General features: G+C 45.2%; 1 protein-coding gene across 1 annotated transcript; it reads left to right on the top strand.

Annotated features, from left to right (window-relative positions):
- Nucleotides 1-36,403: 36,403 nt before the first annotated feature.
- Nucleotides 36,404-136,408, top strand: VIPR1 (vasoactive intestinal peptide receptor 1). Its single transcript, XM_048313360.1, has 13 exons — nt 36,404-36,607; nt 72,761-72,857; nt 86,822-86,929; nt 94,615-94,718; nt 100,185-100,285; nt 102,273-102,405; nt 114,943-115,096; nt 117,462-117,522; nt 119,842-119,911; nt 122,783-122,874; nt 127,631-127,760; nt 128,413-128,454; nt 129,574-136,408. Exons 1-13 carry the CDS (start codon nt 36,533-36,535, stop codon nt 129,763-129,765), a joined length of 1,359 nt encoding a protein of 452 aa, XP_048169317.1. The 5' UTR covers nt 36,404-36,532; the 3' UTR covers nt 129,766-136,408.
- Nucleotides 136,409-144,179: the final 7,771 nt, after the last annotated feature.

Raw genomic sequence — 144,179 nt, 5'->3', positions numbered from 1 at the left:
CTTCCTACAGACAGTGAGCAACCCTCCACAATGATATGAAAAGCTGGACAAATAGGAATGTGCAATTTATTATAAAAATTCGCATGGAAAGCTGATGTCAAAAATTCCTCACTCCCTTCCTTTCCTTTCCCTTTGACTCTGGTTGTATTTATGGTCCAGTTGTTTGATCTGATTATTCAGGTGCCTCAGTTCGGGTGCCATTAGTTGTACCAGAGCAGATCATTAGGACCAAATGAGCACAAAATAAGGTAAAATAGCCTCACCATTTCCCCTGCTATTTAATAAATGCAACACTGAGCTTATTCAAAACCAGTATTAAACACAACTCAAAGAAGTCTGTGCAAATGCTGCATACTTCACAGATCTCACAGGCTGTAATGATGAAATTCCACTTATTTCACAGACTTATGATGAAAGGAGTCCCAGGTTTCTGAAACTTCAGTAGTAAATAAATTTCTGCGTGGTTATTTTAGCTCGTGCCTCTCTGAAAGCACCAAATAGCAATTCCAGGAAAGGATCCATCTCAGTTCTTGCTGGGAGAGCTCATGTGGTCATCTCAGTCCTGGTGGGGATCTTTTGGTCCAAAATAATTAATTCTTATGTAAGAATTTATCCTGCTAAGTCTGGCAGGTGAGAGTCAGCTCCAAAATAACCAGGTGCATAAAGGATGAGGTGGGTTTGTGACAAATCTTGTAAAGATTGAGAGGTAAAACAGAAATCAAATTTCCCTCGTTACAACATAATGATATTTTAGGGGAATCTGTTTATTTGCTTACTTTTGTTAAGATATTTTGATTTGTACCTAAAAAGTGCTGCACTAGTAATGGAATTACTACAATTCAAGATGACCACAGATGTTTTTTTATTTTATTTCATAGCAAACGTCTCTCCTCACACACAAAAGGAAAAGCACAAGGGAAGAAAAATTAAGGAATATTTAAATAAATCCAATAGTGAGGGGAGCAATACTCTTTCTTCCACATGGTTCTTGGTCACTCCAAATTGTTTAGATCAAACCACAGTAAAACATTCTGTTTCATCTCACATTTATCTTTTATTGGGTGCAATTTAAACTTCTTTTTTAAAATAAAAACCGCAGCTACTACTTAAATCAGCCACTGCTTCACTATCAGCTATATAAACATAACCATTTTCAGACACTTCTCCCAGTTTAACTTCCTGGTTTTCTCTGCTGTTTCAAGCATTAGAATTTAATATGGTCAAAAAGTTCAAGCTGGAACATTGCCTGAGAGTGACAAGGCGTTGCCTCTGGTTATGGGATAGATATGGATTTGTTAAAAGATTAAGGATTCTGAATTTTTTTCCCCCTTTGATTTGATCGCTTGAAAAAAGGAAAACAATTTCATGTCAAAATCATTGAAAGCTCCTCAGTAATAAATTTACTAGGCTTATGTGTTACAGCACATCAGTGCTCAACCCTTGAGGAAATAACCCCAATTATTAGGCTATTTTAGGACATCCCATTAAATTTGAGGGTACAAATGAAACTTCATTAGTCAAATTAATTCAGCTGGCTATGGAAAGATAATATTTTCAAGAGGAGTTCTGAGAAAAGGATTTGGTTTTGTTCCTTTGGAGATTTACAGCCATTTGTGTCGTGGTTTTCTGTGATGTCTCACGTTTCACCCCTGATGAACCTGGCTTTGGCTGGAATTATGCTTTATTTTTCTCCAAACTATTTTTATGCAACTATTTATGCACGGTGTTTATTTATTGGACTAGAAGTTGAAACTGTATCCCAGAGATTGTCTTGTATCTCGAAATGCTATTTCAAACCTCATCAATCCTGGTTTTTGCCCTGGACCTGGTGATGTTCTTACAATTCCTTTTTTTTTTTTTTTCCCTGCTAAATTTCTGTTCATTTCTCATTAACCCTATGAGCCTCCACTCTGCAAATTACTCTTATAATTCTAGAGTGGGAATGTTTTGTTTCCTATCTTTTAGAGATCAATTAATTGCATTCTCCTTGTTATACATCTGCTGTAATTCCTGAAAATAATTCCACGTTATTTGTGGGTTTCCCAGCTTCAGTTGAGCACGGGCTCATACTCATGGCTCAATTTCCTTGTAGGTTTTTATATTCACAAGGCTTCCAAAATCAGTAATCAACAGCAATGCTCATTCAGAATTTTAGGAATTATCATGATTTCCTGAATGCACAATCTTTCTGAGAGAAAACCTTGCAGCTTTTGGATGTCACAAATTCTTCCCTGTTCTGCTCCACCTTAGCAGTTGATAGATCCTGCTCAGATATTTCGTATCTTCTGTCAATGGTGACATCACTGTCATTTTTTGTTAAAAAAACTCCAAAACTATGCATTAGATTTGCTCTCAATCCCATCAATTTTTTATTATTTTTATCCTTGAGTTATATGTCAATAATACAGGTTATTTAATTTTTTACAGTTGATTTACTCTCAAATGTTGTATATCTATCTGTTGTAAACTGTCATTATCTTACCATATGAAAAAAAATTAAATTATAGAAATTAACTTCAAACAAAACAATTGAATGATGGTTGTTTTAAGCCTTTCTATCATGCTAAGAAAAAATTCACCAAATGTACTCTCACAGCAATGAAAACCTTGAAAATCCCTTTTTCTTTCTTGATATAGTCTTTACAAAGATTTATGAGTTCCAGAATAATGTAGCTGGGGCACCATGGATATTCAGTAACCCTCAAAGCAGGGCTGACACTTTAAACTTGGCCTGATAGATCATATGAGACCTGTGAATATAAGGTCTGGATAACTCCTCTTAAAGTCATTCCCAGTTTAATTCTCCAGATTGATAATGCTGATTTTTCTTCTCCATTTTTCTCTTCTTGTCAGTGTGTCCTGGCATGGCAGAAGCTTTCACAGAGATTTTGGTGCCACTGAAGGTTGGTGCCTCTTCACTCCAGTCACTGCCTCAGCCATGCAATGACCAGAGGGCTCCACTTGTCCAGTGGTAGATTTGTGAATTTTTACCTGTGAGAGTCACTGATTACTCTGGAAACAGCCTAAGATAAATGACCCTGGCTTCACCAAATTTTTCCCCATGATTTTCTATGTTCACCCTTTCTGTGAATGTGTTTCCAGGTGAATTAGAGGTTTCCTGACAGAGCTGGACTTGCGGGTGAAGAGGGATTGTCTAAGTGGAGGTACTGAGGATGTCAAAAGAATCTAAATGATGCCTTAGGTTTTAACTTTTATATTTTTCAAACCCTGTACTGCCTGGTGTGTAGCTCTGAAGTTTCTTGTAGCCTTTTAACTTCTGTTCTCATGCTGGTTAGACATAACAAACCTCTCTAGGTTTACTCTTCAAGGAGACCAGGCCCCAAAATGTGTAAACTAAAGCCTAGAGAGGGGGAAAACTTGGGATAATTACATCATTAACTGAGGTTATAGTTGGAGAATTAACCCTGATATGCAAATGGACCCAACTTATAAAAGGATGAAGAACCCCTGACCCAGGGGTCATCTTGGGTGCAGCTTTTCACTGCCCAGGGGTACCTTTGAAGACCCTTCAAATAAATGCCTACCTTTATTCTCTTATTTTTGTCTAGCCTCTGTTTTTAGGTGGCCACCTCAAGACATCATAAACACCTCCAGTGTTGTGCTCTGACACAGATTCCCCAAAACAGGAAGTTTGTTGTGAAATGAGAAACTGGAGGCAGGTTCCCCTCGTTGGAATCCCAGATTTGAGAAGCCAATCAGTTCCACTGGCCAGTTCCATTCATTTTCTGCAAAGTACCTGAAAAAACATTGTTTTTCTCCCAGTCAGGCTGATGCCTCCTCAGAGAACATATTTGGGTGGGACTCAGTTCACAGAGGGATATCAACACTTTGGAGTGTATCTGTACATATTAAATCCCACTAATAATCCCCTGCAGCTTAATTTTCCATTAATCAGGAGCCATGAAGGGAAGGAACCTGCAACACTTGGCTGTGGATATTATCAGTGTGGTACAATTAACCCCCACAACAAAAATGTGATTATTAAATCTTCTTACTCCAGCTAATCCACCTGATTTAAGCTACAGTGGGTAATGTTTCTGACTTCCTTGAAACCTCAACACATATTTTTTTCCCTCTCTCATCTCTGAAGCTGGCAGACAAATATTGCTGCTCAAAACTATTGATCTTGCTTCTCAAATCTCATTTATTCTATCTCAGACTCAACACTACAGCCACCAGTGGTGGAGAGATAAAGAGGGGTTATGAATACCTTGGTAATGTCCTCACACTAAACTTATCAGATTAAAGGATGGATTTAATAACTGCAGTGTAATCTCAGATTTGATGGCGTTGCTGGGATAAAGAAAGACTGTTGCTAACATCCTTGACATTGGATGAAATTGATCCTGGCGTCATGAAAATCAATGTTTTGCCTCTTCTTCACTTGCCCTATTGACTGAGCCTTTGAAATCTCAGTCCTGCAATCTGTCTGTTCTGCCCCAGTTCCTGAACAAGACAGTGAATTCCCTGGAATTGTGAACTTCTGTCCCTCTTTTGCTCCATCACCAGGTGCCTGGCAGCTCTGCCAGTGTTCAGCCACCCTTAGCTAATCATTTTCCTCTCTTGTGTGAGCTGAAGTCTTTAGCACCGATTCCCTTTGACCAGATTAATGAATGAGGGAGGTGAAATCGCCACTGCCCTGCAGGAGTCAAAGGCTGCACCACAGTGAGAGCCTCCATCAGCATGGTCTGGGCTTCAGGTCATATTCCCTGTGACCTACTGGAGGCTTTGAAGCCTGTCCATGAGGGCAACCTCCTAAAGCCCACAGATCACGGGACTATCCATCTGTTTAATAAAAACAAATGGACCTGGAAGGAAAAGTACCGAGACCAGGCCATGACTGGAAGTAATCAGCATTCCCCCATTGCCTTCGGTGACGATTTAAGGATATTAATGGACCATCAGCTCAGCAGTGCATTAAATCTGTGTTCCACAGGAGGAAAATAATTCCCCCTACAACATTCCCACTAACCAGGCCCATGGAGCACAGTGTGTGTGGTGCTCAGTTTGTACTGCAGCCCCAATTCTGGTTTAGGTTTGGGTTTTTCCACCCCAGGAGCCTGTGTGTCCAACATTCCAGCCTCTTGCCAACATGCCCATGATTTGGTTTTGGCCTGGTGTTTACCACTGGGCCGTGGATTATGGGATTTAGGGATATAAACAACACTGATTGCATCAGCAGAAATGTAACAACCGCATTGCACAAGGCACGGGCTTGTATTTGTAGCATATGCCAGGATTTTTTGGGTTCAGTTTGGTTTTGCAATTAGGATACGTGTTTAGTTTATGAAATTAAAAACATTGACTTTCCAGAATTTGGGATGAAACACACAACTCCTGGAGTTAAAATCTGAGCATTTACTGATGGGTTTCATAGTTTCAACCCTTCCATCTGCGTTGCTGCTCCACAGCTGTTTTTGCAAATATGACTGAGCTAACCAGAAACTGGGACACTTCTGAGTCTTCATCCATCCCAGGAACTTGGTAAAAACTCTGGCACCCTGGACCATCAATCCTCGGCCACCACTCTCAATATCTTCACACAGCTGTCCCTGATGAGATTGTCCCTCATGCCAAATCTGAGGCATCAGCAGGGAGGAAAGGAGGAAAAGGGGAAAAGGGGAAAAAGGGAAAAAGGGAAAAGGGGAAAAGGGGAAAAGGGGAAAAGGGAAAGGGAAAGGGAAAGGAAAAGGAGAGAAGAGAAGAGAAGAGAAGAGAAGAGAAGAGAAGAGAAGAGAAGAGAAGAGAAGAGAAGAGAAGAGAAGAGAAGAGAAGAGAAGAGAAGAGAAGAGAGAAGAGAAGAGAAGAGAAGAGGAGAAAGAAAGAAAGAAAGAAAAAGAAAGAAAAAAGAAAGAAAAAAGAAAGAAAAAGGAAAGAAAAGGAGATTTCCACTGAATGTGGAATACTTCTTTTCCTTTCTCATTGCAAGAATTGAAATCCCAGGAAATCAGGGTATTTTATCAAAAGATATCCTGATTTTAATGAGCAAATCTATTTGAAATGCTAATGTTCTTCAGCCAACAGTGGATTAAACATAAGAAAAATTAACTTTTATTGACTCTACTGAGTACTAGTTTTGTATTTTTTTAAGGTGAGTGGGTGAGATGTATAATTTTTATGCTGAAGGTCTATGTATTTTTCTGTTAATTTAAATGATTATTTTTCCTTTTAAAACCCATGCCAGCCTTTTTCCACCCTCGCCTGATGTAAATCTGGGGGCTCCTGAGACCTGCATTCAAACAAATCCATTCACAGCATCCAGCTCTCCTATGAATATAAGGGTTTATTCATCCTGGAGAAGAGAAGGCTCCAAGGAGACCTGAGAGCCCCTTCCAGTGCCTAAAGGGGGTTCAAGAGAGCTGGAGAGGGGCTGAACAATGGCAGACTCTGGCACAGCTGCTATCATTGAAAAATGAGTTCTTGGGCCAGCAATTCTCTTAAGGAAATGTCAATTCAGCAGCAGTATCAGTCAAAAATGCAAATGAAATTTAAGATATTTTAGGGAAATAAAGGGGGAATTGGAAGGCATTTTTATGTCTCTATGGGTCATGTCCTCACTTTTTGAAAATTGTGTGTGGTTCTGGTCACGTTATAATAATTCTGTAAAATCTTCGTGGAAGATCCATCACTGAAGGGATGATCCATCATGGATTGATGGCGTTGGAATGAGGAGCAAATGAATAGCTTGCAATCCAGCCTGGCAGTGGGATGATTAAGGAAGGGATGATGGACACCTGTAGAATCCAGAGTGATGTGAGCAGTGGCTGAGATGAAGAAAAGGCAGCAAACGCTGTTCTTGTGTAATAATTGCTCCACAACACATCAAATTAGTGCGTGTCCAGCTCAAAACAAACAAAGGAGGTGCCAGAAAAAGGGATGTGGAACTGCAGAACCCTCCAAAGCAGCTTGGAGACAAAAATTGTACAAATTCAAAAAACAGTTGGAGATATTGAGAAAAGGAAAATCCATAAACCACACAAACACATCTCAGGATGTTCTCCAAGCCTCCATTCACATCCAAGTCTCATCCTGGGAGAATCTGAGAGACTATACGAAGGAAACCTCTCATATTCCTACATCTGTCCCTGGGAAGGTGCTTTAGACACATTGAGGACAGGATACCAATCTGGGGACAGATCCATAATGATGTTTTCATAGGTTTTACCGCCTCACTTAATATATTTTTAATTTATTGGGGGGGTTTTCTGCACAGAGCAGCACCAGAGGAGGAAGTGAATACACAAATATGTCTGGTAGGTGAAAGAAATGAGATGAAGTGTGAGGACAAACAACTTACCAATATTCCTTGGCTGAGGGTATTCTGGCAGATCATAAACAGTTTTTGAGAGCAGCACCTAAGAACTGTGTCATTCCAAATAAATAATGACGGGGAGAGGGGAAAAAACCCTAATAAATAAATTAATTCTATTAATTGAAAGATATCTGTTTTTCAAGCCACAGATTTAATTATTAGAGAGTGCAAGAGGTCTTAAGGAGGGAAGACAAGCCAGTGGATGGAACACAGGGCTGGAAACCAGTGGAATTCTGTCTTCTCCCTCAAGCTACTGGGAATTTTCCTCTCAGGTCCCTTGCTGGTTCAATCTCTGTTGTTCACAACCTAATAACTAAATTTTGTTTTCTTTGTAGTGCCTTAAGAATCCCACCAGATATATGGAGAAGAAATTATTTGGGTCACCCCGAAAACTTTAATTTCTTAATGAACTAAAAAAGGGAAAATGATTTTATGGTAACCAATTAATTCATCCTAATTAACCCTTTTATTTTAGCTTTTATGGAGAATAATGTTTTAACAACATCATGTTCAAAATTAATAGTGAAACATTTTAAGAGCAGACTATCCAAAAATATCAGCTTTTTATTTTTTTAAATCATGAACTGGACAGGAACATGCTCAGTCCTTTAACTGACATATTTAAAAAAAATATTCTTTGTGAAACAGGGTTTGTGCAAAAAGAAAATTTTTAGCTCTCTTGCAAACAACATAGGCCAGAATTATATCCCATAATGAGTTTGTGCTACACCAAGCATAATTATGTACTTGTAACCAGTGCTGATTTCAGAATAATAATAACCAAAATTTTAAGTGTATTTCTGAATTTTACCTAAACCTTCTAATTACATTGAGATTATCCACAGAACTGAGCTGCTAAATGAGAATCTGATTGAGCAGCTGTGGGGATAAAAATAACTCAAACCTGCCCATGTTGTCTGCTTGTCCCAACAGCTGGTGCCACCTTCAGAAAACACAGAAAATGTAAAAAATGAAGGTGGGTTGGACTAACACCAGCAGAGTATTTTGACCACCTCCATGGGCTGGATTCTGACACGGGTTAAGGCTTTTGCAGCTGAGAGAAGCCAGTCTGAATAAGCTGAGATTTCACAGCTCCCTTTCCAAACTCATTTATTTATATCAGACTTGAGAGCGATCCAAAAACCTGGATCTCGCACCGCAGATGTCGTTAAAAACACGATAAAACCTCCAGCGTCTTAACCTCACCCTGCGATCTCTTCACAGAAGATAACCATTAACCAATGCTCCATTTTCCAGGTTCTCGGCCCTCAGAGCACTAAGCCATGTTTTTCCTGCTATCCCAGATTTGTGTTTACATGATTTCTCCATGCCCTGTATATTTTGGGATTCCAAACGTTCTTCAACAAGTAAAATGTGATGGGAAAAGCAGCTGGACTGCAGCAAAGCTTTCACAATGTTCCAATTTTCCCCTCATGGGGCTGATGCCCTCCTCAGATTTCTTTGCAGCAAATGCAGACTTTTCCTAGCTGGGCATGATAATCCAAAAATATCACTTCATAATTAAGGAGCACGTGTGTATTGCATGTTAATGACCATAGTTATGCTTGCTGGACAAAGATCACCGGTGTGAGCTGAAGACAGTTGACAAATCTTCACCCACAGTGTCCAAATGCCCTTTGAGCTTCCTTGTCGTCTCAGCAGATGATTTCTTTCACCCAAGCAGTTTCAGGAGGCAAAAAAAAATTCCCTCTGCCTCTAAATTTGATTCCAGCCTTCTACAGGCTGGCATTAAGGCCTGCTGTGGGTTATGACCAGTGTTCAGTAAAAAAAATACGCAATTGGCTCACGTCCAACATCACTACATTTGAAAATACTAACATTGAAGTGGTTAAAAAAATGTATAGCTTGAAGGACCATCCCAGCCAAAAAAGCTACAGCTCTAAAAAGAGACAACTGAGAGTGTAAACATGAAACTTCTTACTCCACGTACTTAACATCCTGTTAGAGTTTCACAGAATTTAAGTGGGCCTTCTCTGGCTTCCTAAAACCCAAGAATCTCATCCCAGAAGTTAAGCATTAATATTTTAAGCATTAAGTGATTCATTTTGATGGGAATGGTGGTTTCTACAGCCCTTTAGGACCGGCCTACACATCATCTTTAGATTTTATGAGTCAACCCAGTTGAATTCTTAAAGACCCCGATAACATTCTCAAGAAAGATGCAGGGTTAGGTGGGATATTGGGAAGGAATTCCTCCCTCTGAGGGTTCTGGGGCCCTGGCACAGGGTGCCCAGAGAAGCTGTGGCTGCCCCTGGATCCCTGACCAAGGCCAGGTTGGATGGGGTTTGGAGCAGCCTGGGATAGTGGAAGGTGTCCCTGCCCATGGCATGGGAATGGAAATAGACTCCTTTCAACCCAAGCCATTGTAGGATTCTATCCTATGGTTGAATGATGATGAATGATCTACCAGGGTGAACCTCAGGGGGTTTAGGTTTTACAGCAAATAGAAAAATAGTTCTCTCCTGTCATGCAGAACCTCTAACCCAGCAGTTCTCAGGCTTTTCTCACCTCTTCTCTCTTCCACTAACATAATATCCCTTCCATTTACACCTCCAGGCTGGCCACTCTTCTTGGGCCTCTGGTTTGGTTAGAGCAGAATGAAATATTTGCTATTTTGGATAAGGATTACAATAATCCTGCCCATCTGCTAAATATCTTCAGCTCAGCCCTGTGCTTCCTCCTCCAGGGCAGCCCTTTCCATGACCAGCTTCCTTATTAAAGCCCACTGATGTTGTGTCCCTGCGATTATGTTGCCTGGGTTTTTTTGGAGGTGGTTCAATTCCCATTCCAGATGAGAAAACCCTGGAGCTAATAAAAAGCTCCCTGCTGAGTATCCTGGTTCTGTTTGCTGCTGTATTATCTACATTTCTCCAAATGTTTATTGTTTTCTCTTTCAACTGGTTGAGAATATGAATTTCTTCTGCTGGTAGTGCCTCCTTCCACCCGTTTTGGAGTCTTTTCTCTCTAAAGATGACACTGATGTGCGTTGTCCTCCTTCTTCCCAAGAGGGCAGCTGGCACAGACTTCAAGCAGCATCTCTGACTGACATTAATGTGTGTCTGCAAAACACTCACCAGGTCATCAGCACCAGTAACTCCCACCTTGAGCTTTCCTCTAGAGGAGAGCACAACATTCTTTGCAGATAAGAGGATTATCAGCACCATCCTGCAGATGGGAAAAGCTGAGTTGCCCGTTCGGCCAAGCTCTACTCCGAGGCTCAGGCAGTTGCCAGCCAGACTCCCAGCTCTGTCCCTCCTCTGGGGATTATCCTCCCAGCAGAGCTGGGGGAAATGAGTGTATGAGCTCTCATAAATCACTCCAGGGTGAAGTTCAGGAGCTGAACTCTCATAAATCACTTCAGGGTGAAGTTCGGCAGCTGAGCCCTCATAAATCATTTTGGGGTGAAGGTCAGGAGCTGATCTTCAACCTTTTCCTGAAAACCTTAGGCATGTGCACACAGACCCTTCTGTGCAGTCCATAAGTGCCGTCAAGGCATCAGGGACAGAGCTGGCTCTGGATGTGGAGTGGACAGGACAGATGGAAGGGCTGCTGCTGGTTCTTTTCACACCTGGAAAACCATAGGGACCCTACGAGGCAACATCCTGCAATTATTGCATCTATCCTGCAGGTCTTGCATCGATTTTATCCCGGACCTGTCCTGCAACTCCCAGTTCTCTACACCAGGACCTCTCTGTGCAGACACAGCCCTGCACTGCCCACCTTCCAAAACAGCTAAAAACCCTACAGCTCCTTCCAAGGTAAACCCCTCACTCCTGAACTGTTTAACGACGTCTCCCATTCGTTCCTCCCCTGAAAACACCACCGGGATAAATCCCTCCTGCCAGATGAGGGGTGATGCTACCAGAGTGTGACTCAGCTGGAATTTTTCAGGATTAATCCAACCACAGCCTAAGGTGTCCCAAGGGAGGCCAAGTCAGACGTTGGTGTCTGGAGCTACGAATGAATCTCATCCTCATGCTGGCTGTTCCCAAATTTACCTTCACTGCTGGCACCACTGCTGCTGCACCAACCCTCCCATGAGAATTCCTGTTCACATCCAGTGAGTTCGTGCATCCACACACCAGCTCTGCAGGGGAGTCAGCTCCTGATGGTCTGGGAGCGTAACTCCCGTATGCTTTGTGCTCCCAACACCTTTATCCCATCTGAACATTTTTCCAAAACCATTAAAACCTCAGCTGTGGGGAGAGCGTGCCTAGAGCACATTCCAGGGAGATCATGGAACAGGGAAGAGAGAGATTCAGCTATGGGCATGGGAATTACCAGCTTCATACAAACGCCGTCCAGGAAAAATAGTAAAAAGAGGCATCTCAATAAAGATTTCACTTCTCTCCATAAATCTTTTAGCAATTCCCTTCGGGTAAATTCAGTCCAAAGTTTCTCACTGGAGCCATTGACGTTGGCTGCCAATTAAAACCATCTAAATGGGTACATTTAATTTACCTTTTTGTAGTTCTCAGTGCTAAAAGAGATCTAAGGCAGACAACATCAGAGAGGATTACTCATGTATCCCGAAGAAAATACACTCCTTAAAAAGGAATAAAAAAGTCTCTTTGTGACTACCTTTTGGAAAATTCATGGGGAGTTATTCAAGGGAATCATAAGAGACCAAAACACTGTTACAAATAATCAGAATATGTTCTTTCTTATCTGAGTCAGAGCATATGAGGAATGACACAAGGACATCTGCTGTACTTCTAGGGAAGGGACTGAAGAAGCCCTGTACCTTTTAACCCCTTTCCTCAGTGTCTGAGCCATCAATACTTCTACTTTAGAGCTTCACTACACTTATTGAATTCACCTGGGTCAAACTGGCATCCCAGAATGATGAGGCAAGCGCTGAATTCCCAAGGAATCAGACATCAGAGCCAGGGATCAATTTTCTGCTCGTGTTGTTTCTTTTGTTGTCACTCCACAGGTGAATCCATGAATGAGAACAAGACACTAATGAGGTTGTAGAGCATCATTTTGAAAACATATCGAGTCCAGAGGCGTAAATGGTCTCTCTTAATGAATCTTCATGTTTCAGCTGTAGTCACTTTAGCGTAATAAATCAATAGTGCATGCTGTGACAGCGGGAGCATCGCTGCTACACACCCAGGCTAAATCAAAATGCCAAGACAAGTGCTCAGGATGCAGCATCACACAAACAAGCCTGGAAGGAACCTCAAAAAGTGATTTAATCTATTCCTTCTCCATGCCCACCAAGTGCAGGCCTGAGAAATGTTCCTTCAACCTGGGCAGAGGTCATCATTCCACACTCTCAGGGTTCTGGATATGACTCAAGTAACTCAGCATAACCACACAACCACCAATAACTGATTTGGAATACAACGCCAACCTCTTGCTTTTTTTTCTTTTTTTTTTATTCACGGAGGGTGTGTCACTATGACAAAGTCCAAAACTGTGCAGATGGGTGTGGGAAAATCCCATGGATCAGTACAGACTGGGAATTTCCTGGCTGGCAGCTTCCCTGCTGAGCAGGGCCAGGGTGCTGTGTCCCTCAGTTTATTTGCGTGAGACACGTGCTCTATAGCCCTGATAATTTTGGTCACCCTTTTCCCAATCACTTCTATTTTCTTCTCTTGGGCTAGAAGGGGTGGGGAGAGCAGGAATGTCTCCAGGGTGTCAGGAGTGACCCCAGCAGTGCTGAACAGGGGCAGGATATCAGCCTGGCTTATCTGCAGGCCACACTGACCCTCATGAATGCCAATTAGCTCTCATCCCATATCCAAAAATCAGTTTGGACTGGTGATTAGGGTGAGGGACCAGGATTTAACTACACGATCCTTTACAAACTACTTGGATTATTTCAGACGAATCCTTAAAGGATCTAAGCAGACCACCTCTTACAGGTACTCAACATCTGAGTTACAAATCCCACGGACCTTTTGATCGAGAGAGAGAAGGCATGACTCAGAGTTTAGGGTTTCTATTTCCATTTAACTGTGTAGTCAATGAAGAGGGTTAGAGGTGGTGTCTGAATTAATGTATATCAGGATATGCAGGTATATTCCTTACCTTTTCCATGGCTATTCCCCATTCATGTAATTATTTTCTAGCCCAAAAAAGTGTCATAAAGACATCTTCATTGGCACTGTGATGTGGCAGAGAAGAACAGCAGTTTCATAGCAAGCCCGTCTCAAGCCCTGACCAACACTGCATTTTTTAGAAGCTGCCAGTGAAAGTACAGATCCTTCTACCTTTTTGTTGGTCTGTACCCTGTCATTGTCGTTAGTTTTACTCTGAACAAGAGTTATTTGTTCTGTTTAACACTGCTGCAGATGTATCCTATTATCCACTGGTTTTCAGGGGAACATGGCCATCCCCAAATGCCACCTGCAGATAAGCACTATCCCTCCAAACCATACGCTTGGCTTTGAGTTTATCTCGTCAGAATTAATTATTCAGGTTATTTATTGGGTCTGTAATTAAACAAGCTTGCTTTTACTCATTTTAAATTAGTCGTCATTCACTTTTATCAGTCTTTTTGGTTTAGTACCAGAGTGTTTCTGTGTGTTGGGTTTGGGTGGCCCAGTTTTGGTAACAGGGGACTTCAGGGGTGGCTTCTGTGAGAAGCTTCCCCCATGTCCACAGGAGGCAATTCAAGCCAGCTCCAGAAAATTCAGGAGTGAGGTTGATCCCGGGAAGAAGGGAAGGTGTTTCATGATTTGGTTTTCATTTCTCATTATCCTGCTCTGATTTTATTGGTAATACATTAAATTATTCTTTTTTCCTATGTCAAGCCTGCTTTGCCCGTGACAGCAACTGCTGAGTGATCTCCCCTGTGCTCACATTGAGCCAAAAGCCTTTCCTTATATTTTCTCTCTCCTGTCCAGCTGAGGAGGGGAATGATGGACTGGCTTTGGAGGGAACCTGGTGTCCAGCTGAGGTCAGCCCACCACAGCCTGATTTCTCTGAACAAACCTTTCCTGAACACTCATTTTCTCTTCATCTATCACATCCCTCCACGTCCATCTCCTCCCTCCCTCTGCCCCTTGCAGAAACCGTTCCCTGTCAGCAGTCATTGCTATCACCTAATAATGGAGATCTTTGCTGTTTACTCCGTCTTTTGGGATGTGAGGCAGGCAGTAACAGGGAATGGAGGTGGATTCACCACAGTGCAAGCTGTGCATCTTCCCTTGAGCTACTTACACAAGGTTCCCTTATAACCAATATCAACCTGGCCAGTCACACCTTTGGAGTTCAGTTTCTGATAACAAGGGTGATAAATCAGTAGCACAAGAAAGAAAATAAGTGGATTCTCTGCTTCTTGACACTTTCAGGCCCAAACTGCCGACATTCCAGGGAGCTGTGCCTCAGCCAAAGATTGGGTAATGAGCTCACTGTGAGAAGGCCACAGCCCCAGTAATTTATACATCCTAGACTCCAATCTGTCACAGGGGAGAGTGAATTACCCTGTGAAAGAAATGATCCTTCTCCATTGACTGCAAAAGGAGCAGAGGGAAAACAGCTCATTTTAGCCCAGGTATTCTATCTCTAACTTCATTCCTTGAATTACTGTGAGGCGAATCCCATCCCACATGCTGTGTAAAAGAACAAGGTGAGTGAGCTAATGATCCCATCCGGCCCTTAAATCCATGAAAATCACTGAAATACGAGCTGATTCCAGGGACTCCTTTCCCGCACAGCCAAGGTAACCAATCTCTGCAAAAAAATGAAGCCAGCCAAGATTTAAAAAGCACATGCAGAGTTAAATATTATGGTTTAAAAATACTGGAGGGTTTGGGGGGAAGGATTTACATTCTCTGGTCTAAAGATAAAACAACCAAGAAATGGGGATTGGGAAGAAAACACCCATGTGATTAAATTATCCCAGGGCTGACAGCTTCAAGACTCCTGCTGACAACCAAACCAGACCTGTCCCATTTTATGCTGGAATCATAGGACATGGTTTTAAAATTTCCTGTGACACTGAAAATCTGACCTGAGACCACATCCATCACATGGCTCATGACATGAAGAACTGTCCCTCTCCATGGGACAGCCCAGTGTGTATCTTCCATCAGTCTTTCCCAACTGGAAAGGTCTGTCACAAGCTTGTCACTATCCCAGGCAGCCCAAGGGACCAGATAGACCATGATTTCATCCAGTACAGTAACATATTATTTCAATTTTACTCAGACAGCTCTAATTGAAACGGAGTCTCTTCACAAGGCAAATTCCCATGTTGGATATATTTTTCAAGTCCACCATCAGAGGAGAATGTTCAACATGATGACTACTAAATTACTCTGAAAAATGAATCCAGGGACGTAGTCTTACATTCCTCCTCTCAAATGAGCATGTGATTACAGATTCTTTTTGCATTTTAGTAATTTCAGTCAGCCTTGAGCCTTAGGGCTATATTCTGAAGTGGAAGATTGATTTTTATAGGGGTTTTGATAAAAAAGTGGCTATATTTTTGAAATTCATTCCATTTCTGGACTACGTCTGAGCAAGATTCATCCCCCTTATGATTCCAATGGTTTCACTGGGGATTGATGTGAATTAAACATGATTAGTGGTGCCTCATAAATTTCCAGTTACCCATGAAATAAGTGGTTCTGCGCAGTCACAGAACCCATGGCTTTGGATAGATCTACATCCAGAGAGATTGCAGGCTGACAGTTCACTGTTAGAGGACACACCATGGCAGTGGGGGTTTGCAGATGGTAACACAACCCCAACCACAAGGCATTTATCAGAATGTATCGAGAGCAGCCCTGAAGAAATGCATCTGTGACTGTTGATGGACATGGCTCAGAAATCTGTGCTCACAGACTGAATTCTGGGCTGCAGCAAAAGAAGAGTGACCAGCAAGCTGGTGGAGGAGATTGTCCCCTCTTCTCTACTGCATCCAGCACTGGGCATTAGGAAGAAATTCTTCCCTGTGAGGGTGGTGAGGCCCTGGCACAAATTACCCCATCCCTGGAAGTGTCCAAGGCCAGGTTGGACAGGGCATGGAGCAGCCTGGGATAGTGGAAGGTGTTCCTGCCCATGGCAGGTTGGAATGAGATGATCTTTAAGGTCTCTTCCATCCCAAACCATTCTAGGATTCTATGCTCACAGCTGGTTTGAAATGGCAAAAAATACACCTCAAACCCAAACAGAGATATCTAAAACACTGGCAGACAAGACATGGTATAAGAAGAAAACTAATCACATCATCGTGGTGATGTGCCCAAGTTAACCTGGCAATTAGTTTATTAATTAATTAACTGCCAGGAGCTGCATGTTTCCTTCACGTTTTCATGCCATTCTGGAGGCCTGATCTACTCACAACCTCCCAAATTCTGGAGACTCTACACAACACTGCCCTTCCAAGGAGAGACACAACTTTGGGGGTGTTTGTCAGCCAAGGAAGATCACGGACTCAGGTCCTCAAATCAGAACAGGCTCATTGTGTTAAAACACCTCCACTTCTGAGGATGCAAATCTGCGTTCCCTAAAGTCTGGCGATTTGGAGAAGATTTGGAGGCTGGGCTCTGCTTTGGATTCCTTTCTCGTGCTGCTGGTGTGAGGTTTCCCTGGTACCTCTACTGCAATCAACCCTTTTGTCTGCTGATGCAGCTCCTGATGTGACACCCTCGTGAATAATCGCCTGGGGATATAAATAGTGAGCTGATTAGAGCCAGCATTGGAATGCTGGCAGTGCCTTCACTATAGCTTAGCTTTCCCTTCAGCTCCAGACAGTCCCTTCCTCAAACCACCTTCTGTGCAAATCCAAAGGATTTGAAGCTTTCCTGCAGTGCTGGAGCCCAGCCTGGCAGGATTCCCTGGCCAGCACACTCCTGGTTTTCCCAGATGTGCTGTATGAACAATTTTTTTAGCCAGCCCTGAGCAGACACTCCTTGTGACTATGTTGAACAAGACACCTGGAAGTCACTCAGGGATATTCAAAATATTTTGCCACATAGAAGTCAGTAAAACACACGCAGAGGACATGACTGAAAAGCTGCCTCAAGTTCTCCATAGCATATCCATGCAAATGTTATCACTGATATGAGATACATGTGAAAGGGGATCATGGGTACAGAGCATGTAAAGCTTTTATGGCTTAGCCTCTATAAATATTCTTCAGGTTGTCTCCATAATGTGATTGTTAATAGAACCCTGGCTAGGTAGGAAAATGATTTTTTAATCCTTCTAATGAAATTTATGGTTTTTTCCAAAGCTATCTGGCTTTGTTTTGCCCACTTTTTTAACAGTAGATGAATATACAAGTCTTGATAAGCTTTAGAGATGAATGGAATGTAAAGGGTTAAACATTTAGGATAGTTTATCATTTTTAATTCTGTACCAAAATCAAAGCAGCATTGGATCTCACACTGATAACCATCCTTTCCAGGAGCCCACAGCTCACTGCTCCCCTTTCCAACTCAAAACAGAATTCAGTCCAAGCAAATAATATCAGCTCAGGTTGTTATTGTTTGTATAACCATTGCACTTACAGGTTTTACAGATTGAACAAATAACCCAAAATCCAACCAAACAGAAGGGAAAACAGAAGTGTCAGCTGCTGAAAGAGCTGAAGAACTGCACCAGGTTTGAGTTCAGGGTCCTGGTTCTCAGGTTGTCTCTGAAATTCTCAACAGCACAATGTCTGGGAGCATTCCAGCATCAACATTTCCATTCATTCCATGATTTTAAAGCCCGGAGTGACCTGGAACCTGACCAAACCCAGAGCACAGGGCATGTCTGGGGAGACATCACCAGCCCTGACCGAGCACTCCCAGGTCAGAGCATTTCCCAGGAGAAAGGGGCCAGGACAAGCAGGTCCCACAGGCATTTTCTGCTGACCCATCACAGCTGGATACAACGAACCCCTGAACCCCAGTGAAATCTGTCACACAGTTATTTACAGTCTGGGCTTCCACACCTGAACTTGTCAGCCCTGAGTCATGTTGCTGCTGAAGGACAGAAATAAGTTGTTTTAGAAACAGGTTTGTCTGACTTCTTTCCGATCTTTTCATCAGGATTATCTCCATCTTTAAAAGGCTGGAAGTGATTCAGCTCCCAATGACTGTAAAAAGTCTTAGGACACAAATTAACACCTGTAACATGAGGCTCCATAGCTCAAAACTACAACCACAGTTTGAAAGAACACTTTTGATACAGTACCCACATCTTGCCCAGCCTTATCTTCCCACCCTGTAAAGCACAGATGTGTTGCAGATCTTGCAGATCCTGCCCTGTGTTTGCCACACTCACAGGGCTGTGAGGGAGAATCTCAAATAACACTGTCTTTTGCCTGTGTTTAAGCAAACAACTCCCACCCAGAAAGCCCAACAAAGAGGTTGTATAAGGGAGCAGTGCTCTCGTTTTATGTGCAGAAGACACGACGGCTCCAGTGAAGTCAGAAGATTATCTGAAGATGCAAACTGGGTGCACTGTGATAACACTTCACTATTTACAGACTGGCTCCTGAGAGGGAGTGTGTTTGCTTTTGGGGCCACAGCTACAGAAACACATGTAAATACTGGATTTTATTACAGGGCTCTTTTGCTGTCCAGGAATAGAGCAAGCCTTGAACAGCACGAGAGGCATAGGTGGCGCATTGGGCAGTGCTGAGTTTTGTTATCTTCACCACCCCAAAAGATCTCCACTGTGATTAATTTCCCTGGAAATCAACGTGGTGGGTGGCACTGAGATTGTCTTGCAGAGAAACTCATCCTGCTTATTCATAGTGTGGTGGTTGACTCTGGGCCCAACTGGTTGCTCTAATACACAATCCTAATTATCTGCTCTGGAACACTTCTGACCCAGCTCAGGAAAGCCCTGAATTAGTCCCCAGAGAGGAAATAGTTTTGATAGACATTTAGCTTTCAGCACTAACTATAACCTCCCCAACTTCAACAGGATTTGACTAAAGTGAAATTTAGATACTTTAATGTCCCCAACTTCAACAGGATTTGAGTAAACTGAAATCTAGACCAAATCTATGGTGATTTTCCCCTTGATTGTGGATAATTTCTTAAAGTGAAGCCTTAGCTGATTATAACTCCCAATTCAGAGACTCCTTGTTAGCTTGGCACCATTTAAAATTATTGTTATTGTTTTCTCACTTGTAAGCAAACTGCAAGACTGAATTTCATCTTGGACTTGATTACAGTCTCATATTTTATAGTCATCCTTGATATTCCCAGTAACAGAGAGCCTTGGTTCAGCCTGGGCATGGATAAATGGTAAAACCACAACATCTTTAGTTTTGCAAATTGCATCTGTGCATCTGATGCTGTGTCCTGTGGTCTCCACTCTTTCTGCTGGAAAATTTTGATGGGAAGTGTGGAGCCTTGCTGCAGTGAGACTCCAGAGCCACATCATCGATCAGATATGCCTGGGACACACAAATAAACAAATGAAAATTGGGGAAGCTGCAGTTAAACAAGATGGGGATGACTCACTGCAGAGTCCAACCCACTCACCTCCCCAAACACAGGGACACGTGGCACAGCTGCCTGAAATTCCCCCTCAGAGAACTCTTCTCATTAAAGAGGGGGAAGACACTCTCAGTTTTCTAGCCCAGCTGCTCTTGGCAATGTTTTACCATGAGAACACTTCCATCACCCCCAGTTTCTCCTGGGAATCCTGCTGTGAGTGTCTGAAGGTGGCAGGACCTGGGGTCAGCAGAGGTGTTTGCTTTAAAATGTCTCACCTGCCACCAAAAAAATTGGTTGCCTGAGAGCAAAAATCCTCATAAGGACATCCACAAGTGCTTGATGCTGTCCTCAGCGTTGGCACTGGAATATTTTTCCCTTTGCCAGCCGCACACAGCCCAGTTTTCAGGTTATCTCTAACTGGAGATAAACCAGTCCACAGATGCCAGTCCCACCCTGCATGGAGCTGTGGAGCAGGAGTGGCTGCTCTTTGCCATCCCCAGCCAAAGTTCTTGTTTGCTGACCCAAAAGTGCGTGAGGGCAGCAACACAAACAAGAGAAACTGCCCTGTTCTGAAGGGATTGCGAGGCAAGGGGTGAGCACAGGGGAGAAGACACTGTAAAAACACAGAGGGCCGAGTGTAAACAGAGAGATAAGGTAGCGTTCAGGGAGAAGATTAATGTTACAAATGCCAAGGGTCATATTTTCTGTTAAAACAAATAAAGCTTCACTGAGCCTTGGTGAACTTCACTGGGGCCGTGCCAAGCCTTTGATAGGCGAGAAGCGAGTTCAAGGCAGCACCTTGGAGGCAAAATCCAGTCCCAAACTCTCGTGCCCTCCAGAAAGGTCACTCACCTCTCTGTGAAATCCCTTTCAGAGGCACCAGGTAACACAGGAGGCACCAGCACAGAGCCTGACAGGAAAGCTTCATAAATTCAATTATCTTAACTCAAAAGCACTGGAGCCTGATGCTTCACTTCCCTCAATTATTCCCTGTATTATGTCATGTCCTTGGATAATGTTTAGCTCTCCATGGGAAGCATGTCTTTATATGCCTGTTTTTTTCAGGTGACTACAGCAGCACTCAAGGTTTAAAAATCCCTTTTTTCCCTTGAAAAATCCAGCAACAAACTTCCCGGAGAGGGTCACAATTCACAGCTATCAAAGGAATGCCACACACTTCAACTCCTTCACTCATTCACCTCTTGACACAGAAAAAGAGAATGGGGCTTTTTGGGATATCATTATGTCATTGCCATTTGCACTGTCACAAATAGATGGGAACCATGGAAAATAAGTTGTTGTCAATCCAGTTAAATCTAACACGATTTAGTGTGGATTAGGAGAGGGTTTCCCTGTTTCATACAGTCAGTCTGGCAGATCGTGGGCATGAAACTGTCTTTTGCCTACAAAGGAAGAAGAGTTGTCAGGGAAAAAAAGAAAAAAAAGCCCACACCAAAATTATCTGGAAAATTACATTTATGTGAGACAAATTCTCCCCAGCCAGCATTAATTCAGGAGAATGTACTGTCATTTCTTATTCCCCCCAAGAAATGGAGTTTTATTTTTCACGTGTGTTGAAAGGACTTAGAACATAACACTTCTCTCCATTAGTGGATGTAATGTTTTGCTGACATATAGTGAGGATGCTTAATTTGCTTGCACAAATATGTCCTGGAGGCAGCAGATATGGAAGGAATGCATCAGGCAAGGGAATCAAATGAGCAGCATAAACCCTGGGATATTCATCAGCTCAACCAGGAGAAATGAACTGCAGCAGCCAAAAAGGCTTCCTTTAAATCTGATTCACAGTAAGGAGGGCTGGAGGAAGAACTCCCAACCCTAATACCTGGTTGGGTTCTTTCTCTCCAAGAGATTAGAGCTGAGTGAAAAGTGAAAAGCAGGGCTGCTCTCATTTCTTTGTGCAAGGAGGATTTTGAAGAGCAGGTTTGAGCTGGAAACAAGGGATATCCCGGCTAAACAAACAGGAGGAAAATCAATAATCTCACAAGGAGTGTTCACTGCCTGCCAAAAGTAAAAGCAGGCAGTGGCAGAAATTAATTCTTTCCAATGACACTGGTTTGTTTGGGGTGTGAGAGACTGAGCTCGCAGGGGAGCCCTCAGACAGGCAGATGCCTTCATACTAACCACACACAGAGTCTCTGAGTTAATTTTTTTCCTTTGGACACAACCAGATTTCAGAGATGTGTGATAGAAAACCAGCAAGCTTCAGGCTCAGGTGGTTTCCTGCCGAGCTCCAAAAAACCACCTCAGTTTGGGGGAAGAGGGCATTTTATTCCTTTCTCCCTGATCTCCATCACCATGTCTGAGCCCTGGCCATGTGATTTTTCTGTTGTTTTCCTGACTGAAGCCTGCAGGAACCTCAGCACTGCTGGGATAATCTGGCATGGTCCAGGCATGGGGCAGGGCTGTCCAGCCCTATGTGAGAGCAACTGGCTTGGACAGAGCTGAACAGACCGAGGCTGTTGATGAAAGATCTCCCTCTTTCCCAGAGAGGAAAGGAGGCAGCCTGAGCTTGCTGTTCATTTGGGAAGAAGAGTGGAAAATAAAAGGGAAAAACTCACAGGAGCTCTTGTGACTGATAAATCCCAAAGAGTGTCCTGGTGTACGTCCAGTGCTTTGGATCTCAGCTGGACCTTTCATTGGGCTTCGAAAAGAGAAAGTAGTAGCTCAGCCCAGCAGGTGTGAAAACGGGATCATGCTCCACAGTGTGGCCAACAATGCCCTGCTGGGCATTGTCTCCAGTACTCCACTCTCTTCCCAGTGTCTGGCTCTCCATCGATCAGAGCCCACTGTCCCCAAGGCTCTTCCCATCCTTCAGGATTCCAGTGTTGCTATGACCCAGCCCACTGCGGGGCTGGGGCAGCGAGATGCCCATCAACCCCAGACCGTCCCGTGGAAGACACAGACTCGGAGGGTAGGTCGAGGAGCAGCTCGGAAGCCTAAGCTGCATCCCCCCTGGGTGGTGCCCAGGTCCAAGCCTCCCCCTGTTCGGGAAATTTCTCTGTTCCTCGGTTGTTCACTGGTTCTCTGTGATAACTCCCACCTCTTGGTTTCCCCCATTGGTTCCTGTTGAATTGTATCCTCCCCCTGGCTTGTAACTCATTGGTTGTTTTCCCCTTTCCCCGCCATTTTCAAACCCCCTATAAAACTGAGGGAAAGCCTCTTGGGGGATCCCAGATTAAGATCATTGCCATGTTCTGGTTGCTAAACTTCTGACAATAAACCTGTTGGGAGCCAGACCAGAACCCTCTCTTCCTTTATCTCCGAACTAACGCGAGCCGATACCATCGGCTCCTGCAGTGTCTCCTCTGCAAAGAAGCCAGCGAGCTCAGCCAGCAGCTCTTTTCCTGATGCTGAAGTCGCTTCTGCGATGCACAGAAGTAACGCAGCTGGACTGTCTCTGACTGAGGGCACGCCAGAGCTCGTGCTGCGAGCACTGAACTGTGTTACTCCAGTGCTCACATAAACCAGCTGGATGGATCAGGCAGATCCTCGTTAGCAGCACGAAGGCAATGGACATGCTGCCTTCTGAAATGTTGGCTTTCCTCTTCAATCCTTCCTGAAGTGAATGTGGCAGTTCAGGCTTCTCAAAACTGGTTCCAGTAAACTCAGGCACATGCAGTCTCAGAGGTTCTGGAGGTTTTGTCCATGGCTGGTGAAGCCAATGGTGGATAAAAGGATCTTGGATACCATAGAATTATAGAATCATGGAATTTTTTAGCTTGGCAAAGACCTCTAAGATCGAGTCCAACCATTAACCCAGCACTACCGAGTCCACCAACAAACCATGTCTCTGAGTGCCACCAGCAAGTCCAAGCAGACACCTTGGGAAGAGCCCTGAATTCCCTATTCACTGATTCTTGCACTTGTCAGTTTATACCAAGCCTTACAACATTTATCACAAAAATTAGGGAGATTCTAGAAGTTCCTCTTTGCAGCTGCTGAAAACTGTCTTAAACACAGTTCATTATTTTAACACCAGAGATTCTCATCACCCAGCCAGAAGAAGCTGGGGCTTGTTCTGTGGACACCAGCAGCAAATCCTCCCTGTGCAGAGCAGCTCTGGGCTGCATTTGGCCAGGCTGTGTAAAATGTTCCGTTTCCTGCCTCCTCCACAAAAGCATCAGCTGTGTCACATCCTCTAATGATAAGGTGGAGGCTTTATCTCCCTCTCTAGAGCGTGTTTTAGCCCAAGCTTTTATTTAGCTTGCGTAATCTCTGTGTCAATCACTGTGTTGGTTTCCCTGCTTCTTGTGCCTTCTGCTACCAAAGGACTCTCAGTGAGTGTTAGAGGAGATAAAAATCTCTCAGTAGGGAGGGTAAAATGTTTTTTCATGGTGCACACAACCTGGGACAGAACCTGCCACCCCTGGGCACTCTTATTTTAAGAAATGTGGCTGTAGCCATGCTGAGAACTGTGCTGAGCAGCTTTCTGCCCTCACAACACTGCCCTGACCACCTCCTCTGTCCTCCTTGGCTCTGCAGAGCCCCAAGGAGAAGGGAGGGAGAGGTCTCCTGTTTCCTCTGTGCCTTTGGCACGTCACGTTCCCTGGAGCAGTTTTATAATGTTCCCAGTGTAAACAGCTCTGGTTTAATAATGCATGGTTTGCTCCTCACCTGAATTCATTCCATCCCTGTTGTCCTGAGTGTGGAGAAAGTTCTTGCTTGTTAGTTTGTTTGCATAGTTTTTTCATTTGGTTTGTTCTTCCTGAGGACAAAAATTTTCTCTTTTTCTGCCCAAACGCAAGCAAGATTATAATTTCTTTTAATTATTTCTAATAATTAAATATTTCTAATATTTAATTATTTCTAATATTTCTAATTATTTTAATTATTTCTACTTTCTATTATTTCTAAAAACTGGTTTATCCAAGCACTTTGTGAGTGGATAATCCCCTGTGGATATGTAATAGTAATTGCAAAGCTTATTTTTTCTGCTCCCAGTGGCTTTGATTGTGTGAAAATAAATGTTGAGTACTATGAAGCAATTAAACCTCAGCTCTCCTGGGAGCTGGATAGGTAATTATTGCTATCTTTAGCTTACAGAGTGAGGTGAGCATCAGGAACTGGATAATTTGCCCTTGCCCCAGAGATCAAGGGCGAGATTTTAGCCTGCTTGGATCAGGTAGATCCTTTTAATTGAAATATACCACTCCTGCTCTTCAGATGTTTCCTGTTCTGTGCTGCCATATCCACCTCTGCTGCTCTCACAGCTTTAGTCATTAAGCAGGTGGAGATTTCCGGGAGAACTTCACTGGAAAACTTTTGGGAACAGCTGAGGACAGAAAGGGAAGAAAGTCTGAGCTTTCAGCCCTGCTGAATTGTGGTCAGCTTGCTTTAGATTTTCCCTAGGTTTGCACACAAGGCCACCCCACGCTGAATAAGGGGCCTTAAACCACAGGAAAGCACCAATTGTTTATGCTTCGTTTTGCAAATGATGAAGTCCTGAAGGTGGATGGAATTGTCCTGTTTGCCAAACACCACAGCCAGTGTTTGCCTGCCTCTAATCCCCAATGCAAATAATGCACAGAAATTTATTTCCCAGCTTGTTTATGGGATGTGATGCTATTACTGTATTCAAATAAGGTCTCCGAGTGGAAAGCAGAACAGATGCATTGTGTTGGCTTTGGAGAGGAAGCTAAATGGGGAACATAACCCCAAGAGCACAGAACAGCAAATCCAGCCTTCAGCAAACTGCTGCATGAATCAGCCCTCAAATATTGTCCTTCCAGACACCACTGCTGACAGTCTTTGTATTTCTGATTGCCAGGGGCACAGAGGAAAAAAAAACACGGGCAGGAAACAACGGGGTTGCTTTTATTTACCTCTGCCGTTAGCATCCACCAAAGTTTCTTATGTTTGTATGACATTTCCCCAAGCACCTCTCAGAGAGAGAAGGCATTTTGTGAAGGATGCCATGGCACAAATGTTAATTACCTTTGAGGAAGAGGGTTAAACAATGGTAATGAGGAAAGGCAGGCACAGAGGTGGTGCTCCAGCCCAAGACGGTGATCACTGAGGTAACTGTGCTGCTAGTGTTGTGAACAGGAATTGGATCACGGCTTTCTCGAACTGTTCATGACTGAGATCAGGGAAAAATCACCTTCTATCCATTTATTAGCTGAGAGCCTGTTCAACACCAAGCAGCTGCCACCTTCCCAGCCTCCCATCACAGTCCTGAAGCTTAGAAAAGACTTTTGCTGGGAGGTGTTGGATGGAATCACAGTGGGGCAAGCACCGAGCTCCCACCAGCACTGCAAAATGGAAGCTGAACTGCAGCACAGGTTAGTGGAAAGTGAAACAAATTCACAAAATCTCCCACAATGTATCTCAATGATTTGCACAGGGACAGGCTCAAAACAGAACCATGCTTTGGAGGAAATACATCTTGGAATGGTAATACGTGAGTAATTCAGTTTAATACCTGGGAATGTGCCTGTTCCCACCCACCCAAGGCGAAAATTAAGGTTTAAACCATGACCAGCACTAGGCCACGCCATAAAACCACTGTGCACCAACATTTTCAATTCTTCAGGCACCCATTTTTGTTTTAAAGAGGATACACAGGGATAAGAAGAGGGCAAAAAAAAGATGCCAAAGGCATGGCACAGGCTCCAAGCACGGGGCTCCAGAGAGTTTGGGGTTTTTCAGTCTGCTCTGACACAAAGCCTTTAGCCACATGGAGAAGGGAATGTGATTTCACTGATACTGGCAGTGTAAGATTCAGGGACATGGGAGGAAATGAGCAGGAGGTGGGTTCAAATCAAACAAGGTTTCTCCCAATGCTGTGGCGTTCACTTTCTGCCTTGTAAAAAATGATCAGATTTTTTAGAATTGTCTGAATTTGGTGAAGAATTGATGAGGCTGGTTGGGAAAAACATGAGCTGGGCCCTCTCACCTGGGCTGAGCAAGGACTAACAACAGGATGGTGTCTGGAGGGAGGCAGATGTCCCACAGCCTGATGTTGTTTCAGTGAGGCACAGAAGGGTGGAGGAGAACCAAAGTGTTTATTTTACTTGTTGTATCCACGATAAATTCTAACTGAAAGCAGCCAAGCCCCTCATTAATGCTCATTTGCATATTAACTTCCACACCCCTAAGGATGCAAATGAAGACAGAACATGCCTCACATGTAGACTGCAGACAAAGAAACCCCACCTGTAACACATGATTGTTCCACCTCTTTGGCAAGGCCAAAAATTATTGTATAAAAGGAGTTTGGATAAAATAAAAGATGAAGAAGAAAGATAAACAGAGAAGGGGAAAACAGCTCTGTTTGCTCAGGATCAGTCAGTGGGTTGTGTCTCTCCCCGTTCATTGAATGCAACCAGATTTACAGTGTTGAAACAAACTATTTGTGGATCTGTGGAAGTTCTCGTTGAACAAGACCAGGCTTGAGAGCTGAATTGGTTTTAATAAAGAATTAAACCCAGCTGCACCCAGCCCCTCTGATCTCTGAGGACCAGCGGGATCACAAGGGGCTTTATTTTCTGTCAGATTTCCATACCCTCAACAGAACAAATCCACAGGACACTCGATGAGCTGGACCTTGATCCAGCACAGTCCACAGGGCAAAATGTGTTTCAGACTTTTCCTGTAAAATCACCGTCACCAGACACAAATCCTTCAGATTTGCTCTCTGTGAAGAACCAAAAAAAGCAGCAGCTGCCAATACCTTGCTGACCTTCTCCTTCCCCCTCAAAATCTGTCCTTAACAGGCTATTGAAAGCATTACTAAATGAAATAGGGAAACCCAGAGTGGCTATAATCAGTGGGGAGATGCAGTGACCAGCTAATCAGCCCTGCCCCTCTCATTTTAGGATCCAAACTGAGCTTTATACAGCTTTGCTGGGTGTTCAAACCCTTGTAAAACTAACTGAGATAATTAACATCTTGTCCTGTGGTGGTGCAATGTTTTATTGCATTTTTTGTATGTTCTTTGTACCCCAATGGTTCATCCCTATCTCCCTCACTTCGATTCCCAGTTGGTTTGCCCCAGATTCAGGCCGCTCCCCCGGTGCTTCCAATATGGTTATCCCCTCCCTTTGTTCTGGCTCCTTCCCTGCCAATCGCCCAAACCCCTCCCGGAGTTCTGGATTGTTCTGTGCCTATCACCAAAGCCCTCCCTAATTACCCTTATATGGTCGCCGTCAATCCCCCGAGACCCTACCCCCTGGGATAACTTCCCCTCTTGGAAATCCCCTAAACCTTGATGCCCCATTGGGGCATGTGACCCCTCTCCTCCTCCCACCAAGACCATTGGACCAGGTGTAGGTCCTCCCCTCTGGTGCCCCTCCCTCCTAATCCTCCGATTGGTCCCTGGTCGAGTTACTCCCCCTGTTCAACCCCCCTTTGTAAGGTATGGTCACCCTGCAACTGTTGCTTGTTCACCATGGATCCTTTTCAATGAATCTTGGGTTGTATCCAGTGGCAAGCCTCCCTGCTACTTTTAATCTTTCCCTTCATCGGGGGCTGCTGACTGCTACAGTGTCTGGAGCCTGCGCTCCCCAGGGTAGAGCAGAGGCATCAGAGGAGCAGCTTCAAAGCTCTATGCCTCTGGCTGCTCCCCACTCCTGCCGCACACCGCTGGAGCTAGCCTACGCCATGGTCAGTAGCGGTCACTGCGACAGCTGGCACCCAATGTGGGGCCTCCCTGAAGGTCCGAGACCCCACGCAGAGGATTATTTTGGGAATCCGTTGGTGTGTCAGCAGCCCCGGTGGGAGCAGACCCATTTTTGCCGGGTGGTGCTCCCGGGGCAGGAGGCAGCAAGCCCTCAGCGCCAGAGGGATCGCATCCAAAGAACCTAGGGAACAGGACTGAGTTCTACCCAAGGCCGCCCTAGAAAAAATTATGGCAGCAGCAGAAAAGGCTTTCCTTTCCCTTCCCACACCCGAAAAAGTTATCTAAGTATTCGGCAAGCCCCCAGCAAGTCATTTATAGTGTTTGTGGACAAGATCCAAGCGCAGGTGGAGAGACAAGTAGAAGACCTGGCCACGCACCCGGCGATCATCCTCGAGGTGGCCAAAGAAAATGCCAACGAGTCATGCAAGAGGGTGATCGCTGGGCTACCAGTCTACCCTGAGCCAACACTCCCTGCACTTGTGGAAGCCTGTATGAAGAAGGCCGCCACAATGGACACCAGACCACCACCTTGACGGCCCATTCCACCAACAGCCATGGCGGTCCATCCACAAGCTCCCTCACAAACAACGGCGTCGCAAAAGTCAAGAGGGGAAATTACCTGTTTTTATTGTCGGGGGTGGGGCACATTGCCAAGTTCTGCCCCATAAGGGCGACGGATGCAGCAAGGGAAAGGTGGGGAAGAGCACCAACGCCATCGGCGCCCGGGGCTGCGCCAAAAAAACCTAGGCACAGAGTGCGGTCCTGCCTCATGTGAAGATAAAAATGAGGCAGGACCTGCGGGGAATGGGGGGGAATCAAACAAAGTGACACTCACTGGATGTGACCTTTATATCAAATATGCCTATTGTATGGGGCTTCCTTCTACAGCAAAGGAGACCTGGCGCCCTCAACCACCACTATCACTGAAGACCATGACAGACCACATTCTGCAATCGGATCAATGGGCGGTAGTTGCAGTGGAACCACTGGAAGGAGGATTGGTGCCTTCAGGGGAAAGCTGTAAGTACATGGCCATCGGAGACACAAAGCACACACCTCAAGAGCTAGAAGTGTGCCCAGCCATTCTCACGAATGACCTGGCAAGACTTCTGCTGGTGGCACGGTGCATCAACCCACCCTTCTACCTGGCCAAGGGACAAGTTATCGCCCAGGCTATCCCTATACCATCAGGAGTCCCTGTAGACAGCAAGACACCAGATGTCTACTGGGCAGAAGTAGTGGGAGAAAGTAAGCCATTTATATATTGTAATGTCTGGCAAGGCAATGATTCCATCTGTTTGGAGGGCCTGCTGGACATGGGGGCAGATGTCACGATCATTCCCCGTGGGGAATGGCTGTCGCATTGGGAATTGCAACCCACGGCAGGAAGAATTCAGGGAATTGGAGGGACAAAATTGGCTCAAATTTCCAAGAGCATTGTACAAATTGAGGGTCTGGATGGAAATTGGCCACTTTACACCCATTCGTGACAGATTACCAGGCACCCCTGTGGGGACGGGACGCCATGTCCCAATGGGGGGTAAGACTTGAGATCCCAAAAACTCCTCGGGATTTTTAGTTGCGGCCACTGTGGAGCGCCCCACTCAAGAACTAGATTGGACAACTGATTCGCCTGTTCAGGTGGATCAGTGGCTGCTAGAAAAAAAAGAAATTGAAGGCACTCACTGAATTCGTTGAGGAGCAGTTGGCGCTAGGAAACATTGAGCCAACATTCAGCCCTTGGTATTCTCCAGTTTTCATCATCAAAAAGGCCGGGGAAAGACAAGTGGCCCACGAGCTTTGGGAAATCAATAAAGTCATTGTGGACATGGGACCCCTTCAACCAGGGATGCCTTTCTCAGCAGTGCTCCCCAAAATTGGAATCTGGTGGTTATTGACATCAAAGATTGTTTTTCAAAATTCCTCTTGACCCTGCCGATGCTCCACGGTTTGCCTTCTCGGTTCCCACCACCAACCGAGAAGCCCCAATGAAGCGCTACACTGGCGAGTTCTTCCCCAGGGCATGAAGAACTCCCCTACCATCTGCCAGTGGTATATCGCCTCATTGCTGTCCCCGATCCATGCCACCATGAGGGAAGCCATCATCCTACACTATATGGATGATGTGCTAGTGTGCGCCCCCGATGACCATGTGCTTCAAGACACCCTTGACCAAGTCGTCAATGTTTTGACATCCGCTGGATTCACGCTCCAGGAAGACAAAGTTCAAAAGATGCCCCCTTGGAGATATCTGGGGTTGGAGATCATGAAGAAGACCATTGTTCCTCAAAAATTGGCCATTAAAAGTGATCCCCAAACATTGGCGGACCTCCACTCACTGTGTGGCACTTTAGGATGGATCAGGCCCTGGCTAGGGCTTACCACCGAAGACTTAGGCCCCCTTTTCAATTTGTTGAAAGGGAAGAAGGAGCTGAGTTCTCCTAGGACCTTGACCCCCGAGGCAAGGGCTGCCTTGGAAAAGGTAGAAGTTAAGATGCATGAGAGGCAGGCACATCGTTGCAAATTGGAACTGCCCTTCAAATTCATTGTGATGGGAAAGTTGCCCCACCTTGATGCGCTCATATTCCAATGGGACTGGGGCCAGAAAGACCCTCTCCTAATCATTGAGTGGGTGTTTCTGAGCAACACGAGGTCAAAAACCATCACTAAAGGCCAGGAACTGATGGCCCAGTTAATTCGGAAAGCTCGGGCGAGGCTTTGGGAACTGGCTGGGTGTGACTTCTCATGCATTCACTTGCCGGTCCGTTTGGAGCAGGACAAATTGTCCTCCACCAAACTGACCAAAGAGATGTTCGAACAGCTATTAACTGAGAATGAGACCCTTCAAATAGCTTTAGATAGCTACACAGGACAGATTTCAGTCCACGCTCCTGCTCACAAATTATTCCAAGAACAGTTTGTTCTGTTCCCAAAAGACATCAGAAGCAGGCAACCTCTAGAAGCTGTGTCAATTTGCGTCTGGAGCATCCCATAGCTCAGTGATCACCTGGAAGGATCCTCAAACTCAGCAGTGGGAGACAGACATTTAGTACATTGAGGGCTCCCCTCAAATTGCTGAGTTGGCCACTGTCGTCAGAGCCTTTGAGAGGTTCCCTGAGCCATTCGATCTGGTAACAGATTCGGCCTGTGTCGCAGGAGTGGTAGCAAGAGCAGAGAATGCTATTCTGAAGGAGGCTTCAAACGAACATCTCTTCTGGTTGCTCTCGAAGTTAGTATATCTCGTCTCCCACCGAGAGCACCCATTTTTTGTAATGCATGTGAGGTCACACATGACCTCCCAGGCCCGATAGCTGAGGGCAATGAGAGAGCGGATGCCCTCGCCGCCCCCGCAGAGATGGCCAAGATGCCAAAAGTTTTCAAGCAGGCAAAACTGAACCATCAAATGTTCCACCAGAGCATACCCGGGCTGGTCCGTCAGTTCCACCTGACGCATAGCCAGGCAAAGGCCATTGTGGATATGTGCCCACATTGCCAGCAGTCAGCCCTCCCCTCATTAGGCACTGGGGTGAACCCCAGAGGGTTGGCTAGCTGTGAGGTGTGGCAGACTGATGTCACGCACTTTCCCAAATTTGGCTGACTAAAGTATGTCCGTGTAAGTATAGCTACATTTTCTGGAGCAGTCTATGCCTCTGCCCATGCAGGAGAAAAGGCTGAACACACCAGAAAACACCTTCTGCAGGCGTTTGCAGTCTTGGGGGTCCCCAAGGAAATCAAAACTGATAATGGCCCCGCATATGGATCCGAGGCCTTCAAGGAGTTCCTGGACGAGTGGGGAGTAAGACATAAAAAGGGCATCCCTTACTCCCCGACTGGCCAAGCGGTGATTGAGCGGGCTCACCAAACGCTCAAAATCACCTTGAGGCACCAATGGGCGAGCAGTAGAGAGCTTTCCCCTCAAGATCGGTTAAGCAAGGCTCTTTTTGTGATCAATTTTTTAAACTGCTCTTTCAACAACATGAACCCACCAGTGGCACAACACTTCAGACCACGCAGCAACTACCCTCTGCGTGAACATCTGCCGGTCCTCATAAGAGATCCGGAAAGTGGTAAGGTTGAGGGGCCGTACAAATTGGTCACATGGGGTCTTGGGTACCCCTGTGTATCCACGCCCCTAGGAGTAAGGTGGATCCCACAAAAGTGGGTGAAGCCATATACCCCAAAACATCCAGTGAGAGCCCCCAGGCCCCCAGGTAGATGTATGCACCGGGAGGAGGAAGTGGCACCACCATCATTTCCCCAGATCCCTGTTGTTCCTGAGTTCTCATGCTTATATCTTGATTTCTTTGCAAATGATTTTTGATCTTGTTTCAGTTAAAGAATTGCTACCCGGAAAACATGCAAGATGTCCTCCACCTCTTTGTCCTGCTCGCCCTAAAATTCCCAGCGTCGCTATGGATCATCCCACAACCAAAGACCAGCGTCTGGGCGCTCTTAGCAAAGACCCTCGGGCAAGATCACATCTGCCTGAGTATGGCAGCCGCGGATGACCCTGTGTCAACCTGCCTGGTGGGGATCCCCCTAAATGTTTCTGAGTACCCTCCCTGTTTGCTTTCTACCCAAGAGGATTGGAACCAGCAGACCCATCAGGTAGCCCAGTCCTTCACCATCAGGACCATGAAAACCCCAGTGAGGAACCCCCTGGTCCTCTGGCGGGACTGGGTTGGGGATCTTCTGAAGCTACCCGAGGAGCCTGCTGGGTTTGACATCGTTAGCTCTTCATCCGCCCCATTTTGTGTTCAATTTATGTTTAACTCCCAGACTCAGAAAAAGTCTTATATTTCAGTTGTCCAGCATGATAAGAAATATCAGGCCACCCAGTGGTGTAGAGGCATTGCCCATGTCAAAATGGCTTCCACCCTGGATGGAACACCCCGGCAGTTACCAAAGGGGGTGTTCCTTATTTGCGGTGATTGTGCTTGAGCAGGCATCCCCTCTCACCTTCTTGGAGTGCCATGCATATTTGGGCGGCTGTCGCTGTTTACCCCCAACGTGTTTCAAATTAAGAATTGGCAAAACCAAACTGGATTGGCTCACGAAAAGAGAAGCTTTGAAAATTTGGACGAAAGTTGCGACTCCAAAATTTTTCATTGGTCTCACCTAAAGAGATCCGCCATGTCCCTTTTTTTACCTTGTGTAGCCGCGGCGAAGGCTCTAGGGGAATTGGGCACCCTAGAGTGTTGGGTGGCTAAACAAGCCAATTTAACCTCAGCCACCATCAGTGACCTCCTCGAAGATGAGGAAATCACCAGAAAAGTGACACTGCAAAATCAGGCTGCCATTGACTATGTGTTGCTTCTACACCATCATGAATGCACAGAATTTGAGGGTCTTTGCTGCATGAACTTGTCATCGCGAGCCCCAGACTTGTACGCGACACTGAGAAAGGTGCAGGATATGGTCCAGCAAATCAAGCAGGAGTCCAAGGGATGGCTCGAGAGCTGGTTGGACCAGTGGGGACTTTCCAGTTGGGCTTCCTCAATTATCAAAGACTTTCTTTGGAGTATTTTCATTATCCTATTAGTTTTGTTTCTGTTCAGTTTGTTGAAAAAAATTCTGCCTTTCTGTTACCACTGCTGCACTTCCCCAAGTCAACCACACGGAACTAACTAAAGAAGCTGAGATGTCTCTACCAGACTGGCTATGTGAACAAGAAAATAATTTTTAAAAATTTTAAACACAAAAAGAGGGAGATGTGGTGGTGCAATGTTTTATTGTATTTTTGTATGTTCTTTGTACCCCAATGGTTCATCCCTATCTCCCTCACTTCGATTCCCAGTTGGTTTGCCCCAGATTCAGGCCGCTCCCCCGGTGCTCCCAATATGGTTATCCCCTCCCTTTGTTCTGGCTCCTTCCCTGCCAATCGCCCAAACCCCTCCCAGAGTTCTGGATTGTTCTATGCCTATCACCAAAGCCCTCCCTAATTACCCTTATATGATCCCTGTCGATCCCCCTCGGATACCTCCCCTCTTGGAAATCCCCTAAACCTTGATGCCCCATTGGGGCATATGACCCCTCTCCTCCTCCCACCAAGACCATTGGACCAGGTGTAGGTCCTCCCCTCTGGTGCCCCTCCCTCCTAATCCTCCGATTGGTCCCTGGTCGAGTTACTCCCCCTGTTCAACCCCCCTTTATAAGGTATGGTCACCCTGCAACTGTTGCTTGTTCACCATGGATCCTTTTCAATGAATCTTGGGTTGTATCCAGTGGCAAGCCTCCCTGCTACTTTTAATCTTTCCCTTCATCGGGGGCTGCTGACTGCTACAGTGTCTGGAGCCTGCGCTCCCCAGGGTAGAGCAGAGGCATCAGAGGAGCAGCTTCAAAGCTCTATGCCTCTGGCTGCTCCCCACTCCTGCCGCACACCGCTGGAGCTAGCCTACGCCGTGGTCAGTAGCGGTCACTGCAACATTGTCCCTCTTTTTACGCTGGCAGTTAGAGGCCACCATCAGGCCTAGGATGAGAAACAACGGATAGGATTGGGATTTTTCATATCAAGTGCAAAAAAAAAAGGGGGAAAAAAGTAGTTTCAATACCAACAAAATCTCAAGTCTTTCCATAAAAATGGCAGAAAAAGACATTAAACTTTTTTTTCTCACTCTTTGCAGGTTGTCTTCAAAAAGTGGATTGTTTAGTGATTTGCTAACGAGCTAAAGATTGGATATAACTTTAGATTTTTAACCATTAAGCCCTTTCCCTAAAAATGGCAGATTTCTTGATTGTGTGAGTAAACTGACCAGCCTGCAATTAGGGAGCTGTCTCCAGGGCCTCCCAAATACGAGGATTTTGTTTTCTTTCTTTGAGGATTTTGTTTTCTTTCTTTGGCAGGTGGTTTATAAGACAACAAATCTGTCCATCTGTTGGAGCTTGAAAATCTAGCGGGACTGGGGAGAAAAGAACAGCAAAGAGAGTATTGTTTTTCTTATTTTTACCTTTATCTATAGAGCTTGTTTGGCTTTCTACACTAAAGCAAGCTTAGACCTGGGGTTTGTCTGGAGTTGAAAGGAGCACTGCCTTTAATAGTGAATTAAATGTTGCACGTTGTGCTGGAAAGGGGAAAGATTTTCACATTTTTATTAAAAATGAAGGTCAGCCTGATCTTGAGCTGCTCTTTCAAACTGGGAAATCCAGAAAATCCATGTCAGTGACCTACAGCATGGAGTTGTTCAGCCTTTTTCTGTGGAAGAGGGTAGAGAGAGGGCATAGAGATCACTGAATTGGGTTGGGATTTTTGGTCCATTTAACCACTTCTTACCAAGCAGTTGTTGCAGAGGAAGCCAAATGCCTAAATCAATCATTCCTTTCCTTTCCCAGTAGTGCTGGGTCACATTCCCAAAAGTGGAAAAGGGAGAAATTAAAGAAGGAAGGAGGAAGGAGGAAAGAGGAAAGGAAAGGAGAAAAGGAAAAGGAAGTATAAATAGTGGGAAAGGGGTAAGTAGGGAAAACAGAGAACAAGGGGGAAATGGGGGGAAAAAAAAGAAAAAAGGGGACAGAAGGGGGGAAAGAAAAAGATGAAAAGGGAAACGAAGTAAAAAAGGGAGAGCAAAGGGGGAAATCGTGAAAATGAAATGTAGGAAATAGGAGAGAAATGGGGAAGAGAGGAGGAACAGGGGAAAAAGAAGAAATAGACAAAAAGAAAGGAGAGAATGGAAAAAGATAAAGGGGAAAATGAAAAGGGGGGAAGAGGGGAACGAGAAAGGAAATAAAGGAGAAAGGAAGGGTAAAGAAGGGAAAACAGGAGAAAAAAGAGACGGGGAAAAAAAGGGGGAAAGGAAAATGAATAAAGGTCAAAAGAAGCCGAGGAAAAAAGGAAGGGGGAGGAAGGAAATGGTGCAGTACGGAAGAAGGAGGGGGAAGGAGCCGGGGCTCCCGGGCAGCGCTGCTCCCCGCGGGCCCGGCCGTACCTGGGGCGGGCGGGGGCGGTGCCGGGGCCGCCCCGCGCAGGAGGCGGCGGGGGCGGTGCGGGCGCTCGGGGGAGCGGAGCGGGCTTGGAGCTGCTGCCTCCTCCTCCTCCTCCTGCTGCCGCTGCCGTGCCCGCAGCCGCTGGATGCGCCGGGAGCCGAGCGCTGCCCGCGGCTCGGCGCGGCCGGAGCGGCGCGGGGGACGCGCTCGGGGAGGATGCGGGGCTCGGGCAGGATGCGGGGCTCGGTCCTGCGCGTCGCGGTGCCGCTGCTCGGCTGCCTCCTGGCCGCGGTGAGTGACCGCCGGGGACCGCGGGACGCGCTCCGCCTCGGGCAAACTTTGGGCAACTTTGGGAGCGCTGGCGGGTGAAGGCAGGTGGATCTGCTCCTTTCCCTGTCCCGTGATAATCTGGGAAGCAGCGATCGCTTGGTTTGCGTTTTGATTCAGGTGTGCGTTCCCTTCGCGAGTGAGAGGATCCCTTTGAGCTGGAGGAATTCCCTTCGGGATTTTAATCTTTTATTTCGCAACCGGCTCCGGGTTTCGGTGTCATTCACGTTTGCTGGCTTTCGGTTTGCTTTGGTTTCTGTTCGGGAGCTTGATGGGTCCTTGCAATGCTCCCCCCAAACCTGGGTACAACGGGATGAGGTTTCACTCAGCGGCTGGGCAGGGGGCTCTGGGATGGGGTCTCCCTGCAGCTGCCCACGAGAAGTTGGACGAAGCGCTGCTTTGCAACACTGCAGAGCAGGAGCCGGGAGCAGGGGATGTGTCTGGGTGCCGTGTCCCTCCCGGGTGTGATTTCCCCGCGGTCGGGTCCGCGATCGCGGCAGTGCCGCGTCCTCCCCGCCGCGGGTGGCTCGGGGCAGGCTGAGCGAAGGGGCTTTGTGTCTCCTGGCGCTGTGTCAGCCTGTGCACACACACACAGAGTCACACGTGCGAGCAGAGCTGATCCTCCGTGCCCACAGCGCAGGCACAGGGCAGGGCTTCTGCACGCTTATCTGAGCTCCCTGCTCCAGGGGAAGGTGTCCCTGCCCATGGCAGGGGTTGGAACTGGATGATCTTTAAGGTTCCTTCCAACCCAGACCATTCTGGGAGTCTGCGGTTCTCCGGTTTTGCTGAAGCTTTGTTCTTGCAGCTTGTTTCCCTGCAGTGTTTGATTTATAACGAGACTGAGTTTAATTTAGCAGGCTGGGGCTAGGGCTGAGTTTCCCTCTCACTTGTAACCTTGTCCCCCAGCTGTTTTCTCTCTGGAAGGTGAGGCTGCCTCCCCAGCATCCTGTAAGGCTGGGTGAGGTTGCCCACCTGAACTGGGTTGTGCCATCGGTTCTTGGTTGCAAGTCACTTGTGTTTGCTCTGCTGGGCTGGTGACAGTGGCTGTGGTCACAGAATCATCACAGAATTGTAGAACGGTTGGAAAGGACCTTAAATATCATCTGATTCCAAAGCCCTATGGACAGGACAGCTTTCACTAGACCAGTTGCTCAGAGCATCATCCAGCCTGGTCTTAAAGCAAAGTCAGAGCAACCAAGCTGAGCCTCAGAGAGTGGAAGTTAACCCAGATGTGTCACTGCTATATTCTTCTCCCCTTTCTTCTCTCCTTGTCCCTCAAGAAATGAGACAAATGGATTTAATTGCAATTTTTTTGGCTGTCACCATGAGCCGCCCACCCACCTGCATTGCCAAAGTCTTTTTGTGAGGATGAACAGGTTGGGAAAATGGATTAAAATATTTTTTTAAAATTGCGCAGGCAATCTGTTCTTGGAATTCTACAGAGTTTGCTTTAGGGAAGATCCAAAATAGCCCGTGTGTCCAGGGCTGGAGCAGAGGAAAGGAGAGGGGGACAGCGTTTTCATCAGCTGCTGGAGCTGTTCCAACTCTTGCTTCCACTGAAGCCCGTGGCAAAATTCCCATTTCTTTAAAGATTGTTGGCATGAAGAGTTCCTCTGAGGCCAGATCCTGCAGAGGGTGAGGTCACACAGCTGCCACCCTGCAAAGGGGTGCCAGGATCGGGCCGTGGGTGATGCTCTTGGGTTGCCACAATAAACACCAACCCCTAAAATTTTGGGGCAGCACAAGGTACAGACTGGGTGCAATCCTGTGACTGCTTCCTTTCCAAGCCTTTTATTATTCTGTTGTTGTTCATGTTCCTGGGATCTAGATCACGATGCTGGGTTAAAAAGATTCACATGCTCCTTATCAGCACTGATCTGCAAGGTGACTACTACTGAAGTGGCTCAGTGCTGGAGAAAATCCCTGGTTTGTTTCTCAGCTCAAACCTGGGATTTGGTGCTGATTTTTGAAGCAAAAGTAGCTCTGCAACCATAACCTGGCTCTGGGACCTGTGATAGCTCAGCAGAGTTTGGTTAGTTTGGGTTTCTTTCATATAATTTATTGTGATCGTTTTTACGGGTACGTCCTTGGGAAAAAAAATTCTGAACAAGTGGCTGATCAACAAGTTCAGTGCCATAAAACTGTTGCAGCCATGTGGTTTCTAATTGCTGTTATAAACTTTCACCTCTCATCATCCACGCTCTGGAGAAAAGGGAATTGGGCAGATCTCATTTGCTGCAGTTCGTCAGGCCACGCTCACCAAAGTCCTGCCCTCCTGCCAGGGGCAGCTTTGAAAAGCTGGAAGAGAAGTGTTGAAGTCGGCGCTGGGGACATGGTGTAAATGCACAATAATCCCTTTTAGGTCCTTCTGTGTTGGTTTTAGGGGTGTAATTAAGATAATTTGGCCTGAAGAGCTACAAATTAGACACTTTTTTTTCCCCCAGTGTGTGTCTAGAACATGAGATGCGGATAATTTGAAGCAGTTGGTGGATTCCACGTGCCTTCAGACTACAAGCTCCTTGAATTAGCCAGATCTGCCCAGCTGGTGTAATTTGTGCTTTTCTTCAGAGCTTTGCTCTATTCCAGCCTTGAAGTAGGTTTGTGATGGAAAAGAATAAAAACCCTCAGATCTGATTCTTCGTCAGTATGAGTGCAAATGCTGGAAATGTGATCAGTGTGGAAAATCAGTGAAATCTGAGCTCACGGGACAACTGCTTCAGCTGTGTCTGTACCTCTTTCCTACTGTCATTGATTGAGAAGCTGTGAAGTGAGATAAATATCTTTTAAACCAAACAATCACTGGTTTTGGCCAAAAGACAAGGTACTGGAATCCTCCAGCCTAGTTCCTGCATCCAGCACAAAGATCCTTCAGTAATAACAAGCTGTGTTTAACAAAGGCCTTGCCACAAACCCTCAGTGTAGCACTGGGTGTATGATTTATTCCATTTAAGCTTGTATAAATGCATGACTGATTTTATTCAGGAGAACCAGTTGCCCAACCCTGTGTCTGAGTAGCTCTGAAAGTCTCTCTGCCTCTCTCTAAAGCTGAAAGTTTTCAGAGGACACATAATCAGCAATAATAATATTGTGGAAGCTCTTATTTATGGCATAAAAAGGCAGAGTTTAAAAACAGGGGGACAAAAACAGTATCTGAGGGGGGAAAAAACCGTGCTAGGTGGAATATTTAAAGCTGTTTCAAGCTGGTTTTTACTCCAGCTCACCAGCATGTCAGCAGGAGCATTCACACCATCACTATCACATCCTCCCGCAGCCCAAAGGTTTGTCTCCAGCAGGGCAGCTCCGGACAACCAGCCAGGATGGGAATTGTGATGGGCTGTGAGAGCAGACGAGTCCACCAGGGTGTTATTTAAAAAGAGGGATTTTTACCAGACATTCAGCGTCAGGAGGCAGGTGGGACCATGGACAGGGAAAGCCGCCTGGGTTGTGAATTTTGGGTGTGGAAGTGCATTTCACAGCACTTTAGAAACATTCCGGTTCCAAGCGTTCCCTGTTGTGTCAGCAGTGAGAGGTGTGAGAGCCACGGGGCTACTCCACATAGAAACGCAAACTCAGGTGAGCTGCGTTTTGTGCTGGGTCTGTCCTGCGGTGCCTCGTGAGGCTGACAAAACGTTTTGTTGTCGTTCTCAGCGTTTCACAGTGACTTTGCTGAGGGGTTTTTGATCTCCTCACATTTGGCTTTCCAGGGAGGGATCAGGGCGGTCGGGGGATGCTCTGCACGTTTGGCAGATGAGCAACTGGAGCGTGAGTGAGTGGTGGGACTGTGTCAGGAGAGAGGTGTTTCAGCTCCCCAGAGGCACTGTCTGCGAGGCTGCCTCGGAAATGGCAAACATGCAGAGTTTATATTTATTTTCAGGGGGGGAAAAGAAAAAAAAAAAAAAATAGAGCACTTTTTGCCTTTACCAGATGGTCTCCAGCAGAAACAACTGGAGAGACCGGTGACTTGTCAGAATCAATCTTCCACATGGTATGTTGATAGTCTGGGAGGACTGGGAGTTTTCTGGTGTTTTTGTCTACATTCTAGCCCAAATTTCTGTTGGAACAGAGGGAAGAGGGACAGGAGGGAGATCTCCCTGTTCAGCATCGAGTGTCCCATTTATTGGCAGCCTGGGGAAGGGCACCAGACACTGTGGAGATCAGTGAGACCCGAGATTTGATGACCTTTTTTAAAGTCAGACCTGAGTGCACTTGGAGGATGTTTGTCACGCCCTGCGTTGCTCAAATTCGGGAAAGGGGTCAGATTATCTGTGCAGGATAAAAACCGTAAGTCAGGTTTTGTGGGCAGCAGGACTCAGCTGGGTTTTAGGAACGCAGGAGATCACGCCCTGTCCTCAGACCAGGTCAGCACCAGCGTGGCAGTGTCACTTCACTGCTCAGATGGGGTCCCTGCTGCATCACCCTGCCTCAGGGGACATGGATATGTGGTTTTCCAGTGCCTGGGAAAGGCTGTGGGATTAAATAATCCCTGTTCTCATCAAGTTCCCCTCTTCTGTGTTGGAAAGAAGAGGAAAGTCCTTTGCAAGAAAATCTAGGAAATTCAGCCAAGAAAAAATCCCAAGTCAGGGGCCAAAACCATGGACAAAATGGGCTGGAGATGACTGGAGAGCTCAGAGCAGGGGGGGCTGGAGTTCTGACCCAGCAGGATGGACAGACACACAGCCTTGCCTGTGCCGTGGCACGGATTTGTCCTCCTGTCCTGTTTCCTGGGAGTGCTGAGTGCAGCTATTCCACTGCTCCCTCCCTTCCAAGCTCCCAGACGTTTTCCAGAATTCACAAGCTCCCACAGCTTCAGCTGGGTGGGACCTGAGCCAAGAGGGGAGGTGCTTTTGCCTTCAAAAATGAGATCTCACAGGGCTGCAGTGGAAGACAACCCAAACCTTTATGGTTAGGGTATGAGAGGACCGGGCATGTGATGCCAACCCACAGACTGGCATCCACCCAGAGCTCCCTCAGCTCCTGCCATGGCAGGGAGGTCCTCTGCACGGCTGGAGAAGGCTGTTCACCAGCTGAGCAGCCTTCCTTGTCACCATCCCCTTTTGGAGCAACCCACAGCACGCTTGGCCTCGGTGCCTGAGCACCAGGGGATTCTCGGGGATGATTCACCTCTCTGGGCACAGCCTTCAGCTTTCCCGGGATGCGGGGAGAGTTCGTTCATTAGCGCTCAGGAAGTGCCTGCGGGAAGATTTTGAGGAGGAGGATTTGGAGGGGAGGATGAGCCCCCCGGAGCCATCGGATGTTCCCCGCGTCGTTATAAAACCCATTTATTTGTTAAAAGGGGCAACACCAGGCTGACTTCCAGTTACTAATAGCGGTGCTACTTCAGCACTGCTAGAAAACCTTAAATCTTCCGGACACGTGAAAAAAAGGTGCAAACTTTCCTTCTCATGAAGGTGTGGTTAATACAGCTCTAATATTTTCCAGCCCAAAACTTCAGCTTTATCAGGAGAATCCCCTTGGCTGCAGCTTTGCCGCAAATCACTTCGAACCAGCTCAGCCTCAGGCATAAACCCTAACGAGGGAAGAGTTATAATAGCCAAGCAGTCATGTTTAATAATTGCCAATCTGCACAAACCTAAATAACCCCCGTGAACGAGGCCTGACCCGCTGGAAGCAAGCAGGTGAGGTGAAGAGGAGGGAGCAGATGTGAGATTTCCTTGCTCTTCCAGCCCTTGCCTCTGCAATTTTTTGCCCCCGGCGCTGTGGGTGCCAGGCAGACGCGGTGCCCTGAGGTCAGTGCAGCCCTGGTTGGAGGCTGGAGTGGGTGACATCAGCCCTCAGCTGGGTAATTTCGAGCTGGTTGGCTTGAGAAGTGAATTTAGGGACGTTTTTGTGCGCGAGGATGTGCGCTGTGGGCTGCTTAAGGCTGCAGAGCTCGCATTAGTGCTGCTTTCCTGGCACTTTACTGGGGCAGATCTTATCTTCAGCACTGACTGTTATAGATGTATAGGATTTTATAGAGGATATCCAGGATGTAAAGGCTTGTCCCTGTACAGGAATTTTAGAGACCCTGATGTATTTTAAATTAACACTTTTTCAGTCAGCTACAACAGTGGATATTACCAGCCTTAAACTCCTCCTTTGGTCACATTAGGTGGATTTTTCCCCCCCAGGGCAGTCCCTACCTCTCCGTTTCACTGTTTGCATTGCTGGGAGGTGGAGATTTACACTTCTGTAAATCCGCTTGGCATTTAAATTCCAGTGTTAGCACGGAATTGTGATTATTTTCTAATTCAGAACCAAACTGGGATTATTTTCTGATACATTTCACAAACGAGCTGGACAAACAGGGTGGATGATGTGGTTTTGATAAACTCTGCTGGCTGGCGTGGCTTGGCTCCATTGATTTGCATCAATTTAAAGTGGAGAAGAGGCCAAAGGAATTGAATGCAGAGATCCCAAATCTTGTTTCCTGAGTGACCACCCCCATGGTCCTGTTCTTTTTTTATCAGGGGTGTTCCTACTCCTGTATGAGCTCCACAGCTTTTTTTTCATCCTCATGCCTGTCATCCCCTCAAGAGAGATGGCGATAAAAACCCCTATTTAAATATAATTCTTGTCTGGATGGCAAAATATCAATACTTAGTGTCTCCTTTTCAAAGCTGAAATCTATTGTGTGTCTTTTGAAAAGACGTTTCTTTGAGGCTCCGGCCTGGATTCTGTGTTTAACAGATGTTTCAATTAGTACCTGGTGATCTGGAACATCCCAACCGACATCTGAGCAGCGTCTCCAGGGTCCCCACAAATGTCACTGTCTGCCACAGGTGCTCAGCCTGGGAGCTCCTTGTATGTGGGATTCTCCTGGCAGATCAGGACACCCCGGTTTTGGCATTTCTCTCTGGGTGTCTGAGTGACCAGTTGGTCTGAGTTCCCGTGGGGTCAGCAGTGAAGGCAGGGTCAGTGCTGCTGACCACTCAGGCCACTGGAGGGGTAGGAAAATATCCCCACATGATCCCTTTGCAGAGAGTGAAGGCCCTGCAGGTGCTCTGCGGCAGAGGTGTTGGAAGGAGATGATCTTTAAGGTCCCTCTGAACCCAAACCATTGTAGGATTCTGGGACTCTGTGACTGTGGACACCAACAGCAAAGTTCCCTCATTCTGCACCTTCCTGAGCCCTCACAGATACAGTGATGCTTCAGTCCTTAGGCAGACACCTCTGGTTTCTTGTGTAGTGTAAGAGTGAAATAAAATGAAGGAAATTTGCCACCTGCTGAGCTTTTCCCTGCAGCCTCCTTTATTCCTTACCCAAAGCAGGTTCTGTTTCATCACTCCCAAGTGGCAGCTCAGACTTTGAGGAACACATCCCCTTGCCAGGCAGGAAGGAAACGAAATCAAATTACAAGTACTCGTTGTGATGACCACCAGCCCCCCCCCCCAAAAAAAAAATCCATAAAAACTCTGCACATTTGCACCAAAACGAAAAGCAGCCCCAAAGCCGACCCTCAGCAATTTTGTGCACTCAGCTTGGAAATGGCCAGGATCCAAATCCTTCTGGGAATTAGACCTCTGCCACCTTTATTTTGCCATTGCCACATCCACAGCTCATTTTAAATTAATGTGGTGATTATTTTTATAACTTCTTCCCCATCCATTTGTCAGGGGAGAGGGGAACTCGTTTGTCCCGTTTATGGATATGCAGGACATGTTTACTTGCTTTCCTAAATTATTTTTTTTTACTTTTTAATCACCTTTCAGAGCCCTCAGGAGTTTCCTGAGTGGAGATTAAACCTGTGCCTGGTTTAAAATGGCTAAAGCCACTTCATCCTCCTCACCCTCAGTGGCTGGGCCCAGTCCTGAGCTGTACCTGGTGTTTCTTGGATGCTTTTTTCCCATGTAATTTGGGAAAATTCAGCAATGATATGGCTGCTTTGCTCCCCTTGCTGAGCCCTGCCGTGTGCTGGGAGCTCCATGGAGGGGTGGCTGAGCTTTCCCGAGAATTCATGGGGTTTTCCTGTTGCCCCAGGGTCATTCCAAAATAAGATAAAAGTGCAAAAGAGCCAACACTGAGTCAAGCCCCTTGTTTCCTTCCATGTCTGCATCCATCCATATTTGGCTGTTTTCCACTTCCATCCTGGTTCTTGAGAATATTTAGGCTTTTCCAGCCCGTTTTCACAATAGGAACAGGTTGTCTTTTTGCTTGACATCCTCAGAAGCAGAGAAAAACGCTGCTGCTGAGACAGTTCCCAGCTTTCCAAGGCACCAAGAGTAGGCCAAGCACTACGTGAGGAATTCCTGATGTGCTCAAGTGTCGACTGCAAGGCTGAGTGCATTTTTTTGGGGGGGATATGACATTAAACACGGCTGCAGAGCCATGTGGGTCTCAGCCACACACTCAATTCCAGTGATTCCTCTCAAGGAAATTTTCCACTCTTTCTGCTCTTCTCTACTCCCTGACTCTCCTTGTACAGTTTGGGTTTTTTTCACAGAGTTTCCCTGTGCAAAGCTTTTTTTCCACCTGCCAGAGGTGATGCTTGGTGGTTGGGGCGCAGGAATTGTTGTCCAGTTTCCATTTTCAGCACCATCTCCAGCAAAATTAAACTTTGTTCCTCCTTGCCCCTCTCTCTCCTCCCTTTCCTGGGAATTCACACAGCACACGATGTATCAAAGGCTTATCTTTAGGCTGTTTGTGTACCATGCAGATGAGGAAAGGTTTTATCGAGAGAAATAAAGCTTATATCAGAAGGACTGAAATATATATTTACATATATATAGATATATATATATATTTATGCTTATAAAAATGTGTGCTTTCAGATATAGCAATACTTCCTGAGGGATAAAAGAGCTAAAAAAGCTGGGTAGCCTTTGCTGTGGATTTAACCGGAAAATGTTTGGGATAACATGAAATCAAAGAGTGCTGGTTGTGGAGAGTGTCCTGTGGCAAAACCATCGCTCCCATCCTTCCATGCCACAGACCCACAGTGTGTCTGCAGCAGCCGAGCTCCCAAATTAACATTCATGGCTCTTCTGGGCATTAAACCCCTCCAACTCCGTGGAGACGTGGATTTTTATGCCATGCCACTGTTTCCTTCCCATCTGCTCTCTCCGTGCTGCTGCAGAGGTGATAACTCTTCACATCCCTGCAGCCCCACGAGGGGCTGATGGTCCCACCAGCTCCTCCCTGCCTGAGTGATTTATTCTCTCTGCAGGTGCTAATTGCTCTTTTTTTCTTTTTATTTCTGTAATTAACGAACTTGACAGAACTCAGAACAGTTTTTTCAGACCCATGAAATGCGAAGCTGGAAGTGTCCTCGCTGTGTTCCAGGGGTAAAGAGCTTTAAAAGCTTTTTTTCTGCCTCTAGCTGTGCTAGTCAGCCTAATAAAAAAATACCGTGTCTCATATATCAGCAGTCAATCACGGCTCTAAGGGCACTCAATAAAACTCTGGTTCGAGATGTTGCTTTTACAGATCTATCCACCTTGATCCCTCCTTTTGGAGATGGTTCATTGGTGTCTGCCAGTGGCTGAAGGTGCTCTGGAAGTGTGTGATCTACGTTATTTAAAGAATTAAATTTACACACCGTGAGGAAGGGACTCCTGATGTTGGTGTGCATATTTGTGCCTTCCACCACGGCTGCTGTTTTCATTTGGATCTTACAAACTTGGGGATTTAAGGCAGGAACAACTTTTCTGTCTCCTTGAGGTGTCTGCCAACACAGGGCTCCTATTGTCACCATACAGTTATTTACCTTCCTTTTCTTAAAATCCACCTCTTTGCTATGCTGGTTTCACTGGAAAGCTATTCCCAGAGCCAGACACCTCTGGTGGTTAAACTCTCTTAGCCAAGCCCTGATGGTTTTCTAGACAGAAAAGGAAATTAGGAGTTGGAGCTCGCTGCCTTGGGTCTACTTGACCTGAGCCTCAGAAATGCCTTAAGGGACCAAGAAAATATCTGGAAATATTTTTAAAGCCAGCTATAAAGCTGATGCTTTGGTTGTCTGTGCAAATTTGTTTGCTGTGTGTTGTTGTTACAGGGAGGTAAAACAAAGGCAGGATTTATTGAGGGGACATCTTCCAAAAACATTAAATTCAGTTGTGAAGAAGAGGAAAGTAAAGGGCTGAGGAAAGGCTGTGTTTTTCTGAAGGGAAGACGCCTCATGCCCTCAACAGCACTGTCCATACTCTTAGGAAAGAGAGATGGCAAGGGAAAAGAATCCATGGGACTTCTGCAGGCTGTGGTGGAGAGCTCAGGCTCTGGCCAGGACCTGTGATCCCAGCACGGGATTGCCTGGGGATATGGGGGTGAGGAACAGGATGGAGGCTGTGGTGAACCATGGGCAAGAGCCCTGAACTCCAGCAGCAGAGGGGTTGGGAAGCACAGCCTTTGGGGAGATCCACTGCAGAATGACCACAAATCTGAGCTGAATCCCTCGTGTGGGATGACCCCTGGCTCTGCTGATCCCACTTGGATCACTGCTGTTCAGAATCCTCCCAGAGCTGTGGCACTCCCAGGGACATTCCCTGTGCTGGGAATGCTGAGGAGCCCAGGTGCACTTCTCTCTCCCCCGTACTGCCTTTTTCCAGTGGAGATTTTTTTCTCTGCAAATTGCTGTAATCGTGTATCCCCCTCCTGTTGCTCTCTGCTGCAGATCTGACAGGATTTGTTACTGCACAATGAAGCCATCATCATCATCATCATCATCATCATCATCATCATCATCATCATCCTCCTCCTCATCAAACAGCAACTGTGGCTTTGATTCCTGCTTTCTCCCCCACTATGGCACTGCTGAGGAGTCAAGTCTCCCTTTCCAGAAGGGGAGTTAAAATGCTTGGCAGCTTGATGCCCATCTCCTTTATAAAGATTTCTTGTGTGTGCCAGTTCACCACTCAAACTTCCTGGGCTGTCAGCTCTGAAAACAAGTATTAAATATATATTGCAGCCCTGGGAGGAGAGCCCAAGCAGTCAGAGAGCAATGGTCCTAAAAATAAATGCTGATTTCCCTTGCAGAGTAGCCTGGGGAAAAGTGCAGGCAAGGAACAGCATCCACTGGGGCAACCAGCAGGAGGAGGAGATGAACCAAAAAATTCAGCTACAGATGGAGAGTTCAGGATAAAGCTTGGAAGCTCAGCTCACTTCCAGACTCTGAAAATGAACTTTCTGCTGGGGGTGGTCTTGTGGCTGAATGCATAAAACCCAACCTGGAAATGTTTAAACTTAATTTTGCCTTGTTTCTTTTCACTTTTTTTCTAAAGATCTTGTAATTAGTATTTGGCTAGATTAGCATTGCTAGTTTATGTCATGGGGCTGATGTGGTTACCCCCTACACACGTGGAGTCGTGATAACATCAGGGAATGGAAACATCTTTTTCTTAAAGGAAGTGTTAGGAAAAATTTCTTCTCTGAAGGTGTTGTCAAGCTTTGGAACAGGCTGCTCAGGAAAGTGGTGGAATCACCCTCCCTGAATGTGTTCAAAAAATGTGTAAATGTGGTGCTTGGGGACATGGTTTAGTGGTGGATGTGGCAGTGTTGAGTTTATGATTGGACTGGATGATCTCAGAGGTCTTTCCCAACTTTAAGGATTTTATGATTCTGAAATAAAGGGCCAGGACTGGTGCACGAGTGTTGTACACTGGATGGGATTGGATTTAGCTGGGTGTGGGAAGGTTTGTAGCAGTGAGGGAGGGAAATGTGATCCTGTTCCCAGTGCTGTGCTCACCCTCCTGCTTTTCTGCCAGGAAAAGCTGCCTAAGGCAGAACCACCTTTAGCAGGAGCAAGATGTTAGTGCAGTTATGGATCTACCCAGCAGTGCAGGAATGGGAGCTGTGTAGGGCTTGGACCCATATCTGTGTTTGACTTCCAACCAGGTGAGAGCAGGAGGTGGGAACAGGCCATCCCATAGAGAGGAACATTTCTTCTGGTTTAGAAATTAAAATCCAGTGTGGAAATCCAGTGTGGTTTGTTGAGGGATGGGCAGGATCTCTCAAGGGGTTTGTGTGGTTATCACAGAGCCATGGGAGGGCTTGGGTTGGAAGAGACCTTAAAACCATCTTGTTCCAACTCCTGCCATGGGCAGGGACACCTTCCGCTGTCCCAGGCTGCTCCAATCCCCATCCAGCCTGGCCTGGGACACTTCCAGGGATCCAGGGGCAGCCACAGCTGCTCTGGGCAGCCTGTGCCAGTGTTTCACCATTCTCACAGTGGAGAACTTCTTCCAGACATCTAAAAAATCTCTCCTCTTAGTTTAGAACCATTCCCCCTTGTCCTGTCTTTATCTGTCCATTGCTCTCCCTCCTCCTTAAACACTGAGAGTCTGCAATGGGGAGTCCCTGGATTCCAGTCCCTCCAGTGCTGTGGATTTTCCAGATCCCTGGTGGAAAGGTCCCACTGATGATTCATCTTTCATCAATCTTCCTCTTGGTTCTTTATTTTGGAGTTTGTGTGAGTGTGTGTGGACACGTTGGGGATGTGTCTGTGTGGCAGAAGCTCAAAGCCACGTGGAGAGCTTCGCTGAACACGTGACAGGGCTCACTGCCCTCTGCCAACGTCACACCTTGAGGTGTTGAGGGATCCATCCACAGTGGCTTCAGGCCTTCCTGTGCCAGCCAAGTGTCCTGGGGATCATGGCCATGAAGGGAAAGGAGCGTTTTGTTAGGGAGAAGAGCCAGGGAATGGTTTCCATCAGGATGGCACTGGCCGTGTGCTCAGTGCTCACACAGGGGTTGGGTGACAGACCCAGCACGGTGTTTCACCCAGCAGATGTGATCTGTGTCCTGTAAGAAAATTGGGAGGGAGAGGAGAATTAATATTTTTGATTGTCCTCATACCAGCAATAGGGATTCCCACCCAGGCTCTTCACACTGTGCTAAAATAACAATAGCAAAATTAAAAGTTGTGCTTCCCACCAGGAAAGATGCAGTGACCACCTCCAGCCCCACGGGCACAGGAACATGAGCTGCTTACAAGGGGCGAGAGGGAGAGAAATCTAAAATTGGGTTTGTACCCCGACAGTGAGGTCTGCAGTGGGGACACCATCAAACATCTCCAGAGCTCACCAGTGAGCTGTCCTCTGAGGCTGGGGCGTGTGGGTACTGGGAAATGAGATCTAATTGATCTGAAGGCCAAGATATAAAGGTTGCTGACTGGTCTCTTCACATTAGACCTTGCTGACTCCTTGCCTTCCAAATGTATTTTCCCTAGCAAAAAACCTGACCTTTCCCTTGAGGAATAACCTCAGCAAGGTGGGTTATTTTGTAAAGCTGAGAAGGGGTGAAGGGATTTATTTATCCCCGGGGATTTTCATTCTTGGTTGATAGGGAAGAGAAAACAGAGTAGCTTTCCCCCTTTTCTTCCCATCAAGAAGCTAGAAATGTTCAGAAGTCCTGAGTTATTTTTCTTAACAGAAGGGTGAATAAAGAAAGAAAAAATCTTTGGTTTTAAACTTTCTTTGCAGGCCAGAAAATGGCCAGAATGTGCCACGTCTTTAATTGATGGCAGAGCTGTTTCTGGGAAGGAGGGAAATGCCACTTTCCTGATTCACAGGCTGTCAGTCTGACCCACTGAGAGAAGGGATCATGACCTGTGCCACAGATCAGACAGTGGAAGAGTTTCACTTTTGGAAGTTGTTCTATCACAACTATCAGTTTCAATCATATTCTTGGAGTCTGAGGTTCTCTAACTCCCTTCACCAGTGGCAGATTAGAAATATAATATTGGACTAAGTCTGGAGTTTAAAAGTGTTTAAGAATCTAAGAGGTTCTGGCCACTGATACCAAGTGTCTCCTGGGGGGTTTGTCAGTGGGTTATGGTGGCATTTCAGTGGTGTGATGGAAAGCAGCACTCCTGGGTGTCAGGAGGGAGAGGGAAGGAGGAGAGCAAGGGAAAAGCTGCTTTTTCTTCATTATGTGGGAGACACATGGAGATCAACACGTGTGTTTTTGGGTTTGACTGGGAGGTGGTTATTTCAGCCTAAATATGCACCTTGCGGCTGAAATAGTTTTACTGGAGCTAAAAATCATGTCTTTCCCGATGGAAGTAGCATCTGGTCTCCTTTGTGTCTGTAAGGAAAGTGCTGCTGAGTTCTTGTGGCAGTGCTATTCCTCCGGGAATTTCCAAAGGATCACTGCAAACAGCACAAGTTCGAGATCTCAGCTCCAGCATCTGCCTCAGCATCCCTTCCCCTTGCAGGAGCTGGCGCTGGACACAGGGAGAAAAAAGCCCTCAGGAATTCGGTCACATATTCATTGGGCCCTCGGAATTTAACTCATGGCTGTGCTTGGGAAAATCCTGCCCTGCAGCCACCACCCTCCCCAGGATAAATCAGCTTAGCTTGGCTGACGTGAGCCACGGAGGGTCCCACTGTGGGATTAATGCTCCTGAAAGTTGAGGGTGAGACCCACATGAGGCACAGGCAGCACGAGCCAGTGACCCCAGGGATGTGGGGTGTTCCTCAGGGAACACCTTGACGGGGGTGTTACCTTGTCCATATCCTGAGCTGGGGATTTTGTGGTGCCCATCTGGCAAAGGAAGAGGGCTCTGGCAGCAAGGGTGGGTGATGGTGCTTGGGAAGAAAGGGCTCCTTAACCATTGGAGTGGGGTGAATCTGCCAGGAATGGGCTCAGCCTTTGGCCTCAGGGCCCTTCCAGGACAGAGGGAAACCTTTCCATTGTCTACAAATATGAGTAACAACACAGCCAAGGAGATTAAATTAAATTTATGGAGTTTTTGCTTAGGAAATTCTCAGGATTCAGCAAATTGAACTCCAGCAGATTCAGGGAATGATCTTTTCTCTGTACTTGTATAGAGACTCTGTGTGTCCTACATGACTTTTTCTGAGCTATAAATGGGGTGAGGAGAGCTCAGATGGGGCAGTCTCCAAAGAGGTACCCAGGGTTTAGCACAGGGAGTTTGGGGCACAGCCTGGCTTGGGGAATGGGGAACGGGATGCCAGAGACTGCCACGTTCCCTCTGTAATCAGTTAAGTGCTCTCATTCTGATAAGCAAAGTATGATTTTAATTAAAAAGCCATTCCAGCTGGATTTAGTTCTTACGCCATTGAAGAGGCAAATTGCTTTGTGTATGAGGAGAAAAAAAGTGTGATTGTCTTCTTGTTCCAAAGAGTTTTAATCCACAGTGGCTTGGGTCCCAGGTCAGGGATAATTTCCCTGCTTCTCGGAAGAAATGTGATTTTTTTTCTCTCTCATCTTTAAGCTATCCCTGCTCTGACTCCACGTGTTAAGGAGTTCTTTGTGCCATCCCAGGGGGATGCTGTGCTCTGGGGAGCCAACCTTGATTTTTTTTGCTTTTAAATGAGGGCTTTTCAGAGAAGATCTGCACATTTTGATGTGCTCTGATGCTGAGGAAAGCACTTCCCTCTGTTTCCTATCCTGCATTTAATTTAGTGGAGCAAAGCCTGCAGCTGGTGCTGGGCTAAATCTGGGGGGTTTCTGGCCATTCTTAGTAGAAAACGTGTGCTCACCTAGGAGAAAATGAAGATGTTATTTTGCCCTTTATATTGCTCAGGTTTAGCTGTGGCATGAGATGCTGCTGTCAAATACCTCCAGTAACAACTGCCTGATATCAACTCGTGTCACCGAGGAAACGAATGACACAAATCTCCCCCAAAGGCTGATATATGAAAAAGAGCAGAAATACAGCAAGATGATGGCTATAAACTCCATCCAGAACCTTCAAAGGTCTCTCATATTTAATTTTAAAAATTTTTAATTCACTTTTATTCCATTTATTCACCCACAAGAACATTTCCAGGCTGTATAATCACAATTATGGTCTGGAGTGTTGCTGCAAATCGGTGGGGTAGGATCACCAAGTCTGATTTTCCTCAAGCTCTTGGCCAGGCTCAGCTCTGGCCGTGCTGGGAGCCGTGGATGGATGGCTCCATGACTGGGTTGGGAACGCTGTGGAAGGAGGAAGTTCCTTGCCTGCCTGCAGCCCTGTGAGCATGGAAAGCACATCCATTACCAGTGACAGTAAGCACAGCTGTAATTACACCAATAACAGGCTTTACATCAGCATACATGCCTCGTAAAAAGGTACTAATGATTTTAGGCTTTTGATTTTAGGCTTTGTTGCTTCTCTTTTCTCACCCTGTGCCGCTGCTGCTGTGCCTTCTGTGTGATTCTTCGAGCCTGGGAATTTAGGAATGAAATTAAGAGGCAAAGCTGCATTTGCACACTTGGAGAAGCCACTTTCTCCCAGAAATACTCACAGCCTGATAAACCTATGAGGGGTACACAAGGCACAGCCGGATCCTGGTGCCAGTTTGGCTGTGATTTAAAAGTGCCACAAATTCTCATCCACAAAAACTGGTCCTCAATAACGTGTGCCGGGCTGGGAATGGGATGTTCTGGGCAGGAAGCAACCCCTGGAGGCAGGAAACCCATTTAAGGGAAGTTAATGGCAGGAAGCAGATGATGGTGAACACAATGGTCACTGCAGTGGGCAAAGCACAGGCTGTGGAACAGAAAATCCTCATTTTTCACTGGGCTGGCTGGTGGGCTGTGGAGCTGGGGAGAATTTCTGGGGGACTCCTGATCTCAAACAGGATTTTTCTGTTGGCAATAGCCTGAATTTCTTGTCTGGAAGATCTTCCCTTGCTGGAGCAACCTCTGCCATGGTAGTGTGAGCTTGTGCCCCTGGGAGGCATTTTCAGCCCTGAGGATCCTCAGGGAAAACGTTGAACTCTTCCAGAAGAGTAAAACAACTGAGCTGTGAAATCCCAGCCCCAAAGATGCTTTTTAGGTCTCTGTTCCCAGGTTGAGACCCAGATGAGTCTGATAAACCATGTGCAGTGCAATCCTCTTTTATGTGATGGGGCACCTAAAACAGCAAGTGGGATCCCACAGCACATCTGCAGGCACAGGGATTGCACAATCCACTGGGTTTTGTAACACCCAAATGTTCCTAAGGGGCAGATGCAGCCAGAGTTCACCATGTCCCCAGCCCCAGGCAGGGCTCGTGGGGTCCACCAAGCCCAGAACTGATGGCATGGGTGTTCTTGCTTTGAAGACCAGCAGACAGCAAAATAAAAAAGAGTGGGAGTGGTGTCTCTTCCCTGGAATTGCAGGACAGCTCCTGCACTCAAGATGGATTTCTTTCTTCCACACATGGAATAGAGGGAGATGTTATACAGGGGACAGGGAGACTCCAGGCATCCTTCATTTTTAGCAAGAATAGGATCAGGTCCTCCTTTTGTCCTGTAAAAACGTGCCCAGGGTGGGGCTGGATTGCAGATTAAGATGTCAAACTCTTGCTTTTGTGGTCACTGGAGCTTTGAGGTTGGATTTATCTGCCCCCAGGTAGGGCCTGGTGCCAGTTCAGGAAGCCGAGGGCTGCAGAGGGCACAGGTGCCTCAGACACCTTTTCTTGTACCATGGGCTCTCCCAGCTCTCGAGAATTTCACCTGGCACTGGGCACCAAACTTCAGGCAAAGGAATTCTGCCTCAGGATGCAGTATCTGTGTCTATTCCTGCAAGCACAGGGACCAGCTCGATGTCACTGATCTGCACTGGTGAAATACCAATAGCAACCCCAAAAACCAGCAAAACCAGCAGCAAAATATCATGAAATTATTCAGAAAAAAAAAAATTGAATTTCTCATTTATTTATCAGCTGGATTACAGGTACTTGGCATCTTTCTTCTCTGTGCTACCAAGGCGACCTGAGGGCTGCTGCTGCTGCTCCTCTGTTGGCTGGGATCACAGAATCATGGAATGGCTTTGGTGGGAAGGAATCTTAAATTTCATCCCATTCCAACCCCCTGCTCTCAGCAGGGACACCTTCCACCAGACCAGGATGTGCTGACCATGGAAAAAAGGAAGATACTGCAAGTTCCTGATAAAACCTTGGGAACTGACAGCACCTGTGGCTCCAGCAGGATCAATATGACTTTTCTTTGCCTCTTCTTGCCTAATGACATGGATGTTTAGACCTTGACCAGGTTTTTTCCAACCCAAAGGTGTCAATCCAACAGAACTGCCCCTAAAGTGGAGTTGTCAAGGGCTTCTGTGCAGCATTTCCTCCTCTTGCAGTTGAGAATTTCATTGAAACGTCATTATTTAAATGTGTTTTTTCCCAAACAAGAGCAAGTGGGCTTTCATGAGCAGAAGCCAGCAGCTACTTGGGAAAATCCAAGGAAAATGTAACATCTCAGTGCCTGGGCCAAAATCTGACATCAAAACCCAGGAAGTCTGTGCAGTCAGAGCTATATTAAGATTAGAGTAATCCCTGATGGGAAAGATGGATTATTTTATTTGGCAAGTTATTAAAAGCAGATAATTTTCACCAGTTACCTCCAGTAAGTCCAGTCCAACAACCTGCTCCTGATAAAATGTAACTCGTGCTCTGCTGAACTTTCCTTTTTCAGGAGCTGAGATGGGCAGCCCAACACTTTTCCCCTGGCCCTTGCTATTATTGGAGATAATCTGGAGAGGGTTATGGATTTTCATAGGTTTTCAGTTCCTATCCCATTGTGCTTTACTCTGCTAGGTTGAATTTTCTGACAGCAAAGGGCCTCTGAGCACATTCAACACCTGCTTAAGTTGCCTGAACATGCACCCAGGGGCTACTGAGATAACCTGAGGGCATCCAGAAGGATGCAGAGCTCCTCTACTTCCTTTTGTGCTTCCTTTCCACACCCTCCTTCGGTTTTTATTGGCCTCTTAAAATTCTTGACGTGTTGTCACGGGACAGATCTTCCCAATGCTGTGAAAAAAAAGGAGTTTTTTCTTCTTGTCCTTCCTCTCTGCTCAGTTTATCCAGCAAACACTTGTGTTTGCCTTTTCCCAGTGGTGCTCACAGGGAGCTCGTGTGGATTTATTTACCTCTTTTAATCCCAAATTCTCTGCCACATCACTTCTTTTCCAAAATCCGGGCTGCCATACAGGAGGTCTGTGCTGAGTGTTCTTGCTCTAGTCCAGGTTTTGCATTTGGCTGTGTTCAAACAGATCTTCTCAGCCAGCTTTCACAAATGCTCTTAGGTGCAAGTTATCCAGGCCTGCTAATTTTAAATGTTTATCTCTCCTGGATGCTGTTTAACATCTGCCTTTGTTACTAATGAGCTGGAAAAAAGCTTCTCCATCATCACCAGAGCCATGCATGTTGCCCTGCTGCTTTCCAAATACAGATCAAAATTATTACATGTTGAACTTTCCTCTACTGGCGTGTACAGTCTGTACAATTTTGTTTGTTGTAAAGTTTTTGTTAAAAAAAAAAATCTAAACCTAAAAATCTCCAAGGAAATCAAACTGAAAACTAATCAAATAATAAAAAAACCCCCCTACAAATATTAATTTCTCATTAATCTCTTATTTTTACCAGCTGTGGAGTTTTCCTGATGCTTTCAGGTTCTCATATAATGCTTCTAAGCTTCATGATACTTTATTTGTATTTCTTCATGTGTATTTGTCTTAGTTTAGTAAACACTGGGTTGTTGGTTCACTTATTTATTTTCACTTCCGATTCCCCCCTTTTAGATTCATGGTTAAACTGGGAAGAAGCTTTTACTCCAAGTTAAACATTTCCTTTGGGAAACCGTGCCTGGCTTGGATCACCATCGTGTCTTTGGTGGCCTGGCCCTTCCTTCCAGGAGAACCATGACCAGTGTGCAGAAAACAACCTGAGATCTGAGCAACCTTGTCTGGTGGAAGGTGTCCCTGCCCATGGCAGGGGCTGCAATGAGATGATTTTAAGGTCCCTTCCAACCATAACCATCCCATGATTCCATGATTTTATAAACAGGACAGCCAGGGGTGGATGGTGAAGGAGGTACCCCATGCTCAAGCTGGCGCTGGTCATCAGGAGGAGGAAGTTTTTTGTCAGGATGCAGAGATCACAGGAGGAAGATGGGTTTTATTACAGAAGCATCATTTGGAGGACAATAAGGATATTTTAATAGTCTCCTACAACATGCTGGTGTTGCTTTCTGGAAGACAGGGATGGCAATTTGGCAGTGGGAATAGGATAATGTCATCCTAATGGCATCGTTCTGGTCGTGTTCCCTGGAAAGGTGCAGAGCATCAGCAGAGCAGAGCACGGAAGAGCAGTGATCAATTCCCTACAACAGTTGTTTACTCAAAACCCAACTTTAATAAACACTCTAATCAGCGCAGGGAAATTTCCTACAGTCCACAGAGAGGACCTGAGAGGGGAACCTCATTGATTTCACAGGGGCATGGTTTTAATGTTATTATGAACAATTTAAGTGCTGGTTGATTAACAGATTTACACTTGGTACAAGTAATAAAACCAGAGAGGAAAAAGGAAAGTGCTGTATATTAAACTCAGCTTTCAGTCAGTAGAACACAGGCAAAGGGGGATCTCCTGTTTGGTATCAGTGTTTGTGGAGATATCTCTGTGTTTATAGAACATATTCCTCTTCATGGGGTGTGGATGGCAGCTTAGGAACGTGGCTGGGTTTTGTCAGTTAATGTTTTTAGAGGATTCTTGGGCTATGTTTGTTGCGTGTCCATGCTTGAAATGTTCCTGCAGTGGATGCTTTCTGTGGGAAATCTGAGATTTCCAGGAATGTGTGATGTGGCTGAGGAAACTCTGCTCAAGGTAAGACTCTGGAGGGAAGAGGGACTGGATTTTTAATTTGTTATTATTTTTATTCTTTAATGAAGCACCTTAATCCTTTAGGATGGGTTTTGTGGTTATTTCCTCTAAGACATTTTGTAACTAGAAATTTGACGGCAGCTCAAGCTGTTGCAGAAGGAGTTTAAAAGCAGTTTTTAATCTGCTAGTGCAATTTCACCCCTACATCCACAGAATCATAGAAATGTTTAGATTGGAGAAGACCTCAAAGATCATGGAGTCCAACCCTTAACCCAGCACTGCCAACTCCACCCCTCAACCATGTCCCAGTCCAGAGCATCTTGAAGCCATGAGATTTATCCTTCTTGGATGGGTAAACTCAGCTGGACTCATTGTCAGCCATCCATTGTGTGGCTTAGCAGGTGTCATCTTATTTCCAATTGCATCCTGAATTAAAATCCCAACAGCCACTGGCTGGGGATTGCAGGAGAAGATCTGACACTGGTTGCTCTTCAAGTACCATGGGGACATGGTTTAGTGGTGGATTTCACAGTGCTGGGTTAATGATTGGACTCAGAGATCTCAGAGGTCTTTTCCAGGTCTTTTCCCTGATTTTAGGATTCTGTGGTGTCAAGGTCTCTTGTTTGACTGGCCCTGTCAGCTGTACAAACCCTGGGGAAAAAGTAAAGCCACAGTGGACAGGGAAGGATTTCCCTGCAGAAGAATCTCCCTGATTACCTCCATTCCTTCAATGCCCAGACTTCCTGATGTTTGAAGACAATACAATCCTTGTGATTAACAAGGGAATTCCCAGGAATGCTGTGAAACTGGGTGGTCCTCAGTGAGGTTCACCCATGTGCGTGTGAGCTGCTGGGCTGCGTGAATGGAGAGGAAGTAAAATGAGGAAATGTTGGTGGTTTTTTTTAAGAAAACCTTTTTTTATCATTTGGTGTTGATTTTGCAGGGCAAGGCTGTATTTTCACCCTTCTGTTTCAACATGAATACATATGCAAATCTATTGGAATGTGTGACGTCACTTCAGGGGCTGGAGGCGATGGAGGGGGATGCCCTTTTCTGGGAGTTTTCCTGCTTTTCCTTAGGGATGATGTTGTTCCTTGCAGTTCATCTTCCCTGGTCAGCTGTGGCTCTGCAGCAAAAAGTTCATCTGGTGCACTGATATTTTAATTGCTGAAAGGTGATTATGTCACTAAGACTTAGATAAAGGACCTGGAAAATTACCCTGGATTTCTGCTCCTGACAGAAGGTTTTGTCCTCCCCAAATTTATGCACTTCTCCATCTGCAAAATCAGAATTTCTCAGAGGTTTTTTTTCCTGTTTTAGTTCATTTTCCACAGACATTGGGCTGAGCTCATAGACAACCGCTTTTACATTTGGCTGCTGACTATATTAGGCTGCAAGTAAGATAAACAATAAACTGGAACCAAACTTTTGTTTTGGTCAAAGGAAAAGAAGCAAATAATCCCTGGCAGACTTTTAACTGGAGCACGTGTTTCTGTGCTGGGCTAAAAACACTTGAAGAAGCTGGAGTCCAGGCAGGGCTAGAAAAATGATAAAAGGTCTGAAAAATGCTGTGAAAAAAAAATTGAAAGAACTGGGGATGTTTATTCTAGAAAATGAAACATTGAGGGACGAATCACAACTTGTCTTTAAGTATTTGATAAAACTTCCACAAACAAAAAGCAGGAGAAAAAAAATCTCCATAACCAGTCTGGGTAGAACCACAAATTTGGTAGGGTAGAACTACACATCTGAGCCTTAAGTTGCAGTCACTGTAATTTAGTGTTTCAAAACATAGATCAAATCTTTTTGATGGTCAGCAGAGAGAAGCCCAGGAGTGGGTTAGGATCTATAAGGACACTGTTGAGTCTCATCGCTGGGGATACTGATAAAGGATGGGACAAAAGGTTATAGAAACCATTACTGGGACATCTTACTTATTAAACAGGGATGTCAGACTCATATGGACTGTTCTAATTTTTGTTGGGTTTTTTCTGATAGCTAAAAGAATAATCTCCAAAATTGCACCTTCTCCCTTTACTCTTGGCAAGCTCAACATCATTTTCATGCAGAATTGGGTCAGCTGAATTTGGAAAGTACCTCTGGAGCTCACCTGTTTGACTCCATGAAGTTTAATTTCACCATCTGCATAGCTCCAACCATCAGTTCCTTCCTTGGACCTGCAGTACAAACAGACCCGAATGATTTGGAAGAGACGCTCCTGAAAGGCTCTTCTGGCCAGTCCTGCCAGGCAGAGTTAAACCATCCCCAAGCAGAGCTTTGCTTCTAATCCTCATTTGTCTCATCAGAGAGTTCAGTCTGTGGAATTTAGGTCTTTTTTCCCCACATTAAATAGATGTCCTTGGGAAGAAATCTTACTGTTTAGGCTCTTGCTGTTTGTGATTGATTACACATTTGCTTTCTCTATCCCTAAGTTTAGCTGGGCTTTTTTAAAATTGGCTTTTTTACAATTATTTTTTATCCTAGTGGGTTATCCAGACCTTTAATCATTCCCACATTGCCATTCTCAGCGGTGAGGCAGGCTGTGCATTGTGCCAGCCACCTGGAAATGAGGTGCAATCCTGCCTATTTCCAAGCCACTGGAAATCTCTGTGACTTAATTTTGTCTTCCAATTTACCTTGCAGGAAGGCTGCCAATGCAAATCTTCATGGTTATTATTTGTGAAGGTGTAGATGAACATTCACTGTGTGAAAGGGGGAGATGTGGCTCCTCTTTGACCTCAAGGTTCTACACAAGGGTGTAGTCAGAAGGTGCTTGAAGAGCAGGTACAAATAATGCAGATTTCTGCACTACAAGGGTTGTGAAACAAAACAAATCACCCAGAAAGATTGTACAATCTCCATGCTTGGAGGTTTTATGGGTAGAGAAATCTGTGGCTGAGCAAGAGTAACATTGGTGTGAGTCCAGCTTCAAGCGGAAGGCTGGACCAGCCTTCCAGAGACCCCTTCCAGCCAACTTTCCTGTTATTCAGTGATTAGATAGCACCAGGTACTGCCTGTGCTGGGGTCACCACGATGCCTCTGTGGCATCCTTTCCTTGGGAGTAATGGGGGTAATCCCTTGGCCAGATTTACTGCAGGAAAGGTTGTTAAAACAATAATGAGAAGGGATAACTCACGCCTGAGAGACTTTGCTGTTATGTTGGATGAACTTCCAGCCGCTCTCCATGGGGAGAATTGGTTAATCAGGCCATGGTTGTGTTTATGGAGGGACAATGGCAGTGTCACCAATACATTTTTAGCATTCTCTGAGCTCAGCCTCTTGTGTCCAGCTGCCCAGAGCACCTGGCTGTCTCACAACTGTGTTGTCAGAGCCACAGATCATTGCTCAAGACCACTGAGAGAGTGTCAGGAGTTTCCTAGCCATATCAGCAAAGATGACCAGTCTTGTTATAGATTTTGGGCAGGGCTGTGATTTTTTCATGCGTGCACAGAGGCACTGAGTGTCAGTGTGAAACCACCCCACCTCAGAAAGGCATTTGGGTGCTGAAATCCTGGTGATCTCACAGGGACACCTGGGAGCCTCCTCCTCTGTTATCCCATGTCACAGTCAGGGTTTGAAAGGCTCACAAGAAGAGGCATGAATAGGTAGGGCTGATTTCTCCCCAGCGGTTTTGCTTTCCTCCCCTCTCTCACCCTTCTGGAAGGTGACTGCTGTGGAACGAGATGTTCCCTGTGTTCCTCATTGATATTCTTGCTGCTCAGCATGCTGCTCCCTGTCTCTCACCTAATTGATTTTGCACACTTGAAGGAGTTTTGGAGAGTCAGCAAAAAATTTTGCCTAAGTTTCATGCTTTCTTCCCCAAAACCAAAGTTGAATTTAGTTGCTATTTTTTTTTGCTTTTTTAATTTTCTTTTTTTCCCCCCCCTTCTCTTTCCAGTCAGGAAATTGTAGCCATGTTACAGGACTGCAGTTTCTGGGGGAGCTCTCAACTGTTATTGCTGTCTTGATTTGATGCAACCACGGGATGCTGGGGTAGAGCCAGGAAAGATCCAACTCTTGATGGAAAGGTGCAAGGCAGGAGGTGGCTGTAAAGGGCTGATTACTCCAAAGGCACCATCAGCATCCTTTAAATTATCCCTCTCTGTCTCTTTTTAAGGCTGTTTGCCCCATCTTTAGTTGTGGGTAGATCTGGATTAGCCACTTTCAGGTGTCTGTTCACACAAGTGATTAAAAAAAAGCACGTTCCACCCCCTGCCATGGGCAGGGACACCTTCCACTATCCCAGGTTGCTCCAAGCCCCATCCAACCTGGCCTGGAACACTTCCAGGGATGAGGAATCCACAGCTTCTCTGGGCAATCTCCTTTAGTTTGCTTTCAGTTTTATTAATCCTTGTATCCATTGTTATGGAAGTCATTCCTTTCAGCATAGAACCAGATTATTTACTGAGGTTAGGAAAGTTTAGATCCACTGACTTTCATCTCCCCCCCCCTAAAAACCCCAAACCAACCAATTACCTTAAAAAAAAACCCCTATAGGTTACATAATTTATATATAGGTTACATAATGCCATTATTTACTTTAATAATCCATATTTCCTATTTTGTCCCCACCTCCATTTGCTGCCACTTCCCATCACTCTTTCCTTCAAGTGGTGTTCAAAAGTCTTGAGTATTTAATTCAGATTAACCCGCTGAGAGCTGTCTGGATTTTTTTCCTCCCTCCTTCCTACATATAAAAAAGCTTTACTTTTGTTGACTTTCAGCCAGATGGTGCCAGTCCCACCATCCCATCCGAGCCCATTTTCCCATCTGAGTGGCTTCCACCTCCTATCACTTTCCATACCCCTGAGCACCTTCACACCCAGTCCTGTTGTTCTCAGTTATTCAAGCTAAATCATTTTCATGTGCAACTATTCCAGTCTGCATTAGTAAAATTATATTTTCACCTCCAGTTCTTTGGAGAAGCCAGTGAACAGAAGCTGGGGTGGGGCTACATGTGAGTTCTCCTTTTTTGGGTGCTATCTTTAGCTTTCTCTTGAATTTCAGCTCTTTGCATAGTAATCTCACTTGGTTTCTTTTCCTGTTGTTCTCTTTTTAGTCCTGTTGCTCAAAGGCATTTTCTGCTCAGCTGAGCTGATCCTGACAGCCAGGCTGAGACTTCTAGCAATGCTCAGAGATTTTCTGCTCCTTCTGCTGCTCTAAACATTGTTTTCTTTCCAAGATCCTCTTCCCAGGTGTCCTGATCAGTGATGTCCATCTCAGGCTTTACCTTCCTAATTGCCTAATCTGTTGTTTTCCTCATACCCAATATTCCTAAAGCGAGATTTGAAGTCCTTCTCTTGCTCTCATGGAACAAGAACCAAACTCCTTTCTTTTCCACTCATTTTTCCACACAAATTCTCCCTTTTTCTGCTGGCTCTTTGCTGGCAGACCAGGGTATTTTGAGGAGAGCATTTCAATATTTCATATCTCTGACTGACGTGGACATCAGCATACACTGGCACATGGAAAGGTCTTTTAGAGACATTCAAATGCTGGCAACAGAGAGTGTGAAGTATCTAGAGGGGGGGTTGTTACTACTTTGTCTATTTTTTTCTATAAGGAAGGAGTTTCTGGAGGCAAAGAGACCTACTTGTCAGTTTTGTTGTGGATTTTTTGTGAGGTTTTTGTGGGTTGGGCTTTTCTTAAGTTTTTTTGAGGTTGGGGGGTGTTTTGGTTGGTTTTATGCAGGGTTTTTTTTTTTATCTTGGGGTTTCTGCCTTCATTTCTCCATCTGTCAAAAGACATTAGAGATACTACCTTTGTAAATCATTCTGAGATCTACAGCCAGTGGCATCACCTGAGAGAGGTCTGGTGGTCCTGTACCACTAAGATTTGGTTTTGCCATCAAAGCACTCAGTTTCTGTGTCATTTGTGCTCTTTTATATTTTCCCTTTTAGCCAGACAAAGCAGAAACATCTTCCCTCTAATCTTTTTCCCCCCCATGTATGCTGTTAGCAGGTAAGGAATGACAAAAGGAAATGCCCGGGGGAATAAAGAAGAATTAATTATCTGCCTGAACATCTGGTTCACCACAAGCTGGTGCCCAGTTTGAGGATGCTGGAAGCTGACTTTATTCAGGGATGGATGGGAAGCAAAGCTCTCACCCAACAGGCAAGCTGGGGTGGTGAATCCCTGCAGGAAGCAAGAGGGTTTGATCCTTGCTTCCTTAAAGCCATTGGAAAACACTTCCCTGGTCAAGCCTCACTATGGCCCATCCCTGGAAGTGTCCAAGGCCAGGCTGGATGAGACATGGAGCAACCTGGAATAGTGGAAGGTGTCCCTGCCCCTGGCAGGGAGTTGGAATGAGATGGTCTTTAAGGTCCCTTCCAACCCAAACCAACCCAAATATTCCATGGTTATGTGTTTAAAACATGGAAAATGGGTTGTTTGAGTTTGGAATGTGGACTTTTCTATCATCTGACACCTCACTGGGATCATCAGTTCCCCCTGGCACTCAGCTGCATGCTCAGAAGTGTCAATGGCTGGGATGCAGCCCTGTCACAGCATCCCTCCATGAGCATCATGATGAGGAGGGTGGTGGGAGCTGACACAAGAATTAGATGTGGCCCTCAGGCTCCTGGGGAGACATCAGTGCTCTCCTCAGGTGGAAGTGCTGCGTGCATGCCTGGTTTAGACAGCATGGGCGAGTGCATGTCATGTCCTATTTGTTACCTTTTCCTCTGTGTTTAAGGCTCTTAAGCTCATGTTACAGCTTGTTCAACCTGGGGCTTTAACTCCCTCTTCAGCCACCAGGATCAGAACCACGTTTTGAACTATTCCCGTGTCTTCACACTGACCCTTCACGCAGGACTGTGCAGGGGGAATGCTGGTAGTTCTGTTTACTGAGTCCAGGAATGTTTGCTCCTCCAGGACTGTTAAATTCCTCCTAAAGTCAGGCTGTTAGGTCCTGATGAGAATGTCCCTCTTCAGCAGCTGCTCAGATGTACAATGTCCTCTATGTCCACTGGCCATTGGGCACAGGAAGGTTATCAAAAATGTCTTAACCCAGAGCTGGCAAACTTAAATGTCATGAGAAGCTTTCCTCTGGGAGATCCCTGGACAATCCGTGTTCTCCAGCATGTTCTGTTCCTCTAAACCAGCTTTATCCATGTGTCCATCCCGTGCTGCCTCAGGTCAGGATCTCTTCACTTGCTCTCTGCGTGGTTTTCCCCATTTTTGTGAATCCCTTTTCTCCACGGCAGCAATGCTCCCTGTGGTTGTCCTAACCTTGCTGCTTCACACATTTTACAAATGACTTGTCCTTTTGTTTCCTTCCTTCCTCAGCCAGAGGAGGAGAGGTGGCCCTGTCCTGATTTTCGTCAGAGAAGCTCTTGAGCTTGGAGTGGCTCCAAGCTACTGGGGCACTCTTGACTCCCTCATTTTTAGGAACAATGACTTTTTCCTTTGTCCCGAGGTTGGGAGCTCATCCCAGCATGTCCTTCTTCCTGGAAGGCACACCTGGATGCTTCAAATCATCTGTGAAGAACCATTCACTAGAGGGCTCTGATAAAAATGCTTTACAAGCCCATGAGTAATATACTCATCCAGAGCCTTGACTGAACCACTTCTGCTCCATTTGAGAGAGGGAACATCCGTTTTTTTCCTGCTGTCTGAATGAACCAAACTCATCTTGTGCCAGCATCTTTGTATTTTTGTGCTCCCCTTTGCAGGGAAGCAGCCCTTGGAGAGTGAATTCTTTGAAATGAGACATGTTTATGGATTGTTCCAGGAATATACCTGGATTTTCACGGAAAGCTCTGAATAGTGGCACAAACAAGCCCTGTTAGGGCCACTTTCTTAGAATGGAAGTGATGTATGAATAGTGAAATCATCCTGGAATTTCACTTAGGTTGGTTTGATAAAAGATGTGGAAGGAATTGATAGCCAAGAAGGTTAAAACTTTATCCCAAACTGTGTTATAGAAGGGCACTGTGGTGGCTGCTGGATAACATAATCCCAAAGGAAGGATTATTTTATGCATTCCTTTTTTCTTATTTTCTCTTTCTTGTTTCTTTACCTCCTCCTGGTTGCTCTTTGGGATGTGATACCAACACTAAACCTCCCACTATCCCAGGTTGCTCCAAGCCCCATCCAACCTGGCCTTGAACACTTCCAGGGATCCAGGGGCAGCCACAAATTCCCTGGGCAACCTGTGCCAGGGCCTCACCAGTGAATAATTTCCTTCCTAATATCCAATCTGAACCTGCTCTCTTTCAGTTTAAAGCTGTTGTGTAATACTTCTCTTTGCTGTTCTTCCCTGAGCGCATGGAAAAAAAAGCAGTGAGAAGCTGTGGACAGGAATTGCCTCCTCTCCAAACAGCCCCAGAGCTCCAGGTGAAGCTGGTGCTTATTCCAGCTCTGAGGGTTTCCAGCAGGAATGCAGGGTGAGCCTGGTGTCTGTCACTCCAGCCCTTCCTCTCCTGGTAACCCTGGGCTCACACTGGATTTCTAGACACTCTCAGGCCTTTCAGTTCCCCTAAAAGTTAACAGGAGCTGCCCATGTTGGTAACCAAAACTGTTGTTCCTCAAACCAAAGCACCACAGCTTTTCTGAGAACTGGAGAACACCCAGTTTGCTCTTTCCAGCTCCCTGGGTATAAATAACACCCAATATCCAGCCTTGCAGGAGGCCTGCGGGGTCCTGCTTTGAGAAGGTTTTGTGTTTGTGAGGTGTGTACACAAATCCCAGGCGGTGGAGGTCTGGCTCACTTAACTTTAGATATTGGCAGAGTAGGCATCCACCCCTCAGCCAGCTGCCTCAGGGTCCCTGGATGGAGCAGAAGAGCGCAAATTCCCTTTTGCCTGTTTTAGACAGTTCTTTCAGTTTGGAGTGGCTCGTGCCCTGAAAGTTCCTGCTTCTCTCTTCAGGTGAGGAGGGACAATCAATGTGAAGACAGATGTAGATGTTTACATTACAGACTCATAATTTTTGCCCATGGATCCCCAAATCCTGTTCTTGAGCCCTGGGGGTCAGGCAGGTCGGGATCTGCATTTCCTTTGTATTTCTGCTGTTCCTGTCATTGACTGAGCAGATGCTTTGCAGTTGAATTTCATTCAGAAGGTTTAAATAGTTAAGTAGGTAAATTTTGGAACAGTCTTTATTAAAAAGAACAGACTTCCCTCAACCAGGTTTCTTAGACCCGAGGGAAAAGGAAATTAAAAGCAGTCGATGATCAGCAGCTCAGGGAAAACTGCAAGGTACTTTGCTGCCCTCCAATTTCTAGAGAAGTCAGGTAGAGGGGTCCACTTCTTTCTCTCCTTTCCTGTCCCTGTCCCCATTCCTTTTGGGACAATCACCGTTGTTCCTCTCTTGTTTTGCCTCAGCCATATGAGGGATATTGTGGCACTTTGCTCTGTATCCTGTAATTGCAGATCTAAGCACCGCTGATCTCAGTGTTGCAGCATGCCTCCATTCCTGCAACAGCCTGGATTCAGATCCTCGGTCTGAGCTTCCTGGAGAGGAAATTCACCCCTGGCTACTCCAGCTGATAATTTAGAGCAAGGATCAGAACGTGCTTACCCAGCCATCAGAGCAGTCTCCTACTCACTTGTGAGAATTCACTTAGGTGCTGCCTCTTTTAATTGTTGTGTGTCATGACTCCAATTCCAGGGTGTCGCTTCTTCCTTAAAACCCTAATTCAGCTCTGTTTTGCAGCAGAGACGTTTTCAAGCTTGTCCCTAAGGAGTTAAGGAGCAGCTTAACAGCTGCTCAGCTTCCCTTTCCCTCCGGCTCTCCAAGCCCTTTGCAAAACACTCTTTTTCCTTGATCTCCCAACAGCTCCCACAGAAATGGGACAATCAGACTAAAAGGGGGCTCCGAGCCTCCAAGCTGCTGGATTGATTTGGCCAAGTTGCCTTTGTTTGACAGGGCCTGCTTGGATGAGCTGGGAAAAGACATCTGCTTTCCTTGTCAAATGATGGATCTGTCATTGGCAGGATTCTGTTTGGCAGGAGCAGAAAGTGGAGTGGTTGGAACAGCTAAGTGGGAGTCAGGAGAGTTGGGCATTTGCCTGGACCTCTTTTATTTGGAAAAGTCTCCCAAGGACACATGCTGCTACAAGTGATCCCAGAGTCCCTCACTTGTGGTTGGTCGCAGAGAATTTATTCACATCATGAGAGAAGTCACTGGAGAATATAACTTTTCTCTGTTTAAAAATCACTGGGTTTGCAAATCCTCCTGTATTGATCCTACAGAGGGCACACAGGAGGTCTGGGGAGTTTTAAACTCTGATTTATCTTCCATTCTATGTCCATATTATTGGTATTTAAAATTTACATCCCCTCATTGTCACATCTGTAACATAGTTTTGGAATCTTACACAAAGGTCCTTCAGAAGAGCAAATAATTATAATACTTCATAAATACTCCCTTTTTTATTATTTTTTCCCCCCAGATCACAAGAGCTTTTGCAGCTTTTGACAGCCTTGTTGTTGGAAATTGTGTCACCCATCACAATAGATATGAAACCTGAGCTGGTGTCTTCTTTTGCTGATTCTTGTCTTTTTACACAGTATTTTTTGGCCCACTCAAGAAGCTTTTTAGGAAAAAAGTTGTATTTTCCTGAGGATGTTTAAAAGGAAGAAACAGAAAAGAATCTGAAAATCTAGTTTTAAGACAGAGCTGAATGAAGTTGTGGAAGAAATCAAAGCCAGGGTTGTTGTGCGAGAAGTTCCTTCAGTCCTGTGTTCCTACAAATAATAAATATTACTGAGAGCCAGAGGGAGGTCGTATTTCTGATGCTTGAAATAAGACCTGACTGCTAAAACCTTTCATTTCCTCTGTGGTTCACATGAGAAAGGGTTGAGAAACTTCATCTCCACCTTGAGCAGTGGCTAAAGTCAAGTTACAGAAGCTCTAGGAAGGCACCTTGCTCTTGTCTTATTGCATCCCTATTTTCACAGAAGCTGTGCGAAGGTGGGGAGTGAGAAATGGTCACTCAGAGAACCACAAGTGAACCCATGTCCACTTCCACTGAGCTGACCAGAAATGGGTGAGGGATGGGATTTCATCATCTGAAGACTTTGCAGTTCTACTCCTCCTTTGACTCCAAATCCTGTTATCACTGTAGTCACCCCTGTCCCCATCTCTGGAGTCTCCATGCAGTGAGCTCCAGGTGAGCCAGGAACACTCTGGGATCAGGACAAAGGGATGTTTCGAGGCTCACATCCCTCCTTCTGTGTCCTGCTGTGAATCCCACCTGTCTCTGATGAGCTGCCACGTGTCCCATGGATATTCTGGCCCTGCTGATGGCAGACAGCAGAGATGAGACTAAACATTTCTGCAGCTCCTTCAGTCCGTGACAACTCTTGGAATTGTATTTAATTAAAGAGTGTACACAAAGGCTTTATTTGCAGCAGCAGACTGCACAGTAATCCCCTAACAATTCCTGGGATCAATCAGGAAGGAAAAGTCTCGTTAACAAAGACTTTGGTTACAACTCCTTGTTATGTGAGAGTAGCTGCAGAACTCAGAGCTGCAAGAAATCACATCCAGCAAAACATTCCCTTCATCTTTCTGCTCAGGGATCAGAGTGTGAGTGGGAAAACCCGTGACAAACTCACCACACCTCTACATGGTGTTTTGGGCATGCCAGGAGGGATTAGTGAGGGGTGGTTATCATGTTTCAGCTTCACCCATAATGGATATTCTCAAGAAACTGGATTATAGTTTGTTGTCTGATGTTACCATGAGCTAACCAGAGCTTGTCATGCTTTTTGCTTTATATTTACTTTTTGGATGGGAAATGGGAATTCAAGTGCTCCTCAGCCCTTTGTCTGCGTGGCCAGTTGCCCACTGCAGTGGAAGAGGCCAAAGCCCCAAATCTCTGCCTTTTCCATCGAAAAAAACCTGACCAAAACAACAGAACATAGCAAAAAAACCCCTAGAATGGAGAAGCAATAAAGTGAGTTTGTACACAGCTGTCAATAAAATCTCATTCAACTTTTCTAGCAGGAATAGACCAAGGAAAGATAATTATTTAGCCCCTCATCCAGGGAATCTCCCCTTTGACAGGCAGGACTTGCAGCTCTTGAGGGCTCTTTCCAGCCATGAACATTTTGTCACCTGGGAGGTGAATTAAGGCAGCTGAACTTGTTCCCTTGCCCACCAGATACCCTGTTGAGCCCCCAACACAAGAAAGACACACTTTCTGTTTCCTGGTGATGCCCAAAACTGTGGTATTTTTGGATTATTTGTATTCCACCTGCCTTGTTTAACCTGTATCAGTGACAGCTGCGACATGTGAGGGTTATTGCTGTTATCACTGAGGAGGTTGAAGGAGGGCTGCTGTCATCGAGTTGTTTATTTACTTCTTTAGTTAATGTGCAAAGTGAGCCACAAACTCAAAGTCCTCCAGTGTGAATCTGTTTGTTGACCTTGATTGAGTGAAAGGTCTGTGGATGTTAAATCCATACATCACTGACCTTCTCCAGCTAAGTGCTGGATATTTAGGTTTGAACCCATCCAACTACAGGCAGTGAAGTGGGATGAAAACCTTCAGAGCTGGTGTTTGCTTGCTCCCTGTGGACTGGAAGGAATGGCAAAAAATCAGGTCAGACTAAACACAGAGCTCTGACTCAGCTAAAATTGAGGATGATGTGTCCCACTGACAGAGGAGCTGAGATACATCCCACTCCTTGTTTATGGAATCATAAAATCATTAAGGTTGGAAAAGATCTCCAAGGTCATCAAGAGGAGTCATTACTCCAGCACTGCCAAGGCCACCACTAACCCATGTCCCCAAGTGCCACATCTACATGGCTGCTAAGAGCCTCCAGAGGAAGGTGACTCAACCACGGCCCTGGGCAGCCTGTGCCAGTGTTAACCCTTTCCGTGAAGAAATTTTCCTTAATATCCAAACTAAACCTTCACCGGTGCACCTTGAGGCAATTTCCTCTCCTCCTGTCCCTGTTCCCTGCGAGCAGAGCCACACCTGGTGGCCCCCTCCTGTCAGGGAGTTGTGCAGAGCCACAAGGTGCCCCCTGAGCCTCCTTTGCTCCAGGATCAGCCCCTTTCCCAACTCCCCCAGCTGCTCCTGGGGCTCCAGCCCCTTCCCAGCTCCGTTCCCTTCTCTGGACACGCTCCAGCTCCTCAATGTCCTTCTTGTAGTGAGGACCCCAAAACTGACACCAGGATTCGAGGTGTGGCTTCACCAGTGCCCAGCACAGGGGACAATCCCCACCCTGGTCCTGCTGGACACCCTGTTCCTGGTCCAGTCCAGGTGCCATCGCCCTTCCTGCCCACCTGGGCATATCTGGGCTCATGTTCAGCTTCCCTCACCAGCACCCTCAAGTCCTTTTCCAACCTCTGTGCCCCCAGCCTGGAACCCTGCTTGGGGTTGTTGTGAGCACCCACCTTCCCTAAAAGCTCACAAGAAGTCAGCACCAGCACTACAAAATCCAAGATCACCTGGATTTTGTTATTTTAGCGACTGGACACTCTTTTTTCAGTGTTCTGCCTAACATAGATATATTTCCTCCTAGACTGTATGGGGAAAAAAAAAAAAGATGAGATTTTAAAAAATTATATGTATAATCAAGTTTACCTGAGCCTGTCACAAGCCCACTTTTCAAAACAGAGCCTCATTTGTTTTGTTAAGATGAGAAAACCAGTTACTCAAAAGTAAATATTGGGCCATTGAGGTGAATATGCAATCAACCAATTGAGGCATGAGATATCAGTGAAGGGAAGAAGTGGCAGTGAAGTACTTCCTAATGGGCTTGGTATAAAATCTGCTGCCTAAAAAAAATTAAGATTAATAGTAAAAAAAAAAAAAAATTAATATTGTAGAATACAGAGTACTTTGCCAGCCCTGATCAAAGTTAAAGTCATAGGAATTAATTTATAAAGTGAAAACCAGGGGTATTTATAGATGTGAGATGAATTTGGCAATGGTTTAAGTCCAGAGAGTTAAAACTCCCCTTTGAAAAAGTCAGAATGTTTTGAAAACATTTCAGTCTTTATTTTTCCAGCAAGTGTTCTGCAAATCTCTCACGCTTCCCCTCATGCTTTTTTAAGGTTAAAATAAAATGGCAAGAAGCACTGTAAATCAAAACAAAATGAATCTATGGTATTTCAGATGAGCCAAGATGAAATTTCCAAAGATCTGTTTCCCTTTGGGAAAAAGAAATATTTGAGAACGAAGACAACTCCAAATGAATCCCCTTCTTCTTGTGTTTGTTTTTTTATTTATTTTTAATTTGACAAGAAAACCACACAATTAATTGTTTATACACTGCTAGTCAAGGCCCATTCCCAACCTAAAGGAAATTAAAATCTGAACCAGGCATGGCATGAAACAGGGAAGAGAGCAGGGTAGGTTAATAGGAAATGGTGAGATAAATTTAGTGTGCTAAGTTATTTTATAATTTTAACCCAAATTTACATCAAACAATTGTTCTTCAGAGGATTTCTGGATTTTTTGTCTTAAAACCTTGACTGGCAAATATGTGAACAGAGCAGTAACTCACACATTTTGAAATGAGACAGGAAATGATCTTTTTTTAAAAAAAATTATTTTCTCTGCCTATTTCTGATGAATATATATGATTATCCCAAAACTCAGGAGTGAACAGTGAATCAATCCCTTCTTACAGGCAGAGGTTTCTCCTGTGTGCTCATGATCTGTTCCTGAAGTTCACCCTGCCGATGTTCTCTCCCTCATCACATTTGACAGTGACAGTATAAACTCAAGCCAAATACTTCTGCTCCCTTTCCCCTCTCTCCACCTCTTTGATGTTGGGTTTCTGAGAAGTTTTCTCCCTGTTGAATGCCCTTTCCAAACCCTTTAAAAGAGATGGGGCTTGGAGCAGCCTCAGTTTCTGGTCATAGCAATGGTCAAGGTGTCACCTCCAAGCTGAGAGCGTGTTGGTGACAAGGGGACACTGAGATAACTGTGAGCTCCCAGTTCCTTTTTTTGGAGTAAAAATCACTATTTCCACGTTTTATGATTGATGCAATTCATTAATTCCACATTATGAGGAGTCCATGATTAATTGGAAAAAAACCTGAACATTTTGTGGCCACTGTTGTATTACAAACACAATTCGATTAGGGCTGACTGAGGAGAAGCCACTTGAGGAGAAAGTCTTGTCACTGGGAATTTCCTGCTTTTTAGCTCCTTGATCTCCTAATCTTCATCAGAGATTCTGTTCTTATTTGATTTGGGGTTTTGTTGTGCTTTAAATTAGCATGAGAGCCAGGAGATGGGGAATAAACCATGAAGCACAGATCCCACAGCTCCTGGCATGAATATTAAAGCTGCCGTCTTCCTGCCCTACATAGCTGGTGCTGTTGGTTAGCCAGGCAGGGTTTCAGGAGCATCAAGCAGCAGATTTGCTCCTGATCATCAGAAAAAAAAAATAGGTTGTGGGGTTTTTTTCCTAAGGAAATGGAGGGAAATGCTGATTTTTCAGCAGGCTCTGAGTTTCTCTCCTTTCTCTCGAGGGAACATAAAATAAGGCTGAGTGCACATCTGTGCAGTGGTCCTGGAGAGCTCCATCTCACTCCACGAGGCCATGAAGCCACAGGAATGCCTCTCTGAGGGTGGCCTTTGCTCACTGTCTCCTTCTGTGCCCTCCCTGCAGGCATCCAGCACCCGGCCGGAATGCAGCATCATGCAGGAGATCGAGGAGGAGCGCAGCCAGTGCTTGGCAGAGCTGACCTGGGACAACCAGACCTCAGGTATGGCAACGCTCAGTCCCTCCCTGGCCAGCAAACCCACAACTCCCAGCCACATCTGCCTTGTCCTGGCCATTTCCCAGCCCTTTTGCTGCTGGCCAGGGCCTCCTCCAGCTGACGCTCTTCACAAGGGAGAGGAATAGGTGCTTCCAGAGTACAGTTCAGTCAACCAAGAGTTCCAGCAGCTCTCCGGGGTTCCCTTGCAGCCTCCCAGCTGGGAAAGCCTAACTGAGGTGTCTCAGTGGGTTTAAACTCAGTTGTCCACCTCTCTGAAGTGGAATTTTTCCAATTTTTCCCTGGGAACTCAAAGCCTGAAGTTCTCCCAGGGCTTGGATCGCTCCAAGGGAAGTCATTGTGACCATCTCCTTTGAGTGAACTGCCCTCCCTTCCCTATGCCAAAATTGCTCCTGTCCTGGTGGTGAAGCAGAGGGTGCTCCAAGGCTGTGAAGTATCTCTGGAGCTGGGACAGGCAGCCGAGATCCTCTCCTTGTTCATGGAGTGCTCACCACACTGAGAAATCCCCCTGGAAGGAAGTGGCCTTAAGCCACTCCCTCCTTCAATAATCAGGAAAGGAATAAGATTTTGGTGCTGCCCCATCCCATCCCATCCCATCCCATCCCATCTCACCCTGTCCTGCAGCAGAGCTGCAAAACCCCAAGTAAAAGCATCCAGTTGGATCTCTCGCCCTCCAAATGCCTCTCTCCAGTTACCAGTCCCATCTCTGAAAGTAAAAGGCGTGTAGGGACCCACATTAGACTGCCAGGACCCAAAAAGAAGGGACCATTTTGCTGAGGAAAGGGATGGGAAAATGCATATCCTGCTTGAGATTTGCACCCCTCCTCCTTAAAGAGGGAGAAGTGGAAGAGAAAAGTCTCCATTGGCAATGTTAGAACAGAATCCTGGGACAAGCTGGTCCCAGGAGGAGCTTCACTGGATGCCAGGAAGGCTTTTGGCCCCTGCTTTTATCTACTAAGGGATGGTTTTCCTTGATTTGGATGCTGTTTCAAGTGCCCCTGTACAGTTAAATGGAGACGTTTGAAGAAATGTTCTTCTGCAATCCAGCAAGGGGAGAACTCAGGGTTGATAAAAACATTCATCTGAAAGCCAGCTAAATGCTTCACTTTGTTTTCATGGATATTTAAAGAAATTCAATTAAATACAGTACATTACAAGGAGAAGAAGAAATAGTTGAAGCGAAAATAGTTTTCCTGCTTTTCCAAAATTATTTTTCTCATTGGGAAGTTTAATTGAGAACAGCTTTTTCTTCTCTCTAACAGCAGAATTAAACCAATGAAAGTATTTTTCCCAATTCTGAAATAAAGACATGCAGCCATGTTGCAAGTCATTAACAACCAAGCATTAGCAAGTATATAGAAATCCTTCGGAGGGTTTTTTCCCTGATGGAATGCTGAAATATTGGGCTGGGATAAATCTACATTTTCACCAGCCACTACTCACAAATTGGACTGATTCAGAAATTGTAGTTTTGAGCACAGGAAAATGGTTTTGTCCATGGAGACAGTAGTGGAACTGGAGTGATAGGACAAGTGGGAATGGCTTCAAACTGAAAGAGAGTGGTTTAGATTGGATATGGGGAAGAAATCCTTCCCTGTGAGGGTGGTGAGGCCCTGGCACAGGGTGCCCAGAGAAGCTGTGGCTGCCCCTGGATCCCTGGAAGTGTCCAAGGCCAGGCTGGATGGGGCTTGGAGCAACCTGGGATAGTGGAAGGTGTCCCTGCCCATGGCAGGAGTTGGAAGGAGATGATTTTAAGGTCCCTTCCTTTGTGGAAAGCAGTTGGTATCCATTTACCCCAAAATATCAGCAGGTTTTTAGGAGCTCAATACCTGATTTTATTATCCAGACACTCACTGCCCCCCCCCGGAACCAACATAAAAACCCGAATCTCTGAATCTCTTAAATGGGTGGCTGTGGGTGGATCAGTGTATGGAGAACTCTGTTTTGAAATTGGTGTGGACAGGTAATTTCCAAGTGCCTACACAGAGTGTGCTTTCCCTTTAGGGGAGTGTTCACAGCATGTGAGCACAAGGAGGTCAAAGAAGATGTTTTTCTGGAGTGGGGCTCTGTAATTCAATAAATAAAGCTGAGCTGTAAAATCAAACTTTGAACTTCGACGGTTGGGGGTGAGGGGGAAGTTTGTGGAGAAATCTCATGAAGGTGATGATATGAAGGTGATGACTGTTTCATCTGAGTGTTGCTGGAAAGAAAAAGCCTAGTAAAACTCTTAGGAAAAATGTAATCTTAACCCAGTTCCATCTCCCCAACAGGAGGGTGAAAAGAAATTGAGTCTCCTTGAGATCTGCAGTGTAAAACTTTGATTTATGGCCAGGTACTTGTGCTGCCTTCTGCACTTTCCACGCCTTTTCAGCAAAAAGAAAATCACTTGAGGTTTAACGAGTGATTCATTATCCTTTCTTATTAAATGAGTGGAAATAAACACAGTGTTTCGGTACATTCTGGAAAGAAAGCTTTTGTTTGGGAGCCATTATCAATTGTATTGATCATAGGGGCTTCATCACAGCTGTAATTTGATGTGTCAGACAGATTAGTCACTTGTTAAGAGCACTTGGTGGTGCTGAGGTTGATCACTGGCTCGGGATAAGCCCGTAGATTTGCACTGATAAACAATGAAGTCCTTCTAAACCCTCTTTTGTCCTCAAACACCCCCCCTTCCTCACAGGGGCTGTACATGCATGAAATCCAAGTTTTCTTTTCAGATCTTCCATCCCTGGAAGTGTCCAAGGCCAGGTTGGGCACAGCATGGAGCAACCTGGGATAGTGGGAGGTGTCCTTGCCCACGGCAGGGGGTTTGAAGGAGATGATCCATGTGAATCTCTCTATTCCCTGTTAGGAGTGTGATTCAGTACCTGTGGAGTTACGCATATTTGAGGAAATTTGACAATGGGATTTGACAATTTTAAAGGTCTCTTCCAACCCTGGTGATTCTGTGATTCTACAGCCAAGGGGTCACTAAATATTGCCGACCTCTGATGAGGAGAAGTTCGTTTTTCAGCACAGGAAAGACTGCAGAGGATGCAGTGAGGGAGAAACCCACAAGGAAAGCCGTTTAAGCTGGCAGTGTCTACAGAGGAGAACCAAACAGCTGTGAGAGCAAAGTCTGGGCTTTTCAGGAAGTTTATAACCATCAGAGGACACCCAACAGCCTCTCTGCAGGTCTGCAGGAAGGGGAATTTTATGGACTTCGTGGCAGAGCTTGCCCAGTTTCTGGAAGGGTGTGTGGGATGCAGGTGTGTTGCAGCACAGGGCTGGATTTCATGAGCAGGACTGGCCTGGCACTCCTCTGCCCTGGTGTTTTTTAACTCCATGCTGGAATAACTTGCAAAGACATTAAATGACACATGTGATTCAACACAGGAGTGGATTCTTTGCCATTAAAATCAAGGATAGGTAGGCTGAGACCAGTTTTACATGAGCAAATAGCCATGGCATGGGAATGACTTTTGGTGAGGGATTTTCACTTGGTTTTGGGTATCTCTGGTGTGTTCTGGCCAGGTGTAGGCATCTCTTTCAGGATGTGATGAATCCCGTTCAGATTGTCTTACCTGATGTCAAAATACTTAAAATTAGGGGAATCTTAGTGAGCAGCTCAGGTGTGTAGGAAAAACCACATTTCACAGATGATCTCTGTCCTGGTGTTCACTAGCCAGAGGGGACTTGGCCAGATGATGTGAAATCATGGCAGGGGGGTTGGACAAGATGATCATTAAAGGTCCCTTTCAACCAGACTATCCCATGATTCTGTATTTCAGAAGTGAGGAATGCAATCCCAGCCCCACCAAAAATCAGGATTTAGCTCCAGATGCTTTTCCAGTCAGGACATCTGTATGCAACACAGTGGCTGCTCAGCTGATAACACACGGAGCAGCAGTAGGGAAGCTCTCCCAAGGGTTGGGATACGGGAGTTTTGCTTCCCAGACTCACAGATGGAGGCAAATCCCTCTCTATGAAGTGTGGCTGAGCTCCTGAAGGCTGCAAGGCAGGAATCACCACTGCACTGCTTCCTGCTGATTTCCTCTTGCGTCTTTTATGTAATGGTCCCAGAGCACAGAGGAGTATTTTTGGGTTTGTTTTCAGGAAAGCTTCTCTTCTCCATGGCTGTAATTTACAAACACTTCAGCTTAAACTGAAGCACAGAAATAAAATTATAATAAATTTAAAAAGTAGCCCTCTCTTTGTTTAAAAGGCAGGAAAATCAATCAGGTCTAGGTTGGCTGGCTCAGCTCATTATCTGTTTATACTATTATTGCTAATTCATTTGCTCTGCAATCAGATACTCTTTCAGAAGCAGGACAGTCATTTAGGGATGGTAGCTGAATAAGGAGCTGTGACTCGTGTCTGGGTGGGGGGAGTCATGGAATGGTTTGGGTTGGAAGAGACCTTAAAGGTCATCTCATTCCAGTCCCTGCCATGGGCAGGGATACCTTCTACTATCCCAGGCTGCTTCAAGCCCTGTCCAGCCTGTCCTGATACATCCAGTCTTTCAGCACTGCACTTTTTATTTGCTCTCTAGCCCTGTCTGTCTTGGAAGCAGAATAAAACCCAATTACAAAGTCTGAAAAGTGGAAAACATGGAAAAAAATAGTGTCATTCCCTCTCCCACTGCCTGTCCACATCTGCTTAACTTGCACATGCCTCACACTTGTTGTGGGCAATAGAGGTGAGTCTTACAACCTCATCATCACCATGGAAAAAAATCCAGGTGGGAAATGGCTCATGCTGTTTAAACTCTGAATATTTTTCTGTTCCATAGGCTTAGAGAGGAGGCTGGCTTGAAAAGCCAAATTTGGAGCCTGGGGGGGTCTCTATCAGTCCCCCCTGAAGAAGTCAAAACAAGTTTGATGGGAGGAGAAGCAGTGAACATATGGAAATTAAAAATCAAGCTGGAAAAAAACATTGATGAAGTTTAAATTAGGAGCCTGTTTATTCATCACCATCTGTTTATAGTGTAGCAAGATAAGAAATAATTAATAGCTCCTTGCTTGGGAAAGTTCAAGTGAATTCTCACCTCCCAGTTGCATAAGCCCTGCTAGGGCAGACGAGGTGTCAGTGGGATCTGTGGGACAATCCTGTTATCAGCAGCTCTCCAGGTGCTGGAGCAGGCACCACATAGCTGATCCAGCTCAAGAACTCACAGAATCACAGAATCACCAGGTTGGACGAGACCTCCAAGATCATCGAGTCCAACCCATGCCCTAACACCTCAACTAAACCATGGCACCGAGTGCCACGTCCAATCTTGTTTAAACACATCCAGGAATGGTGATTCCACCACCTCCCCGGGCAGACAATTCCAGTATTTCACCACTCTTTCCACGAAAAAATTTCTCCTGATACCCAACCTATATTTCCCCTGCTGCAGTTTAGGACTGTGTCCTCTTGTTCTGTCAGTTGCTGCCTGGAGAAAGAGACCAAGCCCACCTGACTACAACCACCCTTCAGGGAGCTGTAGAGAGTGATAAGGTCAAGAGAGTGCCCAAAGTAGGGCAGGGAAAAACTGTGGATGTGGCACCTGAGGATGTGGATCAGTGGGGAACATGGTGGTGTTGGGTTGGTGGTTGGATTTGGTGACCTTAGGGGTCACCAAAGATTCTGTGATTCTGTTATTTCAGAGCGGTGTAGAACTCTCAGAGGTCTTCTACCATCTTCATCAACCTCTTAAAAAATCCTGGGGCATCAAGAATGGCATTAAATGACAACTCCTGTCCAGCTAAATCAAACCCTGAGGATCCAGAAAACACACTCAAAGAAACCTGGAGAACAGTTTAGCTCAGTCTAAAATATGTTTGATCTTGATGGTCTCTCTAAAGGCAAAAGGACCTGCTGGACTTTTTGCCATGTTCTCTTTTATTAATTTTTAATTTACTTTTTTCCTATTACTCTGACCCAGGTGATACAAAGAGCCCCTTAATTTCATTCTTGCTCTGAGCAGCAGCACTGGGGAACTCCCACATATGACATCAGTCCCTGCCATTCCTTGACAGGGTGGTCTCTCCTACAACAGCAGAAGGTTCAGCCATGGGACATTAGGACCTTAAACCCCAGACTCTCTTTTAGGATCAGTACCAAATTCAAGCTTCCTTTTATTTAACAGAAATTTTTCTCCCAGTTCTTTGGCAATGGCCACGATACACAGTAGGACAGGTACTTCCAAATGGTCTTTCTTCACCTTTCCCTCATCCCTCTGGGACTCTTCCCAAACACTTCCACGCTGCAGCTCTTACAGAGGTGGAACCCACTCGCTGGAAGTTCAAAATGAAGAAATCTGCCGTGGATTTCTCAGAGGAGAACCTTTGTGGACTCTGCCACAAAATCTGGCCCCTGAAAGAGGAAGAGGGAACAGTCTTGTCACAGTGGTAAACCCAACCTGAACCCTGAGAACCACCCCCAGGCTTTGGTGTTGGCTGCTTTGATCCAGCCTGAAGCTGATGCTGTTCTTCCAGACCAGGAGTCTCTTTCTGAGGACACAATAATCAGCAAAGTTTTCCCTAAAGATGGTTCTTTTCTGTCCATCCTTGCCCTGTGACCCACTGCCCACCTCTCCAGTGAGCACTGCTGATTCCCATTTGGGTTTCGGGGACACGGTTTAGCCAAGAACATGGTGATGCTGGGTTAACTCTTGGCCTCAATGGCCTTAAAATGTTTTTCCAACCTTACCAATTCCATGTTTCTAACAGTGGTCCCTCAGTTGCTTGTCTGAGCCCATCCAACCCCCTGAAGTGCAGACACCGACCAGCAACAGGATGAAATTCCAACACAGGCCCACACAGCACCTCAGCACTCCTCCCTGTGGAGCTCAGAGTTGATCTGTGCCTTGACCTCACCTCTCCGCAGACATTTAGGCATTCCAACATCTGTTTTCTGCCTTAAAACACAACAGGGGTGGAGGCTTTGCTTTGGTTTTGCCCGTTGCTGACTCGTCCTGGCTGGAAGCTCTCTAACAAGCAGCAGTGTTTGTTTGACTCAGGAACAGCTGTCCTGGGGCTTGTCGGGATTAGCAGCCACTTAGTGAACACAAATTTGTGTTGGAAAAGGCATTTTAGTTTGGAGAATGTGTCACACTTTTAAATGCCAGCAGGAGTTTTGGTTCCTTTTTTTTTAAACATGAGATAATAGATAAATGCACACAGCCTTAGATGTGCAAAGGTTACAGAAATAAGGGAAAAGTGACATTGATGCAGTCGAAAATAAATTCAAAGTATTTTGAAAGCTCTGGATAACATCTCAGATTAAATCCGTCTATGCAAAGGTTTTGCTTCTGACAGCAGCTTGTGTTTGTCCCTCTCACATCCCGTGAGATTTCTGGTTAAAAAATCTCTCCTTCCTCATCTTTTCTTTTTGTTTTTCTGTTGTTATTGACTGTATCAGAGCACCCTCATGATGGTATCCACCCTTTTTACCTGGGATAAGTACTCTGGGGAATATTGCATACACTGTAAGTTATGTTGGGAAGAGCAGTCCTAGAGATCAAGCCACTATGAATTTCTTTCTGGAGATGCCAGTATGGGAAAAACCATCTAAGAAGGTACCTAAATAAAGTCTGATTCTCTGTAAATCCAGTTGTCTACACCTCCTGGAAGAGAGTTGATTTGAATGAGGAAACCCTGGAATAATCCTTTAAGCATGCTCAGTGTCAGAGCACTGGAGATCTTGTTTAGAGGCTGCTCAGGAGATAAGTCATGTTTTTGGCAACGGCCTTTGTAAATCTTTGTCTTAAATCTTGGATCTTTCAGTTCACATGTTCTGTAGTTAGGCAGAAGGGCTCAGCTCACTGGTTTGATTTATGAAAAGGGTGTTCTGGAGGGAAGAAAAAAGTCAAGCGTTTGTTTAGTTTGTTGGTTAAAAAAGGCTGAAAGAGTACAAACTTTTGTTTTTAAAAAATTGTTTCCTAATAGATGTTGATGGTGGAAAATATCGTAGGATTTTCATGCTTAAAAATCATCCTCCAGCAGCAGACACTGGTGATTTTTTTTCACACTGATTAGAATGACTCAGTTTGGGGGTTTTAAGGTGAGATTTCCTTCATACATCTTTGAGTCGAATTCCTGCAAATATTTAGGAAGAAAGTTATTTTTTAATATATTCCCATTGAGTGCTTGAACAGCTTCTACTGGCAGCCACTGCAGAAGTGCAAACCAGGTTTTATAGTAACTAATGGTGCTCTTGTGATAGAATCATGGAGCTGTTAAGGTTGGAAAAGACCTTTAAGATCATCAAGTCCAGCTTGGACTGAGTGGGAAAAATGAAATCACAGTCTCTCTCTTGACACAGTTATTGAGGCAAAGTCCAAAACAAACTCTTTTCACTTATCCTGAATTTTGGGATCCTTTTGGCTTTCTGTGATGGCCCAGGTCCCTTCTCTGCTGAACTGGAGCTGCAAGTCCCTCAGTGAGCGATGAGCAAAGGAGCATCAGAGCACCAGCAGAGCTCATCAGTGGTGGGAAGGAAATGCCACCGTGTCAGAGGTCACATGCCCTGGCAGGATTGTGGCTTTCCTTCAGCTGGCTGGTTCCTCTGTCACATCCTGCCTGCAGTGCTGCAGTGAGAGCAGGCAGCACAACGGGCAAAAAATATCCAAATTCAGCACAAAGCTGTGGGAAGCTGAAAGGGGAGCTCTGAGGGGATGGGTTTGCTGCAGAGCAGGCTGTCAGTGGTGATACAAATGGAGATGGAGCTGGAGGAGGAGAGATGCCCAAGGGATGCTGGAGTGTGAGTGGCACTGAGGACAGGAGGGCACAGCAGTGACTCTTTCAGGGAAGAGAGGGAGGATGCATTTAGTGAAACCTCAGAGCCAAGCTAACCCCAGCCAAACCCAATCTGTTGTGGAAAAACAGGCACAAAATTAATTTCTGTGCATAGAGCAATGATAGGGAATACAAATCATAAAGTCACCCCAAGACAAGCCCCTACTCTGCAAGCCCAGGGCACGATGGGGTAGAATTAAACCCACCAAAGATACAAGGGAGAAATGATAGGGAGCTGTTTCCATCCTGGGAGCTACTAAATAGGCTGGGACACTTCAGCTTGAAAAAGAGATGCCCAAGAAGGGACATTAAAGAGGATTTTATGGTTTTTTCTCACCAGGAAAAGGGATATTGTGGTTAGGCTGTGAATATTTCTTCTTTGTAAAAGAACTGAGCAATTCCTAGTGAAACCAGCAATGAGCAGGTTCAAAGTGAGTTCAGAAAGGGATATAATTTTTCTGTCAGTGGGCACTTAAACCGTGCAATGCCTTGGCGCAGGAGGTTGTGAGTTCTAAAAATTTTCCCTGGGTTCAGAAGCAAAATCAAATTGCATTTAAGAGATTTATGGGAGAAAAAGAATCTACCTATGGAACTTTTTATTATTTCATACAACTTTTAAATAGAAAATTGTCCCTCGTTTGGGAGGTCTCTGCTCACCGGAGTCTGTGCTGGCAGTAGTGACCCAAGGCTGAAGATGGGTATTCCTCCACTGTGATTAAATCCAAGCTGCCTGGGTGGAACTGAGTTATGGAGAGTTGCAGGCACCAACTTTTGGAGTCTGTTTCCTTCAGTCAGGCTGGAGATCAGTGCTCAGCTGGGACAGGGAGATTGATGCAGTGATAATTGGCTGTAATGAGATGGTTGTAACAAGACCAAGCCGGGCAAGCCACGGGTGAGCACCAAGGTTGGGCTCCTCAGGGGGACAATAAATGTCACCCCATGGCTGTTTACAGTCCTGACTCCTGGGAGCTTGCAAACTGCCTGCTGATACGGAATGGGAGAAAAAATGAGATTTTATTGCAGCACACCAGGCTGTGATGGTGCCCTGGGATAGCTCAGCCCGGCTTAACTAAGCTGCGCCTTTGCCTCGCTGTTATCCCTGTGGGTACTGAGAGCTCCCGAGACACCCCAGGCATCAAATGGGCATCTCTGCATCTGAACAGGGATTCCAAGAGCAAAATGTGTGGGAATGTCATTCAGAAGAGACCTGGAGTCACCCCATGCCTGAGGGAGAATTTGGTGTGAGGGTTTGGTGGGTGGTGTGCGGTCAAAGGTTGGACTTGATGTTCTTGGAGATCTTTTCCAACCTTAATAATTCCATGGTTCAGTGAAAGACTGATGTGCTGAAAGGGTTTTTTTCCTGAAGTGGGAGTTCACCTGTGTTCAGAGAGTGCCTGACACCAGCCTGCTGCCATTCATTTCTTTCCTCAGCCAAACTGAGTCCCATCTCAGGGCTGTGCCAAAGCCCTGGAATTCATGTTTATTCATGAGAGAAAGTTATTCTCTGCTGCTTCCTAGATAAGCTTTGACCGTGATTTGCTGTAAGTGTAGATATGACTCCAATAAATGGGTTTTTACACTCCAGTCTGCCAGTTCTGCAAACCACTGTGCCTCGTGAGAATTGACCTGTTTTCTGTTTATTAACCTTTTAAAGGGAGAGGAAATGAGGGCCTGAGCTCTGGTGAACTTTTAGCAGAGACAGTGGGAAAGGTGAACATCCTGCAGCTGTGCTGGGGCCTCCTAACTCCCTGCAGCCAGCACTGTGTCACTGGTCTTCAGCTTCTTCTGAGCCAGAACCTCTTAGAGGAGGGCTCTAAGTGAGGCTGATGCAGCCCTTGGCTTGTTTGTGGGGCATTTGACTTGCAAAGAGGAAGGCTGAGCTGATGGATATCGGGATCTGAGCTCCAGCTTCTTTAGAGGCATGAAGGATTTCTCCCTGCAGCCCTCTGGAAGAAGATATTCAGCTCCAGAGAGCACTTCATGGTCTGGCAAGGAAGGGCAGGGCAAAGCTGAGTGTGTGGAAGTCACAGTTAAAATAATTAAAATGGAAAAAAAACCTTCTCTTTTTTAAAAAAGAATTCTGTTTATTTATTTATTATTTATAATGATCAGAGTTTAAAGAGTGTATCTGGATACCCAGAGATGTGGTAAGTGCTGCTGACTAGGAAAGGCCTCACACTTACTTTTATACAGCTTCTCCAGATTCACCTGTGATCCTTGCCAAGGCAAAGCACCACCCCTGGCAGTGTGCATCCCGTGGCGTTTTGGTGACAAGCACATGAGCAGAGCAGTTCTTTTGATGGAAACGAAGAGTAGGTGTATTTTTGACTCGTTTGCTGCACTGGGTGAGGGTTGATAAATACCTTTGCATCCTTCCTGCAGAGACTGAGGGCAAGGTAGAAGACAACATTTATAATTAATTAATGGAGAAGCACTTATCAATTCCCAAACATGACGTGATCAGGCCAAAATTGTCATCTTTGCTATATCCAAGTGACACCACAGGGAAGAGACCGATTTCCTTCTTCCAAGGCACATTGCAGCTGTTCCTGCCCTCAAATAGTTTTTTGCCTGCCAGCCCCCTGATCCCAGCAGTTTTCCAGGGTAAAGTCTATCAGCTTGGGAGAAAAAAAAAGCATTTTCTGGAAGGTTCCTTGATAAAGATTGTCTGTGTGCTGGGTCAGATGAAAGGGCACAGATTTTTACCTGATGTTGTGATGGGATGACTGCAGCGTTGGACTGTGCATGTGCAGCATCCTGCAGGTATCAATCTTCAGTTGTTCCAATTCTTTAAACTCCAGTTATTCTCTCCACTAAAATTATTCATTTTCCTGAACTGTAGATAATTAGCACAAGAAAGACACAGACCTGTTAGAGGAGCTGTGGCTGCCCCATCCCTGGAATTGTCCAAGGCCAGGTTGGACGGGGCTTGGAGCAACCTGGAATAGTGGCAGGGAGATGGAATGAGAGGATCTTTAGGGACCATCCCAACCCAAACCATTCCAAGATTCTCTGATCTTGTGGTGACAGGCGCTACCATCCAGAGTTCTGCTTTCCATTGCCTTCTTTATTTATTGCAGAAATATTTTCAGCATGTCTGGGGCAGCAATGAGGAAGATTGTTGTCATAAGAACTAATGGGCAAGTACAAGGTGTGTTTACAGAGGCAATAATTTGTAAAAATACACTTTATGTGTCTTGCAAAGCCAGTTTCACTTTCTTTTAATCGGAAAAAAAAGCTTTTACTTTCAAAAGTGAACACCTAAAAGCTTTCTATATGCATCACAGCTGGTGCTGAAAAATATCAACAAAGATACAGATCACCAAAACTCTCCGAGTGCATAATTCAGGGCATTTAAAAAGCCATCTGCTGCTATCACCTTGTATTTTAGTTTCCATTATAACCTATCCTGAGGTAGTAGGTGCATGCTAAATTATTGCAGTCAGTGGAGGAAATGATTGTAGGACGTGAAAAATCCCACCATGGAATCATTTTCCATGGAATCTTTAATATCCTGATACTTTTGGAGCTGCTGGCTGTTTGCTGGGAGATAAGTAAGAGGCTGTGGGAACTGAGCTGGGCACCTGATATAAGGACCCTGAAACCTGAATGTTAATGAACTCTGCAGGAGAGATGCACGAAGGAGATACCATCAGTTATTCCATTTTGCAGGCTCCGATAAACTCAGCTCAGGACTTCATTTGAGTTTGTTCATGAAAGGAGAGGGGGGAAAAAGCCTGTACAATCACTTTGAAAGCGAGCTAAGGGTTCTTTCTCAGCTTCAAAGCCTTTCTGCGTGCTGTCTATTGATCTGAGACAGCTCTGCCTCGCTCTGCACGGGCTGGTGATGGCACCAGCCCTCTCCTTAGCTCAAGTAGTAAAAGATGATTTAAAGGAGGAATTTCAGAGCAGGGTGTGATTACCAACAAGTGCAGCCTGACAGGGGTTTCACAGCTCCCTTTGCTGGCACGTGAGAAATATTTCCTCCACATTTCCTCACCACTCTGTTCTTCACATCCCAGTCTCTCTCGTGTGGGGCTGTTGACCTTAACAGCGCGTGAGTCACATTTGGGGGAGCGTTGCCATCTAATGGGGTGTGAAAAATAACGGAGAGCACAGGTGCTGGGAAAAGGGAGCTCAGCTGACAACCCATCCATCTCACCCAGGCAGCAACTGAAATGCCTGTCTGTTGGAAATATAAAGCAGGGGGGGAAAGGTTGTCAAAATTCTTCTCAGAACTCTAAAATTGTAACACATCGATGTAGAAATGTGTTTGATTTTTTTTTTTTTTTTTTTTTTTTTTTTAATTCAGATCCGCCAACTCCTTCTGGCTTCAGGGTTAATGTTACATGATCCAACAGTGCAGCATGCAGGGGTATTATTAATGCCTTTTGAGAAATAAAAGGGCAAAATCAGAACATTACAACTCTGTGGAAAGGACGTGCCACTTTTTCTTTCCAGGAAAGCCTTAATTCTACCCAGAAAAACTTCAGCAATGCCTCATTTTGACAAAACCTTGTGTTTTCTGCCTGTGTTGGTTATTCCTTCATTCCTAGCTTGGATAGCTGAGGATGTGCCACCTTTCCCCACCCTTCCATGGGGATCCTGGCCACAGCACTGTCCCTGTTCAGCCTCCAGCAGTGTTTTGTGACTTCTCCCTTTTTAAGAAGCAAAGTCAGCTTCCGGTGAAGGGATTTGGGCCCTGATCCCTTGATTGTCATCCATGTCCCCTTCCTGCTGTGAGAGCTGCACAACCATTGCAATGGGAAGAAAAAGGTGATGACATTTGAGGGAAGCAGAGGAGGAAGGGGAGAGTGTCTCACAGGTTCAGATCAGGTATTTTAGTGCAACAGCGAGTGACAAGGGCAAGCAAGAGAGATATTTAATTAGGCATTTCTGCCTTTTTAATCCAGGAGAAGGCACTGTTCTTTATCAAGCCTGATTTGCCTGGTTCTTGCACTTATCTGCCATTCTTTCCATACTGATTTCTGGAAAATTACAGTGCTGAATTTCAGGGACTGGTGGAGCTGAAAACTGCATGTTTAAAGAGAATATTTCTGTGGGTTTCATTCCAAAACGTGCCTGGGCCGGGGTGAGGGGCTCCACAAACCTTTGCAGAGCTGCCCTGCTGCACCTAGCAGGTCCCACTCGTGAGTGTTCCACCATCTGCTTTTCTCTCTTCCCCAGGCTGCAGGAGGCAGTGGGACAACATCACGTGCTGGCCTGAAGCAGAGGTGGGAGAAGTCGTGGTACGGCCATGTCCCAAGTACTTCAGGTTCCTGACCTCCTTCCTGGGTAAGCAAATCCCAAAACAGCTCCATGGCTTCACTCCCAGGGGTTTCTCATCATTCCACAGGGGGAACATCTCAATAAAGAGGGAGAAACCAGCTCTTAGCCCAAGGTAAAGGAGGTTTCCAAGCCATCTATGAATTCCCAAGCATTAAAACATCCTCCCTGCACTTGCAGCACCACTACTGTGGATCACAGGGATGCAAAAATAGCTCCTGGGGAAATCCAATAATATGGATGTTGTGCAGTGAAAATTGAATCAACCTGTGCAATAGTTGTGTTTGTTGTGCAAAACGAGCAGCTTAGCACAATCATTAATTAAGTCTCTGACAGAAAAGAAACAAGCTGGAACTGTACGTAATAAAGTAATTTTTTTTTCTGCTGGAATGACAAATTTGGCCACAGGCTAAAGAATTAACCTGACAAAGAATGGGCAGGAGAGGTTAATGGAGGAAGTAGCTTAACTCACTGGTCGGGGTGTTTTGAGAAGCTTTAGTTTAAAACTCAGGTCTCAAGGGGCCATGCAGCAACAGGGCTGATGGTGTCTCCTGGTAGTTTGTAGTCATTTTTCACCATTTTTATTATAGAAGCTCTGCAGGCCTTCACAGAGAATTAAGGTTTTTTGCACTGCAGATCTTGCATCGAGCTGATCCCCCATTTTTAGAGCCTTGCAGTGCAAACACACAGAACAGATTAGGAATGAGGGGGTAGGGACACAATATCATCCCGGTTCAACAGGCCAGAGCACTGCACTCATTAACTAGCACACGCTGATTACACGACTTGACCAAGGTCACACCAAAATTCTTTGCAGACACAGAAGGGAAATTCAAAATCCCTGGAGTCCCATCCTAGTGCTGACTTCCCCATTTCCAAAATTCCCTGGTAGCTCATCACTCCTGTGTCAACACCCAGGGAAAAGAGGCAGAAGCTGCTGTGATATCACATCTTGCAGGACAAGACCCCTGTGCATTGGATCAGCCATGTGGAATAATTACCTGCTGTTCCTGCTCTGTGCCCTCTCCCCAGCACAGCATTCGCTCACTGGGGTTTATATACCAGCAGAGTTAGTGAAACAGGAAGGAAAAATCTCTCGAAAACTCGTTCTAATGCATCATCCCACCAGAGCTGAGCTCACAGCAAGGTGCCCGCAGCACAGACACTGAGAGCTCCATTCATATTTTTAACCATAAACATCTGGTAGGATTTGACAAATTCTGGGCGATCTGAAATCCCTGAGGATTCCTCAGCTGGTGTTAAGATACCTGTATGCAGGAAACCAAATTTCCAATCTGAAATGGCATTTGTATCAACTGATTTTAGAGTTTTCCCTAAGTAAATCTCTCTCTGAGTTGGTTTTACAGTCAGAGATGAGAAGCAGGTTCCTTAGAGGTTCAGTTCAGCTGGTTTTTAGATTCCCACTCCAGGATGAGTTTAATAGCATCTATAAATCACATATTTCTCCCCATTTGCAATCAAAAGATTGTGGAGTGGCACTGGCAGACAGGAATGTCTTCCAATAGGGGTGAATCCCACCCCAGCAGAGCACAAACAGAACAACCGATGCCATTCCCAAAGCAGAAGCTGCAGCTTTGATTTTCTCTGAGACAGCCACTTCGTACCACCATTACCAAGCAGGGAAAGCAGAGATGGTCTTAAATTAAGGCAGGGGAAAATTGCCTCCTGTTTTATAGGATTTGTTGCAAAATTAAGGTTGTGAAGCAGCTCCTCCTTTGTAGCAGTGAGTGTCATTGAACAGCTTTCAAGGAACTCAATCATCTGGTTAATGTTTGTGTCGTAATCTTTGATCCCTTTGCAGGAGCATGAAAGCTTTTATCAAGTTGTCAGCCAGAGAAAATCTTTTTATGTATTTACAGCAGGAAAAGGGTGAAGTACCAGGAAAAAAAGAGTTAATGTGATTTTTATGCCTCATGGAGAATAAGCTCTTCAAATGACTAATATCCCATCTCATGGTTAATAACGGATAAAATATCTCATGGCATTTAAAAACCTTAAAATGCCTAACACCGTCCTGATGTCATTTGACATTAATTTTTTATGGCATTCACAGATCCAGAAAATTTTCATTATTTCATGATGTTCGTCAGTGCCATGTGAGGGAGATGGATGAAAATATTTTTGGCACCTTTCATTATGAAAGTGCATTGCTTTCCACCCCTTGACCAGAGTGTTCCAGCTCTCTTTCGATACGTGGAGGATGACATTTGTAGTAGGGATTTATGTCTCACAGTTTCTCTAAAAGCAAATTGTCCACCATGCACAAGTTAAATTAGCACTGACAGTTTTTAAACTTCAGCTGTGAGATTAATTGACCTAAGGGGGTGGGCATAACCAAGCTCTGGAATCCCACTCAGTGATTTGAGATCCATGTGAGTTTTGGGCTTGCCAAACTCCTTTTTTTCCTCAGCTCCTCTAAATTTATTTCCCCTCTCCTTTCCCCTCCTTGATGAACACTTTTTATTCTGCATTGCTTCTGAAACTGGAACAAAAATTGAATAAAACGAGGATAGGGATGAGCAGACAGCAGCAGATAAGGAGAAGGTATCACCACGTCTCTAAAGAACCCCAAAATGAACCATACCCATTGGTTTTTTCTACAATGGTCATTAAAAAATCCCAAGAAGTTGGGTGTGTTTTTTATGGAGGTCTCTTCACTGAGAGCCCTTGACCTGCTCAGGTGCTCTGTTGTCCAAGTGTAACCTTCACATCAAAAAGGCAGAATTACCTGGAAAAAAGGAGGCTCATAGAGGGCATCACCATCCCTGGAAGTGCTCAAAAACATGTGGACGTGGCACTTGGGGTCATGGTTTGATGGTGGCCTTGGCAGTGCAGGGTTAATGGTTGAACTCGATGATCTTAGAGGGTTTTTCCAACCTAAACCGTTCTATGATTCCGTGATTTATTTGCACCTGAGGTGTCACAATGCTTGTGCCCCACTCCTCTGAAGGACTGGAGCTACACCTCCACCTCTACCCAGAAATGTGCATCTTTTTCTTGTAAATGTTGCCTGGAATCCTATGAATGCAGGATCAAAAGATCTAGTGAGAAATTTATCCTAAAGTTTGACAGCTCTGCTTTTAGGATGAGAAAACAAGCGGTTTACAAAAGGTGCTTAATCAAGGGGAACACTGTAGTTGTTAAGAAGGGGGGAATTATCTGTATTTATTAAGGATCAGGATCTTCACACTTAGAAATGAAATGTGCAGGAAGGGAAAAGGAAAATAAGGGAAAATTGAGTATTGCCCCACAAATGGGGTGCAGGAAGTTTCAGGGCACTGGACACATGGCAGTAATAACTGCAGGCCAAGTGATGTGAAAAACAAGAAAGGAGGAAAATTAAGTGTGTCTTGCTTGAGGTGCTGACCCAATGCCACAGGTTCTACTATGACACGAAGTTATGAGATACAAAACTGTGAAACAACATGAAACTCTGAGCAGAAGTTGCACTCTTGTGAGATCATGACTGAGGCAGAGAAAGCAAATTGGGAAATTATCTTGCCCACAAGTTTTTCCCAGGCCTAAGCACTTCAGCACCCAGCCTAGTGCAAGCTGTCTGCAAGTTTCAAGTGTTTCCCAGGAACAGTGGGGCAGATCAATAATAAAAATGAAAGTAGAGAGGTGCCAGTGGGCTCAGCAGCATCTCAAGAAGGGTAAATAATAGAAGTGCTACTGTTTTAATAACTTCTGTTTGAAAAAATCGATTTATGTCTGTGGAATATGATGCTAGAGAAGCAGGACTGATTGCTGGGCAGAGCACACCTTCCCTCTGCTTTAGAAGCTATTGCAGAAAAGGGCAAGGGAAGCAAGAGGGGGCAAAAGCCAACACCCCTGAGCCATGATTGACCTCAAATCTCTTTGTATGAATTCAAACTCCCATTAAAAGCCAGGAAGAGGGTTTTTTCCAAGAAGATCAAAGATGTAAAACCCTACCTGTAACAGGAACTTTCAGACATGTCTCTGAGTTTGAAGGGTGTGTTTGAAACAGATGAGAGGCAGAAAGAAATTAAGAGAAAAAACCTGAAGAATGAGGCATAGACAACAGCTCTGTGCATTTATTCAGTTCATTTGTTCAGTGTTTAACTCCTACCCAGATGAAACACCTCTGATAAAGAAAATGTTCTGGTTTTATCTTTGTTCCACAAACTCCTCCCTCCTCTTCTGCTGTGTCATGAATAAATCATGTCAAAGGGAAGGAAATTCCTCTCAGTGATAACAAGGAGGTCTCGTGGAAAGTTCCCTGCCCATGGCAGGGAGGTTAGAACTGGAATTTAAAGTCCCTTCCAACGCAAACCATTCTATGATGATTCTGTGATTCTAAATTCTGAGACAAGTTTTGCGTGCTCAGTCTCCATCCTTGAAGGATTCCAAGAATACCCAAAAGTCATCTGGTCATGCTTCCATTTTAGGTGACCCTACCTGAGCAGGGGTTTTGGTCCAGATGACCTCCAGAGGTCCCTTCCAACCTGAACCATTCTGGGACTCTGTGAAAGCAGAACACTGAGCTCTTGCAAGACATTATGAGGTTATTGTTATAATAAATGAGAGTTAGTTGTGGCTTTTTCAAGTGAAAATATTTGGGGTTTTTTTTAAGGGAAACCTCATCTCGTTGCTTTCAGGAACAGGCACTCCAGTTTGACAGTGGTAACATCGATCAAAATTAAATACAAACCCCACAAAAAAACCCTAGATTAATTCCTGGCTCTAACTAATACCATGAGAAGGAGGGCACTCTGTCCTCACCTCAGCTTCTTCCACAACATAGAGGAGAGCCTGGAGCACAAACCTACTGGCACTGGGATGCTTCCACCTCTCAGTGAATCTCCTCCACTCTACATTGCTAATTACGTGTAACTGAGTAATAAACTCCTGGTCCCCTGTCTCATTAAATCTCCAGGAGTACAACTTGAAAAGTTTTAGCTCCAGTCTGATAGGAAATGGGAAAGTTTGGGAAACCTAGTGAACTTTGAAAGGCTGGAGACAATTTCCAAGTGCAGAAATTTTGTGTTTTCTGATACTGTCACTTAGATTTTCAATGTACTCCATTGGTGCTCATTTTAGGGAAAACTTGTGTTACACAAAAAAGTGAGAAACAGCTCTGGGAAATGGCAAATGCAACTTCTGGTGCTTTGAAAAATTTGCCTTTCCATTGACAAATGATCAGACTTTATTACCAAAGTCTGTGGAAAAACTGAGACCCAGGAAGACCACGAGAACTGCCTCATTTTCATACGGGCTTGTGGCAGAGCTGGGATTTGACCTTGGAACATAAAAATCTGTGTAATGCTTCGGTCTAACCTGAGCCCGTAAACCTCAGAGGAAGAACTAAGCTTGTGGGGCACTTTCCCAAATTTTATGCTCATTTTCAGTATAGAAATTAATATTTTAAATAGTAGAAAATAGAAATGTTGTATGGTCTCAGGAGAGACATCATCCATCACTCGAGTCAAAATTGTGGTGTGATAAAATCTTTGTTGTCTAACCTTGCACTTTTTGTACCTCTCAGACATCAGCTGAATATGTGAGTTGTTAGAAAAGTGTCTTGTATCACACCATGTGTGTGAATTTGGACACGAGGAGCAAAGAACCGTAGAAAAACTTCTCTGGGAAGAGAGTTTCCCTAAAATCAGAGTCATTTTCATTATTATTTTTTAATCCCACTGATGCTTTGTCATTGTTTTTCCCTCTACCTTGGTCCCCACATCTGCTAAAGCATTGGGAAAATTTTTGAAAGTATTGAGAGTGGTGAGAATTATAAAATAATCATAAAATTGGGAGGAAGTGCAATTAAAAAGAAGAAATAGGAGAAAATTAAGCTGCAAGAAGCATGCCTTAGCTCACTGAGAATAAGAAACAAAGAATCAAAACCGCAATGAAATCTAAAGCCAGGCCCAAACAGAGAGGAGGAGTTTTGAGCAGGAAATGGGAAGCAATGAAGTCCAGATAATGGGATCCATTGTAACGAAGAAGAGCTAACAGAAATTGCATAACACCTCCAAAAACCTGAAAGCGCTGAGCAGTCATGTCCTTGATTTGTTTGCACAAGATCCCTTATGATCCCAATATGAACCCTGGTGAACAGAACTGCAAACAGTGGCCATGCAGGGAAAGCCTGGGAGCAGCAGCCCACGGAGCTGTGCTGAACAAAGGCACCTTCGAGAGCCCTCCTGGATTCAGATCTGTTGCAAAGACAGATTAAAGGAGCAAGCTTTAGGGTCGAAAGCCATCTGTCACAGGGATTCAAGAAGTGACTTCAGGCAGGGGATTGTGTGCTGCTGATTCCAGTGCAGAGCAGGCCCGTGGCTGGGAAGGCGTTCAGGTGACTCAGGTGTCAGAAATTGCTGGAGGTGATACTCAAATATTTTCGTGACTCACAGCTGCATAACTGATTTGCTCCGGTTTGCCAGAGTTTTCGTGCTCTTGTGTGCAAAGAACTCCATTGTTGGAACGGTTTGCAAAGCTCTTTGAGTTTCACTGGTGTCATTTTTCACCATAAGAAGCGAGGTTTGGCTGCTGTTTGTTCATTCAGGTGTATTGAGCAGTTTTCCAGTTTTGTGCAATGAATGGCACCAGTGGAATGCCCCAATAATGGGATCTGTGTGAGGTGGGCATGGCAGGGATTTGTGGTCACAGAAGGTGCTGGGGGAATTCACAGTGTGCTGTTGGGTGTATTTCTGCTTCGTTATGCCTTGAAAAACCCATATCTTGGTCTTTTAGGCCACAAACCTCTTGGGGTAAGGCTTATCCTGAGTGCTGGTGTCTCCTCCTTTTGTTGGATTAAGCCAATGTGGGTTTGAGGTCCAGCTGGGACAGGAAGCAGAGGTATTTTACCAAGTGAGAAGTGCTTTGCACTTACAATCCTGGATGGATCAGGCAGTTCTGAGTTCCAAAGAGCCACATGCACTTCAGTTTTGACAGCTTTGGCCGAAGGAGGGAGATGTCCTTGGGTTAATTAAAGCTCTTTTTAGCTGGTCAGAGGCCCCAGGCACTCAGCGAGCTGGACAGTCCAGGAAATCTTCTTGCCCTGGAGTATACAAGTTAAAACAGGCAATACAGGTTGTCAGTGTGTGGTTTTTCTCCCTTCACAGCCAAATGTTGAACTGCTTTATTCTCAAACAAGAGCAGTACATTTCCCAGGAATCACATCTGATCAGGGCTCAGTTGTGGGCAAGGTCTGGGTGTGGAGAACTGGATTTAGTTCCCAGACCTCCAACCTTATCTGCATACTGTGAAAGGAGCATTTTATCTATCCCTGTCCTGGCTGCTCACAGGCAGAGTGAAAAGCATAAATACTTCACTGCTCTGGTCAGGCAAAAATTTTCCAGAACCAAAGGCAATGTGGCAACAAAACACTCAAACTATATTGGTGCAGTGCTAGCAACCAAAAGTCTGCATGCAACTGGTGTTATGGTACCACTAGAAGAGATGTTTTGTGTGCACCTCTGTATTAAAATGTACTTTTTTATTGAAGCCTGGACTTTAAAACACAATGGGTGCCTCCCATTTATGAGTTGTGTGTAATATGAAAAATTAATAACAGGGGAAAAGTCTGAGAGTTTTATTCTAAATGTTACAAGAATTGTGCTCTGGCATTTGTACCCCAAAAGGCAGAAGTTGATTTAACAGCAAGCTGCAGGTTTCTTTTTAAGTCATTGTTTTCTCTTTTCCTGCAGGGAATGTGACCAGGAATTGTACAAGCCAGGGCTGGTCAGATGTGTACCCTGCACCCTACGCCGTAGCTTGTGGATACGATTCCAACAGCACTCCAGGGGAGGAGGTTTGTAAACCTGCATGGGTGAACATCAAGATTTAACAGGGATCAACACCAGAATCATAGCATCTCCCCATGCCCAATTTTTTCCATTTCCGCTCTGATTCCTCAAGAGGGAAAAGTCCTCCTGGGGATCCTTGGAAGCAGAGTTCAAATGTTTGGTCAAGGAAACAATCTTCCCTTTGGTGTCACAGATCATAGAATTATGGAATGACTTGGGATGGAGGGGACCTTAAGGATCATCTCATTCCACCTCCTGCCATGGGCAGGGACACCTTCCACTAGACCAGGTTGTTCCAAACCTGGCCTTGAACACTTCCAGGGATGGAACATGCAAAATTTCCAGGATGTCAGGAACTGAGAAGATCAGACCATTGCCTGTGTGATGCCCACACATAACTTCAGGTGTTTGATTTTCCACAGTACACTTTGAAACAAGCCCTCCACATTTATATTTGTCCTTAAGTAGATATGGTGATTCCAGTCTTTCTATGCCAACATAAGCATCAAAAGCTCTAAAGGCATAAAAATTATATGACCTACTTGCCATCAGTGCTGCTCTGCAGATCCCAACCAGCTAAATATCTAGACCACTGCAGGGAACACACATTTTCGTGAAATTTTGCTAAATTTTGGAAGGAAATCCGCAAGCTCTCTGGGATTTTGTTTGTGTATAAATTAGCAATCGCTGAGCAACGTATAATTAGCTAATTAGCTTTACAGAGTGTTGTCATTACACAGGAAAGAATCTGTTACTGGTTTGCTGCATGCTGAGATATGAAGGGTAAAGTCTAAAGAGGATGACAAATGTTAGAAGCAAGATTCACCTCACCTAACTCAAAGTTCAGCATCTAATCTAAACTAATCACCTGCAGCAGTCCCACCGTCAACAAGAAAAAGCTTATGCTAGAAAAGAATTTTATTTCACTACAGTCACATGTTGCAGTGCTTATATTTTTATATAATAGGTTACTGTGTTTATATTAAACCTCTGCCCGTGCTTTTTGTTGTTGCTGTTGTTTAAGACATACATCAGTGTTACTGAAAGTTGGACATTGGAATCTAAATAATGAATCAATATTTATTTCCAGTATTTAGAGGGGGCTTACAAAAAGGCTGGAGAGGGATTTTTCACATGGGCATGGAGTGATGGGACAAGGGAATGGTGTTAAGCTGAAGAAGGGCAGGGTTAGATAGGATATTGGAAAGAAATTCCTCCTGTGAGGATGGGGAAGCCCTGGCACAGGGTGCCCAGAGAAGCTGTGGCTGCCCTGGATCCCTGGCAGTGTCCAGGCCAGGCTGGATGGGGCTTGGAGCAACCTGGGTGGAAGGTGTCCCTGCCCATGGCAGGGCTTGGAATGAGGTGATCTTTTGGGTCCCTTCCAACTCAATCCATTCTGGGATTCTGTGACTTGATATGCTGAGAGGTCTCTGTGCATGGTCACGCACTGCCAAGGCACTCAGAGAGTTAACAGGGGATCAGAGCAGAACTGAGCCAGCTCTAAGTGTGAAAGAAAACAGAAAATAGCAAAGGGAGAGGGGCACAAAGAATTTCAGGGCTCTGCTGAAGAGAGCCCTAGTCTGCCTTCAAGGTCAGCCAGCACTTCACATCCTCAAGTGTCCATTCCTCAGGCTGAGCTGTGGGGTTGCAAAAGCCATTGTTCCAGCTCTGCTATGGAAGTACCCCCATCCAGAGCTCTGGTTTGTGTTCCTGCTGCACAGGGGATTTGGGAATTCCTGGGGCTTGTTCCGGCCACCCAATGGATTGCAGCGTTGCCAGAGTGCCGCGTTACCAGGAGAACCTGTATTGTGTTCTTTTAATTCTTTCTTAATTATTTTCCCCTGATTTCCACAGTTTTGTCCTGCTGTTAAAGTCCAATTTGTGTGAAAGGTGGCTGAGGGGGGTGAACATGCAGTAGTAGCCCGTGAAAAAGAAAAGATTTTTGGTTTTTTGTTGTTGAATTGGCTGTGAGTTTGGGGAGCAAGAAGTAAAGGGAATAGAATAAAACCAGCAGGCTGTATAGGACATGAGGTCCAGGAAAGACTGATAAGCTTCCAGGAGCAAAACACTTCATGAACTTTTGGTCTCAAGTCAGGAACAAGAAGAAAAATATGAAAAATAAATAAAGGCAGTGTGTAAGGTTTTAGCTGTGAATTCTGGCAGTCCCTAAGCAGCTGATGATGCAGGCACCAAAGTGCTGCTCTTGGGATCCATGCAGTGATGATGATCCCTTCTCCAAGGTGACCTTTACAAGTGGTGCATCAGCAAATGGGGAGTGGGGTTATTTTGCTGATCCCCCATCAGATGTGATGCTCTTCTCCCTGGTGTGCTTCCACCTGCTCAGAGGAGCCACCCCAGTGTCTCTGTAGGTTCTGCCTGAAATGGTGAAATAAAGAGACACCTCCAGAGGTCAGTTCAGCCCAGTCTTCTCTCCAAAGGGATCTCTTTTCATTTACTCTCGAGCGAACCCCAATGACTTTGGGCTGGATGACATGAACCCCAAACACATTTGGTTTCTGAAAGACTTTATATCAGTATTTGTCTTCTTTTTCTCTCAAAAATGTAAATGTTTCCCACTGTCAACCAAGACACCAAGGGACAAATGCTGAGGTTACTGAAGAGAAACCAGGGAAAATAAAACTCAGTTAATCTTGGTTTAGCACCTACCTCAAATAATTGTTATTATCACACTCCTGTGAAATTAAGCAGAAGCTTTAAGAAGTCAGAGAGACAATGATGAAGTTGCCTGATTTCATCCTGTAAATCAGTCAGGGTCTGCAGTTAGAGTCCAGGCATGCTGGCATGCATTGCCTTCACTTATCTACACCCCTCTCTTTTCTAATAAGAATATTTTATAATCTGGACCCTGAGTGAAATTTCAATTCCATTTATGATCTTGGGTCAAATTCTCTGCTTTGATATCTCTAAAATAGGAACCAATTGTCATTAGCAAGTGCAATGAAGAGTGAGAAGTCATTATGTGCTGTTTCCAGAACAGAGGTGACCCCACATCCTGCATTAGAGCTGAATGCAGAACCCTCTCTCTGTCTACACAAGAAGGATTAGTCACCACAAAATATGGGGGGAAAACACAGGGAATTGGTTGTTGAATAACACCAGGAACTTTCTGTGCATAACTTGCTCCTGGGAATAACTCAAAGAAGCAGAAGACCTGCTTTTCTCTGCTCTCCTAAATAAAGTGTGGGACAACCTCTTCCTCCCACAGTCCCCTATCACGAGCTCCCTCCTTCTGCTGGCCAGGTCTTTCCTGGAACATTCTGCTCTGGTGCCATCAAAAATAGAGATAATAGAGAAAGATGAAATCAACATGAGGGAGGTTGACTGCTTTTGTTAGAAAAGTCAGAGCTGCCTTTGGGATCCCAAACTCCAGGAAAGCCGGAAAGAAGACTTCATCTTGGGGGTGCTGGTGGATTAGAGGCTGGACATGCGCTGACCATGTGTACGTGCAGCCCAGAAAACCAACTGTACCTTGGGCTGATCCCATGGCCTGAGCAGCAGGGAAAGGGGGGATTCTGCCCCTCTGCACTCCTCAGGTGAGGCCCCACCTGCAGAGCTGCCCCAGCCCTGGGGCCCAGCATGGGAGGACCTGGAGCTGCTGGAGAGAGCCCAGAGGAGGCATCAGGATGATCCGAGAGATGGAGCAGCTCTGCTGGGAGGAAAGGCTGAGAGAGCTGGGAATGTTCAGCTTGAAGAAGAGAAGGCTTAGGGGTGACCTCATTGTGGCCTTGCAGGACCTGAAGGGAGCTGACAAGGGAGACAGGGAGGGGCTTTTTACAAAGGTCTGGGGTTGACAGGACAAGGGGAAATAGCTTCAAACTGACAGAGAGTAGATTTAGATGGGATATTAGGAGGAAGTTTTTTGCTGTGAGGATGGGCAGGCCCTGGCACAGGGTGCCCAGAGAAGCTGTGGCTGCCCCTGGATCCCTGGAAATGTCCAAGGCCAGGTTGGATGGGACTTGGAGCAGCCTGGGATAGTGGCAGGTGTCCCTGTCCATGGCAGAGGGTCCCTTCCAACCCAAACCATTCTAGGATTCTATATTTGGTAGTTTTGGGTGGAATCTGCAAGCCGGTGGGGTGGAAAGGAGCAACCTCTCCTGTTCCCTACTGCAGTGCAAGTCCCTCCCTGCCGTGCAGGTGAGCAAGGCTCAGCTGTGACCACACCAAACAGGGTGAGTTCATCACCACAGCAGCCTCCTGGCTTTATCTGGGCAAGACCAGGCAGATAAAATGTCCTGAAACCCTTGAATTATCTATTCAGAGTGACCCAAAGCTCTCAGTCATGTGGGTTCACTGAGTGGGGCTTTAAAGATATGGTGCTTTAAACACCTCTGAGATGTGTGGTTGAAGATATGATCAGTGTTATCTCTGAAAACTCTCTTGTTTTAACACCCCTGCAACCTGCCTTGTGCAAATGCTAAAGGATTGCAGCTCATCCCAGCCTCACTGGTTCTGTAAAGCACCAAATACTTGCCAAAGCCTGTGAAAATAGCACATTAAAATGTCAACTCTCAATGTTATGGAAAAGTATTTCTCCAAACAAGGTTTGGTTTAGATTTTCTGTCTAGCCTGCTCTTTGTGGTTTTGGTTGTTTGGGTTGTTTATAGAAGATGGTGACAAGGAGGGCAGAGGAGGGCCAATCAAGAGCTGGAAAAAAAAAAATTCCATAAACTGAGTTAGATTCTCATAAAAACTTAGGGGTTTTTTAATTGATTAGATAAATGTCTAAATACTTTTACCTTTTGGTTTTTTTGTCCTTTTTTTTTAAAGCTGAAAATCAAAATCTATAGATTTAGAGTGTTGCTAGAGAGCCTTGGAGAGCTTCTTTGCCTGTTTTATTTAGACTAGGATTCCAAGTTGAATCCAAGCCCTGTGGTGCCCCACGCTCAGATTCCCTCTGTGTGCTGTCAAAGAGAAAAACCATGAACCAATATCCAACTCAACACATATTTCTGAGTTAACAGTGAGAAGGGCTCAAGTTTTCACTTGCTTAAACACAGTGTAAATTCCACAAAAGCAAAACAATTTCCCAGACAGTTCTGCCCTCACACCTCCTCAATAAAATGAGTCTCACAGTATTCACCACAGTCAGATGCAGTGTCATGCCCTCTTAAGCTGAACACCAGTCACTCCTGTTCCACGAGGCTTTGGGCTGTAGCTGTCTCTGCAGGTGTCAAATCAGCCTCCTTCCAGCAGGACTCTTTCCCCCGAGTAGCTCTAACCTGGGTCTGGAGTGGTCCAAGCTCTGCTGCATCCAGACGCGTCCTCCTCACTCACACCGGCGGTGTCTGAGTCACGTGCGCTACTGGATGGGATTTTAAAGGGTGAAGGAGTTGGAGGTGTTTTAAGAGAACAGAGAAGGATGATTTCCTTGTCCCAGCAGTCAGTGATGCTGTGTTTAGGAGTGCATTTTAGACCTCTTTGAAAGCCCTGTTTTCTTTCTTTCACACCAGCAAACGGCGTTCTACGGAACAGTCAAGACCGGCTACACCATCGGACACACCTTATCCCTCATTGCCCTCACGGCTGCCATGATCATTCTGTGTCTCTTCAGGTAAGACCACAAGCAGAAAAAGGCACAGGGGTGACTCAAAGGCTGGTAACTTACAGCCTGTACAGGCCATGAGTGTTACAGGAAGATGCCCAAGATTTCTGTCAATCTGCGTTGGATAGGGAAGTTCCTCCATCTTTCAGTGTCACTGTGCTTTGGTGTGTGATTTGTGGCCTTTGTGTGAGAATTGTAACCCAAATGCAATTATTTAGGTGGATTCATCTCACTAAAGGTAGATTGTTGCATGTTAGATCTCTGTTAAAGGCCATTTACCCCATAAACCTGTTACAGTGCAGACAGTCCTAGTCAGAATGGTGTGTATGGATGCCATGGAACTTCTACTTAAAGTAGGCATTCAAAATGGTACCCAAAATTGCATCCAAAAATATCCAGGATCACAAAATCCCAGAATGGTTTGGTTTGGAAGGGACCTTAAAGTCCACCCAGTTCCACCCCTTGCCATGGGCAGGGACACCTTCCGCTATCCCAGGTTGCTCCAAAACCCATCCACCCTGGATTTGGACACTTCCAGGGATGGGACATCCACAGTTTCTCTGGGCAACCTGTTTCCTCCCAAAGTCTTTTCCAAAAACACTTCCTGCTGCTGCTCTATGGCAAGACAGAGACACCCAGAGCCATTTGAGACTTGCTGGTGTCCTTGAGATGAGCACAAGGGTGGCAGATATGATGCAGAGCCTTCAGGAGACCTAGGCCCTCACGGATGGGTGGGCAGATGCTCTACAGCTCATCAAATGGCATTAGAATCCCAGATTGCAGCAAATGGATTAATTTTTGCTCTCTATTGTTTGTAATAGATTCAGGCATCTAAATTTGGGTGCCTCCCATGAAGAAGTCTGCATATGTGCAATCTCATATTATAAATTCATATATGTAAAGGGAGAACAGCAGAAAGCAGACCTCTGTGAGATGGAAAAATCCTCTGGATGTGGTTCCATCTCCTCGTGTAGGGACAGAGCACATTTTCTAGGGTAACTCTCACATCAAGACTGGCCTCACCCTTCAGGAACTTTGCACTTCTCCTCCCACGTGCTCTCTCCACTCCTCTCACAAGGGAGGAATCAATCAGACACACATGCAAGTGACGTCCACAAGGTACAAGGTGCCAGCCAAGCTGGTGAAACCCTTGAGGATCCTGCTCTTCCTTCATGGGAAACAGCTTAACTTGACTTGCCTTTGCCTGCAAGCACAGAGGACTCGCCTCAGCCCCATTATCTTGCCATCATCGGAGATTAGGAGCGCAACCTCTGCCAGTGCACACTGGCTCGTTAAGAGGTGGTAATTTGATTACGTTGCTGAGTGAGGTCTGGCGTGGTTCTGGTGTCTGTACAAAGTACCCATTTCCAGACTATTAAGCCTTTCACTTTAGCTGATGTAAAGTTTCACTTGGAAAAAAAATCTCCTACTTGATGAGAACTCGTCTTTAAAATATGAGCGGGCAAGGGATAGAAAAACCCTGGTGTAGTTCTCAGTATCATTAACAACCAGTAATTTTTAATTGAAAATATAGTTCATATTGCTCCAGAAATCCTGTAATATGTGTTAATTCTGGCAACAGGTGCTAAGAATTTTTTTGCCTCCTTGAAGAGACGTTTCACTTTGAAAAGAATTATTGCAGCAGAAACATTCTGTTAGAAAACAGCCCTTTATCACGAGCACAGTCTGCTCAGTCAAAAACATTTCTTTTCCAGTGGAGAGCAGCAGGATGGACTTGTTTTCTGTCATTCTGTATTTTGCCCTGTTTTTCTGAGGATTGAAAAAGCAGCAGCACTGCTGCAGATATGTGGATTGCCACGTTATGTGGATTTAAAGAGGCTTAAGTGGATTTGTGGCGATGTTCACCAGACCAGAGCCTGTCTCAGGAGTTCTAATGTTTAATTGTGACTCTATATCGTGGCAGAAGAAACGCGTAAATATAAAAATGCTTTTGAGAAGATTTTCTATTCAGAAGTGTTTCATTTCTTCCCAACAGAAAACTACACTGTACTCGAAATTACATTCACATGCATCTCTTCATGTCCTTCATCATGAGAGCCATCGCAGTCTTCATAAAGGATGTCATCCTGTTTGAAAGTGGGGAGTCCGAGCACTGCTTTGTGAGTTCAGTAAGTAGCCTTGCACACTGAAATTTCCACCTCACTTTGTGGCACCTCTTAAGCAATGCACCAAAAATTACCTTGCAAGTGCGTGTGAGGCAGTACTTTGGGAGGATTTCAAATCCTTTTCTAGTTTGGAAGGAAAAAAAATCCATGATTGCTGCCACTTGATTTATATGGAGAAGGAATAATTTGATTATCAGAGTCCAAAATGTGTATATTTATATTTATAGTTATATTTTGTATCTGGTCCCTTCTGGGGTTGGACTTGATGGTCATACAGGTCTTTTTAAACCTTAAGGGTTTTATCAGGTGAAATTCACAATTCTACATGATTTTGGGGTTCCTCTCAGCCCCATGTCCATCTCCCAGCCGTGTGCTAGTTTCTTGGATATCCTGGTCAAAGGAGACTTGTGTTTAGGGATTCAATAAAACCTTTTCCTTCAGTGAGGACGGTAGTCAGACCCAAATTCACATAACTAATTTTCATTATCTATGGGGTGAATACCCCCAAGAGTTATGTGTGTAAAGTGTGTCCATAGTCAGTGGGGCTCTGATTAATCTGTTCCCTGGAGTCTGGAGGGCTGTTCAATCCTTTGGGAGAAGGCACCTGCATGTGGGTGACTCTCTGGGCTCCAGTGACCAGATCCCTGCAGGAGTTCAGGCAGCAAAGCCATGTGCAGACATCATCATCCATTTTTCATCTGAATCAGTATCCCACGCTCACTGTCTGCAACTGTGAGATTTCCCTACTGGGATGATAAATAAAGGGAATAAAGGAGTTGGGTTATTTTTTTCCCTTTCAAACTCAGTGTTATCAGCTGGAGCAAACATTAAGGAGGGAGAAGGGCTGTTTATCTAAAGGCCACATTGACGTAAGAGGACACCAGCCATTAATAAATTTAGGCAGGAAATTGAAATCACCAAAATGAAGAGATGTGATCAGAAGTTATCCAGGAAAAAAAAAAGAAAAACAGGAACCCTCCATAGTAAATTCAGAACATCAGATGAGCTGCTTGTTGATAATAGCAGGGGACTGGGCACAGGACTCCAGCAGATCCCTCTGGACCTGTTTTTTATGTCATACAGCACCAGAAAAAATATTCCCTTTTCCATCCACCCAATTTCTTCCTTGCTTGCTGGCTTTCTTGTATCCTGAGTTCTGTCCCTGCTGTTAAAAGGACCTTTCTGCTTGAGCATTTCCCAGTTGAAACACAGAGCAGCCTACTCTCAGCTTTTCCCAAGAACTGTGTGCAGCATGAACCGTTCCCTTTGGAATGTCCCTGTGTGCTTCTTCCTCTCCCTGGTTTACCAGGATCGGTATTCTTGGAATGGGATTTTCTTGTGAAGGTCCATGAATGGGTAGAAAGCCATGGAAACTGGAATGAAAAATTGCCAGCGATAATTGTCAGTGCCAGTTGGCAGATGAGCCAAGACAGGACAGGCTGTGGAGTTTGAACCAGCCTCTCATCCCTGTGGGAGTTTGCAGTGGGTCAGGACTGAGGCACAGTTGCAGAGAGCTGAGTAAGAAGTGTTTGCTTCTCATCCATCCAGAAACACTTCTGGGTGTAAATACAGGAGTTTTTCTGCAGAAGCCACAGCTCCCAGAAGCCATCACGCTACATGGCTAAAACATTTAAAACAGTTTCTCCCCGTCAGAAGATTTTTGAGTTAATTGCCAGCTGAGAGTGAATGGCTGGATGATACATAATGGCTATAAAATTATGTGGAACAAATCTGTCTCCAACACATTACACTGAGCATACCCTTTGCAAAATCTGCACCAGTTTTGACCAGCATTTTGGACAACCTTTCAGGTCACAGTCTATAAATAATGACACAAATGCCTCTCCTAACATTCATCCATTAGGAGAAATTGTTGTAAAATCCGTTGTGTTTCTGTGGCATTGATTGGGTTGGGTGAGCTTGACTTAAGTTAAGATTGTGCTTTGAACTTGCAGGATAAAGCTTGACTTGGGAGACCTGGTACTAATTCATATACTGAGGATTTTATACACAATTCACTGAGGGTTCTGTGTGTAATGGCTGGATGTGGCCTTGAGCTCATTTGGTCTGAGGAGAGATTTGAACAAACAATTTGTTCAATGCTCTCACTGCTGGGCTGGTTTAGATCAGGGCAAACCCAAAGCAATAAAAGTGTTTCATTAGAAGAAAAAGTACCACACTTAGTTCCTTTAGGGAATGAAAGGATAAAGACACCCCCCTTCCAGAACACATTTAGGGCTATAAAATCCAAATGAATAGAAACCTCTCCCAGCATTTCTGATGAAGGCACCAAACTCCCCAATTTGATATTACCTGCTGCAGTAAGAAGACTTTAAGTTATGTTTTGTGCTCCAGCCACACAAAAATACGTTAAGCTCTCCACCAACAAATGTGTCAATGCTTCAATCAAGTAGGAACTCCAAGACATGAAGATGTATATGTAATTAAAAAAAAAAAAAACAAAACCACTTTTTAATACGCTTTACTGCATTTTTACTTCATTTTACCTAGTTTGGGACACTTCAGGTGTGGTGTTAACTCTGCAGCATTTTATAGTTTTGGATTGCCATTGAGTTCAACTTGAACAAACACCCAGAAAAATTAATTTATTGATTATTTCTATGGGCCACAGTGCCTGAGAATGTGGCTGTAAGCATTTCAGGGCCAGTGCAGCTAAAATATATGTGATGAGCATCACTGAGTCATGGTGTGAGCCAGCACTGGGGATGTTTGCAGAGTGATGTGTGACATCCGTAGCCTCCTTGAGTTCCTTGGTCCTACTTTATGGATAAACTCATTCCTGGGGGAAAAGAAAAGTCTTGTTGCTTGGGGGAAAAAATCAGCCTGTTTTCATTGGGCAGAAACCCCGAGCTGACAAGCAGGGCTTGTTTTTATGGCTAAATGCACCAGGTTTAAATGATCTTTAAACCCAGGACCTGCACAAGGCCCCTTGTCCCACACCAAGGAAACTCAGCACCGGTGGCTTTGCTCCCTCTCCTCTTCCCAGGTGTCCAAATCTATCAGACTGGTTTCTGGGCACAATGTGGGTCACTTGGCTCATGGACAATCCTTAGACTGACCTCTTCCAAAAGTGGATTTTTTGTGGGATTTTCCAGTAAAGAAACAAAACACCGCAGGGACCTTGAATTTTCTAGAGGGATACGAACAGCAGAGGGTGGGATGGCCACGCACAGACACAGCCTATTGCTCAAGGTACCATGAGTAGACCAAATCCACTTTCTCCCTCTCTCTCATAAAGTATTTATGTAGCTTTTTTATTGTAATTATGTGTAACTGAATCATCCTATTGGCTTATATTGATTAAAAACAGGCACCTGCTCAAGTGTGTTTGTCAGTCGGGGCTTTAAGCACTTGGGTGTTGAGATGATCAGGCTCAGAGGGCTCTGTGGAACCACCCACTCAGACTCCTTCAATATCTATTGGGTTTGACTCATTCAGGTTGTGTTCTGCCTCAGTAATCGATCACTTCTGACAGAAAACTCTCTGCACGTGCCTTTGTTACCTCTGCAAATTGTTCGTGGTGTGTGAAAAATCGCACCATTTTCCAGCCTGGATTTGCCTTCATTTTTCCTGGTTTGTTTTTGGTTTTTTTTCACTTCCAGACTCAAGAGGCCTCCGTAGGAGTTTTAGTTTTTCACACTGGTTTCCATAGATTTAGTGCCCTTCCCTCTTGGCATTCCCACAATTTTTTCTTCCCCTTTCCTTCTCTCCCTGGGGAACACCCTGTAAAAAACAACAAGTCAAAACAACAAATGTGGTAGAAGGATTGAACTGAACACTTCAGTTGTCATTTCAATTAATTTTTTGTGGGTTTATGGATAGGTTTTGATATAGTTTCATTACTGCCATATCTGGATGGCATAATAATGATGAACCACTTACATTTCCAGCCTCGCTGAAGACAAAGCCAACAGTTTGCTGTAAACAAAGATCAGGTTCTACAGATTAAATTCAGGCTGGCTTTTTTTCTGAGCTCTTCAAATTTGCCCTTGCTGAAGATTCAGCCAAGGGAGATCACATTTATCTTTTTCCTTTTGTATTATTCCAGTAAGACAAAAAATTCCAACAAAAAATTTATTCTTTGCAAAGGAGAGTGGGAGTTCAGCAGTTGAGAATTTACACACATATCTCATATTTTCAGAGTGGAAAATTATGGTTTTTTTCACATTAATTCTCTCAGGACAAACTGATAACAGGCGACAGCCCCCTAAAAAACTTTATTTATGGAAGTTAATGACAGATACATTTTCATTTCCAGCAGTGAGGCTGCTCAGATCCGTGTGGGAGCACCACGATACACAGGATGATGGAGAAATGAAAGAGTAGAAGCCTTTTTATGCACTTGTGTTAAAGCAAAACAAATATTAGGGAGTCAGTTGTTTCCTTGGGTGATATCTGATGATCACTGCTACAATCTAAAGTTTACAGCAAAACAGAAGGAAAGGGAAAAAAGCAAAGGAAAAAAAAAGGGGAAAAAACCACAAAACAAGCCCTAGAGAAAGCTCCTGTAAATCACACAAAACAACAGGAAGAAAGCAGGGGGAAGGAATGGAGGCATCCTGGAAATAACCCAGGAATGGAGGCATCCTGGAAATAACCCAGGAATGAAGGCAGAAAGTCAGACTCTGGCAGAGCTCTGGAGCAGGAATTTTCTTTACTTGAGTGGCTCTAGAATCCTGGACACAGCAGTGCCACCATCATGGGCTGGCACCTTAACACACAGCAGTTGCCAAAAAAGAGGGAAAATGGGAAAAGTGTGAGGATGGGCTTTATTAAAACTCCAATCACCTTCTCTTTTTAGTTTCTGCCTTGTGGTTGGCTTGGCTTATCACTGAAGATGTGCTCAGAAGTGCCATTATCCTGTGATTGATGAGCACAAAATAGGCACAGTTTAACCCATTTACCAAGATAATTCTATTTTTAAGTCTAAACTCAACTCTGAGTCATCTGACACCCAGGTTAGACCAGCCAGAGCTAATCAGCATCTCAGAAATACTCACAGGATGGGTCCCAAAAGTCAAACAAGAATTCCTACGAGACAAAATAGAAAGGCTGAGTCCTTCAAAGACTGACAGGTACATAACCCCTGTTAAAACCAGCAAAGAGAAATTCTTAAATAGCCTTGAGGATCACAGTCATGGGGCTTAAAGTTGCTTCTCGTGTGAGGGAAAGCAGACCTAAGAGTTTCTTCCTGAATCCAACAGGACAGTGCTGGATTTGAGGAAGCCTGCATGGGAAGTGGGCAAGGCATGAAGTGCAGTTATGTGCACCACATTTTTTGTTGGTGTAAATTGGTGCAGCTCCATTTATTTTAATGCAGAATTTAATGGTGCAGCTCCATTTATTTTCATACAAAATTCACTGCTGCAACTCCATTTATTTTAATCAGTGCAGGATCTGCCCCTGCTTTGCACATGAAATAGAGGCTGTCTCATATAACCTCCTTGCAAATCCTCACCTCATCCCTGGAAGTGTCCAAGACCAGGTTGGATGGGGCTTGGAGCCACCTGGGATAGTGGAAGGTGTCCCTGCCCATGGCAGGGGGTGGAACTGGGTGAGCTCTAAGGTCCTTTCCAACCCAAACCATTCTGGGATTCTGTTTCAATAAGTGCCTTGTCATTTTCAGCTGGCTTTCAGCTGGCACTGAGGAGGTGAAAGCACAGAGAAAAGCCAAGTTTATCTCTTGGGACTTTGGATTTCATATGGATTGAGCTGTTTCTGCAGAAATAATTCTCTAACCAGGGAAATAATATTCCATCCAGGTTTGTTAATGGCCCAGCCTTGTTGCAGGTGGAAGAGGCACAGGAAAGAGATAGAAATTGATCCAAAAGCTTCTTCCTGATGTGTCCATTGTTCCACAGTATTGATGGCAGCAGGAAAGCCTTACCTGGCTGAGGCACAGTGTGTGTACCTGGGTCAGGCTGCACAGCCCAGCTCATCCATCTGGGAATGGCATTTCTGTTTTATGAAGTGGTAACAAATCCACGAGCCCAGACACAAATCCAGGTTATAGTGGCTTCATAAACTGCCCAGTGACAGCTAGCATGGAGCAAGTATTCCAGGGCATGCTCTTGGGGCAATGAGGGGTGCATGAAAATGTAATGGATTGGGACCTGGAGGAAAGCAGGTTAAGATAAATTGAATTAATTTGCCACTGCCAAGGCTTAAGAGTGCACTTGCATAATGTTTCTGGGGTGCTATTGGTGCAGAGCAGGAAGTTAACAGGGAAAATGTGGGTTTGGGACCTCTTCTCCCTGTGCCTGAGACAGACAATGGCCATAAATCCAGTTAAACTGATCTGTCTGTACTTTTAAAAGTATATTCTTAGAGCTGAAGCCTCTGAAGGGTCCATCATCAAGACATAAAATTATTATTCCCATGAAGGTTTTATTTGTCATAAGTCCTGATAGATGAGAAGTTGCTTTAACAGAGACTTTCAAACTGAAGTCTACGTGCTTCCATCATGAGCCACTTCGCTTCTGTCAGGATGGCCTTTTAAGAATTTCTTGAATATTCATAGATATTGTTAAGTCCTTAACATCCTAAATTTCTGTGCATCTTCCAGGAAAACCAGCAGAGCCACCCACTAGTGCAGCAATTTATTGTTTGAAATTTCCTGCTTCTCACACTCCACAATAGGGAGGGAGGGAGGAAAGGAGTCAAAGGCACCCAAGTGGTTTAGGAGGAGTTGTCTCGTTTGAGTATTTGAAGACAATTCATTTTCATGATAGCACATAAACTTTGTGGGGCTTTTTTATTGCCCACCTGTTTGAATCTGTGCAACTGCAATTAAACTGAGAGAAGAAAGGAAAGCCATGGCTTTTTGCCAGGCAGTCTGGCTTGTTTGTTTTTAATTTGCTTTTTTGCTGTTGTTACAGAAAAGGTTGAGTGTGCTAAGCCTAAGGTAGCACTTTTTCTTTTCTTTTTCCTTATATTTATTTTTCTTTTTCTTTTTCTTTTTTCTTTTTCTTTTTTCTCTTTCTCTTTCTCTTTCTCTTTCTCTTTTTCCCTTTCTTTTTCTTTTTCCTTTTTCTTTTTTTTTCTTTTTTTCCCTTTTCCCTCTCTGTTTTTTCTTCTTTTTCTTCTTTTTTTCCCTTCTTTTTTCTTTTTTTTCCCTTTTTAAAATTATTTTTTTATTCTTTCCCTTCCTATTGTCTTTTCTCCTTTCTTTTTTTTCCTGGCTCAGCAAATTGGTTTGACCCAAGAGCTCATTTTGGGAGGAACAGAGTCACCCACTAGGGAACTCTTCTATTTCTGCCAACAATTTCCTTTGCTATCATGGCAAATTACTACAAATTCAGCCTCCAGCATGAAACTTGAAGTCAGCAGGGGCTTTGTCCTCGGCTTGTGTAGGGTGAAAGTTTGCTCAGGACAATAAAAATCCCTACTTGAGAGGACAAGAAGGACATTGAGGGGCTGGAGCGTGTCCAGGGCAGGGAAGGGAGCTGGGAAGGGGCTGGAGCCCCAGGAGCGGCTGAGGGAGCTGGGAAAGGGGCTCAGCCTGGAGCAAAGGAGGCTCAGGGGGGACCTTGTGGCTCTGCACAACTCCCTGACAGGAGGGGGCAGCCGGGGGGGGTCGGGCTCTGCTCGCAGGGAACAGGGACAGGAGGAGAGGAAATGGCCTCAAGTTGCACCAGAAGAGGTTTAGATTGGATGTAAGAAAAAAAGCTCTTCTCCAAAAGGGTTCTCAAGCATTGGAACAGGCTGCCCAGAGAGATGGTGGAGTCCCCATCCCTGGAGGGATTTAAAGAGATGCAGATGTGGCACTTGGGGATGTGGTTTAGTGGTGGCCTTGACAGTGCTGGATTTACAGTTGGACTCAATGACAATAAAAGTCTTTTCCAAACCAAATGATTCTGTGATTCTGTGAAATAAAAGTTAAAAGCAGAGAGAAACACCTGGTGAAAACTGAAAACACCTGTTTAGAAACCGAGTCCATCCTGACATCTCCATGCCACATGCACAGAAATTAACGGGCCTTGTTTAGCCATGGCCAGAGCAGTTAGATTACAAAATTATTGGGAATTTGACACTTACCTGAATTCCAGTGCCATGATAGCGAGATGGGGAATTAATTATGTTGTGTAACCTTACAAGCAGAGAAATTATTAAGGTTATTGGATCATCATTACAGATTTCATTATACTTTGGTTAAAGTGGATGTCTCAACAGAAGGGCTGAGGGGGGAACAGCTCAAAACTGATGGATTCCTGAATTTAATTATGATTATGAGTGTCTAAAGTGGAACTATAGTTATAGCGATGTAGGGTTGGGGCAGTCCCTGTGCTGGAAGTCCTTAATTTCAGCATCTCCACAGTAGGGGATGCCTGCCCCGTGCTATCCCATTCTCCAGGTCCTGAGTGGGAGCTACGAAAAGCTTTTAAATAAGATCAAGGAAGCCTCTTTGACCAGGCCTGGGAGAAGATCAGCTATTGCTGTGGGCAAATGCAGCACGAGTCAGCCAGCAGCCCTTCCCACAGCTCGTGTCTTCTGGGCAACATAAAACAAAAGTGCCAGATAAATCTGTCACTGGGAAAATGAGTTTCCATCAGTCTTCTGCAGGAATCTCAGTGTAAATCTCTTCCTCCTGCAGTGCTGGTGGTAGCCCAGGTAACAGCACCACCTTAAAGGGGATTTTGAGGTCTCCAGGTTTCCTGACTGGTTGATTGAGGTAAATCTGAGCCCACATTTTTGCTGGAGGCACTGTCCCAACTTCATAAATAATGCCAGGAGCTGCATCACTGCCCAGGATTGCATGGGATGTCTTAAATATACCTTTAAGCTGCATCACTGCCCAGGATTGCATGGGATGTCTTAAATATATCTTTAAGCTGACTTAAGTGTGTCTTGGTGCCCTGCCCCAAAGCTTCCACCCCACAGGAAGCTGCAGAACTCATGGGTACGAGGGAGGAACACAGGGTCTGCACAGGGGTTATGTCCATGCACAGGACAGGTCATACAGGGGTAGGACCTTTAAAAGGTCCCTTCCAGCTCAAATTATTCCATGATTCTATACAGGGGGAGGGATAGGCCAAGTCTTGTGGTAGGGATTGTTGTGACTCCAGTATTCCCAGTCCAGCTGTGACAGGTGGGATATCAATCACTCAAGGGCCCCTTTGTACTTCTTTTGTCTAAATCCTTCCTGAACCCAAGTCCTAAACCTGTAACACACCATATCCCTACTAAAGAAGGCAAGGGAGACTTGTGTTGGCATTTCTGTGGAGCTGACTGACTTTTTTTGTAGAGTTTTATTCCATTCACAGGAATAAATCATGGTTGGGTGTGTGTAAACCTCAAAAACTCAGACCAATTCCTGTCCAACTAAGCCGCTCATACTGAGCTCAAGAAATTCATCAGCTGGTCCAGACTGCCAAACTTTAGGAGTTATGAATGAGCAGAGTTCTTGCCATGGAGGAGAATGATAAATTATATTTAGTGCAGTTCAGCTCTGAGCTAATTACTGCCTCCAGCATCTGAACTGTGTTTTTCTAGGTGGGTTAAAAAATTGATGTAATAACCAGCTGATCCACCTAAAAAATGAAGAGGAAGATGTTTTTCTCAGGGCTAACATTACTTGAAAGTACAAACTGCTACTGGGCACAAGGAGAAAGCCTGGCAGGGTTATTTCTCAGTCTTCTTGTTCCCACCCTTGTGTCCCTTCTCTTTGCCTCTTTCTCTTGAAAGCCCTCGAGCAGGTCTAAGGAATGCCCCATCCTCAAGCAAACTTCTCCAATAATCAAGATTAAATTTTCTTATTGACTATGAGGAATTCAAAGAGAAGCACAAATGTCTTGGGTCAAAGAGTTTGTCAAGAGGGGTCAAGAGTTCAATGCCTCATTGGCTGGAGGCAGAGTCCTTCCCAGTGTTCAGCCATTGGAAGCACATGTGAAAAGAGAGGGGATCCTTGTGGGAAAAGCAAAAGGCCAATGTCTGATGCAGCTCCAAATAGAGGAGCCCCTCGGGTAGATGTGCCATCCACAAAGCCAAGGGAAAAACCATCTCATGCCACATCTCATGTGGACATGAGCAGGGCAAGATCACTGAGGAAAGACAGGGAAATAAGCTGTAAATGAGCCTGTGGAAGAAGAGAGAGTAGAAAAAGCAGTGATGTAATTCAGCTTCTCCTGGTTAAAATGTCTGTCCTAAAAATAGCCTGTGTTAGTCTTTCAACAGTGACACACTGTGAGGTCTGCTCTTTATGAAAAAAATAAATTCTAGAGATGCAATGGCTCATCTCTGCCCCGTGTCTGTCATCTAAAGGATAAGATATCTTACATACATGAGGATTTTGTTCCCCAGCATTGTAACAGCCACTCTGAGGCTGAATTTAATCAATCAGGAAGGTGGAGACCCATTACCAAGTCCTGCACGGAATAAGGTATCCCAAAAGGCAGGAAGGGCTGTTTTCCAAATGTGCCGCTGAGTTGGTCTTTGAAGAGGATTCAGTGGAATCCTCAACAATCAAACTGCACCTCTCATAGAAATATCTGCTTTAAACTTACCCACTTAGGCAATAGCAGCAAGCCCAGGCAGTGGGAAAACGCCATTATTTAATTTTAAGGACAGGACAGTGCATCCAACTCTGTTCCAGTGCAGAACATCCCCGTGCCACAGGAGATCCCTGGCAGCAAGATGTTACTGCCGTGTGCTCAAAATGGTGCACAAAAATGTCCTTTCTCCAGGTAAAACCGAAAATTCCAGGGGTGGGGAACTGCTCAAATAAGCAAATATCCCTCAGCAGGGAGAAAAGAATTGATCTGTTACAGGTCCCTCAGAGAAGAAGTTGCCAAATCCCAGCTGCTGCCCATGCGCGTGGAGAAATAAAACCATAGAATCATTACGGTTGGAAAGACCTCAGAAATGATCGGATCCAACTGCTAGCCTGATCCACCTCAGCTTTGTGACAAGCCACCACCACCTTAAGGGAGGAATTAGGGCCAGAGGCTGCCACAAAAGCAATGTTTGCCAGCACTGGGAGAAGAAGGGATGGATTTGCATCTGCAGTTTCTGCTGCCACAGCCTGGGTTCAGCACAGCTTTCTCTCGGTACAGCAATAGTCTGCAAAGTCAGGCTGGAAGTCCCTTCCTGAGAGTCTCTGCTGGGCAGAAAGCACGTGCCCTGTTTGTGAGCAGCCTTCCCTCGTCCTGTGAAGCCTTGCAGTCCCTTGTGCTGTGCTCCAGCCTCCTGCCTCTGCCCTAAGTTCAGTGCAGCCACCCAGAAGGGATCCTCTGATGTACAATCTCCAAGGAAATCCTTGTTTTACAGGCAGGTGGTTGAAATGCATTAAATCTTCCCCCTTAAACCTCGTGTCTCACCTGGGAGCTGCTGAATTAGGGTCAAGAGTGAAACCATAAAAGAATTCAGTAGCGCCAGTAGGGCTGAGGACACACACACAGATCCCAGCTGGCTGCAGACACACCAAGCAGGCACTCAGGCTTTGGGGGAAAGGAAGGAGCGGTGGCAATGTCACAGAGCCATGTGCACATAAAATCAGGGAGAGACCAAATGTGTGATGATGCCATCGGGATGAGGCTGCTGCATCCCCAGCCTTTGCCAGCTCAGCCCTGTGCCACCTTCCCTCCCCAGCGGTCCCTGAAGTCACACACAGAATATTCTGAGTTGGAAGGAGTTCACTGCCTGCTCTGCCTCCACTTTCCCCCATCACCACCCCTCAGCAAGTCCGTGTTTATGCTCTGCCTCACAGGAGGGAGCTGAGGTGCATGGAAGTTGTCAGGAGTCCGTGAGCATCCCCAGTGTCACACACTGATGGGTTTAGGGGAGGGCTGAGGGTGGGGAAAGACACTCCCAAAACATGTGGCATTGAAAAAACACTTTCCACACTTCTTCTTTTAACCAGTGTTTCATAGCAACTGTTTTCAGCAGGAGCATGGAGGGAAATGGGGTCTTGTCACTGGTGCAAATTATGGCTCTAAATTCAGCATTCTACATGTGCAGGACACCAGGGAAGGGCCACTAACCAGGGAGTGAGAGCAAACACTTGCCCCAGAACATGCAGGGTATCAGCCAGGCAAACTCACTGAAGGCAACAGGGCAGTTTCTGAGTCAACATCTCAAGGATGTGCAATGACGCACTGGGTGCAAAGTGTCAGAAATTTCCATTTTTTATTTATTTCTTTGCTAAGGGAACTGTTGCCATTACCTGTGCTGCAGTGAAATCTCCACACAGCAAGTCACTGTGTTTAATTACTCATTCCCTGAAGGTAAACAATTCACCTTCCCTTTTCAAATCTCTGCCCTTCCAGTGCAATAAAAGCTGTGCATGCTTTTGTGTGCTTACCCTGCTTCTCCTGCCTATCCTTTATTTTAAAAATACGTATCCCAGTCCTTCTTTTCCTAAAGGGGAGCAACTTTTTTTTAGACTTGGCTTTTCACCATAGAGTTGATTCCATAAGGAGTTCAGGTGCTGCACAAAGCAATCCCAAAGATACACCCAGAGCAAGGTTTCCTGGTAATTTGGTCTTTCCTGCACTTCACTACTGTTCATTTCTTCTCTTCCAGGTAGGCTGCAAGGCCATGATGGTTTTCTTCCAGTACTGTGTCATGGCCAACTTCTTCTGGCTGCTGGTGGAGGGGTTGTACCTTCACACCCTGCTGGTCATCTCTTTCTTCTCCGAGAGGAAGTACTTCTGGTGGTACATCTTAATCGGCTGGGGTACGCATCTCCTCCCCAACGGATGCCAGGAGGGGATCCTGAGTGGCATTTTTAGCAGGAATTTAGCACAGATACCTGAAGGCTCAGGTGGGGCAGAGATGTAGAATACAGCACCCAGCCCCCCTAAATCCTGAGAAGGATTTGAGGGTTGCTGCTGGATGAGAGGTTGGGCATGAGGCCAAAACATACCCAGAAAACCAGCTGTGTCCTGGGCTGCATCAAAAGAAACGTGACCAGCAGGTTGAGGGAGGTGATTCTGTCCCTCTACTCTCCTCATCTGAGACCCCACCTGGAGAGATGCATCCAGCTGCAGGGTCCCCAAAACTGGAAGGATGTGGAGCTGTTGGAGCAACTCCAGAGGAGGTCACGGAGCTGTTCCAAGGGCTGGAGCCCCTCTGCTCTGGAGCCAGGCTGGGAGAACTGGGGGTGTTCACCTGGAGAAGAGAAGGCTCCAGGGGGCCTCAGAGACCCTTCCAGGGCCTAAAGGGGCTTCAGGAGAGCTGGAGAGGGACTTAGGATGAGGGATGGAAGGACTGGACACAGGGAATGGCTTTGAACTGAAAATGAGTAGATTTAGATTAGATATTGGGGAGGAATTCTTCGATCCTGACTGGGATCCCGAAGTTGATATCATGCATTGGCCTTAAATTGTAAGGATGGATCCCAGCAAGGCAGAACTCCTGGACTGAACCAGACACTGAATTCAGGCCAGCAAGCTGCCTTGAGATCCCATCACCTGTGTGCTAATGCTGATAACCTTCTGCTCACTGCATTGATGATTTTTCCAGATTTAACACAAATCTGGTCTCAAACACATCAAATAAAATAGAAACAAAATGATAAATAAAATAAAATAAAATAATATAAAATGTGCAGAACAAAATAAAATAAGAAAAATGGCAAGGAAGAAAGAATTAAGCTCTTCACAAAGTAACTCACAACTGAATTGCTGACTTATGCAAATTAATCCTACAAGATCAACTTCTTTTATTTCTCCAAAAAGGGAACAGAGATCTTTTTCTCTTTTATGCCATTTAGTTGAAGATTTATATTTAACTAAGAAGATAATTTTCTACTGCCTGCTCCTGATAGCAGAAACTGAGAAATAATTAGAGTGGGGAAGAATCTTGAGAAGAAAAGATAAAATAAAATTGTGCCTTGTCCAGGGATCCACCTGGGCTCGGGATTTGATCAGTTACCCATGGAGTAACTTCCATCAAAACTGACAGGAGCTACACTCGGGTTCACACCGCAAAAGAGAAATGATTCTCCGTGCTCTGAGCAGAAGGAGGGATGATGGGAGCAGGTCTTGTTCAGTTAATCAGGTCAGACCTTCGTTAAACTCACCTTGTGCTCTAGATATTCTTTATTTCAGCACTGGAGAGCTGGAAGGTTTTAAAGAAAAATGCACGAAGGTAACAATTTAAATCACAGGAAATTTCTTGCACTCTTAACGTGTCCTGAGGTTGCTTGGGAGCAGAAGGGCAATTCCAGAACACAGCAGGTGGTTGAGGGAATTTTTGGCCTTCCAGTCATCCATCATTTGCAAGGGCATCAGGGATGGATCTGGAATGGATTATGCATGAATTAATAATTTGGATGTGCTAATTACAGTTCTTTCTGACTTTAGTAGGGTTGCACTTGGAAATGACTGGTAATAAACTATAGACAATCTGTGAGTAACACAGAGCAAAGAGACGTGTCCTTCCTGGAGTATTTCCAACCTAAATCCAGTCAAAGACAAGAGACAGAGAAAAGAGCCAGCGCAAGGATGGAACAAGACCACTTTAGTCTGGCAGATCATGGAGTGAGGAGCAGAAGCAGCTTCACCTGGCCAACTACAGACAGCTGCGTGTGAACTTGGCACTCCAGGCTCCCTTACAGGGCAAAAGAGTCCAGGGATATTTCATATTTATTGTCCTAAATCAAACATTTAACGTAGCTGGATGACCTGTGTGTGAGAAGCACATAATTCTGCCCCTTGATGCTAAAGAGAGCCTGTGGTGACCTCCTCAGGTACAGGTGTCCGCACTGTAGGACTCTCAAGTGGTCCCTATTCCCTGAATTTCACCACTGGAAGTTTTTTCTAGGCACTGCAACAGGAATATCAACGTGCTGGGATCAGTTACAGGGAGCTGATCTTGCATGGCCAGAGGGAGGGAAAGGCAATGTTACCTCTTTGGGTTGACAACGTGAAGCATTTTCCCACTCCTGAGGGAAGGCATCCCCTCAGTCACTCAGGAGAGATGGAGAGCGAGGGAGAACAGCCCTGAGAAATTAGGCAGAATTTAAATAATCTGGTAATGAAATCAGATAACCGTTTGATCATGATTTCTGACAGCAACACCATCTCTTCTCTGCTCAGGTGCCCCCTCCGTTTTCATCACTGCCTGGACTATTGTCAGGATTTACTTTTTCGATGTTGGGTAAGCCTGCGCCCTCAATTATCTTTCCTTTATAATTCTGCTCACCTTTATGGTCAAGGAAAGCCCTGCAGCCTTAGGAACCCACAACCCAGCAGCAGTGGAACCTCTCCCCTGTCACCAGGAACCAGGAAATGCTCCAAGATCTCCCTGAAATGTCACTTTAGGCCAGCGACACTCTCCCTGTTTTCTTCCCAATGCCTTGGTCAGGATATTTGCAGGGAATTTGTGAGCAGACCTTGATGGTTGCAGTTGACCCCCTGCTCAGAGCAGAGCTTTGCACCCTGCAGAATTGACACTAAACATGCTCATGCAGCAAGGAATTGATAAACACACCCAATTCTCTCTCACAGAAAAAGGCTAAAAATTCTGTGGGTTTTTTTTTTTCCTCAGGCAGATTATAGTCTCTATTCTTCATCCTCTTTAACCTAGCAGCAGCCTTTGATATTTTGTATGAGAAGCAGACAGAATGGAGCTAAGAAATCAGGCAGATACCAAAGTTATCCAAGGATATGTGCAAGCAAAGAGGATTTGATCCTGAAATCCTCATTCTTGCTTTTATTCAAGCAGTCAGACTGCAGTAATTGGAATGGGTTTTAAAAGAAAACACCCCAAAGAGATGCAGAATCAAGTGTTTATTCTCTCCTCAGTGTGCATTCCCTTACTTCTTGCATTTGCATCCTGGAGTTAACTCCATTTTCTCCCGTGTGCTCTTCCCCTCCAAATGTGTCCTGAGTTGCCCTTTTTTCAGTACAAGAAGCAGCTCAGATTTCTCATTGCATTTTTGATTTATAGTCACGCCTGCACATTTCCTGAGGGCTACTCACTTCCTTTATGGTTTCACTCTATCTGCATAAAACTGACCTTATTTACTCTGTTAATAAATAGCCTCTACAATGAGACAGAGACAGGAGGATTTAACCATTCTGGACACCAGTATTCCTTACTATATATTCCCACTCAGCTCCAACAATTCTTAATAAAAATACAGACTTCTTTGCATTTTCTGGGGGCTTTAAAGCCCTACATTTTTGTGCTGAGTAAAACAGAGCCTGAATTTACAGAATATATTAATACCTAACATAGATTTTTTTTTTCATTACCTGCAGAGAAAAAAATAGCAGGAAATTAATCCAGATTAAATAAACCCTAATTATGGAAGATTGGTTAAACAACACTAAGCCTCTATTTAAACATTCTAACTCCAAATGAAAGTGACCTTCATTCAGACTGTCTCAATTTATTTCAAAAATGAAGTGCACTAGACATAATGAGGGCCACTTTAATTCTAAATGAAAGGGCTGCATACACCTAACTGGAAGCATCTGGATGTGAGCAATTTGCTCCATCTCCCTTTAGAGTTAGTGGAGATTTAGTCAGTGTAGTCCACGGAGTGCAATTTTTATCACCCTAAAGTTGGTGCTTAAAATAGGTCTCAGGAACTGTGCCCTAAAAGTGCCTCTCTTCATCTCCTGCTGCCTGCACTGCCAACACTTGGAATTAGAGGAGCCGAATCCGTGTGAAATTGTCTACAGCAGGCTCCCCTAATCTATTCCTAACATGAAAGCTGCCCAATTTCCATGAATGTTTTCCTAAAAATGCACCTTCTCTCACCTGACTCTGCAGATAAACATGTCCCGAGCAGTATCAGTCATTTCCACATCAGTCCTTTCCTCTCATTTCCTCGTTGGCTTTAAAATGCAGTCCCAGGTGAGTGGTGGTGTGTTCAGGCAGTTCTGGCTTCAGGAGGAAATAAATCCCACCCTGGACCCTGTGGACTTTTCTAATTCAATCCATAGCTCAGGTGCAGCTCTCTGGATTTAGTGAGGCCAATCCCACCACAGGCTGTTATCTTTTTCAGAAGGACACGATGGATTGGTTTTTTTCTGATGGTGCCAATTACTCTGTGCTTACCAAACCTCCTCCACCCAGGATGGTGGAGAGTGCTGGAGCCCTGGTGAATCTTTTCATAGATTTTGATTGATTTTCATGGTTTTGACAGAATTTCCCTGCAGCAGAGCTCAGTGTAGGAGAAATTAAGAAAATCACCACCTCGCCCACATTCATGCTGCCTAGCATCCTCCAGCCCATTCCATGGCCAAGGGGATAATCTCGGCATTACGTCTGGGATATCTGGTACCTAGCAGCGCTCACAGCCACTGCAAAGCAAGTTTTGGCCATTCCCAGTCCATACACACGAGGTTTAGTCCTCTTTGCACAACCCAGCCTAGCAAAACTTAGCTTTTAGGGAAAGCTGAGAAGGTTACAGACCTGCTTGCTTGCTGTGCTTGATGTTTTAAGTCTGGCTTTGTTTCTTTTCAGGTGCTGGGAGGAAGTAGTGGAATCCCCATTCTGGTGGATCATTAAAACTCCTATTTTGGTGTCTATTTTGGTAAAGTATCAGCACATTCTGCTGGCTGCAAAGCCACCTTTAGTCCTAAGTGGGGAGGGGTGAAGGGGTGTTGAGAAGTGTCCTGTAAATGTCCATGGAAAATGCACTGCCAGGTAAAATCCCACTGTACACTGAACGCTTGCCTTAGGATGAGGAAGTTCCTCCTCCAGAAAAACACCTTCACCTGTAGCACCATGGGAGTTTGAGTGACCAGGCCGCCAAGGTGGAGCTCCCTTTGAGGTAGCTTTGGCCACCTCCATCTCTTTGGTGGAGTGGCCATGGGAGTGTGCAGCCAGATGAGGTTGAGGAATGTTCCTGAGAGATCCAGGAAAGGCTTGTTTTGCCTAAGGAATCAGTGGATGTCTGAATTCCATCCAGTGACCAGTGCCAGGAGTGGTTTTGTTTCTCTGAGCTGACCAGGAAGACTTGTCCTGTTGTAGATGTCAATACTACAAAGTAACATGAGATGAGTCTACCACCAATTTCTGCTTAGATAAAAAGGGAGTGGATGAATTCCCTCAGGAATCTGCCTCTTGCATCCAGTACAGAGCTGCATTCCAGCTGTGTATTTTTAGTGTAAATTCTAGAGGAGCTTGGCCAATTTCCAGAAAAATCAACATAAGTGTTTGATTTTAATTCTCTGGATATGATCAGTCCTGACCATAGAAACCAGGACATTTCTGAGGAACTCTGGGTCCTTCCATCCTTGTTGAACATTGCTCTGTTGGGCATGGATTCAAACCTTAAAACCAAATGAACTGGAGTTAAACTTAGCTTTGACTTTTCTTAAATGAAGGAAAGGATGTGGGAAGGGAAGCAAAAAAAATGCAACAGAAATCAAATCAAATATATCTATTTTTAAAAGAAATCTTTCCTTAGACATTCTTCTTATTCCTTGTACATTGTGACCTTTAAAAGAAGACTTTTTTTTTTTTTTTTTCTGTAGCATTTGTCATGCAGGGATTCCAAACTGAAAGTTTTAATAATGACATCTTGCTCTGTTTACTTCACTGATAAGAAATACAGTACTTAGATGACATATCTCCAAATATTTATGTCATCCTAGAAAGCTATAGATAGTACTTTCCCTTTCCTGAGATAAGCTTTCAGTCAAAAATATACCCCATTATTCTCCTCGGATCAATGAGTCTGTATTTTCTTTTGACCAATAAATCTTTTCCTCATTGCCCAGCAGAATTTACCCAGCAGTTCCTGATTTTCCTTCAGCAGATACCCTATAAATCTGTCCTAAAGGAAGGGCATGATAACCACCAGCTGATGAACAGCAGGTTTCTCTGGAGGGTAATGCAGCATTTCCTCCAAATCTGTGGAGATACAGCTGATATCTCAGTGTAAGGAAGAAATACATCTACAAGATCTATAAGATCTTTAAGATACACAAGATATATTGTACATTCAAGGTGTTAAGCACTGGGACACATCGAGTACCTTTGATTATACTCTGGGTTGAAAAAATAATCTAAACAACTTCTCCAATATCCTGATTGCTGTATCTTCTACCATGGAATGCCAAGGTTATACTATGCCCATATGTCACATTCCACTCCGTGTTTGCTCTTGACCGCTCCAAGCCAACACAGTCAGTATTTAATTGCTCCATTCTTGCCTTCATTGCAGCAGCTTGTGTGTTATCAATGCTCATTAGTGTAATTGATCTAGATAATACTGGTTTGAACTAATAAATTTCACTTGCCACCAAATCAGACACACAAACCATTTTTATGAGGAAATAAGTACAAACAGAAACTATGATAAATGGCTCAGGATAGGTAAAAAGTGATTAAGCAATGCATCACAATCAAGAAATGCAATTAATATCCAATCACTCATAGGCTTTGAAAAAAGAGTGTCTATTTGAGAGATGGGCTTCAGTCTGTTTTATTCACCTTTTGTTGAGATAAATGTAGGAATTGCTGGAAGAAATCTTAAATCTATTTTTTCAGGGAATCAGATTGGCTGGTTTAACACAATCCCTTCCAGCCACTGAGCCTCTAAAAATCAGAATCATTTACACATTCACTGACCATGAAAGGATAAAGAAAGGGGTTGTGTGCCAAACTAAAATTGAACTAAGTTCCCAGAAATGTCACTGCTTTTCTGCTGTCTGTGTTGCATGAGTAACAGGGTGACTCAATGGATAGGACCTTGAAAGAAGTAGATTTGCATTCAATTCATGCCACCAGGACATTCCCATTCCTAGCTCTACACCTTTGCTATTAAATTGCTTGAGTACTTTGGCGGAGCACTGTGAGATTTCAGGGTTGAAAAGAACCACCTAAAATCTGGGTATCAGCCAGACTGCTCCAGGAGAGAATGTTTCCCGCTACCTTGGTGAGGTCTATCCCTTGCTGCACAAGGTCTCCAGACAGGACATGGCCAGTAGGATTGAGTAGAGGCCTGCTGGAGTGGATTCTGCTTCGTGTTTTGGTTTGCTTTCCCTGGCTCAGCACCTCAGCGTTTGCCACGCTCAGCAGCCGGTCCCATGTCCTGGGATATCCTACAACTTTGCCTCCGCCGCCCCGCCGCGTCCCAAGGCTCTTTCCCCGCCCCGCCGTCGGCACTCCCGCGCGCAGCAGGACATCGTGCGGAGCTGTGCTCTATGGGCTTGACATCATCATACTTGGGATGTATGACACGAAGTCCCAAGCAGGCTGATGTCAGGCCCAAGATGCCATCCTGTGTCGGTTTTCTGTGTGCTCCCCCCGAGCGGGGCTCTCTGCTCATGGCTTGTTAAACTGCAGCTCGTTCCATGGCCAAAACATTCCAGTGAAAGGAATTCCCCTCTAGTGACGGGCTCTTCTTCCTGGGGAAAAATGCTGATGGTTTACTCCTCTCTTCCCATCCCGACAGGTGAACTTCATCCTCTTCATCTGCATCATCCGTATCTTGGTCCAGAAGCTGCATTCCCCAGATGTTGGGCACAATGAAACCAGCCAATACTCGTAAGTCCCCGACTTTTGCAGCCCTATCCTGTGGTTTTTGAGAAACCTGCTTGGCTGCTTGATAGTTCGTTATTGCTTCTTAGTTCATGTCTGTCTGCACTGATCAGGATCAGTTAATTTTAATTGTTTAAAACAGATTAGAATTTAGGAAATGGAGCATTTGCTAGAACAGCTGAGCAGGTTTTATGTCAGTTTGTGGCAGGTGAGAAAGATTTCTCCTGGGATTAACGATGAAGAAATAAGACTAACGATAATGATCATGAAGCAAAATATACTTTTTTCTTTGAATATTTAATATTTATTGGGTTCTGAAGGCAGAGGGACCCTGATAGAAAACAAAAAGTTGCTGTCCACAGTGTATGGGCTTTTTCTTTCATGACCCTCAGTTTTAAAGAAGAAGAGATCTGGAAAATTAGCACACTCAATAGAATCTATGACAAGTTTTCCTTATCCTAAAGCAGATCTCTAAACTAGATTGGATTAATTCAATACATTTCTTTTCCTTGTTGAGAAGGATCACTGTCTCAGAAGTTTTGCTTGACTTAATGCTTTTATTCCAGGGATATGAGGTTGACCTTAATGGGGCTTTATATAATGAACAACATGCAAGAGAGATCAACATCTCTCTCAGTGGCCTAGGCTGGTCTCAGCTGCAGTATTTTAAGAGTGAAAGAAATGTCTGTGTGAAAGGATTTATTCTGGCTCCAATGCAAATGAAATAAAAGTCCAGACCAGATTATTTTTGACTCTTCCCACTGTTCTGGCTCCGCTTTTCAGCTATCCTGGATAGTTATTAAATGTTTCCTAGAAAATAATTAAGTGCAAAAGTCCAGTGTCTGCATGGTCACTGTTCACAAATCTTTGTCTTCGGAGGGAGTTGCGCTTTTGGGTATCCTGAAAAATCTGAGCTCAGTTCATCTTCCTGCAGGATGGAAAACAGTAACAATATGTTCCTTAAGTCCTGCCCAGCTGCAGCACTGAGCCTTTCTCTCTAGTGATGGTGAATTATTCATTTCATCTGCCTCAAAAGATTCTCAGATTTATGAAAGGAAATGCCAGTTTTTGACCTTAATTTTCCTGGCAGCAGCCAAAGCCAATTTACCTCTTTTTCTGTCATTACAACACACCAACATAACCAGATCCTGTGCTTTCTGTCACCTCCCCTTCTGGATTTCCAGCTGGGAATTTTATCTTTGGACCCCAGGTTTGCAGCAGGTACATAGATTAAATCAGCATATTTAGATATGTTCTAGGATTGGGCAGTGTCCTGGCACTGCTGGCTCCTGTTCACCTCAGCAAAAGTGCTGCCAACATGCATCAGAAGAGTTATGCCCAGATTATCTTGGAGGTCATGCTGGGCTTTGGGTTCAGGACACATTTTCCTGTGAGGTGGGAGCTGCCAGGAAAGCTCTTTTTGCCTTGTAAACAAATGTAGTGCAGCAGTTGGTAAAACACAGTTCCCCTCACTGACCTGCCCAACAGGGGGTTCTGCTGAAGGACAACTGATCCTCACATCTACAGCTCCTCACCTTCCTTCACCACCTGGAAAGGCAGCTCAGTTCCATTAGGGAATGAATCAGTTGCTCACTTCACAGAAATCATGGAATCCCACAAGGTTTTGGGTTGGGAGGGACCTTAAATCTCATCCGGTTCCAAACCCCTGCCATGGGCAAGGACACCTTCCACTATCCCAGGTTGCTCAGAGCTCCTTCCAAACTGACCTTAAAGTTTTAGGTTTCCAAGCCATACGAGGTGCTTTAGGACACCTCCAATACTTGCTTGGACCTGGCACAGAGGACCCAGGACCTGTGGGAGATTTGTCCCCTTGTACAGTGGCACCTGGCCACCAGCCATATTCCCTGGGGCGGCTGGAAATCTCTGTTGACTGTGTTGACTGTAGTAGGTACAAGACACCACACTTTCCTATGGAAACACATATCAATTGCCTGAAACTGAAGGCTGAATCCCACCAAGGTGAGTTCTCAGTGTGGTCCTAAGATTTTTACTTTTAGACAGCAATCTGTGGAGACTTCTGGGGTCCAGAGCCTGGGGTTTGCCAGCAGGACCCAACCGTTCTCAGCAACAAACTGCTGCTTATGAAATGTTGAGGGAGCAGGGGGTGTTTAGCCTGGAGAAGAGGAGGCTCAGGGTGACTCTATTGCTCTCCACAACTCCCTGAAAGGAGGTTGGAACCAGGTGGGGGTCAGGCTCTACTCCCAGGCAACGAGTGACAGGATGAGAGGAAATGGCCTCAAGTTGTGATGGGAGAGGTTCGGGTTGGACTTTGGGAGGAATTTCTTTACTAAAAGGATTGTGAAGCATTGGAATGGGCTGTCCACGGGGGTTTGGAGCCTCCATCCATGGAGGTGTCCAAGGAAGGCCTGAAGGTGGCACTTGGTGCTCTGGGCTGGTGACAAGGTGGGGATCGGGCACAGCTTGGACTCGATGGTCTTGGAGGTCTTTCCCAACCCAAATGACTCTGTGATTCTGTGTGGATTCCACCTGCCAAATCTTAGTCAAAGCTGTTTTAAACTAACAGCATCCTGGATATCTCACTTGCATTTCTCCCTGTTTCTCATGTGTATTTTGTACTGTTTATTTTCCACAAACATGGCCTGCTGACATGCTGACAGCGTTGTTCAGTTCCAAAAGGTTTGAGTTTAGCTGCAGGCTGGAAGTTCAGGTGCGCTGCTGACTCCCTCATTAATGCTGCACACAGGGAACTGGGCTTTCAAGTACTAGAAACTGCAAAAATGAGTCTCCCAAAACAGTTTTCTGGAAATGACGGGGACATGTGCAAGAATAGGACACCAATATTCCAGGCAAATAGAATTTGTCTTCTGCAACAGAAAACTTGAGAAAAATTCATCTCTCTCCATTCTGTTCCTGTCTGTGGATCAGTATTGTCATCAAAGTTCTCTGAGTAATTTTCCCACTATGATTTCAAGGAGAGTGATGGAAATGTTGGTTCACTCTTGCCCCTTCCCAAGGACAGGAGCAGGTTCCATGCAGGTTACTGGACATGTGTTTTCCCTAAGTTACCTGTCACCACGTGTATCTGTCAGAGAGGGGAGGTCTAGGATGTGCTGGGAATGAGAGTAACGAGGGTTTTTGAGAATCCATGGCTTCCAGCAGATTTAACCAGCTTTAGACAATCTCCCAGGCAGTTCTGCCTCCTGCATAGCCAGGGTTGAGCTTCCTGGAAGAAATTACGCTGTGACTGGGGAAAATGATTTTCCTTTAGCAGGATTGCAGTGGGGTGGAGTCCTTTAAATATCACAGAGCCCTTGCCTTGATGCCAAAATAAAATCTAAAACTCAACACCTGGTTAAGCTCAGTGTTGGGAGCCAAGGACTGGTGTGAGGAGCTGTGCAAATCAGAGAACAGGGCTCAAGGTTTGTCATTTTTGTCCTTTTCATTACCACAGGAGGGAAAATATTGTAATTAAGGCCCCAATGCTGTCTTCAATGATAAGATAAAATTTTTCTAATCCATTGGAGGTTGCAAACAGCATTTCTGTGAACGTGGTACACAAAGGTGGCATCACATCTTCTCCTCTAGGCTGATGTTCCTCAGAGACTGGGGAGAGAGGAGAGATCTCAGCAAAGCCATTGTTGATATTCACTGAACTGCTTGGAAAATGAGTGACTTTCTCATATGTCAGGAGCTGGGGGAATTAGGGCTTGGTCACACCAGTGTGGCTCCCACTGGCCAGAGCTGCTTCTGAGAGTGAGGAACAGGGAACTTGGATGATCACCAGAGATGGTGACAGTCCCGTGGCAGAGCAAGGCATCCAAGAGAACTCAGATTTTGGATCCCCATGAGCAGGGATGTGCCTGCTAGTGAAGCATGTGGGAAAGGCAAATTCCTGTAAAGTCCCTCAGCTTCCTGCAGGCTCTCATTTTGCCCAGGATGAGCCACAGCCTCCAATCACAGCTTTAATGTCGAGCTGCCTTTGGGCCAGGCCCAGGAAAAGCTGGAAGAGCTCTGCTGGGAGACGCAGGGATGTGCCTCTGCACAAAGCTGCAACATCAGCCTCCCCCGTGGGCTTGTGCAGGTGGCAAATAAATGAAGATGGTCTGAGAGGACTGAGCCTGATGAGGCTTTGGAGGTGAAGGGATCGCAGGTGGAAGAATGAATATTTCCAATATCCCAGCCTTAGCTTAATTTTCTCCAGAAGCCTCTGAGAGAGGGGGAGATGCCACAGGATGTGAGTGACCAAGGGAGACAAAACCCCCACAAGCATCCTTAGACCCTGGATTTCATTTTCTTTCTGCCAGCTATTTTTTAATAATGATTATATTTAATACATTATCATCTCTTCCTAATTAGACCCCTGATTACCCAGCATGATGCCATTAAGCACTAATACCGTTCATCCCCCTCCTTTGGAGACATTCATTGTACAGTAGCCTGTCATTATTCTGAGCTAAACATACCATTTCTCTCCCAGAAGCTGTAATTTTCAGAAATCCCAGGCAAACAAAGACATTGCTAGATGATGATTTAGCTTGTGGAGATGAAAAAAAGATCTCTGGTGGGAGGGGAAGAAGAGAGGAGGGAGAGAGCGGAGCTACTGGGAATAAAGACATCACATTTTATGGTGCCACCACATCTGAAATCACCAGCTATCTGCAGTCTGTGGGACAAGGAGAAATAATAAATGTTTGGGGTTGCACAGGGCTCAGCTGCAAGATTCCTCAGCATCTTACCCTCTTCCCTCTCCCCTCATGGCTCATGTTTTTCTTTCCTACAGGAGGCTGGCCAAGTCCACTCTGCTGCTGATCCCTCTCTTTGGCATTCACTACATCATGTTTGCTTTCTTCCCTGACAATTTCAAAGCAGAAGTGAAGCTGGTCTTTGAGCTTGTGGTTGGGTCGTTCCAGGTAAGCCACCCTTTGGGCCACCAGGTCTGTCACCAGGTCTGTCAGGAGGGAGAAGCACAATGAGTTTGACATGGCAATCAGCAAACATGGTAATGAGCTGGTTTTTCCTGGACATGCCTCATACTGCTCCTGTACCTTTGTGGAAAAGCCACTCACTCCAGCCTGGCCAGGATGGAAGATAAATTTATATTTTGCCCTCTGGAGTCCCAGAAGGAGATTCTCTCTCCTCATTCTAGGAAATGAAAAGAAAATGTTCCTCTGTACATTGGTCTCTCTGGTTTTTTCATACTTAAGAGAGAAAAATGAGCACCTCAGTTCAGTTTATATATTATTGGCGTGTCCAAGGCTAGGGTGGATGGGGTTTTGAGCAGCAAGTTTCATTCAGTGGTGAATGATTAACATCCCTGCCTACATCATCATCACTGCACATCTGGCATGTGGAAGTGTTCAAAAAATGTGCAGATGTGGCACTTGGGGACATGGGTTAGGGGTGGGCGTGGCTGTGCTGGGGGAACGGTTGGGCTTGATGACCTTAGAGGTCCTTTCCAACCTGAACAATTCTGTGATTGTGTGATCTCTCCATTGAGAGCTGAATGGATCTACACTCTCTCCTTCTCTGTAGTGCTAAAAGCCTGTTCTCTCCTTTCCCCAGGGATTTGTGGTGGCTGTTCTGTACTGCTTTCTCAATGGAGAGGTAAGACCAGACCACCAGTATCATTTGGGTCCTGTTTGCAGCTAGGACAAAATGAGTGTGTGTGGAGAGTGGATTGAGACGTGTTCTGATCCTGATCCTGTTGTTACAATACTGGGGGGAAGCGTCCAAATCAAATCTCTCACTCCAGGAAAACAATTCAACTGTTTACCTGGCACTTTTCAGCACAGTTAATAAAAACAATTATTAAACACGTCAGGACTCGTGTGTGCACTGTAGCATTGCTGCCAATCCCATCCTTTCCTCACGAGACACCATCAGCAGAACTCCTGTGGGAACTTGCACAAACCCTGATCCCAAAGGATCACCTTCAGCAGGGCAGGATAAATCCCTTAGTTTCACACTTAGTGCCTCCAGGAATCCTCCCCAGGATCACACCCACTGCCAAAACCAGCACAGGCATTGGTGTGACTTGTTAGGCACAGAGCAGCAGGTGAACGTATTTCTGGAAGGCATTAATCTTGCCTTTCCCACATTTCTAGTCCTGGGATTCTCATCCTGGGATTGTGCCCTTCCTCATCCCAGAGCCCCTCAGACACAGCTGTTTTATCTAATTCATGCTGTTATCTAAAAATTTGGACGAGAGGGCTGCAGGAGGGGACAAGGACAGCAGCCAAGTTTGTTCAGGATTTGAACTGGGACAGCGTAAACCAGGTTATTTCTGTAAACTCTTTCAGCAGGAACAAGCAGTTTCTGTCCAAAAAAACCAACAAAAAAAGCACAGCTGTATTGACAACTTCACAAACAAGCTGTAGGTAAATCATTTCTATTTGGACCAAAAACAGGGCAGTGGAAAAAAAAGCATCTTAATTATACTCACAGAGTGTTGTCATTGAAGTTAAGTAGTCTGGCACCTTGACTGTATCAATAAGAAATTCCTTTCTGATGAAGCTCAGGGATTTCTGCTCTAATAATTTACTGACTGAAGTGTCCCCTTTTGTCCTATGTGGTTAAAAGTTCTGGCCAGGCTGAGTTTAGTGGCCTTTATAAAGTAATTCTTGGCCCTGTGGTGGGTGGGTTGCCCACAGCTGCTCACATCATCAGGTCAGAACACCACCAAGTGATGTTCTGTGCTGCCTTTTGTGTCTTTCCCGTGCCCAGGTCCAGGCTGAGCTCAAGAGGAAGTGGCGGAGGTGGCACCTGGAGCGGTTCCTGGGCTCGGACATGAAGTACCACCACCCTTCCCTGGGCAGCAATGGCACCAACTTCAGCACTCAGATCTCCATGCTGACCAAGTGCTCGCCAAAGACGCGCCGCTGCTCCGGGTTCCAGGCCGAGTTCTCTCTGGTGTGATGGGGAGAGGCTCCCCAGGCACTGAGCATCCAAAACTGAGACACAAGGATCCCCGGGAATCAGTGATCCCATGACAAATCCCTGTGAAATGACCTGCTCCACATGAGCCAACAGAGGACACACAACTGGAAAAGCCGCTGGCATCCAGAACGAGATCGGACAAGCCAAGAGGCAGAGGAACACTTTTGCTCTGCCTCTTTTCAGGCCTTTCACTCTTCAGTTTCAAGCCCTTGGGGGTTGATAACTCTGAGGAATGGTCCCAGTTCCTTGAGGACAGCCTGGGAGATGCTGATGTGTCATAAATAATGAAGTACAGGGGGTAAGGGAGGGAGAGCCTCAGTCCTCAGTGGCTTTACCAGAACTGGCATCTCTGAAAAAGATAAATTGCACTTTTAAAAAAAACAAAAATGAGCCAGTAAAGGAGAGACAGGAAGCAGGGAAAAAAAAATGCCAAACGTATGGATGTGCCAAAATTCCTGTGGATAAGAGGTGATGATACAGCACCAAAGACGGTGTTGGGGACACGGGGAGAAGGGACAGGAGGAACGTGAGCACAAAGGGAGAGGCCAGCGCATGGCCCCTGCATTTTACACAGGTGGAGATGAAGCTGCAGGACCAGGAAAGCCCCTCAGAGGATGCCCCGGTGTGTTCTGCTAATTCCCCTCCATCCCTGGGGGAGCAGAAGCTTTCCAGACACCCTTGGGGGCCCTCAGGAAGAGCAGATCCCTGAGAAGGACCGGCGTGAGGACGCCCTTCTCTGCACTGTGTTTGTGACATGGTGTTTTGCTTGGTTGTGTTCCATGAACAGGAAACTCGATTTGCATGTATAAAAACCAGGGCCAGATGCCAAAAGCGGAGCACGGCTGTGTTTTTTCATTCTCTCCCTAAGTTCTCCCTTAGATCTCGGTGCATGGATGCACCCAGGATCGTCAGGGACCAGGGGGAAATAATTGGGCTGTAATTCATTTGCACTCGCTTAGCACACACTGCCAGGAAAAGGAGATATAGGGCCCTGTAATCCCTAATTGAATCAGAGCTGCCATAAGGAGCTACTCTCCAGATGAAAAAATTAACGTCACAGCAGCGGGTAAAATTTCTTTCATCAGAACAAGGTTGTCTCAGCACACAACTGGCACTCCAGGAGGGAGGAAGGAGTGAAGGAGCTATTAAATTGGTTTCTCCTTCAGGTTTTGTGGGGAGCTCTCATCCTACATGAAGGCATTGTTAGATCTTTAGGACATGTGTGCATTTTACCTCTTTTCTGAAGGCCTGCTAGTTTCCTTCTAGGAGCCTACTTGAAGAACGCACATGGATCCCATTAAAAACAAGGAAGTAGGGGTTTTTTTAATTCTTGTTTTCATGGTGGAGAGGCAAAGGAGAGATGTTAAGTCCAGTCCTGCTCATTAGAGGCAACCCCACAGTCCCAAACTCAGTCAGAAGACAGAAAACACACAGATACAGACACTCATGTTTGTGTCCCACCCAACTGCATCAAGTGGGGTTGAAAACATTTAATGCTGAGGGTGGGAAATCCCAGCCCAGCTCACACGTACCCTCAGTAACTGGGCTGCTGCCATCCTACTAAAACATGTCCTTGTGGAGGAGGTCTGGGTCACCAGCACCAGCACCTGGAGAGGAAGGTGGGCTCCACTTTTAGAGTTCAGAGATCTCAGCTTACCCACTTTTATTTCTCCACAATGAAATGCAGCTCATTGGAGGGGAGCATCTGCAGCCTGGTGGGATTCTGGGGGTTGTTTTTCTCACTTCTTTGCTTGCCTTAAGCACCTGTGATGCCAACAAACCACGTTGAGCCCAGGAGGAGACTTGCAGATCAGGACATCCAGTTCCTTTGAGTCCTGACAGGGCAGTATTCCATGCCATAGCCATTCCCAGAGCCTGTTAGCAGTTGAGCTGGATGCTTCCAAAGGATTTCTCTGGGTGTGGGACTGAGAACAGTGCGGGGGGCTGGAGTCAGAAAGGGGCATGAGAAACTGTGATGCACCAAGGGCAAACTTGCAGTTGTGAGTTTTTAGGGAGCTTGCTCAGGTCCTGTCACAGTGTAGCTGTGGCTACCCAGCCTGTAGGTCCTAAGAGGATAGGAAGATGTGAAAATTCTTGGAATTACAGTGCTGGTGACCCCAGGCTGGCCAGGTGTGAGCCAGCTTTGTTATGACTACTTTACACTGAGCCCATAACAGCAGTGAGGATCCAACTCTGACATTCCATACGATCATCAAAATGCGGTCCCCTGATTCCCAAAATGCAGAGAAAGCAAGAGGGTGTTTGAAATTTCCCTACTTTCCTTGCATTGAATCCCTTATGCCTTGGCACCCCTGAAACAATATCCCACTGAAATCCATGAGGTTCTCAGAGGCAAAAAACCTTTTTTTTCAAGTGGTCATGGCCAGAGTTCCAAGAAGAGTTTGGACAATGCTATCAGGCACTTGGTGTGATTTTTGGGGTTGTCCTGTGCTGGGCCAGGAGTTGGACTCGATGATCATTGTGGGTCCCTTCTAACTCCAGATATTCTGTGATTGTCTTTGGTGCTTGTGTTGCTCTGCTGAGAATTTTCAGACCTGGATTGGGATTCACCCAGGAAATACTGGAGAAATCCCACCAGTACCACCAGTTCTTCTCCTGTGCCTGGTTCAAAGCAAGGATTTGACCTGGATTTTTCCAGCTGAATGGCTGACTTCAAGGAAGCCCAGAAGCAGCAAGGGAAAACTCTGTCTCAGCTTCTAAGTTGTTCCGCTTGGTGTAAAATGCTTTGTCTCACTGGTTCAGAGTTTGAAGCAGTGTCAGTCTGGGAAAGATTGGATTCATCAGGCTGCAAAGCCACTCCCTCTCTTCATCGGGTAACTATTTATGCCCAGCAAAACTGATGGGCTGCAGAGGAGACCTGCCCAGTCTTAGGAATGCATCCACTGAGGTGCCTCAGGTGTGAACTGGAATTTCAGGTCCCAGACAAGCAGCAGAGAAGCTGGAGCACAGAGCTGTAGAGCAGAAGTGAAGCACCACTGCCAGCAGCCTCCTTTGTGGGATGTGAGGGAATCCCTTCCCATCTGTTCCGGGCAGCCTTGCTGGGGGAAGGCCCACGAGCCATCAGCACTGAGTCACACTGTGCATTTTCCCTCTGGTCTTCACCTTCCTTCCCCTCTCCCTGCACTCCCTTTTCCTCCCCACGTGCAGGACTCTCTGCTGTGTGTTTGCAGCTTCTCTCGTGTTCCAGCCCTGTGCTAACCCGTGCCAGCACCAGCCATATGCCAAGGACAGCCAGGAAAGGTTTGCTTTTTGGAGACGTGACAGGGAAAACCCCATCTGGTTATTTACCCTCACCACAGGCTCCTCTGCAGCCTGGCAGATTCACCACCAGGCTATTCTGCATGGGAGCCTGAAGATGGGATGTTTCCTAAGCTGAGGGGATCCTTCAAGAAGTGTGGAGTACATCAGCATGCCAGAACTGTGCCCCCAGGCATCCCACTCACAATTATTTCATTACTGAACATCCAGCCACGTCCCCTTTCTGCTGTCAGGGGTGGTTGAGAGATTAAATGAGTGTGCTGGATATACCTGCTGTGACAGGCATGGCAATGTCAGTGATGCAGAGCTGCCAGCCCAGCTGCCTTGGCCTCATGTTCCAGGAAAACAGAGGAGCTGGGGGGTGAAATCAGAGCTTTTCACTCTGGGGGCGTGAGCAACTGAGTGAATGATGACCCTGGGATCAGGCCCTATTTAACTGGCTTAGTGCAGGAACTTGGCTCCATAACTTGGCCTTGTCTACTCTGTTTTTCATCCAACTCATCAATGAAATGGAGTTCAATGACTTCACTGCAGATGACAACATGGAGCAAGCTGTCCTGGCCCCGTGGCCTGGCCCCATGTCCTAGCCCCACACAGAGCACACAACAGAGCTCAGCACTTTTGCTGCTCCCCCAGCACCAGCCTGACCCCCCTGACCCCAGCATAACACAAGACTGACTCCAGTAGGGCAACTGCATCCATTTGCTGCAAAATAAGATACGAGGTGTACCTCTTAGGAGGTATTAAAACTTCTTCTGCCTCTGTTGAAAGGCACAGATGTGTTTGAGGATCATGAATTTTGACTCTGCATAGAAATAGAGCCAAATTCTGATCCTGCTTGCACCAATCAGTTCACTGCAGTGACTCCTGAATTACACCAGCATTTATTTGGGATATGCCTTCAAAATAATTCCTTTTCCTTCATTCTGGAGCTGTTTACTCCCTTTTTCTATCAGTGAGAGAGCAAGCCCCTCCTGTTTAGTGCTTCAGTAATTTTATTATTAAAAATTATTAATAAATATGGAACAACTACATTATAAACAACAAATTATTGTCTCAAGGTCTAAGACACAAGGTTCAATGCTAACATTAGACTGTAGATATTTCTGTTCAGCTGGGACCTGTGTTGCTTAGTGACCCTTTCACAAGCAGCAAGAAATGAGAATATGACATGGTTTAGGGTTTAGAAAAGAAATTCAGTTGCAGAATTTTAGGGGCACTAAAATGAACCAAGTTTTTAAAATCAGAGTTGTGTGTGCAGCAGCAGCAGCATTGCTGCAGTTGTGGAATGAAAAAGGGAAAAGCCCAGGAGATGAAGCACCTGAGCATTTTGTTTTATTTTTGGTTTGTTTGGGGTTTTTTGCTAGGAAACAAGTTATATTTTTCTCAAGGAAGGTATCACTGGAGAAAAGATGCTTTGTACATGAACGAATCATCAGATTTCCTTCTTTCTCAATATCCCACTGGGTTCCCACTCATCTCAAAAGCAGTGAGGGTCATGTCTGTGCCACAGGGCTGAGGGATTAAACCCAATTCTCTGCTCCAATCTGATGGAAATGCTTTCAGAGAGAGATGCACCTGCTGATTAATGAAGGATTGTCAGTAATTTTTCAAAAGCAAAATGAAGTTCCAAAGAAAGCTCAGGAGTGAATGAGCATCACTTGGCTCCACGGCAGGGATTAAAGGGGTTTGGTGGGATTGTCTCCATTCCTTCCAGCTTCACCCCAGGGTTTAAACAAGGGGAAAGGAAATATGGGGAAAGGAAATATGAAATCTTTTCAGACTAAAAGGGAATCTCTCAAACTGGGAAATGCCAATGTGTGTCTTCATGAAGCTTATTTTATTCTGACCACACTGGTACCTCTTGATTTGGTAAACAGCCCGTGGAAATACAGGTGGAGCAGAAGCAATGTCCCTTCCCTGGAAGGTGAATCCAGCTGTAACAGGAAAACATAAAACATTCCTGCTGTGTCCCAGCTCCTGCTTTCGGGTTGGGTATTTGTCTGGGGTGTTGGCACAGCCCAGGTTCCCTCCCAGCCTTGTTCTTCCCTCCACAGCATCTCTGCACCCATGAATGTGCCAAACTCTTGGGGACAGGGATTGCAATCCTGAATTCCTTGGCTCACAATGCAACTTTGCACTTTTCCCACCCCAATGCTGAAGGAGCCAGCACCATAAAGCTGCTTCATTGGCGATGAACCTCAAAGAGCAGGGGGTCACACACACCCACATCCATCCAGAATGACTCTGCTGGCATCACTCAGGCACTAAACTGCTGTAATAAGGGAAAGATTCAAGTCCCAGATTGGCACATGGAGTCAGATGTCCCAAAACGTGGATTTCAACTCATTTCCTTTCAGTCAGTCAACTTTTCACCCTCTCTCCAAACCCAGTATTTGCAGAGCAGTCTGATGAGGTAGCATTGCAGTGACTGACCTTCTTATTGCCCCTGGAGACTTGTGCAGCCGTAAACCATGGCTTTTAATCAGGAGGTTTTTGGGACCACAGACAATCTTTTCCACCTCTTCCTGAGTGTCCTAACTTGCATGATGTTGTGCTACATCCTGAAGAGCGCTGGGTTCGAAACTCTGGTTATTTCTAGAATACTGCGAAATCCCAGGGGAGAAAACAAACTTTGGGACTGGAGACGACGGGTCTGTAAGGAAAGTAATGCCCTCTTGTGTTCTGAGGGCCACACCCTGAGGACACACATGTCGGCAGCACCAGAGCACCAGTGTTTTATACCCAAGTTTTGTGGATATTGTACATTTGTACACAGAGGAAATCTGAAGAGCACATTAAAAATAAAAATTACAAAAAACCACTATACCCCCCCCACATTTTTGATACTCAGATGATGATGATGATGATGATAAATCAAGTTCGAAATTGCATTTTTGAACTCAAAAGTGCATTTTTCAGAGCGTGTTTCAAACACCTCCAGCTGTGGGTCAGCAGCTGGTGCCAACTGACCCTTTGCACTCAAGCTGTAAACACCTCTGCTCTGCCCTCCTGTAAATAGGCTTTGACAGCAGAGGGTGATGGACACTGGCTGTGAGCAGAGAATCTCTGTCTCTGTGGACTTTTCTGCACCAGGTGCTTGTGATGTCTCCTTCATGCCAGCGAGAACGGGCCTGCTTGCTCAGCACAGGTGAAATCTCTGCCTTGTTCCATGGCCTTTTGCCTGATGTTATTTATTTTTGGTCTGACTCTGTACATCTGCAATGAAGTGGCTATTTTTCTTTTTTTTTCCTTTGTATTTGGTTCACCTCCTTGCTTCAGAGGGGGTTCTTCTCTGTGGTTGACACTGCTGAAAACAAGCAATAAAACCATCGTGAAGACATTGTGTCTGAGGTGTTCCACCTGATATTTTAATTTATTCCTCACAGACCTGGAGGAGACACAGAGAAGGAAAACTAAGAAGGAAGTTGTGAGCTGGGGAGGCTCTTGCTTAGAGCTCAACATAATGACCTCATACTTTGAAAGGTTAACCAGATAGACCAAATCACTCTTAAAGTCAGAGAATCATAGAAATATTTGGCTTGGAAATGACCTTTAGAGGCCATTTAATTCTTGCAGTGAGCAGGGACATCTTCAAGCAGATGGGGGTTCTGAGGAGACCTTCTTTCAGAATATCTGTGCCAGCTGAAGAACCAGTACCAAGTCCAACATAAATGACCCCAAAAACCTCCACCACTGCACGAGCTGGGTGCATGGACGGTCCTTTGGGGGCAGGACTGTGCATGGAGGTGACAACCATGAAATTACAAACAATTCCAAATTACAAAAAATTCCATTGCCTTGGCACAATCAACAGGTCTGAAATGATTCCTGCATTTATAGGAAGGTACAACTCCCCACACAAATACAGATGTGTTGCAAGTGGAGGATTGGGTGATGGAATATCCTCCAACAGAGGTCTTTATTGCTTGTAACAAAGCACGAGCCTTCCTCTGTGCTGGATAAAAGCCTGGCAGGCAACCACAAGTGAACAAGAATTGTTCATATAAAAGACACATTATTTGATGCACACGAATATCGGGCAGTGAAAATAGATCTCGACAAGAGGTCAGTTATTACTGAGTCCTCAGAGGCTCCGTGGCTCTCGTGCCTGAGCACACAGACACGGGATGGCTCCAGTAATATCTAGCCAATGGCAAGGAGTTGAGAAGGGTCCTTGCATAGAGTTCCACAGAAAGCAGTTTATTGCTACAACTTGTGAAGGTTTCCAGAGGCAAAGGACCCCAAACAGTGACAGCTCGGGCTTAAGTACAGGGGTGTGGCCAACACCAGGAGCCAACTGGGGAATCAGAACTGGGGAACATTGCCATAACCGAGCACAGCAGCCTGGGAGAGGCTCCTTTCCCTCACCATAACCAATAGGCCTTTGGCACCAAAGACTGTCTTACCAAGAGCCCTCTCTGTCTCTTGTTCCGCTGGTCAATCAGCCGCCACAGACAGTGAGCTTTTCCATGTCCATAGGGCCAGTTTGGCCACTCACCCACTCCTTAAACTGATTTACACCCAGTGTTCACACTGCTGATAAAGGTCACATCTACAACTTGAAATGATGAGTCTTGGCTATATTTGTCCCTCTTTCTGCATGGATTACCTGTTTTCATTTAAAAGCAAAGGGTCTGATGCTCTGGGCCACTCTGAGAAGCAAAGCTGTTTGTACTGACTTCACTGGATCTCTCTGTGGGTTAAACCAGAAATCAGAAAAACAGGTTGTGAGGGCTGGGGAAAGGGAGAAGCAGCCAATTACATTTGTTCTGTGTCTGTAGAGGCAAGGATAATCCCATCCTGCCAAAAAACGCCTTCCACATGAGGAACTCCAATCACTGCCCAGAAATGAATGTAAGTGGGTTTGATGAGGATTGCCTGAGAAGTCTGGAAGAAAAATCAGCCCAACCCTCTTTGATCCCAGCTGTGTGTCCTTCCTGACTGGCAAAGAACAGAGCATGGCTTTCCTTAGGCACACACCACTATTCTGAATTTGATGGAACATGCCATCACATATCTCTGGAAGGTTTTGAGCTTGGCTTTTAGGACTTCTCTGTATAAGTGCAGTTTTCATGACTGCAAAAGCATCTTCCTCTATTAGAAAAAGTCATGCTCAAAGATGGCAAATAACATCCCCTTCCTTTGGTCCCCTGTGGTTTCCATGGCAAAATTCCAGGATGAGGAATTTTGTGATCTCCATGACATTAAAGCAATTTCCCATGTAATGAATCAATCCCAGTGGTTAAATCATCTTCACTCCACAAGAAACCATTTGCATCTACACCCTCACACTGGGGATATCAAGTCTGTGACTCAGTACAATCTACAGAGGGAATGTGGCTGTCCTCAGCTCAGAAAGATGCTGGATTGTCCAAGGATCCCAAGGAAGTGTGGCACAAAGAGCCTAGGCACGGCGTCACAGCTGTAACACCATACTTTCTGAAAGCCTAAAAACCTCTTCTGACACTGACAGTGCTCACAGAGAAATCATTCCTACTGTAGAACTCCTTATGCATTTACTCCTTTGTTGGATCATAAGAAAAAAGGCAGGTGAGCGGCAACATCATCTCAAAGTAGCCATTTCCCAGCTGACAGAGTCACAGAATCCCTGAGGTTGGGAAAGCCCTCCAAGACCATTGAGCCCAATCTGTGATTGATCCCCACCTTGTCACCAGCCCAGAGCACTGAGCGCCACACCCAGCCCTTCCTTGGACACCTCCAGGGGTGTGGACTCCACCACCTCCACAGCAATATTCCTGTCAGGCACTGGTACAGGTGTGGAAAGCTCAGAACTAAACTGGCCTTGCATCCAAAGACCAGAGGTACAAAAGTTTCATGTACATGTCAGTAGATCCCTTTTCATGGTGCTCAGTGAGGAACTTTCTCTGAGAGTCCATCCCCACCCATCACTGCTGATCAAACCTCTCTCCTTGGAAACCTCTCCGCTCCTCCCAGTCTAGATCAATACCTCGAATCCTTCCCACACACAGCCTGAGGGTACCAGAGGTAACCTGGAATGCTGAAACCAGCCAACATCACCCCTGCCCTTGGTTTTCAGAGCAAATCTACATAATTATCGGACTATGACTGGGACAGAGGGAGGAAAAGAAAGGAAAACACCTGACTTGTAAGCCTGTGATTTGATGTGCTTGTTGGGGAAGACAGGACACTCTAAAGCACATTTTGTTGTCCAAGCACTAAGAAGAATCATAAAATCACAGAATGGTTTGGGTTGGAAGAGACCCCAAAGTTCATTTTGTTCCACGCCCTGCAATGGGCAGGGACACCTTCCATAGACCAAGTTGCTCCAAGCCCCATCCAACCTGGTCTTGAACATTTACAGGGATGGGACAATTAATTCAACTCAGAACTTCAATGCACTGACAATTAAGTGTCCTGGGTGACAAACAGGAGTCCTGTCCCTTAATATCAGCTCCAAATCAAGGAAGTGGCTTTTAAAGCACAGGGGTGCCAGTATTTGATGTGGAATAAAGTAGGGTTGAACCAGCACCCACATATTTTTCTCTTGTGAAAAATGGCTGCACCCTATCACCACTTTTTACCTGAATCCACTTGTGAAACTTATTTTACAAAGGAAGTAAAATACTAGCAGCAACACCCCAACACTGAGTTGGGCACTGCTGCCAAGAATCTGCCTCCCCCAGCTCTTACAGATTTACTGCTCTGGGGTACCTAATCAATGTCTATTTCTTATCAGCCACTCAACTCTGAGCTCTTTGGCATAAAGCCGCTAGAATCCATAATATTTCATTATGTCCTATCTGCTCCCAGCTAAAAAAATATGGGGATGTGATAGAAATATGACCTCAGTTGGCAGTGATGAATGAATTCATTACGTGTCATAAATTTATGCGTGTAATGTGATTTTTGGGTCGGAATGCGTGCAGGTTTTCACTCCATCCCATCAAGTATTTCCCATCAAATGGAATCTAGTTTGCCACTAAATTCCATCCCTCTTTGAGCCCTGTTTAGTTCACAGATATGAGTCTAAACAGAGGGTTCCAGGAAGTCTCTGGCTTTTGAGAAAATTCCAAACATGTTGGTCCACAATGGGAGAGGGTCGCTCTTGGCTGAGTCTGAACTCAGCCCTTTCCCAGTTTGTGATGGTCATATTTCCATGGATTTCTTTGCAAATTACCTGACCTGGAAAAGAAGACTGGATGGTTTTATCCACCCCTGCTTCCATTACTGGCCAGGAACCAGCAGTTTCTGAGACAATTACTGTAATTTTGGCCAGAACTGGGCAAGGATAAAGCTTGAAATCAAAATTATAGAGTACAACTCAATTCTGGGCTCTCACCAGCTCCCCCATCTCTGAGGAAAGCTTTGGAATTCGTCAGCTGGATCAGTGATTAGGGTTTGTGTGAACAACTGAATGCATTTGTTTGGCTGCTGGGAAGGGGAAGGGGAAGGGGAAGGGGAAAAGGAAGGGAAAAGGGAAAAAGGAGAAAAAAGGAGAAAAAAGGAGAAAAAAGGAGAAAAAAGGAGAAAATGGAGAAAAAAGGAAAAAGGGAAGGAAAAGGAAGGAAAAAACCAAACAAAACCAACTGTGCTTTATTTTGAACAAAATGTTAAAATATGGGGTTTTTTTTTTCCCCTGAAAAGAGAAACATAAAATTATCATTTGAAAAGGAATTTTGTTGTGCTATGAAATGGAACATTTAACTTCAGCAATTTGAAAATACTTAAAAATAAAAGGAAATAAAAGAAAAGAGAAAAAGTCAATGTAAACTCAAAAGGACTTGCAAAAAAGGACGGCGCTGCCTCCCTTCCACTGACTCAGTCAGAATAACTAAATAAAATGAGAGTGACAATTCAGATCTTCAAGACTAAGTCCTTGCTTTGGACAACCTGCTCTAGTGGAAGGTGTCCCTGCCCATGACAGGGGGGTGGAACAAGGTGGGCTTTAAGGCCCCTTCCAACCCGAACTATTCTGGGATTCTGGGATTTAGTATCCAACTGCATCATGTACCAACTTCTATGTCCATGATGATTTGTTTGTCTGTAGTTATAATACACATCATTCTCGTGGCAGATTGGAAACCCAAGGGTTGCACCTGTGGAGCTAAGGAGTGGCAAGAGCCAATGAGCACCTTTTCTAACATCAACAGAAGATATATAGAATTCAGCAACTCGCATCACTCAAATCCAAACTAATTACAGTGCAAAATGTAAATTAATGCAACATTCTTTTGAGAGCTGCTCATATCCATAGTAATATTCCAGCTCTGGAAGTTGCCCAAGCCTTGAACAAGAGCGAAATTCTTCAGATTCAACATCAAGTGCTGTGGTCTATTCACAGGGAAAAAGCATTTTAGGTGTTATTAAGGCAAAGTGTAAAGCAACAAGGGAGAAACTTCCAGGGAGCTTTTGAGATGGGATCCCACACACACAGCTACAACACATCTCTTGTCAGGAGGTAAACAAGTCCTTGAGAAGCCAAGGGCTGGTAAAGTGTTGGAGAAGTGCAGGCTGACACACGGGTTTGAAGCACTTCAGCGATGAAGATAAATGCGAGCCCTCACTGTTGTCTTCTGGCTGCAGAAGCTCATTAAGAAAGTTTTTACTTTTCAGGAACCAAAAGAAAAACAAATTAAAACAGTGTAGCTTGGTGAGGCGGACAATGAAAATTTCCTTTTTTTCTGAATTCCTGTTAATTCTGAACCCCGATTTAAAGCTGTTCTGATCTTCTCAGGTGTGAGCACTTCAGTTAAATAGGTTTGCTTTCCTCACACCATCTTAACAGGGTGAGTACAAATTCCTCATATTGCTGATAGATCCCATTCAACCTCAGGCTGAATTCAGACACAGAACATGAGCAAACCTTCCACCCAATGTTTCTCTCCAGAAAAACAATGTGTCTCTACAGAGAGAAGCTGAGAAACTGCATTTCATGGCACTTAGAGCAATGCTGGTTTCCCTCTGCTAAGTGGGACAGGGTGTGAAAAACTACTGTCAGCTTTGTAAACACACAGCAAAGAGAATTGTTATTGTAGTATTGACTTTCTGGGGGAAAATCCTCTCACCTGGTTTGAGGTGTCTGTTAAGCAGCTGTTAATGCCAGAGCCACTCGTTGGAACTCCCTTCTAGAGAGTTCTTGTCAACGTAGTTAATTCAGTTTAGGGGGAAATTCATCTGTCCAGGAGCAGCAGATTAACTGAGGCTCAATTCAAATGTACTCAACCCCGGGTTGTCTGACTTTGGAAACTAAAAGACAGAAGAGACACTGAAATTCCCAATTTTTCCCCTTTGAAAGGGGCAAAATGTGCACCACACAAAGACCTCCTCTCACTGAATGTATTATGTGGAAACTGTAAAGGAGGGATTTAGAGATTTCTGATGGATGTGAACTCCTCTGCAAAGGCCTAAGGTGGTGACTACAGAGGTTCTGCCAAGGAGAACCTGGATATGGATGGATCACCAGCATCGACAGCTGTCCTCAGCCTTCTGAGACACAGCTACTCTGGTTCCTGTCAGATTAGTGAATACAAAAATTGACAAGTTCTTGTGAAGAAAGATGTGTATCATGGGAAACACAACCAGTTAAAAAGGTGTGATGAAGAAGATGTTACACAAACCCATTTCAATTCAAAGCTGGGGGAGGAAAGTGGCAACAATTATAGTTTTGCTTGAAATACACATCTGCACACCTCGACATCCGGTACTCTCTCCTTATACAATTAATTGAGTTTTGCTTCTTCCCTATGTTAATATTAAATACAAATTCTTACCATAAGAGTTTTTTTGTGAGCAACGCACGTGGAAACCTTGAATATTACAGTATTAAAAAATACTTGTCACCAAAAAGGACACTGCTGTTGTTAAGAACATAATTATCTTTACTACATTAGCACTTAGTGAATGTCCCCATTTGTAAGAAAAATATAAATTCAGAGCTTTTAAGAAAAATAGAGAAAACATTTTCTACCTCCAGTAATACACCTAAAACTCATGACCTTGGCTTAGTGACAGTAATAATTTTTTGGGGAAGTGTGGGTTCAGCAGAGAGTGAATTTGGCCATGGCTCCAGCAAAGAGAGATTAACTGGGATAGAATAACCCCCAGATGATCATTAATACAGGTATTTTCCTTGTGGGTCGTAAAAAGTTCTTTCTTCCCCAAAGACAAAATGAGAACAAACCTGAACTTCAATTTATTCCATTTCTTTACTAATGGAATATTAATTTTTGTTTTTCACGGGGCTGTTTGGGAGGTTTGGGTTTAATATATTGAAATTGCAGCTGCATGTATTTGAATTATTTATGCAGCCAGACATGTAGGCTGTGATTAAGCTTCTTATTTGGTTGTACCACAAGGTTCATTTCTTCTGCTGGTTGATTTAGCATGAGGAAACCTTCCCTGCGGCTCTGCTTCACAATAAATTGCTATTGGCAGATAGAAATGTCAGGTTTACCCTCCAGATGGGAGCAATAACAAATCAGACCTTTGCTTGTTCCATTTATTCTGCTGCACGTGTGACAAGAGATGTGTGCGTTGCTCTCTGCTGACTCTGGCTGTTCTCAAATGCGCGATTATATCGGGGCGTTTTTTCACAGATTCATTTTGTGGCCAGGAAAAACGCAGCTCAGCATCCACGAAACCAGCTCAGACAAACTTGTCAGGCCAAATTTTCAGCTTTGCCATGAGTCTATTGAAGCTGAAATAATGTTTTCATTTCCTGGGTTGCACTTTCATAGTGAATCTCTTTATAATCACAGAAGACTTTGCCAATACCATGGAATCACAGAATGGTTTGAGTTGGAAGGGACCTCAAAGCTCATCTCATTCCACCCCCTGCCATGGGCAGGGACACCTCCCACTATCCCAGGTTGCTCCAAGTCCCGTCCAACCTGGCCTTGGACACTTCCAGGGATCCAGGGACAGCCACAGCTGCTCTGGGCACCCTGTGCCAGGGCCTCCCCACCCTCACAGGGAAGAATTTCTTCATGATATCCAATCTAAACCTACTGGCTTTTCAAGCCCCACAGCATCTGCTTTGACTCTTAAATCCTGAGTTTAGGCAGTTGAAAACCTCACCCAAAATACCCATTTCTTTCCTTGCATAAAGGACTCCCTGGGACCGTCTCAGC

The sequence above is a fragment of the Corvus hawaiiensis genome, chromosome 1, assembly GCF_020740725.1.
Source record: "Corvus hawaiiensis isolate bCorHaw1 chromosome 1, bCorHaw1.pri.cur, whole genome shotgun sequence".
NCBI lineage: Eukaryota > Metazoa > Chordata > Aves > Passeriformes > Corvidae > Corvus > Corvus hawaiiensis.
The sequence above is the reverse complement of the archived record's forward strand: the minus strand, read 5'-3'. Positions and strand labels throughout refer to the sequence as shown.

Coding starts and splice junctions, on each gene's coding strand:
- VIPR1 (XM_048313360.1), top strand. CDS start 36,533: ATGCGGGGCTCGGGCAGGATGCGGGGCTCGGTCCTGCGCGTCGCGGTG. Junction 94,719..100,184: donor ACAGCACTCCAGGGGAGGAG/GTTTGTAAACCT, acceptor CTTTCACACCAG/CAAACGGCGTTCTACGGAAC. Junction 127,761..128,412: donor TTGTGGTTGGGTCGTTCCAG/GTAAGCCACCCT, acceptor TCCTTTCCCCAG/GGATTTGTGGTGGCTGTTCT.